The 140,262-nt window shown below is 40.9% G+C and overlaps 11 protein-coding genes and 1 long non-coding RNA gene across 21 annotated transcripts in view; 5 read left to right on the top strand and 7 right to left on the bottom strand.

The window, feature by feature from the left end:
- LOC113018708 (eukaryotic translation initiation factor 5A-1) overlaps positions 1-6,491 on the top strand; it is an 8,526-nt gene extending 2,035 nt beyond the window's left edge. For both annotated transcript variants that reach the window (XM_026162030.2, XM_026162029.2), the window contains exons 3-6: positions 336-440; positions 2,744-2,875; positions 2,985-3,057; positions 5,728-6,491. In XM_026162030.2, coding sequence (XP_026017815.1) covers positions 336-440; positions 2,744-2,875; positions 2,985-3,047 — 300 coding nt within the window. In that variant the 3' untranslated portion in view covers positions 3,048-3,057; positions 5,728-6,491. The remainder of the gene's footprint in view (positions 1-335; positions 441-2,743; positions 2,876-2,984; positions 3,058-5,727) is intronic.
- Position 6,492: 1 nt separating this feature from the next.
- On the bottom strand, positions 6,493-16,733 carry gps2 (G protein pathway suppressor 2). Of its 2 annotated transcripts, none has more exons than XM_026162027.2 (11): positions 16,564-16,733; positions 16,045-16,162; positions 10,077-10,186; positions 9,867-9,979; positions 9,692-9,792; positions 9,530-9,609; positions 9,256-9,427; positions 7,885-7,962; positions 7,714-7,790; positions 7,465-7,560; positions 6,493-7,273 (listed from the first exon to the last, which is right to left on the bottom strand). In XM_026162027.2, exons 2-11 carry the CDS (start codon positions 16,136-16,138, stop codon positions 7,181-7,183), a joined length of 1,014 nt encoding a protein of 337 aa, XP_026017812.2. In that variant the 5' UTR covers positions 16,139-16,162; positions 16,564-16,733; the 3' UTR covers positions 6,493-7,180. The 2 variants fall into 2 exon arrangements, with proteins under 2 accessions (XP_026017812.2, XP_026017813.2); XM_026162028.2 differs by having other exon boundaries at positions 9,692-9,771.
- Positions 16,734-17,721: 988 nt separating this feature from the next.
- On the bottom strand, positions 17,722-20,668 carry gabarapb (GABA(A) receptor-associated protein b). Its single transcript, XM_026162025.2, has 4 exons — positions 20,398-20,668; positions 19,000-19,078; positions 18,781-18,899; positions 17,722-18,631 (listed from the first exon to the last, which is right to left on the bottom strand). The coding sequence occupies exons 1-4, from the start codon at positions 20,485-20,487 to the stop codon at positions 18,551-18,553; spliced, it is 369 nt and encodes a 122-aa protein (XP_026017810.1). The 5' UTR covers positions 20,488-20,668; the 3' UTR covers positions 17,722-18,550.
- A 3,156-nt stretch (positions 20,669-23,824) lies between these two features.
- LOC113018705 (CTD nuclear envelope phosphatase 1A) lies at positions 23,825-35,213 on the bottom strand. Its single transcript, XM_026162024.2, has 8 exons — positions 34,483-35,213; positions 31,381-31,447; positions 28,204-28,322; positions 28,033-28,104; positions 27,674-27,790; positions 27,439-27,550; positions 26,600-26,684; positions 23,825-25,217 (listed from the first exon to the last, which is right to left on the bottom strand). Exons 1-8 carry the CDS (start codon positions 34,585-34,587, stop codon positions 25,157-25,159), a joined length of 738 nt encoding a protein of 245 aa, XP_026017809.1. The 5' UTR covers positions 34,588-35,213; the 3' UTR covers positions 23,825-25,156.
- A 1,159-nt stretch (positions 35,214-36,372) lies between these two features.
- On the bottom strand, positions 36,373-39,489 carry elp5 (elongator acetyltransferase complex subunit 5). Its single transcript, XM_026162023.2, has 8 exons — positions 39,141-39,489; positions 38,996-39,056; positions 38,821-38,898; positions 37,880-38,091; positions 37,313-37,488; positions 37,134-37,229; positions 36,941-37,041; positions 36,373-36,829 (listed from the first exon to the last, which is right to left on the bottom strand). Exons 1-8 carry the CDS (start codon positions 39,193-39,195, stop codon positions 36,721-36,723), a joined length of 888 nt encoding a protein of 295 aa, XP_026017808.2. The 5' UTR covers positions 39,196-39,489; the 3' UTR covers positions 36,373-36,720.
- Positions 39,490-39,557: 68 nt separating this feature from the next.
- On the top strand, positions 39,558-44,092 carry phf23b (PHD finger protein 23b). The gene is made up of 5 exons (XM_026162022.2): positions 39,558-40,123; positions 41,368-41,399; positions 41,507-41,599; positions 41,713-42,328; positions 42,440-44,092. Exons 1-5 carry the CDS (start codon positions 40,096-40,098, stop codon positions 42,631-42,633), a joined length of 963 nt encoding a protein of 320 aa, XP_026017807.1. The 5' UTR covers positions 39,558-40,095; the 3' UTR covers positions 42,634-44,092.
- LOC145420973 (uncharacterized) lies at positions 44,087-46,023 on the bottom strand. The gene is made up of 5 exons (XM_080290545.1): positions 45,884-46,023; positions 45,692-45,790; positions 45,354-45,565; positions 44,874-44,937; positions 44,087-44,355 (listed from the first exon to the last, which is right to left on the bottom strand). Exons 2-5 carry the CDS (start codon positions 45,788-45,790, stop codon positions 44,317-44,319), a joined length of 414 nt encoding a protein of 137 aa, XP_080146671.1. The 5' UTR covers positions 45,884-46,023; the 3' UTR covers positions 44,087-44,316.
- Positions 46,024-49,835: 3,812 nt separating this feature from the next.
- On the bottom strand, positions 49,836-50,583 carry LOC145420960 (uncharacterized). Its single transcript, XR_013902204.1, has 2 exons — positions 50,373-50,583; positions 49,836-50,258 (listed from the first exon to the last, which is right to left on the bottom strand). It is a non-coding gene; the product is annotated as an uncharacterized LOC145420960 (long non-coding RNA).
- On the top strand, positions 50,577-61,697 carry LOC113018701 (phospholipid scramblase 1-like). 4 transcript variants are annotated; one of them, XM_026162020.2, is made up of 8 exons: positions 50,577-50,777; positions 51,381-51,461; positions 56,038-56,312; positions 57,090-57,132; positions 57,322-57,542; positions 59,673-59,834; positions 60,726-60,887; positions 60,981-61,697. In XM_026162020.2, the coding sequence occupies exons 2-8, from the start codon at positions 51,449-51,451 to the stop codon at positions 61,038-61,040; spliced, it is 936 nt and encodes a 311-aa protein (XP_026017805.1). In that variant the 5' UTR covers positions 50,577-50,777; positions 51,381-51,448; the 3' UTR covers positions 61,041-61,697. The 4 variants fall into 4 exon arrangements, with proteins under 4 accessions (XP_026017805.1, XP_080146615.1, XP_080146610.1 ...); XM_080290484.1 differs by having other exon boundaries at positions 50,692-50,777; positions 51,317-51,461; XM_080290489.1 differs by lacking the exon at positions 51,381-51,461 and having other exon boundaries at positions 50,661-50,777.
- A 4,737-nt stretch (positions 61,698-66,434) lies between these two features.
- On the top strand, positions 66,435-81,325 carry LOC113012336 (phospholipid scramblase 2-like). Of its 3 annotated transcripts, none has more exons than XM_080290494.1 (7): positions 66,435-66,848; positions 68,473-68,564; positions 70,558-70,832; positions 78,578-78,611; positions 78,801-79,021; positions 80,269-80,430; positions 81,092-81,325. In XM_080290494.1, exons 2-7 carry the CDS (start codon positions 68,552-68,554, stop codon positions 81,278-81,280), a joined length of 894 nt encoding a protein of 297 aa, XP_080146620.1. In that variant the 5' UTR covers positions 66,435-66,848; positions 68,473-68,551; the 3' UTR covers positions 81,281-81,325. The 3 variants fall into 3 exon arrangements, with proteins under 3 accessions (XP_080146620.1, XP_026008251.2, XP_080146622.1); XM_026152466.2 differs by lacking the exon at positions 66,435-66,848 and adding an exon at positions 67,532-67,666; XM_080290496.1 differs by lacking the exons at positions 66,435-66,848; positions 68,473-68,564; positions 70,558-70,832 and adding an exon at positions 72,653-72,816.
- Positions 81,326-84,211: 2,886 nt separating this feature from the next.
- tnk1 (tyrosine kinase, non-receptor, 1) lies at positions 84,212-95,823 on the bottom strand. Its single transcript, XM_026162018.2, has 14 exons — positions 95,534-95,823; positions 92,402-92,580; positions 91,717-91,787; positions 91,432-91,605; positions 90,393-90,545; positions 90,022-90,299; positions 89,761-89,887; positions 89,442-89,588; positions 89,212-89,306; positions 87,890-88,132; positions 87,476-87,543; positions 86,312-86,754; positions 85,566-85,661; positions 84,212-84,687 (listed from the first exon to the last, which is right to left on the bottom strand). The coding sequence occupies exons 2-14, from the start codon at positions 92,562-92,564 to the stop codon at positions 84,550-84,552; spliced, it is 2,196 nt and encodes a 731-aa protein (XP_026017803.1). The 5' UTR covers positions 92,565-92,580; positions 95,534-95,823; the 3' UTR covers positions 84,212-84,549.
- Positions 95,824-101,460: 5,637 nt separating this feature from the next.
- trmt44 (tRNA methyltransferase 44 homolog) lies at positions 101,461-117,210 on the top strand. Of its 3 annotated transcripts, XM_026162015.2 has the most exons (12): positions 101,494-102,047; positions 102,124-102,241; positions 103,180-103,399; positions 103,498-103,566; positions 103,880-103,987; positions 105,216-105,287; positions 106,747-106,853; positions 107,205-107,388; positions 108,872-109,220; positions 113,053-113,226; positions 114,609-114,725; positions 116,144-117,210. In XM_026162015.2, exons 1-12 carry the CDS (start codon positions 101,717-101,719, stop codon positions 116,374-116,376), a joined length of 2,082 nt encoding a protein of 693 aa, XP_026017800.2. In that variant the 5' UTR covers positions 101,494-101,716; the 3' UTR covers positions 116,377-117,210. The 3 variants fall into 3 exon arrangements, with proteins under 3 accessions (XP_026017801.2, XP_026017800.2, XP_026017802.2); XM_026162016.2 differs by lacking the exon at positions 113,053-113,226 and having other exon boundaries at positions 101,461-102,047; XM_026162017.2 differs by lacking the exons at positions 114,609-114,725; positions 116,144-117,210 and adding an exon at positions 113,352-113,522.
- The last annotated feature ends 23,052 nt before the right edge of the window (positions 117,211-140,262 follow it).

Below are 140,262 nucleotides of genomic sequence, written 5' to 3'. Positions count from 1 at the left end.
TCTGGACACAGTATAAACGCAGTTCTGAAAGAAGTTTCATTGGAGCTTCAGCTGAGGGAGAATTAGCGACGAGAGTCGGTGAATTAGCACTGCGAGGTCACGGTCACTAATATTAATGCATATGAACTGACGCTTTCAGCCTGTTCAAAAACATTGTGCCTCATCAGGGTTGTAGCTTTCAACTCTTCAAGTACTTGGAAAATTACATGTACTAAACTTGGAAATATTATTTCTAGCAAATCATGCCTTTTAGAGGATAGCAGGTAGCTGAAGTGCTCTCTTTGCACGCCCATTAGAAAGGAGATTGTTCATCCTGTGTGTGTTTTTGTGCGCAGGTGCACTTGGTTGGCATCGACATATTCTCTGGTAAGAAGTATGAAGATATTTGTCCCTCCACTCACAACATGGACGTCCCCAACATCAAGAGAATGGATTACCAGGTGAGACACAGATGCTGCGGCTCCCATGCTGGTAGGAGTAATTCTGCAGCTCCCACAATGAAGTCGCTCAAAGCGACGTCTTTGATAAGACGTCTCTGTCACGCTGAGTTAACGTTCGTGTGACATTAGAAATCGAGCCTTTCCTTCTCCTCGCCTCTGTGAAAGCTTTGATTTGATCATTAGGAATGCGTTATTTGTCATCACCAGAAAATCAACGTCCCCGCCTTTGACAGCACAGCAATAACCACAAATATGCGTGTCGCTGTTTAATAAGCACAAGATTTTCTGATAGAATTTTTCCGGCTGCTCGAGGACAGTCGGCAGTTAGGTAGCAATTGCTTCCCGAGAAAAGGAGGAGGGAAGATTTGCAAGACGTGGACGCGGAGAAGGAAAGAGGAGATGCTGCCGTTAATGACGTCTTTTAATATCCTGTTAATCTTTCATGAGCGCACGGAAGGAAAACAGAACCCTGCGGCTTTGTTACGCAGCCGCGCATTTGAAAGCAAGAAGGCGCCGCATGGATGTATCGAAGAGAGAAGAGGCAGAATTTGCTGTAGTTGTTTCAGTTTCAGGGTTTCACTGATACAGTCGTGACCTCCCGGTGTCTAAAAATAGAACCAGGCCATCAATAATGTTAACAGTAACACTTTTGCTTTACCTGCTGTGACAAGCCAAAGTGTGGACTGGGGGAAAGACCCAGTTTAGAATAGGTGACTTTGAAATCCTCCAAAAATTAAAACCCGTTAAGCTCATTTCCACAAAAACATTTTAATTCTTGGATTCTGCTGTAGTAGCTTTGCATTCCTGAGAGTTTACATTAATCCCTTTTCATCTTATACCCTCCTACGGTGTCGTTTTAGTGCCTCTCTCATTTAAAAAATCTTCTTTTCTGATTGGCTGTGACTCGCAAACAGAAGGTTTGAAAAGCATGTGATCCAGTGGCTCACATGGATTACTTGTCCTTATATTGACCTCCTTACTTAAACTTTGGCCGTGTTTAATCTGGGTATCCACCTGCAACACAGGAAGTTTTCCCAGTACTCCCTGAAGTGCACCCTGTGATTCAATAGCTTGTAGAAACAGCTCGTCTGTACGATTTTATTAGTCTTTCACATCACTGCAGAGGAATTTTCTCTTCTATAAAACATTCCTTCAGTTCTTTCAGATTTGTGAGCCTCCAGTATTTCAGTCAAGTTTTGATGTGAACTTTGACCTAAGTTATTTTCTTTTTCACTCATTCTGTTGTAGATTTAAATGCTGAGGATCGTTGTTGTGCTGTATGACCCAGGTTAGCTGTAGCTGTCAGACGGATGTCCTCACGTTTGACTTTAGTGCTGACTATTGGCTAAATTTCCCAGGATGTGCACTCCTGAGACGGCTGTGGTTTTGTGTTACCACACACCTAAATGCTCTAAATCTGCAAATTGTGAAAACGTCTGCTTTTATAGAAGCTCTCAAACTTGCTGACGATCAGTTAATCAAGTGCATTTCATTATCAGCATCTGATGCTTGTTACCCTCTTAATTCCTTATGGAAGTAGTAAGAGTGCAGTGACGATTGCGCCGCTGGGCTACATAGTCCTGTGAAAACTTTCTTGCACAATGCACTGACTAATGTCTTGTATGCACTATGGCGCTATTTAGCATCTTTCAGGATGTTGTTGTGGTTCTGCAGCAGCAGCTTTACAGTTTCGGCTCAGTCTCTCCCAGTGCTCAGGATGGGCAGTCAATCAGCTTTTACTCGCACCCTGACTAGCTGTGGTTTGTTTAGTTCATTTATTTGTTCTGTGTTATTTTATCGGTGGTCAAAAAGACATTTGAGTTGTAATTTTAGATATTCAGTATCCAGCAGCCATGCTCAGCACCAGGTGAAGATGAATACAGGAGAGCATATATCAGAGTCAGGTGTTTCTCTATAGAGTCAAGGAAGAGGAAAATTATAGATAATGTAAAAGAAAAATAAACATTTGTCATGTTCTAATGATTCCTCAAATGTAGACTTAAACCTTCTTTTTTTTTTTACCTCAAACCCATCGCGTACCGATGGAAACTAGGTTACATCATATTTGTGCAGAGAGCAGAGAGAGTATCGAGTGCTGCCGCTGTTGATCAGATATGCTGGATTAAACCATGTTGTGTGCAGCAGTACACTCAAGCTTACAAACTAACAACAAAACTACAGTTAATTAATTAAGGAACAGAAAGATGAAGCTGATAAAGTCTCGCTGTGATTAAAGATCCTAATTCATTTAGAGTCTTCTGTCTCTTTTTTTCACTGTTTTTTTTGTTGTTGTCCTCTATCAGCTGATCGGGATCCAGGATGGCTACCTGTCCCTGCTCCAGGACAGTGGAGAGGTGAGAGAGGACCTGAAGATCCCAGAGGGAGACCTGGGAAAGGAGATAGAGAGCAAGCATGAAGCCGGAGAGGAGATCCTGGTGAGCACTGTTGCCTTTTTCTCCCGCGCCTGATACCGGACAGCTTCCACAGCTGCCTCGTTGCGAATTTAAATGATCGCACTTTACATAAGAACTTCTGCTCTTTCAGATCACCGTTCTAAATGCAATGGATGAAGAAGCTGCGATTGGCATCAAAGCCTTGGGGAAATAAGCCCATGCAGGTAAATGCAGAGCTGCGGCTGTGGCAGCACGCAGCTGTTCTCTTAACTCCTCCCGCAACCGCCGCCCTGACCCCAGCCTGCCTGAAGACAAGTGTGTGTGTGTGTGTCTGCGCTTGTGAGTGTGTCTCATGTAAAATTATGTATGTGCGTGAGTTCGGTCATTACACCACGCACCACCAGCATGTGCCATGCTAGTGCAATGTGTGTGTGAAGTCACGCACAGATGTTGTACATGAGTGGAGCAAGGGGAAGGCAACTCTGGACATCAAGACCCGAGGCTGAGGTTTGCTGTACAGATTTGGCCTTTGCTATTATTGAAAATAAATAAATATGACCTTATTTACAATTATTTACAATTACGAATATGCACTATACTGGAAATATCCATGTTTTTAAATATGAATGCGTGTTTTTGTGTATATACTTGTTTGGACTGGATATATTAGTGATGTCAGATGACAAAATGTTACAAATTCTGCAAATTTTTTTCAAATTTAATACTGTATAAGGTGGTGGTTGCACAGCAGGGTGACCTGGTGGATTTGCCTAACCCTTTAAAGAAACAGTTCACCCCCAAATCAAATATGTGTTTCCATCGGTAGTGCTGTTTATGAATCTAGACTGTTTAAGCATGAGTTGGCCAGTTTTGGAAATATCGTACAGTGGAACTAAATGCCCCATCCATGACACTGTGTTACGTCCCCTAACACACACCATTGATGGAAAGAAAAAAAAAAAGAACAGAAAAATCGTATTACCTTGCTGTGAGCAGTTTCGTGTAGGAACTATTTTGTTTCTCTCGAACTACAACCGTGCTGTGCAGAAGGACATGTGGCTGTACCTGAGGCGAGAGGCTCGAACTAATGGCCCCTTGTAAACACAGATCCTCCTGGCTTAGCTGTCAGAAGTTGCCCACTGCTAGCTTGTCATAGCAAGCTGTTGAGCTACAGGATACTGTTGGTTGACATATATCCTGGTAATAAATACCTTATGTTACCTAGGCAACTACAGCTTGTAAAATCTATAAAGCAATGCATGACTGGCAGGTTTCTTCTTGTGTTGATGCAGTTATTAATAATTGGCTAATAAGCTATCTCCATTCTTTCTTTCCTTGTCAACATTTTGACACACTGAGGACAAATTGAACTCCTGATTTCTCACTCAGTGGTTGATTTATTTTCCTGCTGAGCTAACAGATAAAACAATGAGGCAATTACATCACAGGGTTTTTAATGCTAACACTGGGACAGCACAAAAGCGGTGCTCGCAACTACAGGCTGACTGATTTATTGATATTATGGTGATATGCTGGTATTTTATCAGCCATTATTAGTTATATTGCTATCAGTAAAAGTAAAACAGAGATGGGAGAAACACTCTACAACCATGTTGCGAATGTTGATGCTGCAAAGTTTGTCCAGCAGAGGGCACTGTGGAACTCGCAAACACTCAATGTTTGGGATGCAGCATAGTACAAGCAGCTGATTCGAGCAGAGTTGGGCAAAGCGTAAACAAGTCAATAAACTTTAAAAAAAACAAACTACATTGATAAACTAAAAGCTACAAACACCACAACATGTTTCGTGTGTGTGAAATAAAAAATAAAAAAAATTGGTCGATATATTGAAATATCGGATTTTTAAAACACCAAGTATCGGTATCAGTTTTAACAGTCCAGCCAAGCGAAGTTCACCAATAAACAAGACAGAATGTACTTGTAGAGAAATGTAACTGATATAAAAGTGTTGATATTAAAATAAAATGAATAATAATTATCTGTGTGCGTGGGTAGACTTTGTGTAGCGGTGTCTACACGGCCACCTTGTAGCAAAAAACAAAGCAGACACTAAGCTTCACCGCAGTAATATGATCTGCATTCTTGCTTTGAAATAAGGGAACTCCATTCTTCGTGGAAACATCAGCATGTTGTCGTCACACCGTGATCAGGTTTGACTGCAAACACAGCATGCTTCGTGGGTCGCAGGATTCAAATGGAAACCTCAGAAAGAAAATAGTCCCTACATTAAACTGCTCACGTCGAGGCTTGCGGACTTTTTTTTTACTCACAGCCAGGTCATAATTTCTGTTCAGATACTTTACTTCTTGGTTATATAAATACATTATTTTGGCACTATGATCATCACATTCAGGTTATCTCTACAGCCAGGACTGGGCAACTCATGCCAGAACCATCTAGATGGCTAGAAAACACCACAAACCCGAGGAAAACATATACAAGTTTGTCAAACTTGTGTTTCACAGTAACACTATTAAGAGCATGTGTATCATTCTTATGTATAAATATAAATGAAAAGCTGAAAGTTAATATTGTAATATTTGATCAGTGTTTATCTTTTTTCCTGTGGGTTACACTTTATTTTACAGCCTGTTACTTCCTGTGTTTCTTTAAGAAGCAGCTCGCAGCCCTGTTGTAATTGTAACCTGTTTATGCACTTTCTTTCCTGTAATTCGCCTCCACACTGTGGGCTGTAGAATAAAGTCACTGTTATCTGTGCAATGTTTCCTCTGCAGAGGCCAGTTAAACCATCTCATTAAAGTACATCTCTAAGGACAGATATATATATATTTATTTTTCTTAAGCATCTTCCTTCCTGACTTCTCCTTTCCTTTCTTCTCATTCCTCCCTCCCTTCTTCCAATTCTGTTTCAGGGGTAATCGAGATGCACTGGACCTGGGGAAAGGAGGGGATATTGCCTCGTCAGTTATTCTCCCTCTTTGTTTTTCATACTCTCTCCCTCTCAGTTGTCTGTCCCTGCTTCAGGTTCAATTAGTTAATAAATCATTGGAAATGTCAAACAGTTAAAAAAAACAAAACATACTCCATGTACATACACGTGTCCAGGCGTAGTGGTAGGTCTCACAAAAGATGGAGGTGGTGTATGATTGAGTAGCTACTTACAAGCTGTTAAAGTCACGACTATTATTATTTGTCCCCAATTTATAAAGGGCTTCAACTCCACACCTGCATTGTTCTGTTGAGGCTTGCTGAGCGTGTACCATACAGGAGTAAATACATGCCTCGATTTTGTATTTCTGTATGTCACCATTTCAGCACTGGGCCCCTACAAGCCCCGCCCCCTCCTGCCGTCATATCATCATTAGTTTGGGTTTTTACCGACACGGCACACCAAGGTTCAGCGTGTTTTTGTCTAAAAGTTTAAAGAGACGTGTCAAAGAGAGACAAGAAACCAATCCTCTTCAAGGAGAAATTCTTTTTTCTTTTTTAAAGTCCGCTGGCCAAAACGTTTCGCTTCACTGTTTGGAGTATTATTTGTCGTACTCTCAAACTGTGAGCAGTGATTCGGAGGCGGACGAGTCGTGGCGGTTTGGTGTCCTTACTTTGTGTTCATGCAGCCAGTCCAAACTGTGCAGAATGTCTTCTTGGCCAAAACAAATAAAGACGACACAAACTGCTGGCTGTTGCTTATTGTTTATTTAACAACATTTAAGCAAAAGCTTAAAAAATTTAAACCAGACCTAAACCTGATTGAAGCTGTGAGGGATGATGGGAAAAACTTAAGGCAGAAAATGGCTCTCTTACTTTCTGGTAACACATTGAAACAATCTTTCAGTTAATCTGTAGTAGTGTTCATCAATGTGTGTGTTTGTGTGTGTGAGAGAGAGACAAATCAGAAACATCAATTAAATCCAAATACTGTACACGTTCTCTTCCACTTCCTGCTACTCGATAGTGAGCAAAGGAACTCCAGACACACTGGACACGCCCCTGGTGTCACTGTGGATATGAAGGACCGGCTCTGGACCGCGTAGTCTGGCTTTTATCAGTGTTACTAACAGTTAAACGCACATAAGCACCTCGATGATGGCTTCACAGTGCAAGTAAAATAACAACATTAATTGAAGTAAAATATGAGTCTGAAGCTCAGAGCACATATGTTGAAGAGCTGCTTAGTAGCTTATTAACAACATTAAAACAAAGCTAAAAAAAAAAAAACAACTATACAAGGAATAAAACAGATCATAAGGCATAATCCAACCTACTTACAAAAAAAGAAAAAAAAAGAAAGCTATTTAAGCGCCAACAGGATCGGCAGAATCTTGAGTGGACTTCTGAAATCTGAGCACCGGTGAGTTTGATCATCTACTTGCCGTGGTGGTAAAACCTCTGCCCGCTTTGGCTGTGGGGCAGGAAGCTATGACGGGGAGTGCTCTGGGGAGAGCTCTGAAACGGAGCCTGGGGAAGGAAAGAGGAACCATGATCACAAGACAGACAAGAAGCAGAACATTAATGAACATAAACACACTGTAGCAGCTCAGACTTTACTTATACTGAATATATTTACAAGAATTACAAGCAATATACAAGTTACTTGACCACATAACACAGAATTAAAAACAAATGGTGTGTGTGTTTTGAGGGTTCACCTTTGCAGTAGGGATCTGGACCGCCATCGATGATGTGGGCAGCAGACCTGGGGTGGAAGGATGCATGGCTGGGGGGTGCATGGGCCTCAAACCACTCTGACATGACGGAAGGAAAACTGTGGTCAGCTAATGGATAACGTCTATTATTTAGATGATCACATATCACAGAGTTTATTTTTGTGTTTGTCTAATATTCCAGCAACATCTGCTGTTTCTGCTTCGCAGCATCTAAAGCTGAAACGGTCTTACTGCGTCAGTAAAGCCCGACTGTTGGTTAGCATGTTCCAGCTGCTTCTGCAGGGGTATTCCTGCTCCAGGGATGTATCCTGCAGAAGATGGTCAGGTTACTTTACAACTCCTCTGAATTTTATGTAGATCGTGGAATTAGACATAGGTATAATTTACAGCAGTGAAACCCACCTTGCTGGGAGGTGAAGTGAACAGGGTAACCAGCCTGCTGGTGAGGGAGGTACTGCATTGCTTGAAATGCAGATGCGCCTGTGGGGAAAAAGGCAAAGTCATTACAATCAATACATCTCACTGTGATCTGATTGTTTTAATGATCAATCAGCGGGTTTCTGACATTACTGACGCCACGGCAGCATCTAAATAGCATGCCGCCAACTCCACGGTGCATCCACACTTGAAAAATACAAGCTTAAAGAAAAATGACTTCGCACTCAGTGGGGGATTTTATTTTTCGGCTGAAATCAGGGCGCTTTGATCAAACGAAAGCTGTCGGCTGGACTGTCAGTTTTGCGCTTAGACTGTTTGAGAGGAGAGTTTCAAACTGTGCGAGAAATGATTTCATAGTTGATTTGTATAAACACGATGTACACGTCTATGTCAATGAAAATCAGCAAAGACTGGCGGCACCTGTGGGCTGAGATGGGCTCAGCCTACTAAAACATGCATCTTGCTCATCAAAAGCATTTCTCTTTACGCCAATGAACACATATTAAAATACCAGCACTGTTTCTAACTTCTGATTGGTTGGACAGTCGTCCCTTTCTTTTCAAATTCAAACATCCACAGGGCTCTGACGCAGGCCCAGAATGAAGCTTGATCACTCAGACCACACACAGACACACACATACATGATCCACTGCTTACCTGAGGTCACACACTCACACACATAATGTTCTCTGAACCATATATGGACTCAAACAATTACATATATTAGTTTAACTTGAGCTATATTTATGTGTATCACGCTTATTACTGTCAAGACTCTGATAAGGATATCGCCTTAAAACTACTAGAATGCCTTCCTTAGCCTTTGAATAGAGGCTATGCCCTCCGTCTCGACTGCCCAACTATATTTCAAGAAGCCCAGCCTGACACAGCAGCCTACAACCGGCTCAGATTGATTTCTATGTCAACTCCTGAAATCCAAGACGGAGGAATCGCACACATGATGCTGATAGTTCATTTCTTTGTGTGTTCACTGTGCCACTAGAGAACATTGTTTGAACATTAAAGGACAAAATGACCTCTTACACAATTACAACTAGTGTATAACGCATGTTTGTGTTTGTGTACTGTGATGCACATCACCATCCATCAATCCATCTGTGTTTATTATTATTTTTTTGTAATCATTTTTGACCTGGTGCCCTATGGCACTGCATGTTATTTAACTCCCTCGTTTCCTGTTTCTTCCTGTCTTATACAGTTTTTTTTTATCGTGTATATGATAAAATATGTAAGTCATGTCACTGTGACACATTACCCAAATGTTTACTGTACCACTGTACACACTGACAGCAAAGAAATCTTATCTCATCTTACCTCTGATCTGAGAGCTGCTTGCGAAACTGACTGGCACTGAGGGTCCAGGGGCGTAGCTGGAAGGATGCTGAGCCTGAGCCACTCCGTAGGGCTCATGGACCCCCTGACCTCCGCTGAACTGGCCGTGCTCTGCGGAGCCTGAGCTGAAGCCAGGCGTCTGATAATGACGTGCCTAAAAGAGGACGACGTGCACATGTAAACACTGTAAGAAGCATATTATATAGATTGTATTATATTTTATAAATTCTTTAACTGGAACACTCCTTTTACTCACAGGGAGGACAGCAGCTGGGAACAGCTGTTTGCTCCTTTCTCCGAGCAGTGGGCCAGGTCTGCTGTGGCTGACTGGATTGCCTGAAGGAGAGAAAAGGAGAATGTCACTATATGAAAAACAATGACGACTCTGGCAACGCGCAGAACCTGGAACTTTTCTCACCTTGAATGCCGAGGAGGTGCTGTCCTGGGTGCATGGGCAGACTCTGCTGGTAGCTCGCTGATGTCAAAGTTGTAATATCACTAAAGAGGGAGACCAAAAAGCTTAACCGACAATTAACAATCCTTTGACAAAACAACAAACTAAGTGAAGTATATATATATATATATATATATACCTCTGCTCTTTTCTTCGTCTTTTCTCCTCTTCGTGGAGAACTTTCTTGAGCTGTAAAAAGAGCTGATGTTTCTCTTCTTGTAGTCCCTGAAGTTTTTCCCCCATCTTCATCACCTGATGTTTATTTGAGGAAATCATGGTGTAAGAACACACAGACTTTGTTTTGTATAAAGCTGGGAGCACAGACTAGCTGAAATGTCACATTTCAAACCTGTTCTTTCGTTTCCTCCAAGGACATCCTCTCCTCTATCTCTTTTGTCCTCTTCCTCTCTTCCTCTTCCTTCATCTTCTGCTCCATCATTTTGTCCACCTCTTCCTCCTCTGAAAAAAGTTTATTTATTAAGGTGAGTATAGTGTAGCTACTTTTTTTTGATTGCCTTTTACATCTATGACCAAAGAATAGGTTGCAGGCAGACAGCTATAACATATACACTCAGCAGGCAATTTTTTGGGTACATTTTGCTATTATAGGGTTGAACCCCTTTATTCTTTTAAAACTGTCTTAATTCTTCACTGGACATATTCAACGATGTGCTGTAAACGTTCCTCAGAAATGGTCCATGTTAACATGGTACATCACACACCTGCTGCACATTCATGATGTGAATCTCTTGTTCCACCGCATCCCAAGGTGCTCTATTAAATTAAGATCTGGTGACTGTGGATGTAGTTTAACTACAGTGAACTCACTGTCATGTTCAAGAAATCAGTTTCAATTTGATTTGAGGTTTGAGACATGCAAACACACATGTTCATGAACAATACAAGAAAATCGCTTCAGTTTCCTCGCTCAAGATCAAAGTGAAACTAAAGGAGAACTGATAAGCCCTCAGGAAAAGAGAAGAACGGTTTGCTGAGAATATGAATGACCTTACACTTCTCCCACCGCAAAGGATTCTGGGAAGTAGCTAGCCGGTCGTCACGGCAAAGCTACGAGAGCGTCTCTCAGCATGGGCCCGAAAAAAGTTCTGTCAGCCGAGGAAGGAGACGATATTAAGAAGTCGCTGGAGTTTATGACAGAGGAGATTTCTACTGTCAAACTGCAGCAGAAAGCCATCCTGGACCTGGTCGAGGAAGTTAAGGCTCTCCGCATCCAGAACGCCGAGAAGGATCGGCGGCTGGCGTACCTGGAGAACAGAGTGGCGGATTTGGAGCAGTACACCCGGATGAACGATGTTATCATCACGGGGCTTCGCATCAAACCCCGGTCATACGCCCGGGCGGTCGCCACTGACAATGTAGGAGGGCCAGGAGAGGAAGATGTCAACTCCACGGAGCATCAAGTGGTTACCTTTCTACGGTCCAAAGGTGTGGAAGTGGATTATAACAACATTGAGGCTTGCCACCCTCTACCCCGAAAAAATGAAAGTGACAAACCAGCCATCATTGTGAGATTTGCAAACAGAAAACAGCACTGTTAAAACAAGGAAGGAAACTGAAAGGATCCGATGTCTTCATGAACGAACATCTGATAAAAAGAAATGCGGACATTGCCAGGAAAGCACGTTACTTGAAGAAACAGGGAAAAATTCAAAATACATGGACCACCAACTGCAAAGTATTCATTAAACTCAATGGAACACCGGAACAAGCCAAAGTGTTGGTCATCAGAAATATGGAAGAGCTGGACAAATACTGAGGTCAACTTACTCTGGAGGTATGAATACACATGTGACGTGACACACAACACAACACATGGCACAGTCCAAAAGAACTTCATCTGCATCCGGCAACAATATCAACATGACTCATTGGAATTCTCTTTATGATAATCTGGAACTGAGAACATTTCGATACACAGACCATAATGTTCTAGACTTAGAAAAGGATATAGACCCGGAAAATAATTTCTTCTACAACATCAGCTGTAACTGCTGCTACTTCACTGATGAACAGTTTAAGCACACCATCAACACGGAAAATAAATTATCAATAATCCATTTTAATAGCAGAAGTCTGTATGCCAACTTCAACAATATAAAGGAATATCTAAATGAGTTGACAAATCCATTTGGAATTATTGCCATTTCTGAAACATGGATCAATGCGGAGAAAGGAATGGACTTTGGACTGGAGGGATATGAAGTGAATTTTGTAAATAGAAGGAACAAGAGTGGAGGGGGAGTAGCTGTGTATGTGGATAAAAACCTAAACTACAAGGTGGTAGAAAGTATGACAACTGTAATTGATAATTTACTAGAATGTATAACAATTGAAATTTATAAGGAAAAAGAAAAAAATGTAATAATTAGCTGTGTATATATAGAACACCTGGCTCTAGTATTCAAGTATTTAATGACTTCATAGAGGAAATATTCTCTAAAACAAATCAAAAAGTTATGTTTATCTGTGGTGATTTTAATATTGACCTGTTGAATCCAAAAAAGCATAAAATGACCGACGAATTCCTAAACACTATGTACAGTTTGAGTTTACATCCTAAAATAACCAGGCCTAGCAGAATTACACCACATTGTGCCACCTTACTTGACAATATTTTCACTAACAATATAGAAAACAACATTGTGAGCGGAATATTAATTAATGACATCAGTGATCACCTACCAGTTTTTGCAGTTTATGACACTAATTATAAGAAAAATCAGCATGAAGAACAACTGAGATACAGACGTGTAAGGACAGAAGAAACTATGACTGCATTTAAGAACGATCTATTAAATCAGGACTGGGACAAGGTGTACAAAGAAGCTGATATTGATATTGCATATGGCATATTTTTAAGAATATTCATGGAGTTGTACGATAAAAACTGTCCAACAATAAAATACAACAGAAAGCACAAATATTCAGATAGACCATGGCTCACTAAGGGTTTACAAAATGCATGTAAAAAGAAAAATACACTCTATAGGGAATACCTAAAACAAAGAACAAAAGAAGCTGAAAATAAATATAAAAAATACAAAAATAAGTTGACCAATATTATACGTGTATGTAGAAAGGAGTATTATAGTAAAATATTGAACAACAATAAACATAATATGAAAGGAATATGGGATGTTTTAAACGGTATCATTAAAAATAATTCTGGACAACAAAGTTATCCACAATACTTTATCGATAATGGCAATATTATGGAAAACACTGCTGATAAGGTCAACAGCTTTAATCATTATTTTGTAAATATTGGACCAAAACTGGCAGAACAAATTCCTGAGTCACTGCCATCAGTAGAATGTAGTGAAAACCTGATTGATAGGAACCCTAACTCAATGTTCCTCACATCAGTGGAGGAAAAAGAAATAATTGACATTGTACACATGTGTAAATATAAAACATCTACTGATTGTAATGATATTGACATGAAAATCGTCAAGAAGGTCATTGAAGGAATTGTAGGACCTCTAACATATATTTGCAACTTATCATTTCAGACGGGAAAAGTGCCAAACAAAATGAAAATAGCTAAAGTTGTGCCGCTGTATAAAACCGGGGATAGACACCACTTCACAAATTACAGGCCTGTTTCTTTACTACCACAATTCTCCAAAATCCTAGAAAACCTGTTTAATAAACGATTAGACAAATTCTTAGATAAATATAAATTACTCTCTGACAGTCAATATGGATTCAGATCAAAAAGATCAACATCTCTGGCATTAATCGAATCAATTGAGGAGATTACGAATGCTATAGATCAGAAACAGTATGCAGCTGGAGTATTTCTGGATCTCAAGAAAGCATTCGACACAATCAATCATGACATATTAATTAATAAACTGGAACGGTATGGGATTAGGGGGGTTGTACTGCAATGGGTGAAAAATTATTTAAGTGACCGGAAACAATTTGTGAAGCTGGGTGTCCATTCCTCATCATGCTTGGACATTGCTTGTGGTGTTCCACAAGGCTCTGTACTGGGTCCAAAATTATTTATTATTTATATAAATGATATTTGTAAGGCATCTGATATATTAAAATTAGTATTATTTGCAGATGACACAAATATTTTTTGTTCTGGGGGGAATCTAAAGGAGCTGCTGGATACAATTACTTCAGAAATGTGCAAAATTAAAAAATGGTTTAACAGGAACAAACTATCGCTAAATCTAAGTAAAACTAAAATTATCTTATTTGGGAATTCCCTTAGAAATGCACAAGTGCAGATTCATGTAGATGGTGTGGAAATTGAAAGAGTACTTGAACATAAGTTTCTTGGTGTGATTATAGATGATAAATTAAACTGGAAGTCTCATATAAATCATATACATAACAAAATTTCAAGAAGTGTCTCAATCTTGAGTAAAGTAAAACACATTCTGGACCACAAATCACTCCACATTCTCTATTGTTCCCTGATTGCACCGTATTTGAATTACTGTGCAGAGGTTTGGGGCAATACTTACAAATGTTCGCTATCATCAATCTTTATATTACAAAAAAGGGCCATAAGGATAATCCATAAAACTGGTTACAGAGATCAAAGAAATCCACTATTCTTAAAATCAAAAATTCTAAAATTCACAGATCTGGTTCATTTTCTCACAGCACAAATTATATATAAAGCAATAAATAACCTGCTTCCTGACAATATTCTAAAAATGTTTTCTAAAAGGGAACGGGGATACAATTTGAGGGGGGAATTAAATTTAAAACATCCTCGTATCCGTACAACATTAAAAAGTTTTTGCATCTCTGTGTGTGGAGTGAAGCTGTGGAACAGACTAAGTAAAGATATGAAGCAATGTCCAAGCATGGCGCAGTTTAAAAAGCGGTTTAAGGATATGGTTTTTACAGGGTACAGGGAAAAGGTAGAGATTTGATAGGGTGTTCTTGTCTAATATTTTCATGTGTGTGCACATGCACGGGTTTGTTGGTATGGGTATATGTATATATATATGTATATGTATATATGTGTATATGTATATATGTATATATGTGTTTGTATGTATGTGTATATATATTAAATATATATAAAATTGTAGGTTGTGTATCCTTCAGGTGTTAATGGGGTTATTGAAAATGTGTATATGTGCGTATGTGTGTATATACGTAGGTATGGATAGATAGAAACATATATGTGTATATATTTAAAAAAATAAAATAAAATAAAAATTACACATAACATATAATGTAATTACAAGGAGGTATTTCTGTAGTCTATTGATACTAGATAGTGGAAAAGGGGTGGGATTAAATAAGCTTATGCTTCTTCCTGCTCCTTTTTGAACATGGACGTTATTTGGAGTTGTGGTTGCTCGTTTTCCTTTTGTTTGCTTTGTTCATTTGTCTCTTTTAATTCTATTTTTTTTTTATACTTTTTCAACATGTTCAAAATAAAGATTCAATCAATCAATCAATCAATACTCAGGCTGACGACTCTGATTTTGTACTAAGAGGTCCACCGTGTGCAAAGAGAAAAATCACCATATTATTGCACCATTGATACAAAGCAGGATGGAATCATACTCTTATGCCGTTTACACCTAAAGGTGAGCCTACCATCTGAATATTGCAGTAGAAACTGACACTCGTCAGATCAGCAAATGTCTGGGGGGGTTTTGTCAGTCTTCTGTTGCAAAATGTTGGTGAGCCTGTGCAAACTGTAGCTTCAGTTTCCTGTTCTTAGCTGATAGGAGCAGTGCCCTGTGCTGCTTTAACCCATCTGCTTCATGGTTTGACGTGTTGTCCATTCAGTGGCACCTTGGTTGTAAAATTGTTTTAGCAAAGTCATTTAAATCACATTTTTTCCTCATTCTGATGCTCAATTTGAACTTCAGTGGGTCGTCTTGACCATGTCGATATGGTAAATGCACTGGATGATTATAAATTTGTGCCTAACAAACCAGCAGGTGAGTGTATTATTACACAAAAAAATCACAATCATGGATGGATAGATTATTCGAAGAATATATGCATAAACATAGGACTTGAATCTAAATGAGGCAGGCAGATCTTAGTCAAATTTTACAGAATTACAAAGAATGAACATGAAAAGTTAATTTGTTTTATTGACTAAATGCTAAAAACAATTCATACTCTGGTTGGCTGATATTTAATTGTGACCAGGAGTATTACCTATCCAAACACAGCTCAGCGTCTTAACAGTGCTTGCTTATTTCTACAAGGATCCTTAAAGGTGTCAGATGTGACACACTAGGGATAAAATACTTTTTAAAGCGCATACACACATACACACACACAAAATGAGAAAGCACCTTGTCTCTTGCGCTCTCTTTCCCTCATTATGTGTTTGTGGAGAGCTCTGGCCATCGCGTTGGACAGCTTGGGTCTCTCAAGCAGGGCGGGCATTGTGACAGGCAGTGGAGGGGCCAGCTGGTGTGGGTCAAAATGTCAGTAATGAATCGACAAGGTCAGAGGAAATATTTAGAGTTCATTAAACTACATCAAAGTGTGCATCTACGCTCACTCAAACAAGTGTAACAACCACAGGCCTCGCTAGCTAGCCGATATCGGCCTAAGTTAGCATAGATAGCTGTACCTCCGAATACATGACGATATTTAGAGTAAAATGCACCAACAGAAAACATAGTAATTTAATATAACAAGTGATGTAGCTTACATGTGTAAACCCCTAACAAAAATAACATATTTAAACTTAACCGGGGGAAAACGCTAGCTAGCGAGGCTAGCTGCAGAGCACTTTACTGAGTTACGTATTTTATCCTACATGGTCTACTTTGAATTCAGTGCTGATAAAAGTGTAAAAAGCTTACTTTTATTTCGTTGTGAGTCTTTTAATAAGAATCTAACCGTCTGGCGGTTTTTTAGCTTGATAGCACTCGAGCGGTTAAAACAGATAAAAATCAAAACGTCTCCCACAAAACATAAACAGACGGAGCGATTTCCAGACCGGTGATGCTGTTGCATTTCCGGTTCAAAGAAGGCGGTCACGCTTCGAAGTGCACTTTGGGAGTTGTAGTTTGGAAGTGCAATGCGGCGACTCTCACGTCGACGTCAGCAAAATGAAACTTCCAAGCAGTTTTGTGTATGTCGTGTTTTTATTTCTTGATGCTTATACAGTTTTATAGTTCAAATATTTGATTTCCTATCAAGGGAAAGATTTAGGAAACACCAAAGCCTCCTTGTGCCGAATGTGGGCTAACCAATTTGATTTCATTGGCAAAACATGAGTAATTTCCTCATTACTTACAACAGTAAATTACATGTTCCGCTTTATTTTTCCCCAGTCTGAAATATGTTTTAATACTTTCATTACATACTACCTATTTTGTTATTTGCTACTTACACAGAACTATTTAACTATTAGATCAGTCAAAGTACTTTCTAACTGCAAGTCTCATTCATCCACTTTTCTTTTCATAAATGCACTGAGGTCAAGTTGGGATTTAGTATCTTGGCTAAACATACTTTGACTTGTAGGCTAGAGAAGCCAGGGATCAAACTACCAACTCTCTGATTAGTAGAAAACCTATCCTACCAACTAAGCCACATCAGAGCTTCCTTCCCAACGTTTATTTTTTGTATGCCAGTCTACTTTTGTAACACTTAAAGAAAGCAGGTGGAGGAAAAAAATAGATGTTGGAGTCAAATGTCTTTCTTGCATATATCAAAAATTATAAACATACACGTGGACATGCATGACTTTGCAAGTCAGATTATCAGTGCAGCAACAGAAGCTGATATGATAAAGCAACCCACGCAACCAGAAGAAAAATGAACTAAATCACAGGTTCATGTTTTTGTATGTTGTGCAAACTGTAACTCCCTTGAAGCGCACAGCATCAAATTAACCAGTGTAATGTTTCATTACATTGAAAGCCACAACTCACATGGCTAAAAAAATTAAAAAAATAAAAGTGTAATTACTTGTTACCCTGTAGCAAAGGGACAAAAAAGACAAACAGCAGGTAGTTTTTCCATCACATTTTATTATGTATGGTCATGAATAGAGAGAAAGAGCCAGTTACGCAGCTGTATACAGAGTTCAATTGTAATTTTTCTTCTTACAAAAAAAAAAAAAACAAACTTAAAAAATAGAAGAAAAAAATTGCACTCAGCTTTACACAATCCTTAGAAAGTAAGCCATCTAAAAATTAACAACAATAACAACAATAATCATTAGCAGTCAACATAATAGTCTTACCACTGAAAGCAGAGGATGATTATTTAGTCTGAATTCTATTATACTCCTTGCAAAGGTCCAATGCAGAGTAGCAAGCTAAATTCTCCTTGACATGCTTTTAAATAAATTTTGTCACTTTAGTTTGTTTTTTCCTAGTGAAAGAGTTCTTTCCCTTTCATTTCTCAGCCTAAGCTCAAGCTAACAAAACTGAACAAAAAAAAAACCCCCCAAAAAACATTTGCGTTCATTCTAAATAACACCCAATTTAAATCCTTTCTCCCTTAAACCCGGAGTAGCTATAGTAAAGGCCTATTTCTAGTATTATTTCATTAATCTCTCTCATTGTTTTTAAGTAAAGTACGATCGGTTTTGACACTAGAAATTGAACTGGCCATGAGACCACTTAGTTACTGTTGAAAAGAAAAGCGGGAGACAAATACAATTCAGACTGCAGAGTAATAAAGACAGAACTGGATGCGAGAGGGGTAATGCATGGGTGGTGAAAGTGCATTTGACATATTCACTCTGGGAACTGTAGGCTGCTGAGCTGGATTTAATATTTAAATGAATGAATGGATGTGGAGGTCTCAGAAAGGTGGGTAGTGGTTGAAGTGGGATCAGATTTCCCTTTGGCTGTCCCCATACACACTCTCATCACTGTAGGCAATGTAGAGGAAAAAGTCCTCTTCATGATGCTCCTGATGGGAGGGGAAAAAAGAAAAAAAACATGTTAGCGCAATATCAATAATGTAGGGAGAGGCTAAGGAGGAACAACCAAAGGCAACATGCTGGTTAAGCCATAATGTGAGAGCATGTGAGTGAGCAGGAAGCTTAACAGGACTCTTGCCTGGTACAACAATCCCATGGTAGCTGAGGTGGGTGGAATGACGTTGTTTACAAAGAAGAAGAGCGCATCCTCAGCTCGCAAGTGGATTCTTTTCCGGATGAGGAAGTAAAACTGACCCACTGATGAAAGAGAGAATATGTAATAGTAGAAATTTAACATGTGACATTACAACTCTAAAATAGAAGTCAACAACTTTTTATACTCCAAGGCAATGTTTACCCGTCAGGTCAGAGGGGACAAGGTACTTCTTCTTGTCCAGATCTCCTATTCTGGCTTTGGGTGCTTTCTCCACAATTACCTAAAGGTTAGAAAAAAAAAAGAAAGAAAAAAGAAAAAGAAAAAAAACAAAAAAAACAAAAAAAAACAGGTGTACAACATGTTTTTATTACAAAGGCTGCAATATGGTGTTCGCTTCATTGTCTCAGAAAAGGGATCTGAGAGTGTACCAAACTGTCAGTCAAGCGAGGCCAGGCACATCAAACCCAGACGAAGTGTTTAATATAACACAGATTATATTTCACAAAAGTATTTCAGTGTTAGAAAGAACCTGGTATATTTACACCCCGGCTATCAGACGTGCGGTTTAATTTTTGAACGCCTTCCCTACTAAACCTTTTTAAGTCTCTCTCCAGTCTAAAAATAGGACCGGTAAAATATCACTTGCCCACACGGTAAACACTGACTGCACAATTAATCAGCGTCCCCCCCCCCCCCCTTTTTTTTTTTTTTTTAAATGAATTAGCACCTGATGTGCATTTTTTGTCAGTACCATTTTATGATGGTGAATGATAGTTTTAATTCAAATGATCATACAAAACACGACATCTGTGAATGTTCTCTGGGTCTTTGGGAAGTTATAATGGACTGTTTTCACCATTTAGTGACCAAATAAGTATTCAATTAATAGAGAAAATAAGCAGTGGTTAATTGACTACGATAGTTAATTGTTTGTTGTAGCAACAGAACAAGTTTACGGTAAACTACGATTGAAGGACTGTAAAACGAAAGCTTAAAAGTGATCATGATTGAAAGGAAAGTGTATTTCGTCATACTTTACAGGAAAAACCCGAAATCCCCACATTAAATCAACTGATAGTTGTGACACAGACGGCCTCGATAGGCCAGACTAACTGGGGAAAGCCTTTATGATTTATCTGCAAGGAGCTGGGCGACGTAAACAACCCCGTTTTGTTGACAGCATCTATTTTAAGGCGCTCTACTGCGTTTCAACATCCAGCTACAGACCACTAAAAGAGTCTGTGCACACCTGCATGTCTTCACCGTAACCACCGTCACAGTCATAACCACCATTATTTGGCCACCAATGATGATTCACGGAAGAATAACACGGAGATCACCTGCTGGCCTGCTCACAGCGGCCGAAATTCCTACTTAACCTCTGCCGTTGTTAGCTACCATGTGTGGCGGTTACAACGTGGCAGTAAACAAACTAAGCAATATATTGTGTGGGTAAAATCTCTCTGCAATATCACATTTAGATTTTAAGATTAAATTAGTAATAAAAATAAAACAGTGAGCATAACGAAATTAGCCTGACAGCAGTATAACAGCAAGGCAACCTAGCTAGCTGTCAAGGTGCTAACGTTAGCTACTTACTGGCACCCTGTCCGGATACTTCTTTCTTATTTTCTCGCCTTCGGACCGCCTCTTCTCAAAGGGATGCTCTTCTTTGTACTGAAACTTCATCTTTAAAAGAGATGACAGACAACAAGTCGGTCACTCCGCGGTGGTACGGGTTGCTTAAGAACTGACTCGAATCGCGGACACACAAACACAAACGATGCTAGCTAGCCTTAGCCTCGCCACAGCTGTTTTCCTAGTGCGACTGCAGCGGAGGGATACAATAACAACATGACGTAGAGGAAATGGGTAGTTCGCAGGGGCGTACCTCACCTTGTTTTAAACCCCATTAACGTCGACTGTGTGATGATAATCGACGCGTATTCAAGAAGAAAATAATAATAATCTTGAAATAAACAGTATACGAAGAGCTTACGAATCAATGTTGCCTTTCTGTCTTTTTCTTTTCTTTTACGTGGAACTATTTTATTTTTTATCAGCCGCTGCGCATAAAGACGCGGGGCAGGGCACTGAGGAGGGATCTGTCCTTGTCATATGACCGAGGCCCAGCAGTTTGTGGTTAGGGAGGAGAAACCGAAAAACATGCGACATTTCATTGTGCTGGAGCTTTCGCTCCCGGTGATAAACCCTGAACCAAACACGTTTATTCACATTTCTGCAGCATGTTGGATTATTGTATGTAAGCACAAGTTACTGCGTATTTAATGGTGAACACAGTGCCTACTAAGTTTCCTCTAATTACTCGGGGTTTACGACTCATTACACCATAACAGACGAAAGAAGCAAATAACCAGGAGTTTTATCATTTACGCAAATTGTTGCTAAATGCTGGTTTTAGGATAACTTTGTGTAACTCTGGGAATTTACTGGGTTATTTTATTCACAATTTATATTTAAAAAAAGTTTAATATTTTGTCATGAACACATTTGGTAAACAAACTGTGCCTCCAAAGCTGCCACTCATACATCCTGAAACACTCACCTGCCTATTGCGCATATGACCCACAGGTCTGTGAGTCACATCCATGTGACATCACTGTGGTTGAAAACCTCATGATCTCCTCTTGTGCACAGTGATGACACAGATTGCATAGATCTAAAAAGTACTGCACATATTTTTGTTAGAGAAACAACCCTCTCCTGCTTCAGACCAGAAAGTTGCCTGATCATTATAGATAATATTGTCTCTTGTTTTCTTTGTTATACATTTTTTGGGGTTGTATTTTTACCCCTTAGTGTTCTAGATTTCAGTCTCATGGCTCTTTCACAGCAGGAACTTTAAAAATTAAAGTGTATACTCAGCTGATGTCAAATGCTGACTGATCTACATTATATATTATTATTATTTTACATGATATTCTCTTTTTTTTTTGCTGTACACACACTCACACCCTCCAGGTCCAGGTACTATCACCCCCAGAGGGGCAATCTGCCCCAAGACCCAGGAGATGTTGCCCTTTGCTCTGGGGTGGAGACAAGCACAACACCCCCGGTCTTGCAGCAGCAGGGAGGCCCTGCATCCCAGACCCCAACCAGACAGCCAACTCCTCCTCCCCTCCCCCCACCGAAACGGTGAACAGAGAACAGGGATGTGAGATTGATCAATGATAACATGATAGACTCTTCTTGGAGTGAGCTCGCAAAGAAATCCGCTCGATTTGCAAGGTGGATGAAAGCAAGGCAGGTTTAAAGGGGCATCTATTTCGGTTTTCCTAATTTTCTATCACTCGTCACTTTATTAGGTGTCTCAATTCTCTGTGGCACAGATTCAACAAGTTGTTGGAAAAAATTCCTCAAAGATTTTGGTCCACGTTGACGTGATCACACAGCATTACAGTTGCTGCAGATTTGCTCATCCATGATGTGAGTCTCCTACTTCACCACATCCCAAGCGTGCTTATTGGACTGCGACACGGTGACTGTGGAGGTCATTAAACTAAAGCAAACTTATCTTCGAGAAACCACTTTGATATCATTTGTGACATGGTGTGTTATCCTGCTGGAAGCAGCCATCAGAAGATACGTGCACTACTCAAAAGAGATGGACATGCTCAGCAACAATCATCAGGTAGGCTGTGGTGTTTAAATGATGCTCACATGATACTAAGGGGCCCAAAGTGAACCAAGATAATATTTTCCACAGCATCACACCACCACTAGCAGTCTCAACTGTGAATATAAGGAAGAATGGAACCATGTTTTCATGCGGATGGCAGGGTCAAATTCTGGGTCTACCACCTGAATGCTGCAGCAGAAATTTATCAGACCAGGCAACATTTATTTTTGTGAGCCTGTGCAAACTGTAGTCTGTTTCCTGACCTTAGCTGACAGGAATGGAATCCACTGCTGTAACCCATCTGTTTAAAGGGTCAAAATAACTTCTATTGCCTTTCTCCCACCTGCCTGTTTGCCCCCGTTTAGCAGGGGCAGCTAATCAGAAGACTTTTGGCTTAGAGGGAAGGTGGAAGGAAGCTTAAACTACTTGTTTGAGGGGATAAACTGAGGAGTCTAAGAGCGTAATAGGTTCCCTTTAATAAGGTGGCTGGAAGGAAGCTGTGGTCAAAAAGGCAAAATCATATTTACCTCTTTCTGCGTTTCAACCTTTAAATCATCAGTGAGAGGCAGGTGTTAGCAAACCAAAGCATATACTGTATCAGCCTTATACTGTGATTAGAAATCACATTCTGAAGTCTTCAGCTTGGGACAAAAAAAACATTCACACATCATCACACGCACAGCTATGGCTGGCTAGCAGATGTGCAACCAAATCAGGGCTTATAGTAGAGGACTATTGCACTGCATGCTTGATACACTAACAGTAAGAAAAACGTCGATACTTTTCACTGACAGTCATTCATTTGCAAAACAGTCACAAAACAGTACAAAACACTACCTGCTGATTAAGATTATGCAACATGATTGAGATGGTCAGCAGTTCTCCCAAACGGACTTCATGTGAGGATGTTTTATCATCAAGTAGAGATGCGTATAAAAATAGAAACGAGAAAACTAATTTGCATACTTTGTCTTAAAATTACACTTTTCTTCACAATTAAAACAAATAAACGTACACATAAAAACTTAGAAGCGATTATGGCCTGCAGCAGTGCTTAAACGCACAGCTTACATGAACAAGAACAGCTTCTGTTTTTTGTCTCAAGTTCAAGCTGTAGATAAAATAAACAACAAAGATGGGACAGAAAGCCATTGTCTAGAGCTTTGGGGACAAAGGTTATTCCAGTTTGAAAAAGCCTTTATCAAAACAAAGTTAGTCTGAGATCAGTGCAGTTCCCCGTTACACCACATGGTGGCAGCAGATGATTAACCAAAGTGTTCCTCTCACAGAAACGGAACTCCAGTGAAGTTAGAGCTGCAAAATGTTAGGGCTCAAACATGAAGGGTGTTACTCGCAGTAAAAGAAAACAAGCTGAATTGTAACTGGTCGATACTGACAAGTGTTTTATTAGTAACACAGACCTGGAGACAGAGCCAATAAGAAGCCGCTGTGAGCCTTGACAAGACTGACATTGTTCAGAAGGCATTTAAAGATGGAGCGTCTAATAGTTGAACCGATACAATAAAAAGGGGAATGGGTAAAAAAATAAAATAATAATAAAATAAAAAAAATGCAAAGGGGTGGGAAGGCTGCAAGTTTGAATCAACTAACAAACAAACTGCAAAAAAAAAAACAAAAAAAAACAAAAAAAAACAGGAGATTAAGTGCAATTCTTATTAAATGAAACCAGGATGGCATCAAATAGTTTTTTAAAAATGAGGCGAAGAAATTGTTGTGGTATTCAGAAGTCATATTAGCAGATATCATGGTAACAGAGAAACAATCAGATATGGAAAGGCGGAACGGCAGTCCGTGTATCATTACAAGCCATTCTTTTCTTTTTTTTCCTCACAACTTTAAAGTGTTTATCAGAGTCCCATGAAGAAGTTTGGGAGAAACAGTTGTTGGTTATGGCTGAGGGAAAAAGAAAAAGAGAAAAAAAAAAAAACAAAGAAAAGAAACTTCGACTTCTTGGCTATTTGTCCAGAAAAAAAATGCCTGTGGGTGGTATGTTGCAAGCAAGGGTCCATCAGTTACATCATTTAAATTGATCCAATCTTGCTGGGGGAGAAAAAAATAGAAAGTACCCTGGGAATTGATGACTCGCCGCTTGGGGTATGATGGTGATCTTAAAAAAAATAAATAAATAAAAAAAAAAAAAAAAAAAGGGGGGGGGGTAGTTTTCTATTTTCCCCTACTCAGTTGCTCCAAGAGGTTAAGACAGTAAACTGATGAGTTTGCTGAAGTGCAGTATGTTGTGATGACGAAGAAGAGAGAGAGAAAAAAAAAAAAAAAAGTCTTTGTTGCATCGCCGATCCTCCTCGATCTCCCAACTTTATCTTCAAATTTTTTTAAAAAGGACTAATGAAGTCAGCAAGCGTACTCCGACTCCATACACACACAGTCAGTATCAGGAGCGATAAGGCAGAGAGGCTCCTCTTTGTTTTGGAGAAGAAAAAAAAAAAGTACAAATAAAGAACCAAGAGAAAAAAAACAACAACGAAAAAAAAAAAGAAAAAAAAAAAAGCTGGCTCCCCCTCCCTCCCCAGTAGTTCGTGGGTTCTGTTGATCCCATACTGTTCATCCTGTGTGAGGCGGTCACCTCAGGAGGGGCTCGGAGAGGGCTGGTGGGTCGTCTACGTGGGAATGGAGGGCAGGGTGGAAGCCAGCAGAGAGAAGAGGCTGGTCAACAAGCCCGATCCCTCTCAATTCAGCCAATCACCAGAGCCGGTGCTGGTGGAGGTTTCGACTGAGGACGGAGCGGACATCAGCAGTGAACCTATGACAAACAGGAGGACATTTCAGTGTACTTGCTGCCATCGTAGCAGGGAAACCAATGCATGTTTAACACTTAGGACAAAAAAGCTCATTTATTTGTTTGAGTAAGATCAAAAGATCAGCCATGTTCACGCTGGCAAGTATTCAGAGTATTCCCATTGCTTCAATGCAACACATTAGCTCTCCTTTTCAAGAATTCAGTTATTTATTTACATTTCAGTTACCGTATTTACTGTGTAAATCTTAAATTCTGCTGTTCCTTTGATGTGACCAGAGAGAAGGATGCCACACAAATTCTCAATTTTTCTGTCTCCTTTTAACTTTTTGGCATGAAGCTGCCAAAAAGTTAAAAGTACATCCAGTCCTATACTTCTGTCAGCGTGTATGCCAAGTCAGGGAACGTGACGGCAAAGGTGATTGCTTTTATTCTGTGGAAGTATTCTTTGTGCAGCGGTAAAACAGGAGCAAAACCTCTGAAACTACAGCCAGTGACTTTTTGGTTCAGTCAATGATGCCAGCCAAAAGGAAACTGATGAGCCTGCTGCTGGTGTGTTTTGAGGAAAAGATGCTACCAATATCACACGCTGTGCAGAGGTAATGCCAGTGCACTAGAGAGGTAAACATGCAGAAGCTTACACACCCCATGGTCATATACCCAACATATACAAGCTAACTGCAAACCTGTGTTTCCTTTTCTCAGTAGATTACTTTTTCATATCAGTAATTATGTAATGTAACAAGTTACTTTTAACAGTAGCTTAATCCAACAATGGATAAATCAACCTGGTGTTAAAAATAACGTCTGACATACATATCCGAAAATCAATGATAAACACTCAGCATCTCCTTTGTTTACCTCATACATTACACACTGTGCAGGTTTGCCGTTAATTCAATTCTATTTTATTTATATAGCGCCAAATCACAACAACAGTCGCCTCAAGGCGCTTTATATGTTAGCCTTAGCTTTTTGTAGGAAACTTCATCCAGATGCTTGTCACTCTTCTGAATGAATTCACATGAGATTTCTTGTCTCACACTGAATAAAAACAGCCTTTTAAAGCAACTGAACTACTTCTAAGAGGAACTGCAGACAAAATCCATGAAACATTTTTTTTGTTGCTGAAACATGACGGGCGACTTATAAAGAGAAAGCAAGTAAAGCCACCAAAATAAAGAGATGATACTTTGAGTCCTTGTGGTCATATGAGGATTTAGTCTGGTGTTAACACACTGACAGCTTGTGAGCTTTTTGCTTTACATGTCTTAAACAACTCATTTAGAATGAGGAAGTATGCAAATAACCTTACAACAAAGTAAGCCATGCAAGCCAGTGTCTGCGTTATCCCTTTGCTTTCATGCAAGCTTTATTATGCATTTTACCTTAGTGCATCCAGCATAGGCAGCAAGTTAAGAAGTGCTGTGTCACTAGGGTCGCTGAACCAGGACTTGATGGGTATTGCATTGTCTGGAGGGCAGAAAACAGCCAGTCAGTTGTGTCAGAAAAATGGACATGGTAGTGATTTTGTGCTGCTTTTCTGAAGAAGCCACAGAGTGTTCAAGGAGCTTCGCACTTAATGTACTGCAACAGCATTTTACAACACAGGCCCTGAAGTGAAAACACCTTCGCTTATGTCCTTGTCACAAAGTTCAATTCTACCAAGACAAAGATTTGATTTAATTGATCTGTTAAACATGACCGAAAACAAGCAGCCCAATATATAACTCAACTCGTTAGCAGGTATCGTACCATTTCTCATTTATGTGTGTGTACTTACAGTGAGGGGAAAATTCAAATAATCCAGTGACCTTATGTATAATTAATACGTGTGAACCAAAAGCTTCAAACTACTCAAATGCTCCACTTCTGACAGTCAGTGAGAGGAACTATAACTAATATGGTCGTGTCATGCCCACAGCTCTAGCTGTGAGCACAACAGCCACAATCTTCTGCTGCTCACATGCAAAGGTGCTCTATGTGACCAAAATAACGTAGCTTCAAAGCATCCAAATAGAAAAACTTGCATCTATACTCTAAACCATTTCTTTCTTTGAGCTTGACAGGTCTAAGACGTACAAAACAAAGGCAGAAATTGTATTTATTGCACTGTAAATACATTAAACAACTTCTAATTAAACTTCATATAGACGTAACTAATGTGATGTCACTCGTGGTTTCTGAGATCTTGTTTTTGAAGCCCATTTACACTTTGAAATCTTACCTGGATGGCTTCGATAAGCACCAGGCGAGTTGTCCAGGATAACAATACTAGACAGGTCATCGTGTACTACAGACAAGTCTTTAATATAACTACCTAGATCCAATGTACAGTGCTGGGAAAAGAAAGAAAAAGAATTAAATATAATCATCTACACCAACAAAAGTCAGAGTGAAAGCAGAAACTCGATCAATATTAGGTTTAACACAGGCTGTCAGAAGACAGCGTAGAGCAGTACCTGTCTGTAGTATCTTCGTTTCAGAATGTTCCTGTTGTTATCCAGTTTGTCTGCCACTGCCGAGCCGTAGATCTCCATACTGGCTGTGAAAACCACTAGCTCATACCACTGGCTCACCTATATACACAAGAACATAACAGTCTATGTTCACAAATTACCATCAGTGTTCAGCAAGTCACAAAGGGTCAATACAAAAAATAAATACACTTTTATGAGTGTGAGTGTGCAGTACAATGGAGATTAATGACAAGGATGACAGGCAGGATTTAAAGGAGTGACGATGTTTGTGATTTACTGCTTGTTACCGTAGCCACACACACACATACACACTCACACACGGTTGTTTGAATAACACTCACCACTTCTAAAAAGAAGTCAACATGTGGCCTTTTATGTACGAAGAACCTGACTGGGTGCTTATCAATGACGACCTGTAAGGAAAGGGGAAACGGGTGGAACCAGCTCATTTAGGCAGAAATGGTATTTAAACTGGGAGTAACTCATGCTCATATATGGTTGGCCGCCCGTACTTTGAGGATGAAGTCCGGCGGTGTGCCAGGTCTCACTGTGGGCCTCAGGACGCCGTCATGATGAGAGTGGATCAGGGTCTCATCTAGGTCCAGAACCAGAATCTTCCTCTTTACTGCATCTGCATTCATTTAATAACATCAAGCTTCATTTAGCACATCTACACAAACAAAATTATTAAGAGAAATTAGGCTATGTGAAAAATCATGCACTTCAGTACAACATGTCGGTGTCAACAAGCAGGTTTCTCTTTTACTTCTAACATGTCAAATAGGGCTGCCACGATTAGTCGACTAGTCACGATTACGTCGACTACCAAAATCGTCGACGACTGATTTAATAGTTGACGCGTCGTTTGAAGTTTTGTAAGATCCCAAAAGACGCAGGAATAAGTAGCAGGATTTAAGAGTGTAATAACAAACTGAAACAGAAGATGGCAGCACTGCATGTACAAGGATGCCAGCTGCCGTTAAACCCCGAAGAAGAAGAAGCTGTGTCCCAGAATTCATAGCTCAGTTTCCAACAATGGCGGCAGCTAGTTAGTTTTAATATTACTCTTATTATTCTTTCTGGGTCACAAAATAAACGTTTAACATATTTGCAGGCGAGAATGTAGCTGTGTAAACCTCAAATATCGGCTCAGTTTATCAGGACACCACATATTTTCAAAAGCGCTCCGACGTTTTCGGAGACGTCTGTTACCCACTAGCTCGATAGCTAGCCAGGGGCTAGGCTCACTGGAGCCCGTGAGAACACCGGACTCCCAGCTAATTGTTTTCAAACCCACCGCCGTCTTTCGCTACTCAGGTTAAACATATATAAGTCACTTAGATAACTTAAAAATGTTATTGTTTGGTTTTTTTCAGTATTTTATTTGTTCCTGAGTAAATCGGTTTGGCTGAGATTAAAGTTATAGTTTTTACACAGCTGAATAAACGTCAAGCAGACAACTGATTATCAGAAGTGTGAGATGCTCGAGAATATACTCCGGTGTCCTGTTATATTTTAGATAGCAAGGAGTTTATTAAACTTCACCGAAACAATCTGCAAATTTCATTTAAATTTAATAAACTATCATCTTGTCTTTATTTTTAGTTAGCACAGACCTTAAACACTTAAAGCTGTAAGCTAATGATAGTTATATAAGAGCAGATGCTGCTGGTACAATAAGCTGTGTTTTACATCCAATGGATGATGATCTGATTAGTTGACTAATCGCAAAAATAATCGGTGACTAGTCGACTATCAAAATAATCATTTGTGGCAGCCCTATTGTAAACAAGGAACTGCTTATTTTAAGTCTTGACCCAAAAAAGGCAAGCCATTTTATTTTTTCCAGAGTATTTAGACTGCACAGCGAAAGGACAAACCTTTACAAAGTCATCATCAGTTTTGGTGTTGTTAACTTCCTCAGTCTTTTTTCAGTTTTAATTTTTAGAACAGAGTGTACCACCATGTGTAAAGATCTTTTTATTATTATTTACTGACTCTGATTGATGCACTTAAATGGTATGCAAATAAACAAAAGGAAACCCATTATGTGAGTTTCCTCTATGCCTGGTGAGGATATAATGTACTCCACTTTAATTCAAAGTCAACAAGAAATGATGGGCTGAGTAAGACTTGTTTATGAAAAGTATCTTATAACAATATTATAACACATCCTCTTTTATAATTAATAGTGGAAATTAAAGCCCTGACACCCAGGTGCCTTCATTTTTTTCCCCTCATCTCTTTGCAATCCCTGACTTGATGAGTTTCCTAATGTGTTTCCAGCCAATTCCAGTTACTTTTTCAGTAGACTCATTTATTCCCCCAAAGACACTCCAGCTGATTCCAGTTAAGCGCTTCGAGGACTGGGTAACCGTTTTAACCTTTGAAGCTGACCTTATTCGAATGCACAGATTTGGCAACCACACTGCCGCTTTACTTCTAGCAGAAATACCCACCATCTGCAGCTAAGTTAATGTACACTTATTCACTAGAGACTGGACCTGGATGTGCTGGTGACGTCAGCGGAATGAGTGAGAGGCAAGTAAAGTAGACTGAAATACAATCCTTCCTCTAAGTCAAGAGTGTGCTGTTGAATGAGCTCTCAGCTGACAGAAGGGAAGTTCATTCAGAGCACACAAACCAAACCAGTCAGTGCCTGAGCAAGTGGTGTGGCCCAGCCTGTAACATTTACATATCCTATCCTTTAATTCAAAGCAGAAAGTCTGTCTTTTTGTTTTGTTTTGTTTTAATCAAAGATAACATTGCATTATGTGGATGCTCACACGTTGATACTGTTATAATTGTTAAGTTTGTCGGTTGGTGTTGGTATATACAGCTAGTGTGCATCTACACATTAGGCATTCACAACTTTAGCACTGCTGTCACACATCTTGAGGATATCTATGGTCTATATACTAATCCTTCATCACTAAAGACTCTGCGTGCAATGCAGTTTATAATGTCAAAGACTATTTACATTATGCAGTGTTGACATTGCTGTTAACACCAGTTATCTCACTCATGACTGTATCAGTTCGCTTCACTGGAAAATATTCAGTCGACATTTACAGCTCTGCAAAAAAAAACATTTGTTTTATGTTTACAATTGTTCTTTTTTTTTCTTTAAAAACCAAATAAAGTCATCTAATTGAAATGCTGCAGTGCCAATATACAGCCAAATACCTTTTGTGCAAAACCACACTCTGTTGTTAAGCTGTTAGTTGGTTAAACAGCGCAAAACAACAGACCTATGCAGCAAAACAGGTTTATGAAAACAATTGACAAAAAGAATACAGCTGTGCATGAACCCATTTAATGCAACTTAATATTTGTATCTATAAAAGAAGGTCATGGGAAAAAAAAGTATCTAAAAGCTAGTGTGATTTTCCTTATGGGGAGAAGCCAGTCAGTTTGACATAGTGGCCATTTAGTCTTTACTTAAAGGTGAACATGAGGGGGATAGTTTCCAAACTGTGCATCTGTTCCAGAAAAAGTCCCAGTCAGCACAATCACTTCTTACTTGACAAACTTGTTTATCACCTTCTTCTGTCCACATTACAAAGATGCTTTTATGGTTCCTTCATTTTGTGGCCAACACACCGATGTGCCTTAGCGAAAGCATCTTTAAGACTTAGCAAGATAAGCTTTTATACAGAGAAATACCATGAAAACAACAGTGTACTCACTGAGCCTGTTTCTGGAGATGGGGGACAGGGGCAAAGTGTCGTATCGCACCGTCTGATACTGGATTATCTGCAAATGAACACAGGGAATCAAAAAGCGAATTCTCAATAGAAAGAGCACATACTGTAGCATGCACTAAACACTTAAACGATGACTTAAATATACCACGACCAGAGCTTAAACTGTGATATATTTGACAATACCATACATACCAAGTACACAGAAGCCTCAAACCCCTATTTACAATCGCTCTGACCTCAAAGAACTTTTCATGTGATTTTACAGAAGAGGAAATGTTTCATCTTTTAGGAATCTTTCAGGGTATAACAGTAAAAACGGAAAACTAATTGTGCTTTGGGGTGATAAGAGATTTTACCAGGATCTGAAATTTTTATTTTTCAGCTGCTTAAGATAAAGCATTCTTAGGAAACCAGATAAAGTAAGGGGACAGAAGAGGGCACCACACTGAAATAACGAAGTGGCTTGCGTCCAACCCATAGCGCTTCCTCTGCTGTGATCCAAATGACTACAGCGAGGATCCTTCCCAGTGCCGCTCTTGCCCAGGGGCTCTGCACTTTTCTTCACAGGGCTATTTTTATCCCCCCCAGCTGTCGGTGGGTGTCAGCGTTGCATGGGGCACACACAGAAAGGGAGACTCACAGGGTGACTTTGACTGAACTGCTTGGTACCTGCCTTAGACAGGACCTCCCTCTATGCCCCCCCCCCCCCGCGCTTACCTGGCAGGGCAAGCCTGGGAGAAGCCTACTGTTGGAAGCAGCTGCTGGGTACCACGGGGGAAATCTCACCCCCGACTCAGCTCTCTGTATCTTTAAAAACATCCATCTGAAAACCTGGCACGCACACATCCTGTGCCTCCAAACTAAGGCAACAATAAACAATAAAATGTGGACTATTTTTATTTGTTTTTCCTGCCCATCATCTTAAAAAAAAAAAAAGATTAAATTTTACATCAACATGTGCAGGGCTTTTTCCTGGTTTAAAACTGGTCTATGGGGGGGGTGTGACTGTACACCCAGACAAAAGTGCCCTGCATAGATATATCTTAAATGACAGATGCCTGCCTATTGTCTCATTATTTCTAACCATTAGACAAACAAAATTCTTTTAGTTACTAAATTAAACTCTTATTCAACAAAGATTACTTCACAGTCCTGATGTTTCCCCTTAGGGATGAATCAAAACCTTGTGGTGGGTGCCCAAATCTTTCAAACGCAGGAAAAACCCTCATGTAGCAGCGGGCCTCTGTTTCCTTTAACCAGAACACTCAGGACATAATTAATGACTAGAAATGGACGATGGCAGCAACTAACATTTTTTCCCCTTAATTAATTTGTAAAACAATTTAATTAATTGGTTCGTGTTCGTTTCAGAGCTGAAGACAACATATTCAGGCTGCTTGTTTTGGATTAATAAAGACATTAATTTAACCATTAGATCTGCAGAAAGAAGATACAGCGGATGATTTGGAGCAACGCTGCTTTAAAAAAAGTATATTATTCATTAATTAGTTATGAAAACCATTGCAGATTTATTCTTAATCAGCTAATCAGTGAAGTACAAATATCAGCTATGTAAGCTGGTAGTTATTTTTTGCTTAGCCAATTGTTGCATGCAGAATGATAAACACAACGATTATGTAACACTGATGTGGGTAAGATTAATAACCAACCACCTCGTCATTTGTTGACATGGGATAGCGTGCCTGGGATTATGACCGGTTCCTAAAATACATAATCCAATTAATCTTATCTTCATTTAGATCTACGTATTGTGGATAAACAAGAGGTTATTATTAAGTGTAGAAAACTGGTTATCCCAGTTGTGAGAACATATATACACACACACTTCCCTCTAAACAGCCCCAACCCTAACCCCGCCATATCAGCATAATAGATGCCCTGCACTTGGATCATCATGACAAATTTCCAGTGCATCACAGACCATGCACAAGAGAGCTAAACTGCGAGAGAGAACGAGAGAAACAGAGGCAGAGAGAGGGAGAACAGTGCACTCTCTGTGCTGACTTAATCCCTCTCACTTCAGCCACAACATGGACTGAACTATTCACACTCAGGGCCTGAGGTGTTACTGCCACACAATCAACTACAGACAAACCTCTAAACAGCAAGATGATTACAACACACGAGGCAGTCCTCCAAGCTTTGTTGGTTTGATATGGCGCTTGAGCCGAAGTCCACTCATGTTACACCACATATGCACATCTATTAACGACACCACGACACCTGCGCATATGTCTAAGTTACAAACCGGTGGCTTATGTCACCTTAAATGCCATGTTTATTGTGGAGGCATTTCTGAGCGATTGAAGGTGACCTGCACGCTTAATGCACTTTAAATTTAGGGTTTGTCTGTAGCAGTTTTCACTGAGCACTGCAGCCGGATAAAGCAGTCCTGCAATTAAAAAAAGACAAACAAAAAAACGACACAGTTTTGAGGTTTGACCAATCATTCATAAATGAATCTGCAACAGTTTTGATAACTTATCATGCAATACATGTGGGGGGGAGGGGGGGGGGGGGGGGGTAATTATCGAAAGGTTTTAGATTTAGAAACATTTTGACATTTCTTTTTAAAAATTTAACTAGCCTTTTAGGTTTTAGACCATTTAAAGACTTGTGACCATAACCTAAAGAGATTTGACAAGTACCAATTTAAAATGAGATAATTAGTGGAACTTCTAAATAATTAATTAAAGCAGTCATGAGGATATTTTGGCGCACTTGACTCACTGACTCTGAATCTGTCTGATGCTTTACAATAAAGGTTCAATTTACTGTTTTAACTAAAAGAAAACTTAATTGTGGAAAAAATAGTTGTTATAAATAATTAAGCAATACTTTTTGATAACTAACTGGGAGGCTGAGGCTTCTGACATGTAAAAAACTGTCATAATATTATGACATCTCAGGTGGAGAGCGCCAGTAATTTGGCTCTCTGAAAACCAACCAAGCTTTTCATCAGGTGGGTTTCATTTAAAACTAAAACATTCAGGCACACTGGGGTCATGGCAGAGTAAAGACTTGCACGGAAAAGTGTCACACATTATTCAAAGCCCCTCTCACCGTTCGTAGGTGCTTCCTGAGGATGTACATGATGAAGCCCCATATTCTGGACGTAACGCCGAGAAAAGTGCGGATGCCAAGTAAACACTGCCGGGTCTTCAGCATGTTAATAACTAGGCAACGCGGTTTTCACCCAAGTTGCTGGGAAGGGGTAATTACTGAAAGGACTTGCTTACCACAGAGTCAAAATTCTGGTGTTTAGCCACAGCCGCCAAACTAGCAACTCTTAATTATTGGAGAGGCCAAGCAAACGTGTGAGTACCTCGCTCTGCACAATTGCGGCACAATTAGCATCAAACAGGGTAACTTCGCATTGTAACGGTGACAAGCAAACGATGAGGTGGTCGAAGAAAAAGCCGGAGAACGACGACTGCTGCTGTGTGGACCTTAGCACGCAGCTCGTTGACGTTGACAAGCTAGCTCAGGAGCTAGCTGTATGTATACCAACTACCGTTAGCTCGTAGCCACCGAGCTACCGCTAGCTCGACAGGGTGACCACCTTGAACCTTGGAGAAAAATAGACCACAAAAAAGCTGTGGGGTCCTTTCTTGACAGGCACCACTTCAACGCGACTTGAGTCTGTGCGGCTTCCGAATGGAGACAGTGTTGCAAAAGTTCCCCAAAGACTAACCGGGCCGGTTAAAATCAGTTTGTAGTCCAGTGGAAATCCGGAATGAAACTGCGAGCCGCCATCGCCGCCTTGCCGTCACTTCCGCGACCAGCTTGGTTGCGCGCAGCACGTCCACGTGGAAAGAAAACAAACCTACGAGGACGAGCATGTCAGCTAAAACCTTCAAATTAACACCTTTTAGTTTGCTCTTTAGCTCTTCAGCTGTACTCTTACATAAATACTTATGGGGAGTTTTACGTAAACATAACTCTTGCTGAGAAAGCCGTGTGACTTGGTGGTAATGGACGGGCCTGTATATTTTTAAGAGGAAATGTAATGATTTATTGGAGCATTGTGTATCTTGTATAACGACAATATCAAACCAAACTGAAATGAATGTGTGACTGTATTTGACAGCTGTCAGTAAATCACGGACTTGGTAATTGTAATTCAATGCTAAAAAGTTGCTTGAATCAAATTTCTGTAAACTATCAGACTATTAAATCTGACACTGCAATTGGCATCGGTGTTCATGTCGAACTGTCGCTCAAAACTAATTATTTAGTGCCATCAGACCTACCTGCTGACATCATCTATAAATCAGTATACATTTTCAACTTCTTTGGACTGCTCCACCACAGTGGATCAACTCACCCCCTCCCTAGCTTCTCCTCTGTTGCAGCAGCCCTCTGCACATCCTCCTTTGTGACATCCATGAACTTCCTCTGTGGCCTTCCTCTTTCCCTCCTGCCAGGCAGCTCCAACTTCAAAATCCTTTATCCAATGTATCAACTATCCTTCCTCTGTACATGTCCAAACCATATCAGCCTTCGTTTCCAAACTGCTCAGCCTGAGCTGTTCCTCTGATGTACTAATTTCTAGTCCTGTCCATTGTGGCCACTCCTAATAAGAATCTTAATATCTTCAGCTCTGCCACCACCTGTCTTTTTGTCAGTGCCACTGTCTCCAAACCATACACTGTGGCAGGTCTGAGTACCACCTTGTAAACCTTCCCTTTCACAAATCATATTTTAAACATATATTGATTATAACTCAACCTCAAAAGCTCATAAATTTAAAAAAGTATTTAAGTGTTGTACCCAAAAGAGCAACTGGTTTGAGATCATTTTTGCCAATGAGACAATATATATCCGGGACATTTTCTGGTTGTGAGCAGCATTTGATTTAATTCCTACTATAGGATGTGGCAGATGAACAGATATCCAGGATTTTTAAGATGCACACAAGTAATAAATACTGTTTTGTGTAAGAGAAACCTGTTTGTTTGTTTTTTTGGTCTTTAAGCACTTGTGAACTGTCATTTATTTTTGTCCCAGTCACTGCAATAAATCATAGTGCAGAAAAAAAAAACAGTCATTTCAGTGCAAAAGTCACAAAATCAAAAATCAATTATTTTGTAAATAACCAACCAGAAAAAAATAAATAATTTATCCACAAACAACAACATTAAGTTTATATTTTTAGAAAAAGTGAAATGATAACGTCTCGTACATATCCAACAGATAACACACATGAAATAAGTTTAAAGCATTGAAAGCTTTTCAGTCCTTCAATGGCAAAAAAAGCAGATGAAACGTGGATCTTCAGCAGATTTTCCTGCCTTAAATCTAAACATCAAGATCATCATCAGGGTCCTCCTGGTCGTAGTCATCGTTGGCATCGGGTTCATACAGAATTCGACCGGAACCTGGGCCCGATTGCAGCAGAGCGGTTTTCCTGCAAGATTAAAAGAGAACTGTATCTTTAGGTTGTTTGTTAAAAAAAGTTTTAAAAAGAAAGAAAGAAAATCAACATATATTAGATGTGGTCACTGAAAAAAAGTCTGACTTCTCTTTGCTGAAGACAAAGGGAAGAGCAAGTTTCTCCTTGGCCTCGCGCTCTGTGTCAGACAGGCGAATGTTGAAGGTCAAGTTAGCTGTTGGGTCCATCTACAAGACACAAAAAGGACACTTACGTCATAACAGGTTTGCTTATTTATCCATATAATGTGTGAAGCTGTTGTACACATGTTACGCTATACCTGCTGTTCCTCTGGTTCAGTCTGTCTGCGTCCAGCATGGCTGGTTTTACTCACTACAGTAACTGAGAAATCCCCTTTGATGCTGAATATCTCCTCCTAATGACAAAAATCAGAACAATAAATATTTCATAAAAGTTGTAGGAATTTAAAATAGTAATTAAAGTTCAAGCTCTTCTTACATCTTGCGTAACTTTCCCCAACTTTGATCGCTTTGTTATTTTTGCCACCGCTTCATCTCCCTTCGTTCCAGGTGCCACTGTGATAACTGAAGTAGCTAAGTGGCAGACGCTTCCCACAGTACCCCTCTGGTGCATATCTGCGTGGAGCAGACCAATAACAGCTCTCACGGCTCCCCCTAATGAAAACAGAACGTAATCGTTAAACAGGGGAAGTGCTGCACAGCCTACTAAAAATAAGCCACCCGTGAAGGACCGTGAACACAGAGAGCCTTTTATCCATAATATGCTTTTGAAAGAAAGATAACCACTTAATAGATTTTTGGGGGTGAAGCCAAGACGAGCATCTTTTCTGCGTTACGTTTTGTTTTGTATCGCTGCAGATCGCACAACAGAAATGCTGATGCGATCCGATTTGTGGTCAATTAGGCTCAGGGAAAGATGGGTAAAAGGTCAAAGCATTAAAAGCATGCTCAGATGCTGGGAGTCAGACCTCCTCCCATTCTGTAAAATTACTGAATACATGGGCCTTAAATCACACACACAGAGACACAGAAGATACATTATCACCTTTCTTAAGCTGCTGAAGAGTCTTGCAGACAGCAGGTGGACTCATGTGTCTCAATATCCATGACAGCGAGTCGATTACTAAAGTCACTGGTTTGGGGTGTGATGTTTGTTTGAGCAGATGAGTGAGTTCCTCCACACAAAACTGGTGAACTGTAAAAGCCGACCGATTAGTCCACCCAAGGGGGTCCGTATAAGCACTGTGAAAGTGCAACCTGAAGTAAAAGAAGCACAAGATGAACGTTTGATTCCATGTTAAAGATCCAGAAATGGTGTCAGCGGAAGGAAGGCTGTCAAGAAGCTATTGTTAAGGAAACAGTGAGAAAGGGCTGAGGTATGCCAGATTACACAAGAACTTGGCTGAAAATCAGTGAAAACAGGTCTGATAGAGTTATGAATCCACATTTGGACTTCCACATTACTGAAGCAGTGTGGGACCATCTCAACAGCAAACACAACAAAATCTAAAGAAGACCTTTGAATGTCCTTCCTAAATACTTAAAGAAATTGCAAGAAAGCTGCATGAGAAAGTTCAGGCTGTGTTGAAAAATTAAAATTGACTGAAATTTTAAAACATCAACTTTAAAGAATTTTGAAAACTCAGTTTTTGCCCTGAGAAGGCAGGGACCGAGGCCTTCTGAGGAAGAAAATAGTCTGCTGTAATAGAATCTGCCATGTGCACCAAATACATCAAGTATTTCCTTGTGTATCATGTTTCCATTTAGCTGTCCAATGTGTGGGTCTTTGGTTAGTCTATATATGGTATATGGCCATTAGAAAAAACACATTACACACTCCTTTAATGGAGTAACAATGGTTCACACTGGAAAAAATTGAAAGCAGGTACTGTTATGCATTTCGCTTGGTAGATGAAGTAAACTTTTAAGCAAAATCACATCATTTGTTGTTGATCAAATAACTGTTTCAGCATTAAAGTTCAATACCTCTGAGTAGATGCTGTTAATCCATCTTTCAGTTCTTCCTCACTGACATCAAAACCAAGCACGTGGACAGGTTCTTCTCTAAAATCATAGCACAGGCCAGTTACTGTTTAAGCCAATACACAACTTAGACATATTTTAGGCAACAATAGGTATACAAGGAAACACGGTTACATACTTGTTCAATGCGGCACTGATGAAGCTCTTAAGTAGGTGCTGCCCAGAATAACTACAAGAATCTATGAAAGTATAAATTACATCAATTAATGTCATCATTATTGATAACAATGTATACTTATGGTCGACAACGTTCACATATTTACCTTGTATTATAAGAACCGCCCCAGTATCAGTGCCTTGCAATAGTTCAGACAACATGGTAGCATCAGCTAGTTAGCTTGCCTCTGCTTCACCGCCATTTAAAACATGAATACTTAAGAAAACATGAGTAATTTGCCTTCACGAGAACGACATAGCTTAAAGCTAACAATTATAAGTACCTAAAGTCGCTACAAGTAATGTTTCGCAGGAAAATAAAGCTTTCCCTGTCCAGTGAAAGTACAGCAGATTTCGCTAGCTACTATGTTTGGGGTGGTTAGAGTAAATAAAAAAAACTTCGTATCCCATAGTTCCCTGTGACTTCAATCGTCTTCATGAAGGAAAATGTAGTTTATTAAACGTTTACGCCCGTAAACGCGTTTGGTGAAAGGCTGAAAACTAAACTACGTTACCCAGCATACACTGCAGCACACCCTTCGCTGGCAGCCTCAAGAGGCTTCTGCCGCGCACGAAGAGGACCGTGCGGAATAAAAAGCCCCAACTTCGGTCGTTTTGTATGTCTACGACGAAGAAACGAAAAACTTCATCGAGGGAAGTTTCCGTCATGGATCTGCAGTGATTCGCAGCGTTAATTAAATGAAAGTTTACACTTCTGTTGTGGTTAGATTAGTGCACTGACGAAGAGTGGGAGATTTGTGAACAAGCGACGGTGGTATTAGTATTTTGTCGGGCTAATAGTGTGGCGACAGGTCGGTGGTGGTTTGCCCCCCGTTTGGGATTCCCCCTAGAGGGAATACAAGAACGACTTCGACAAAGTGTGGAGTTTCTTTGAACGACAGCATCTTCGATCCTCCACACACTTGGCTTTCTGCTGCCAAAGTTTCCCGGTGCTAAGGTGCAGCCACGCCGGGAGAAGGCGCAGAGCGACGGCCGCCACTCTCCGGCTAGCTCGCCTGCTGTTTCTGCTTCTCGGATCGAGGCCGTGTCGGCGAGGCGACAATGCTTGACATAATGTCTGAACACCAAGGTATGCTTATGGACTATCAACAAAACCCAACGAAAAATAGTCCTCACTTGATGTTAATCTGTTCATCGCGTAAAGCTGTCGTTTTGAGGACAGTAAGCTAAAGTGAGTTACGGCTAACGTCGTTGTTGCGTGTGTTGTAATAATGTCACAGCTCGATATTGACCGACAGTCGGACGTGTTGTCGTTAAACTACCATGAAAGTTCTTTAAAAGTGAAGACTGTGTGATTCCAACTTTTTGTACAGTGATTGTAGTTCATAGATTTGATGTTAACATTTATTACACAGTTCCCGTTAGCTTGCTAGTTAATTAACGCGCCGAACCACATAGCTTAATAGCTGCATAGCCACGGTTGCAAACCAACTCACCGAAGCCTCTCTAACGTGTCAGTTGAGATAACATGGCTTAAAAATATAATTCAGAAAAATGCCCCCCTTTTTTGGACATTAGCTCAAACTTCAAAGGTAGCCAGCACGACACGCCCGATTAACATTAGCCGATAGCACAAAGCTATCTCTGCTATGGAGCCTCCCACTACTGTATCAAGAAAGCTACCTTGGTTTGCTAGCTGATCAAGAGGCTGTTAGCCACAAGACAACCCTTAAAAATATCAAATTAAGCCTTCGACCACGCAAAACTATCGTTGTAAAAGCTCAGTAAAATGAAGTTACTCTCTCTTACCCGTTTACCGTTAACGCTACAAACTGCATAACATCCAGTTAGCTTCCCCTCTAAACGTCACCTAGCATTAGCATACACACAAAATGTACCAAAAGCATGGTGTCCAGCAAACAGACGCGTTTTTAGCAATCCAGTCAACTTTTCCTTATAAACTTGGCGTGAAAACAACGAACTCTTCTTCTAGAGTGATTTTTACACACCCACTAATTTTGTGAAGTTCAAGCAGTCACAAAGTGACACCGGTTGCGTTGTTTAAGGACGCAGAAGTTGTCTTGAAGATGTTAGTTGGTCTTTTTTTTTCTTTTTTCTTTTTTTTCGCTCAATTGACCTTCAGTCAAATATGGACGTTAATTTAACGTAGCTTTTACAAACACACTGTTTTCAAATAAGACCAGCATGCGCTTCATCGTTTATAATCCCGATTAAGGTATTGAGCCGTGTTAGCAAGCTAATGCTAGCATTAGTCCACTCTCTCGGCAACGGAATGCTTTGTAATGTAGTGGCTGTTAAGCAGTTGAAAAGTGGTCACTTGTGACTTACAGACTTTTTTTTTTTCTTCAACAGATTCACTGTTAACGTGTAAAACGGAACCTCTGGTGAGTATATTTATCATTTGAGCACTTTATTTGACTCAGCTGCCCTTTGTTGTGGAGGGCTGTGTAGGTTAGCTTCACTCTCTTAAACAAAGACATGTTTCCTGTAGCCCCCAGAGAAGAAGAAGAGGACTGTTGAAGACTTCAACAAGTTCTGCAGCTTTGTCCTGGCTTATGCCGGTTACATCCCCAGTCCAAAAGAGGTGAGCTGTTGCTTTTTTTTCTCTCCCCCCCCCATTTTCTTTTTAACATATCATATTAGATGTAGTGACTACTTTGCAGTTTTGACAGAAGATGTTTTTGTCTGCTTTTATAGGAAAGCTCGTGGTCCCCAACATCATCCAGCTCTGCACACAGTTCGGGGTTGTCAGCAGATGGTGGAGGTGGAGGGAGCAGCTCCAATGGCAATGCCTGGGCAGATGGGGGCTCCGACATCCACACCATCCATACATTTGTCCGCAAAGCTCGAGCAAATAAGGGCAAAAGTATTCGGCGCATGCACTCTGACAGCACCCTGCTGGATAAGATGCAGCTTAAAGACTCTCTTTATGAGACCCAGGCCAGCACTAAGGGAGAGCGCAAGAAGGACAAAAAACTGAAAAAGCTATCACTGGATTCTGCCATGGGAGCAGCAGATAGTGGCAGCAGCGAGGGTGAGAAAAGAGCCCGCATCAAACGCAGCAAGAACTCAAAACAGCCCAAAGCTAAGAAGCTCAAGAGTTCAGCTCCTCAAAGCGAGACTGACTCCGAGGCACGGAATACGCACTCCGAGGTACGAGCTGGCAGGGAGGAGCTGCCGGGGCACGGGGGCTCCTCTTCGAGCATGCAGAGCATGGGGAAGGTGCAGCCAGACGAATCCATCAGGGAAGCAGAAATGAGCTCCAGTGAGGGTGAGACATGGATCGCTGATGAAGACATTATGGTGGAATCGGGTAAGACACTGTAATTTTGACCTTTTGTCTGTTATTTACTTGGTGGTTGCTTACTTTGAACCAACTCACAACCATAATCCCCCTGTAACTCTGGTCTGTTTATCCACACAGGGGATGATTCATGGGACTTGATCACCTGTTACTGCGGGAAGCCATTCGCGGGACGGCCGATGATCGAGTGCAACCAATGCGGCATATGGGTGCACTTGTCATGCGCAAAGATCAAGAAGTCAAACGTTCCCGACATCTTTTACTGCCACAAGTGCAGGGACTTGAGGCGGTCGGGACACAAAAAAGACACTTAAAGCTGAGCAGGACTGGAGAGGAAAAGGAGCGTTTGATCTGTTTTTGCTGTCGTCTGACACTTAACTTTCTTTGATGCCTACAGCCAAAACAGCCTAAACTATCACCTGGAGGGCAACTGTAAAGTCGGTTTGTTGGATTTCTTTCGACAATCACAACCATTCTTATTTATCCCTCACGTCTAGTTTTCGTTCCCCCTTTTGCTACTGTGAAGAACTGGGAAAAAAAAGGCAATATTGACAGTTCTTAATTGACGTCAGCATTGATTGGCTTTAGTATTACAGTTCTGGTGATGTGCATATACTTTTTTTTTTTTTTTCTCTCTCAATAGTTCTCATATTGACTGAAGGTCCACTTTTGACTTGTAAATTATTTCTTGCGCATATTGACAAATTAGTGAAAACCTTCTCCTTTGGTCTCCGGAGTACCACCCTGAGCTTGGTCCAATCATTCCCAACCTTAAATCAATACAACACATGCAGAGTTGGGGAGAGGGAAGCCCAGCTTACATTGTCAGTTAAGAGGTGGATAATGTCACTCCTGTTATTACTTTATACGCACGTCATAATGCTAGACGGGCAGTTCGTTTTGGTTTTGATCGTACTCTGGTAGTTTGTGTTCAGCTTTTTCTTGGGTTGTCTTTAAGCCTCCTGAAATAAGAAGTTTCAATTCATTGACTCGGATAAGATTTATCACTTTGCATCTTCATTTGCATCTAGTTGTACTCAAACTATCCTTTCAGCAGTGCACTTTTAAAACCTAAATACACCCCCGCTTTTTTTTTTTTTTTTTTTTTTTTGGAAAACCGGACTTGGTCATGTGCATTCATGACAGCGTGCTTAGTATTTCTCACAGTCCGGCTTATTAATCAGTTAGCCATTAACCGTGAGTCAGTTTTTACTTATGTGTTTGTTTGTTTTTTGTATTTAAATCATCTGATATCGGGGCGGGGGGAACGTTGCTGTAAGACGACTGGTTTGTTGCCGTGCTTTACGATGTCAAAGTAGCTCTGAGGCGCGTTTATGAATGGTTGTTTAAAAAAAAATATATATATATATATATATATGTATTTTTTATTTCTAGGCTTTCTGAGGAAGGGGGTGATTAGAGATGCACCCCGCATCAGAAAAAGGACATATGATTGTCTCACATCGAGAACAAAGTTGTAGTGTACAGAAAACAAGTTGAGGCTGTCTAGGTTGTCATTTTGTTTATGTTGTTTGGTTTTACCATGTGCGTTTTTTCTTTTGTTCGTGGGAGAGTCATCGTAAGTCTCCAGTAGCAGTTGCATTCTCCGTACAACTTAAAATTCTGTGTACATATCCTGTTCTTTGACAACTGTACATATGTGAAAGTGAAGAGAGAATACTCAAGCAAATTCTATATTTTCTGCAGTCTGATATTGTTTTGGTTTTTTTTCCTTTAATTGTAGCTTGAAAAATAAAAGTCTTTGGGAACATGCTGGTTGAGTTTTTTTTTTAATTTTCTTTAATAAAATGACACACAAAAAACAAACAGTTACATATCACATTTTGTTAGGTGTTGGCACACAACAGTGTTTGTCAGGTTTTGTCTTCTACCAGCAGAGGGCGACAGCTGGCAGGAATCTCACTTGTTAGTATGGCACAGATACTGAATAAATGCCAAGTTATACAAAAATTCATGCGTGATATTTAGTAGGCTTTCTAGTTCTGATAATCTTCCCTGGGGAGGTCTGGTTCATCCTGCAAAACAAATATATAAATGCTCAGTTCTTCATATTAGACAAGTGCAAGGTTTTTAAATTATTAATGCTGAAGCATTGTTGTAGGGGCTAGAAATGGCTACCAGTGTCACAGAAAACTTACACAAGCCATGAAAGATGATAACTGCATATGCAAATAGGCCATTCAAGCAATAATGACTTCAATGACTCAAGCACATGCACACATACATATATGTATTTATGTATATTTTAAACTATCAGATATTTGTTCATAGAATACAAGTTTAGGAATAGATTGCTTTCTTTGCACTGAATGGGACAGCATATAGTTCTGTTTGCATATTTTTTTACTTTGCAGTCTGCTAAAAATAATCTGAATAATAACTTCTGTTTAAAGCTAAAGCCATCGATGTTTCAGGCCCACATGTATACTTTATGTATCAACAGTGCGAGTGTGTTGAGCTTGTGGCATTTAAATGTCGCTGCGATGCAGGTTATTTGGTGGGAAAATGGGGATAAGTGTCATTTGCCGCTCACCATTCGGGTTCTGAAGCTGGATATTTGAAAGCCGCCGATGGGGTCCAGAGGAGCGACCTTCCTCCTGTAGAGAGGAAGGCAGTCAGAATTCAACACAACATCAGGGAATCAAATACGTGCAAGCATCAAATCAAAAGACATCATTTGGTTCTGGACTGATCATTTGATCTTCTCATTTTTACATCAGAATTACATGTATTTTGGCCAAGAGCTAAAAATCTTCAAAAGCGTTAAGATATTCATCTTCATCTACTTGACTCCAAATTTACAAGTGTCCTTTGTTGTAAATTACATCATAGGATTAATACATCTAATATAAGTAACAATCATCCCCATAAATCATAACTTGTCAGTTTATATAAGCTGCATAAGCACATAGTTGCTGTATTTACAGCTAATTTGCACTATTTACACCTTTTCTCTATCACGTGTGGCTGTATAACCAACTGTTCGACAATATCTAGAGCCATTTGTCCTAACCTCTTCTCATTGGCTTTCCGGTTATGCTGGTGCTGGTTCGGGTGCTGCCGCTGGGCGGGAAGGTGTTCTGTCGGGGCGATGAAAGTCTCTGACTGAAAGGAGCCATTGTCTACATCTCCCACCATCCCCCCTGCGTCACCCACAGAGAGGTCGCTCATGTCCAAGTGATCGAACAGGTGGGAAAAGACTTCTTGGTCCATTAAGGTGTCCTCCTGAGGACGTAATCAGATCATTCAATAAGATGGAAAAGGATTAAATGCCAGTAGCTGTTTAAATTGCTTGTCCGAAAGTGGTAATAAATTTAATGTCTGTTAATAAAAAAAACAAAAAGGGCTTACCCTCTTGTTTCTGGATCTGCTTGGTATGACAGCAGCAGATATCTCCTCCAGCAGCAGGTAAAGAGCCAGGAAGGGCAGCATCCATCTAGAGCCAAGCATCTGCACAGCGCAAAAGAGAGATTGTGAGTCTTGATTCCCTGTAAGGGTGCAGTCACACAACAAAATGAATCTGAAAACAAACCCTTTGCTCACCTTAAAATCTCTGGTTTTCTCTTTGGATTTCGACTCTAAGCTGTCTCGGGTCCCTCTCTGCTGACCAGTGTGGAGAGGAGGGTATTTGTAGCCATGCTTCCAGGGTGGGTTTATATTTTGGGACTATTATGGGGCTGTTTAGGCTAAGTGTGTGTATGTGTGTGTGTGTGAGAGAGACTATGTGACTTCAGACATGCCAATTAAACCTGCCGCCTCGCTTCCTTAACATCATTATTGTCAATCATTATTGTCAAAACCTTAAGAGATTTTAGGTTCAGACAACATGCCCTGACACACTTACATACAGCTACACACACACATGGCTTCGGCCCCACCACGCCCTCCTCCGCTTTCATTATTGCTGCTGCGGACAGATGAGAGTGTGATAAGACCACTTAGTTTACAAGCTCGCCCGGAGTAATGCATACCCTCAGGCTTTACATCCTCCCATGTCATTTATGCAGGCATGAAGCTGAGAAGCATGAGTGAAAACAACATCTTTATACTCTTTACACTGTATCACATCGAATGCTCGTCAGCCCGGTTTTTACAAAAGCAGAGATTTAGGTGGAGTTATGAACCGTGAAGTGATCTGCAAATGCAAGCATGTCGATTTCTTTAGGATAAGATAGCTTAACATAAGATAACACATACTTTATTTACTACTATGTCACGGCTGTCACAGAAGAAAATAGCTCAAAAAACAAAATTACACTAAACAAGGAGCTCAGTTAAGACAAAAAAGCGAAAAGCTCAGAATCTCAGTGTGATACAATGATGAGCTTAAATGTAAAATCAATGCAGGTATCGTGGTATGAGGTAGTAATCTGTCCTTGTGGCAGTGGAGCTCAAACAGGTGTTAGACAAAGTCTTCAGCTGCATGTGCGTTAAGTGGAGCAGAGGCTGGTCATGATCCAAAACCACTGACCACAGCTGGAGTCATTTGAATGTCCTCCATGTCATCTCTCACTGAATTAAGCAAGGGCTTCCTTGAAAAGGAAAAAGTCATTTGGGTGGCATCATATGTTCCTCCTAAACCTGCACATATTGTTCAGCATTAGTGGTGCCTTCACAGATGTGCCATGTGCACTGATGTACCGCCATACCATTGCAGATGCTGTATTTTGAGCATACAGCATCTGTGAATGTTTGAAAAACAACAACACAATTTTTTACTCACCATTTTAAAAGACAACTTTTCCACCTCGCCTTAAAGGAACTCAGGCCCAGAGAAGACACTGCTGTTTGTGGAGACTGTTTTAACATTTGTGTGTAAAGCAACTATATTCTTTGAACATGGTATTCAGAGGTGCTCCTAAGCTCGTGCAGTGAATTCAGCTACAGACATCGAAAACTCAGCTTATGTTATTTCAGCTGCATTATTCTGTCAGGTTTCTATAGACTTCATTTTCTTCAAACAAGTTCCTTTATGCAGCCTATAGTAATCAGACTTCAGCATACAGGGAACTTATTTTGAAAGAGTTGAAAGATTAAAAGACTTTTGCTGCACCGTGCAAACATCAGATGACAAATAGCATCTCAAATGAAGGTTCATTCTCTCTCTGATAAGAACAAAATATGCTGTGCTCCTTTTGCTCTCTGCTGGAAACCGCTATCTGTTTAGCATCCACCCAGTGAACACATAACTTGCTCAGTTATTACAGAAACCCATTTAAATGCATTTTGCAGTAAATAAGTGTATCTAGATTACCTAATCGATCATTAATAATTACTGACAAATGAAAACTGTAGTAAGTTTACTAATTAATTAAAGTATTTGTGTAAGTCAGCTTGTTTTTGTGTCGTAAATCCCAAAAGAAAAGGACCCATCCACAGCAATCAGAGATAGCATCAGTGTGTGTGGTTATCTAAAGCACTCTGCTTCGCCCGACTTCAAATCACCACCCCACTGAGACCACACAGACAGCCCTCTCCACCCGTCTTCCTCCCGCCGGCCTGCTGCAGAAAACAAAACACAGGAGAGACAGTGTAGCTGGGATGGATAGAGATTGGCAGAGGATCGGGTGGGGCCGGTGGGGGTCTACTCGAAGGGTATGCGCTTTGAGACACGTTTTCACTTTTCCTCTTTTTCCGCCCTGTCCTAATTATTTCTATTTTGGGACACTGAGGCTCACCAAACATAGAGCCAGTGTTGATAGATCAGTCATGTATAAATAAGCCACGACAAGGCTGGCAGCATGTCAGCACGGGCAGAGGCCAGATAGGCTGCACTGATTACCCCCATTATCGGGGACAGGCCTCATTAGGAGCCTCGAGCTGGGTGTGCGACTGTACGTGTCCTTTTGTTACAACACAGGACCAAATGTCCTCCCGAAGATGTAAGCATGAGGATCATCTTTCAGATGTTAGGACATTTTGTTGGCTCTCGTGTTTAAGAGGTTACAGGTTTCAGTAGAGAGGATTGGTTAGAGGCTAAAGGCTAGGATTAAGCCAAACAAATGCTCCTGCGTCTTCAGTTTTTAAAGATGTGCTACGATACGACTACTTGCACTTGATCTGAGCCTGTTTTTTCATTTTGAGACTGAGAGGAGAGTAGTGATGCCTAGGCAAATTTAATCATGTTTAATAGCATAATGTTTATTGAGTGTTACTGATTTTCTATTCTCAAAAAATAAAAAAAATCAATCAATCAATAAAGCAAATAAACCAGATCACATAAACCACAATGCACACAGTAAAATTTGCACACACAAAATTGTCATTGTGTGTTTTTCTATCCAGTGCATTGGCAGTGTGTTTGGGATCATTATCATGCTGAATAATGAACTTGTCGCCAATCAAACTCCTTGGAAATGGTACTGCATGGTCAACCAAAATCTGATGGCACTCTTCTACCTCCATAATTCTATTAATTTATACAAGATCTCCAACACCACTGGCTGAAACGCAGCCCTAAAGCATGACAGGTACAAGAACTGGGTTGGAAATGAGTGAAAAAGCAACCAATGAGCAAAGAAAAATCTCCAGAAAGCCTGGAAACTATTGCTCATGACCACTTTTAAAAAGAAAAATTAGTGGTCTTCTATGTCTGGCTCATTGGTAGCAAAATACTAGAAATAAGTGGAGGCTTCACAATTTTGCACAGTACAGTGATTGGTAGTATGTGTCCTGTGTATGGCCCTCTCTCTCTCTCTAACTGTGTGTATGAGCTGACACACTCCGCCCCGTCTTTTTGCCCTATAAGTATCAGGCATTGCAGCAGGTCCCAAATATAGACTCGCAGAGACGATTCTCACTCACAAAAAATATTAATGAGAAAAAAAAAAAAAAAGAAAAAAAAAAAAATATATATATATATATATATATATATATATATATTTTTTTTTTTTTTCTCCGATTGAATCTGCATTGAAATGCAATGTAAGTTCAGCTATTTGTGTTTGTGAGAGATGAGCAGAAATATCAAAATGAGCAACGTATGTCAAAGACATATGAGTTTACCGTGAGCTAGCACAAAGTGAGGCAGCCAAAACAAACCACACTGAGCTGCTGATGGGAGCCATTTCTCTTTCTACTTTTATACAAACTACTCATATGTTTATTTTTGGCCTGTTCATTTTTTTTAGGACACTTTAGTTGCCCCATAAAGTCCAACGTTTTGCATCAGCTTATATATAGCAGCAGCAGTACAAGATCTTACCAATGTAAAATTGGTGTTTACCCATTACTGAATCTTAGAATTAATCTTAATTTAATAATTTAACTGAAAGTTTCCATTCTGCTTATATAAGTATGACTATTTTGATTTTTGGTTCAAGTAGCCTACATTTTACTACTAATCCTTCCTTGCTTCTATGAATACTCGAATTTCCCCTTACGTAATGTTTTAAATTAAGTTATTGCTATTTTTAAACTTCTTGCTATGTTTGAAAAGCAAAAATATAGCATTGGAAAATGCTCAATAAGAAGAACAAGTTAGTTTTAAACATTATATTTTGAGTTTAAGTTTATTTTTACATTGTTCTTAAAGCTGGATTAATTGTACAGGGTGGGCCATTTATATGGATACACCGTAATAAAATAGGAATGGTTGGTGATATTTAAGTCCTGTTTGTGGCACATTAGTATACGTGAGGAGGTAAACTCTTGAAGATGGGTGGTGACCATGGTGGCCATTCAGAAGTCGGCCATCTTGGATACAACTTTTGTTTTTTCAATAGGAAGAGGGCCATGTGACACATCAAACTTATTGGTAATGTCACAGCATGGGAGATGGGTGGTCTCGTAGGGTGTCTTGCATTGAAATCTGCTGCAATGACCTGGTTATCTGCAATGACCCGGTTACTGCGTTTACCAGATATCAACACAATTTCGATCCGCTCCTCACGTGTTAACCTCTTCGACATGTCAATGGCTGTGAACAAAGAGAAACTTGTAAATAACTCATGAAAGAATAAAGTTACGTTGAAACCAAGCACACCATTGTTTTTCTTGTGACATTATGTACATATATGTACTGTGTATTTACTGTAGTGTCTGGGTTTCCTGAGGAGGAGGAGCCGGAGAAGGTGGCTGTGATTTCTGGCATTTTGGCGCCCCCTGGTGGTCGGAGCTGCCCCAGTGTTTCACAGATCGCTCCGCTCCTTCTCGTCTTCCTCCCGCATCTGCAGCGAGCGATAACAAGTTTAGACGTCCCTGGTGACGCCGGTCTCCTCTTCCCGCCCAGTGCACAAAAGCCCTCATCTCAGTGACCCACCAAAGCCTTAGCCCATGTAAAATCCCGGAAAGGGGGAGGAGACTAGGAAGAAGTGGAGGGAGGCGTACAGCACAGCTGCAGCTAACAGGTTAAAGGAAGAGCACAGCAAGCTTCTGCTTTCCCACCACTTTCTTTCCATTTCTTGTCGCTGGATCTTCAGGGAAAACAGCCACTGAGGTGAGATATTTTTGTGTGAGTGTGTGCTGTTCCTCACCATATTTTAGCTCGAGTGTTTTTTTCTTCTTCTTTCTTTTACTACGACATAAAGACTGCTCACGAGGAAGGAGATGCTCGCGACCTTTACTTTAAGAAGCTGTAGGTGTTTTTCTCTTTAATAAGCTCTCATGGGAACATGAGAGGGAACTTTAATGACGTCTAAAGGGGCAAAAAAAAAAAAAAGCTTAATGCTGACATTTAGTGGCAGTTAGCTGCCAGTCTTGGGCTGACACGGGGCACACCCACTCCTTTTATTTTTATGATTTAGGTCTGAAATACTGTGCATCAGGGACAAAAGGGCCACGACTTTGAACCCAACATTGTCAGGATTGTTTTGGACCTCTGGTCTGTGTCTGGATATTATCCGTGAAGCTTTGTGTCGGGATGCCACATAGGGCACATTTACACACAACCTCGAGTCGCTCGCCTTGAACGCATGACCGATTGAAGTTAAAAATTCACGTTTGTGTTATTGTCGCTCTCTGCGCACCCTCCTCCAGTCCTGCTGGTTTCTATTACACCCACCCCTCCCCTTTTTTTCTCTTCTTCCCTTTATCCTTTCAGTTTCCCATAGAAACCGTGCGGGAAGTGTGACCTTATTTTTCTTCCTCCGCCCAGAAAAGCTCTGCACCATGTCTGCTCCTGGTAAGTGCCTAGATTTCACATTTATGCTGACTTTTGTTTTCAGTTTTTTCTTTGGACGAAAATATGAAGACGTAAGAGTGTTTTAAAAACGTGAGCAGTGTGGCGTACTTTAATAGTTTTAACACTTTGCTTCCATTACGTCACGCTTTGTAAAATGCTAGAAGTTTTCTCACACTTGCCCCGTTAGCTTTCCACTAAACCCAACAGCCTGAATAATGAGCACACTGTCCAGCCCACACAGTAGACTTCTGAAGGTGGGGGATGTTTTTTAATTTTTCTTCCCCAAGAAATTCCAGGAATACTTTCTTGAAAACACGTCAGTCTTTGGCCCAGCAGACTTCTCTCACTGAGTGGAAAAGGTGAAAGGTGCTATTGTTTGTGTATGCCAGCGCAGTGGATGCACCCACACTTTTTTTTCTTTTTTTTTTCTTTTCTATTAAATGTGAAGTAAAGAGAGGGATGTTGAGCAAAGGCAGACCACTAGCTTCACACTGTCTAACTTCCTTTTTAAACTTTCATTACACACAAATGGCACAAGAGGTTGTTTTTTAATTGTAGTCCACAAGGCTTTATTACATTCATCAGCCTTTGCCAGCAGACTCGTGACTAAATGGGCTTTTCCAGTCACCCGGTCTTGTTCGTTGTGGTTGTAACGACTCAAAAGAAAGTAGTGCTCCACTCATGAAAGTAAATCTTTTTGGAATTTTTTGGCATTCAGACAACAATTCTAATGCCGAGACAGGAGGGGGGGAAAAAAACAACACAAAACGTTGTCAGCTTTGTATTTATCCTTACTGCTGAGTGGGAATATCAAGTGCAAACTGATTGAAAACATCATTTTATAGTTTACATGTATTCCTCACTGGTGACTGAGCCTGACCTGCACATAGGTGGTAAAGCAGTGAGGGGAGCATAAATAGAGCAGGGACAGAATCTGCATCGGTGATGGCGTCACTTCACTAGAAGGATCCTCCCGGATCCAACCAGAGATCTTTTGCTTATTAGGTGAATATGTAAACCAATACTAGTCATAATATTAAGTAAACATGGGGGGGAGAATCCTTCCTCTTTCCCAGGCAAAGTACTAGCTGTCATGTCCACCTCGTTTTTGAGTGTCTTTCTCTGGACAGGGTTTAATTAATAATTTGATGGAGGAATAATTTCAGGAATGCTTTTCTGAGTAGTTTCTCGCTTCTGGTTGTCCATCCCTGCCCCTGCCCAGTGCTTGTAGTGCTGTGGAGACACTCCGAGGGAGGATCTGCTTAGCTGAGCTCATGGTGCATTTTCACCCTTCCATAGGAGTCCATGCTCACTCACAAGAGGAAGTAAAATTTTTCTAGATGAGACTGTGGAAAGATCATCAGGCACTCCTGCAGCTGCCTTCCTCTCACAATCTTTTTCTTGGTCGCGCGTGTGTGTGTGTGTGGGGGGGGGGAACCACAGGCCAGTGACCTTTAGAAAAGTTAGACTCATGTGCTTCAGGTAATTGCACGATGTGAATAAAAACCAGTTTGGCCAGTCTTGAGACCAAAATCCCTTATTGACATCCCATTCCATTTAAATGTGTATAGACCTTTTTGTTTAGTTTTTTTTTCCATTACCAGTATACTCGCTGCGATTCACATCAAAAAGCACATCTGTAAAGAACATACAGTGGAGAAAAGCAGCTCAGATATAACATTCAGAGAGAAACCCAACGGGCATGTGGACGCTCTCGTCAGCAAAAACAAGCTGATCTAAATTTGATCTTTCTAAATTCTTTCTTAATTATGTCCTGACTGCTGTTAGAAAACGGCACAGCACACATACTTTCACATGACGGTCTGTCAGCAGGTGTGACTCAGGAGGCTCGTCACGTCATTTGTGTTAAGGCAGTGACTTTATGGTTGATGCTTCCTGGTAGTAAAGTGAGCCATTAAGTAACCAATAATTTCTCTACGAGCAAAAATGTCTTCAGCTTCCTTTGTCTTTTCTTCCTTGGGCAGTTCACAACTTTCCCCAAATGAATATCTGGTAAAGGTAAATTTTGTTTTGTTAACCAAAGTCAGTTTGTCATTTATATTTCTATATAGATTTATATATTTAAAATAAGCAGAAAACCCTCATATTGGAAAAGACTACAAACACGGGAAAGCGAGATTACAAAGCTGTGTTGACCTTAAAATGAGTTTTCTGTGTGTCTCATTAATGCATGAGGAGCCCCACTTTGATCCCAGGTGGAGACACACATCTCCTGGTGTAGTAAAAAAAATAAATCTGTCACACTGAAATATGTGGAGCTACCCTTTGTCAATAAGGGTAGCTCAATAATCTTTGCTGTGCACGTAACCTGGTCAGAAGCAGGTTATATATTCAGTTTTGGTTTAAAATGGGCTGGAAGTGGCACGTTTTTACTGATTCTTTTATTTACAGCACGTTGTAAGCGCGATACAGATTCTCTGCTGGCTACTATGTTTTGCAAGAGCAGCTTGTAAAGCCGTATCTTGGAAAGATCGGGAATGAAGCGCAACAGTAAAGTTACAGCAGCTCACACTGAGCTTTGCAGTGTCAGAAAATCTATAAAAATGATTTGAGATCAGATTCTAATGTGTTGCTAAGTCTGTTTTACATGCCTCCACATGTCTTTTTATTAATATATGGGATGTTAATGTTTATTATTAGTTAAACGTGTAGCTGTCGTGTTAGGGGGGAAAAAACTAGAGCACCATGCAGTGTTTCAATAATTTTCTCAAATTAAAATGTTAATTTTTACTACTCTGTTTACTAAATCGCAAAATCAACAAGTTTCTGCAGCTTTAATCTCTTTTGTTTGTAACAGTGGGGAGTTTCACCATTAGGTTTTTATTATCATCGCCATTTATCATCATCATTTGATAATGTCTCTGATTGGTGTAGGAGACACTCGCAGGGAGGCAGAAAGCCCGGCTTAATAGAGGAAGTTGATAACCATCATCGTGATATTGGGGTTTCAGGTCAGGCCGGCTTACACACAGTTCTCAGGGCTAAAGGAAACCGTCCTCAGTACAAGTACAAACGACCACCACGATGCATTAGACTTGCACTATTAAAATTTTCTACATTTTCTGCCTCTCCACCACACCAGATTTCTTTTTTTTTTTTTTTTTTTTTTATCTTGTCTGTTAAAATCATAGCAGCAGTCCTATGATAGTGAAACTATTAACATTTTTTTTAACCTTTATTCTTGGAAGCAGGATAAGGGAAGGTGGTTAATAAAATTCGGCATTGATTTTCCATTATCTCAGACATTTTACATTTTACAGTGGGGCTTAAATGCTGTGTTCTAAATGAGGTCTGTACTATGGAACGAGATATGCGTGCGTGTGTGCACGACTGTAGTAGTGAGGGGAAATGTGTCTTTTTACACACCAAAGACTGATCGGTCAATGCTGTATAATTTTGACCAACGTTGTTGTCGTTATGAAGTGAGAATGATCACATTTTTGCATTTTAAACAAGGACATTACAAAACCATTCGACTCAGTTTAGACGTTATTGGCATAACATATGATCATAAGGACAGCTGTGTTCCAGTGGACCTTGCAGTTTATCTGATAACAGCGTTTTACACATTCATAAAAGTAAGCAATCCCCAGTTAGTCATTGTTATGAATCTTGTGAAAGTGAGTCCCATAGCACACAACAGAGGTGCAACTGGCCCTGTGTAGGGTCTTATGGCCCCTCGTGGCATTCTCCAGGGCAGCCACAGAGTAGGCTGGCTGCTAGCCTCTTGAGACTAGTGTGCACTTATGGTTCTGTTGATTTAACGCAACAGCTGCTTTAAATAAGATGCAAACACTGTGAGAGACAAAGTTACATATCCCTGTGCTGACGGCGTCCGCTCTTCCTATCTGAAATCCTCACTTAATGTAAGAATCTTCAGTTCCTGTCCAAAAGATCCCCAAATCTTAGTTTTCACATCACATATTCAGTTTTTCCACCATGGAAACACTGACAATTGGTTTCCAACATATCATGGATCCAGTTTTTCCAGTATAGGTAGGTCATTACTGTTGTGTTGCAATCACCGGCCAATTAGCTCTGCCCTGTCTACTAAAAAAAAAAAAAAAAAAGGGGGGGGGGGGGAAAGGGCGGATGATTCACAGCGTGCGCACACACGCACTCACACTCAGCAGAGTAGCTGCTTCTAGCGAGACACTCGGCGATCACTGCTCTCAGCTTCTCTCTCTGCTCTGACTGGAAGGTAAGAACCTGGAGACGACCAGCCGTGGTCAACGCAGCTGGTCTATAATCCTAAACAGCAGCTTCAGGCTTTTGACTCTTATATCATTTTTATGTGTGTATATTTATATTATCATTCATACTCAGGGTTGATGGTGTCTTTTAGTTTTTTGTGCCCTATCTTACATATGACAGCTTTATTTATTTTCCTTGTATTCTCTGGTTGTTTTATGGTAAAATTGAGCTCTACTTTCTAAAGTTTGACTGTCATAGTTTGTACAGCAACAACTGAGCTCATGAATTCAAATTCAGTCAAATCAGACTGTCGGTATATCTGAACAGGTTTTGATTGTGTCTATTTTTTTCCCCCTTCCAGTTTACCCAGGCGCTCCAAACCAGCCACCCTATCCCATGTCTCAACCCGGCGGAGCACCGTATCCAGTTCCTCCTGGATATGGAGATCCCAGTCAAGCCCCTGCACCGGGCTTCAACATGGGCTATTCAGGACAACCTGCGGTCATGTACCAGCCAGCACCCATAGGGCCAGCTCCAGGCCCTGAATACGGTGGCCCACCAGGGGGGATTTCACCAGCTCCTGGAGGTCCAGCAGTCCCCGTTGGTGTCCCACCTGGACTTGAGTACCTCACACAGGTAGGGCAGAGAAAGGTTAAACCAGTGCAGTTTTTTGTTGTTTTGTTTTATATGCTGTCCTGTTCAGCAGCTTTTGGAGTCACAATTATGATCTGAATGCACTCTTGTGCCAAACATATTTTGCTTTTCCAAGATGAGCTCTGAAAATTCACTGTAGGCTCCACTTGTTCACGTCTTTCTTTTATCTATCTAGTCATTCGTTCCTATTAGTGTTATATCAGGCATTACATTGTATGTTTAGTATTACAATATCCAAGCTGACAGGCAGATTAAAAAAAAAGAAAAGTCAGTGCAGTCAGGTGATTTTGAGAGCTACGATTGGTTCCACTGTCTTCTTAAATGTCACAAAAATTTTTTTTGTCACGAACTCTTAAGTAAACTTTCTAACAATGACCGATGACTCAGTTAATCCTTCCATTTTACTTGGAATTTGTATGAACTTGAAAAATTGCTGGCCATGTGCGTAACCCGACACAGTTCCTGGATCTGTTGCATGCCAAGCAGTAAGAGAAAAGGTCACATGTTTAAGACTGTAGTGGGTAAAAGTAGTGTTTTATAGTTCTGTTGGCTCACCATTGAAATACTTGCAGTTTGCTGCACTTTTTGGTGATCATTAATCTCAACTAGGATTTGTGACACTAAAGTCAGTTTCCTTTTTAAAACAATATGTGAGGTCATACGTGCTTTTAATTGTTTTTAGAAGGAAGAGACTTTCAGATTGCAGGATGTGCCACAGAGTTGCCTTTTTTCAGTTTGCTTTCTCTCCTTCGGTTTTAGATTGACCAGATCCTGATCCATCAGAAAGTCGAACTCCTGGAAGGTGAGGCGTGCATCTTGTTGAACACAGAATATTTAATCCTTCAGCAGCTCATAAGCAGCAGTGTGTGAGGCTTAAAGCCTCTCAAGATGAAAACGAATGGAAGAAAAATTATATCTGCCCTTGAAATTCCTTACTTATCTTTACTTCATTGCTCACCGTTTTCCCTTCTCTTCTCCCAACCACGCCCAGCATTCATCGGTTTTGAGACAAACAACCAGTATGAAATCAAAAACAGTCTGGGTCAAAAGATCTACAAGGCCAAAGAGAAGAATGACTGCTGCACCAGGAACTGTTGTGGCTCTCTGCGCAGCTTCGACATGAAAATAAAGGACAACATGGACAGGGAGGTTATCCGTCTCATCAGGCCTTTCCGCTGCGTCTCCTGCTGGTGTCCCTGCTGCTTGCAAGAGGTCAGTCCACTCTAATGTTTCTGTGTTTGAGTAGAAGTGACTTGGCTAGTGTTGAAAGAGGTTAATGGAGTCATATTGCATTCATTTACCACACCTAGACCAATATTGTTCCCGGTCAAAAGCATTTTTGGTGTGAAATCTGAGTACTCATCCATCATATCTGGATTATTGTATTTGATCTAGATGTGCTGGTTAATCTTTAGCTATATTAAATATCTGAAGAGACTCAAATAGGGAAGAATAAACTCTTTACTTTCTGTAGCACTCTGTTCACTTTCTGTAGCACTCTGTTCGTAGTTTATGTTAAGACATACCTAATCACTTTTTTTGATTAAATAAAGATAGATACAAAAGTTAGATCAGATAAAGGCAAATAAATCAAGACATTACAGTTTTATAAGGGGCAATGAATTGTTTTTAATGTAATGTAGAAATTAAAGGAAAAATCTGAAGATTTTAAGAGAAACGCGAGCTCTGTAGTTTATTTTGTGACACTTACACTTACAACAGCTCATCTCCTGTTCAGGATTTACTTCTATTCTTCAGGAATGTTTTTAGTGGAGCTGCTATACAAGTCTGATTTATTCGCCTGCCTCTGTTAACCCTGCTGGATTTAAAGTAGTTTTTAGGGTGGGAAGTGGGCTAATTTACTGCTGATTGGTCCAGGTGACCAAAGAAACTGCTCTGAGTTATCAGTGTGCTCTGTCCTGGAACCAACTGCATGCAGATTAATGTTCTCTGCATTGACAGTCGATTGGAGCTGCAGACCCTGCCTGTATCATTAGTGATAATTGATGTGAAATTGGAGTCAGTTTGACAAGGACACTGGTATTTGCTTTTTATGCACGTTTGAGTTTTATGGTGAAATGTACAGAGTGCACAGTGTAAGCAGTTAAAAGGAGGCTTCCAGTGAGCAGTCAATGCACTGTGGAACAGATGCAGACAGTTTAATTTCTTGAATTTCCCTCAGAACATCTGGTATCAGATGGTTATTTATCGGTTATTTAACACAACCTCTACAGATGTTATGAATGGGGATGCAATACATAAAGGCTGATACTGTTTGGTACCATGCTGTAAATATGCTTATTAAAGGTCTTGAATTCAACACAGGGAGACTGTGTGGACAGACTCGCTATGGCTTCTCTTGGAGATGATGTTAAAATAACTTTGTTTTTAAGCACGAGCTCCCTGCTCTTGTGGCTCAGATCCAAATAACATGTAAAAAAGCTACTTATCAACACGTCTCTAACACATTTACAGCTTAAATTTAAATCACAAGGTTCTGGCATGGCCGGGCCAGAGTCAGTATCAGCAGGAAAAGCCACGTCCATTATGTCGTCCTTCATATTTCAAAAGCTGTCCAGAGGGTCAGATCTGAGTCTTTGCCAGGACAATTCTGGCCCCCAAGACATTTGAATTCACCATAGTCTAGTGCATGTTATAGTGCATGTAACAGACATTTGATACTGCTACTTACAGCCAGACTGGAAGAAAACCTTAGTCCTGTGTTTAAAGTAATAAATAATTGTTAGTCTTTTCTCATGTAAAATACAGAGGCCTATCAGTTCTTCGTTCTTCATAACAACCTGCAGCCTCACAGTGCCAGTGGTTCATACCTTTGCCTTTCCTCTCTTTGTCTTGAGTTACTGTTGCCGAGTGGTTGCTGCTGACCGGTGTTTCAGTGCCTTTGTGTGCCACTCTGCTCAGGCAGGGTTTTGTTAAGACCATGAATGGCCCTTTTGTCTGTCCAAACTATTTCCTAGACTCCCTGATCCTTTGCCATACGTCCACTGAGACCTTTTTCTCTTTGCCCTTGTGTAATCACATCGTTAGTGGTCTGTCTACAGAAAGTTCCCAATGGTACAAATCTAAGAAGATATCCAATCATACTGCAGCTCTCGGTTTAGTGCCCAGACAGGAACCATGTGAGATGCATTCCCTTTGTTTACATGGTTTAACAATCAAGCAGTCAGCCTCACTTATCATTCCTGCTGTCCAGCATGACACCGCGTGACGTTTTATTTATAGCTGTCAGTGTCCAGGAAAGAGAGCAAACGAAGCTCTGTGAAATAGCTTTCTAATTTTGTGCAGAGCTACTATGTGTCTAACTAACTATGTGACCAACAGATGGAGGTCCAGGCTCCACCTGGGACCACCATAGGGTACGTCAAACAGGACTGGCACCCTTTCCTGCCAAAGTTTTCCATCCAGGGAGCAAACAAGGAGACACTCATGAGACTGGAGGGGCCCTGCTTTGCCTGCAACTGCTGTGGAGATGTCAACTTTGAGGTGAGCTCAGAGGGTCGTTGTTTGTGGGGGGAAACCGAACTCTGAGTAAATTTCATCCATCAGCCAACAGTGATTTGTTACAGATCCACTCAGATAATCTAAACAGGACTGGTAACAGTCACAGAAATGTTGATGATGATTTTAATTAAGTCAAAGGAATAGTTGATAGTTTTGGAAAACACTTTCTATTCACTTTATTGTAGAGTATAGTGAAAAGGTTGATACGACTCTTATCTGTCCATAAAATATGAGGGTACACCTCGAAGTCAGGCTACTATCCAGCCTGTGCAATGAAAAAATTAAATCTTCCTATTAGTCTCACTTCCTGGTTTCCCACATGACATCCTGCACACATTACTTGAGAATTGACATGATACAACTACTGGCTGCAAGTAGTTGTGATTAGACGCAGGGGAAATGCAATTGTAGGGAGGCTAAAGCAGCTTAAATAGCAGATCAGGTCAGCTGATCTGCCAGGATTGCAGCAGAGCCTGCTTTTTGTCATCTGTTTGCACAAAGGTTGTGCTTGAGATTTTCTTTATTACGTAATCTTCTTGTGTCTTGGTGAGCTTGCTTGTCAGTATTTTCTCCCACTCGTCCAGTTACTTTTCCAACACTAAAGAGCATTCATGGAAACACATTTTTCCCATTACTTTGACACCAAGTGAATGATCCTTAGTGCTGCTGGTGGTCAGATTGTGTTACCTTTCATAAGGACCAAAAAAGCTGTTTTATCTCCTGATAAGTGCATGTTAAGCTTTTATTTCTCAGCAAGAAGGCAAGAAAATTTTAAACAGCAGCAAGGCTGATGTTGTTTCCATTGTTTAAAGAAAGTGTGTGCGACAGGATTAACAACTTGTGATGAACGCTGGTATTATTTTTTTTTTGCAGCTGAAGGGGAAAGATGGTGGCACACCCATTGGTCGCATCAGCAAGCAGTGGAGCGGCCTTTTGAAGGAAGTCTTCACTGACACAGATAATTTTGGCATCCAGTTCCCGCTGGACTTGGACGTGAAGATGAAAGCTGTGCTAATGGGCGCCTGCTTCCTCATCGTAAGTCCCCAATCTAGAAGAACATAGTTGATTTTGAAATATGTGGTGTGTTGTTGAATAAAATAATTCATTACTTTTAACGTTGCTTTGCAGGATTTCATGTTCTTTGAGAAAGTCGGAGAGGCCAACCAGCGCAGCAGTGTGTTTTCATAACAGAGGAAAGAGGAACCGTGGGGGGGCGGCCTATGATGAAGGTGTTTTCCTGTTATGTAACATTTGTAATTGTTTTGTTCATTTGTTACCAGTCCCATAATCCATTTATATACACATACAACTCATTGTGAGTGAATAAACTCTTGATTAGATTGAAAACTTCGAATCTCTCCAAAGTCAAAGACTGAAATTTTCAGTGTTTCTGTACATTCTGTAGATGTTTCACCTCTTTTTAAGCACATCACTGTATTCATAGCAAGCAATTTACGCTACCAAATTTAAACTTGGAAACAGGTGTGGACACGCATCCTTTTGAATGTGTTTTGCTGCACTTGTGTTCACATTTCATTTCTTTCTTCTTTTTTGTCACCATCAGTTTGTCTTTTATTGTTAGTAATTTTATGTGCTTGCTCGAGCTTTATAAAGATATAACAGTATATCTAGTAGAAGTACAATACTGTTTTGTAGAAGATGTATTCATTGCTTTGCCTTCATTTATCCAGTTAAATGGTGGCAGAGTCGATCTGTCAGTCCATTGCTTTGGTATGGTGATCATCATAATCTGTGTACAGATATTTTTTTTAATTTAAAAGTTGGCTTTTGTTTATTACTTTGGTGTATGCTCTACCAAACCTATTACATTCCTTTGAGCCTCCACTGTAGGCTGTATTTAGTGTTAATCAGCAAGTGTTGGCATGCAAAACACACTAAGATATGATGCTTGACATGGTAAGCCTTAAACCTGCCTTGGCTTCATTATATCAATGTCACTGTGAATATCTTAGCACAGGGGTGTCAAACTCAAATACACAGTGGGCCAAAATTCAAAACTGGAACAAAGTCGCAGGCTAACATTAATATTTATTGAAAAAAAAAAAAAAAAAAAAACTTCCTCCAGATATAAGAATGAATCTTTTCTTAATTTGGCCCGTGGGCCAGAGTTTGACACCTATGTCTTAGCATAAGCATTTGGCGCTAACCACTTGTGGACCACAGTTCCACTACACAGAGCCACTAGCACAGCTTTTAATCTTTTTGTCACTTATCAGAAGCCATATAGAAAACCTCGACGTTAGCCACGGGAATCCCGCTCTGGTTGTTTAGCTCAGGGTGGCATCATGTGCAAATGTTAGCGTGTAAATACACTGAAGTATAATTGCAGATATGCTCATCATTAAACCTGCCTGACATTATTTTATCATCCATGTAAATAGTTTATCTTTAAGCTCAGTTTGGGCTAAATGCTAACTACAGCCAGGAGGTGCATCACCCTAAGTCTTTTTGTCATTAACTAAAGCTTATGGGAAACATTTAGCCACAGTAAACTGGCTGTTTAGCATTTAGCCCACATAAGGAAGTGACATCGTACTAGCATGTCTACATGCTAACTTAGATGGTTGAAATGGCAAGCATCTTAACTACTAAACAACCTGTTGTTAACATGTGCCACTGTTGAGGTTTTAGCATTTAGCCCAAAGCTCTACTGTGCCTACGTACAGACAGTACCTGCCTTGTCCTAATTGTGCAGTTAGTTGACTGCCTTACAAAAAAGTCTGAACTAGTTAGCCGCTGTCACTTGTTTAGGGATGTGTTGCCTTTATTGGTGTGAAGTTGTGAATCACACATTTTTACCAAAGTGCACTCTTTTTATTCAGCAACATGTCTTCAGCCATGGTGCATGATGCAAAGCTGTTGCACAGGCTTTACTCTAAATGATCCTGTGCTCCCTTTATGGAGTTTGGTGGTTGCCGGTGACACCTCACCATCCAGTTTCCTTCACATACCACTGAGTTTGAACATGTGCCTGCGTAATGACATAGGGGAGAGAGAAAATGCAGGCTGAGGGAAAAATTTAAAAGCAGATGTTGAGGTTAGTGAGCATTGATCTGGCCTCAGAATGGTTGGAAAACCCCACAGGCAAAGCTTGCATGAAACACTGTAGTTCCTAAGTCCCTGGAAAGAGTTGGTGCAGTTATGACTGCTGGTACAGAGAACTAGACAGGAGACCAGAATCTTAACTGAATCAATTGACTTGTTTTTTCGTTTTGTTTTTTTTTTTTTTTTAATTTGGTTGCTTTGCTCTACAGTGTTTGATAGATGAGAGGTTAATGTTGCACTTCTGTGTTTAATAATCACTCTTGTTCTGGGCACGCCTCCAGCGTGAGACCTGGTTGCCACAAGTGCTTTCAAATCCAGCTAGCTGTTTGCCATCACCAACCAAATGTATTGTATGTGCATGCATAGATATATGTATATGCTGAGTGGCCAGTACTAACCAAAGCATGTACAGTTGATTTAAGTTGCGCACTCACAGTTTACTGTTCCTCTGGAAGCTTTTTTTTCTTTCTATCATATATGTACAGCTGGGAGGGGCTGGAACATGTTTCCTGTGTTTTTTATCAAAAATGTTTTGTAACACTTTTCTTGTGATTGGACATTTTTACATATACAAGCAACGATGTATTTCTCAAATAAACAAATGCAACGATAAGCCTTTATTAAAAGCACAATCGTCTCTTGTTTTTCTGCCCACGTGATGCTGCAGGAAAATCTGGGGAAGGTGCTCTGTCGGCCTAAATGTGGACCATCTGGTTGCACTTGGAGAAAATGAGCTTTGGTTTAGTAGGGGAAATCTAGTCCCTCCTGCTCCGCCTCAAAACAAGCTCCATTCAAATCGTGCTTTTAGCCAATTTTATTTTTTTTAACTGTTGAATGGCATCCTCACTTCAGTCTGAACTTTCTGTACTATTTGCCTATTAACAGAAAGTTATTTATATCCATGCCGTTGTTCAGAAGCATGAGTGAAAGACAACAGCAGTGCTACTGGGTTAGATACAAAATCTTAGTGCTCCATCTCCTGGGAGCATGTGAGATGTTCATGTATAGTATTTCAGAACATGTCTGCACATGTCCACCCATCCCTCAAGAACACTGAGGCATGGCTTTGGAGTTTGTTTTCATACATGATCACCTAATATTTTACCTGCTATTGCTGTGCAAATATTTAAACCAGTTGTAGCGTGTCGGTGTACACAGGGTCAATCTTAGCAGGCAGTAGGACAAAGGTAAGAGCCTCTCTTAGAGAACTAAAGAGCCACAGAGCTGAGATCCTGTGTTCAGGCCACCAGAGATCAGTTTCTACTACAATATTTACAAATGTATTAAAACAGAAAACCTATGTGCAAAAGACGTGCTATTTAAAACCACATCATGTCATCTTTCTTCTAAGCTGTTTCAAGAATATTAGTCAGTTTTGTCTTTGCCCACCTTCAGTATATGTAAACATTATTACTTTTCTTTTTTTAATGCCTTTTTATATAGAGCATATATTGTTTTGATTTTCCTTGATGGCCATTTATATTTTACATGTATAAAATAGATTCCGATGGCTTATATTTTATCATTAGCTTCAAAAAAACAGATAGGCAAGTGGGATTTTTTTTTTTCTTTATTTGATGGTCTGACCTTTAGTTGCTGTTCAGCTCGCACTGGGTTCCAGTCATTTCATTGAAGTGCTTTATGAACCTCGTCCGTGGTCACGCCATGTACCGCCTCCATAACCTGAACAGAGCAATGAGAACAGCAGACAGTGAGCAGGAATACTGGAATTACTACCAACCAGACAAGCTGTCGTTTACATCAGTGTAAATATGGCCGCAATTTGTTCTTCTGTCTTTTATAGTGTTCAGTACATGTACAGGACAGAAGATGGATTTAGGCAGGGTGACATCATCTGTTGGTTTATGCTGTCACCATCTTGGTTGCTAAAAAGCTGATGTTGCGAGAAAGGCAGGTTGCAAAACCATTGCCATTGAGCAATGGTTTTGCAAACCTGTGATTGAAAAAATTAGCCAATGAACGTGTGGCTTTATACCACAGATAATTCTCCGTTTTGAAATAGAATTTGACCAAGGCACCATTTTTATTCAATATGACTCTCAAATGATTTACTATGACTTACTGAGCCCATAAACTCAGGAGCAAAGTGTTTGCTCACAGGAAGCTGTGTCCCCATACCCTTCTATATGACTGGAACTCGTTTTGCAACCACAGCTACCATCTGTTGGCCTTCAGATAGAATGTAGATTTGAGACACTTCCACATTGCCTTCATTTTTTTTCCAAAGCGGAAGCTATGCCCATGTTTTATACTGTGTATGGTTCAGTAATAGCCAGAAAAGGGTTTCTGCACAACACATGATGTTACAGTGATGTTGACCTTTAATTTTTTTGGTCATAAAATGTTTTCTTTTTATAACGTAAGACATTTTTCAAGTGAGCACTTGTTTCCCTACAGGTGTTTCACAAAAACTGCATGAACAGGAGGTCTGACCTTCACTTTGGATCTAAATAATTTCAGTTTTATCACCATAAACACCTCCACACCCCCCCAATTTTTGCACATGTCGAGGAGCGTGTCAGACTACATTTCACTGTGTGTTATACTTGTATAACTATGCATGTGACAAATAAAGAACCTTGAACCTTGATAAAGGCATAAAATCATGTTGATCAGTAGGAATCTCATCACTTGCCTGTGCAATGAGACCCTCTCTTGTGTTCCCGTTCTCTTATTCGCTCCTGATCTCTCTCCTGCTGTCAGAGTACTCATCCAGCTGGATGGCACCTGCTCCACTCCACAGTATTGAGGCACCACGCTCTATCCCCGACAACCTGCTGGGGTTGTGTCTGGTTTAGATTAGAGATGGACCGATCCTAAATTACTGGATCGGATATCGGAGAAAAATAAAAAAATGTAATCCGATCCATTAAATATCAAAAAAGCACCTCACAAAACTTGCGACACGGCGTAACTCTGCTCATAACCGTAGCACGTAGGAGCAGTGTGCTCACGTGATAGAGCGGCTGTGTGTATTTGTAGCCTCGCTACCAAACCTGCATTTCATCTCTGAGGAAGTTATCCCAGAGAGAAGTAAAGCAAGTGTGTAAGTTGATCTCTGAATGTTTGTAAAGCATTCCCATGTTAAGCTTAACAACCGATATATGGAGCGACTGCCTCTTCTCTCTCCCTCCCTCTCCTGCTGCTACTTCAGTCATGAAAGTAATTAATGATCAGTTTCATTTCTGTCTGTCTCTCTTCTTTGTTTTTGGCCCACTTTGCACCAGAAAGAGGAAACCAGCGGCTGAACAACAGCAGCACGTTTAAGCTTGATAAGCTGTTGTTAGAATTTATTTAATATTACTTTCTACTCCAGGATCTTTTTCTACGCAGCTGACGGCTGTAACTGTGCAGGGGCGGATCTAGCAAAATGTCTGCCATCTATAATCCAGTTTTGAGTTCCCTTCCCAGACGCCTTAACGCCCACTCACATCCTGGGCCATCTGATCTCAGGAATTCGCATGATAAGGTGGGGCCAGGTTTCACAATGAACACACCCGAAACTCTGGCTGACTGGGATCCACACCCAGTTTCACACCTTGGCTCAGGCGATTAGAGGATCATCAGGGGGTCCTTTTGTCCCTCTGTGGGGGGTTTCTCCCACTAGGTTTATATCTGGGACTCTCCACCATTTGACCTTAGAACTGAAGAAGCTTCTCAGATGAGAGGTGAAACGTCTTCAAGCAACTTAAAGAAGTCCAGACGCTTTTCTTTGCAAGCTCCTTTGACTACGATGACCTGGATGACTGAGAACCTTCATAGACATATCTGAAGAGTACATAAATATCTGGTTTCAACTGTATATTTGATGATGTTGGTGTTTGGCTTGATTGTCAGCACAAAGAGGGAGAGAGAGGAACAGAGAGGGAGAGAGAGAATGAGGACAGAACAGAGATGGAACAAGAGCAGGTGAGACACACATGTTAGTCAAATGGTTGTTTGCCAAAACTCATCAGAACATGTACCTAGTGTTTCTTTTTAGATACCATTTGTTACTTTTCAAATATTTATTAAGTTTTGCAGGCTTGTTTGCACAACGAGGCTAAATAATTATATAAACTTTTCTCAATCTAAATATTGTACTTTGGTAGAATTAAAAAAATAAGTGTAGTGCAGGTCTATGATGATTTTTAGTGCTACTATCATCTAGTTCTGATTCTTGTTCTGTCTTGGTTAAGTCCTCAGTAGTCCTGATTTTGAACTGTTGTAGTCCTGTTTTAATTCTGGATCAGTTCTGGGTCTGGTTGAATTGGGGTTTAGTCCCTGTGTCTTGATACAGGCCCGACTTTGTTCTGCCTTGCTGCTTAATTAAAAAAGTAGTTTAAGGTGTCCTGCATATGTATATAGAATAGCATCTGGCTGCAGTTTAAAGACTTTTTTTGTCTCGGTCTCGTCTCAACTTGGTCTTGTCTTGGTCTCGATACCCTCTGGTCTTGGTCTTGTCTTGGTCTCGGATTAGGCGGTCTTGACTACAAGTCTACTCTGGTGACGCCAGTCTCCTCTTCCCGCCCAGTGCACTAAAACACTCGTGTTCACAGCTCAATGATCCACCAAAACCTTAGCTTTAAAATCCTGGAAAGGGGGAGGAGACTAGAGAGAAGTGAGAGGATGAGAGGCTTACAGCACAGGTTAGAGAAAGTGGGCAGGAACCCTCTGCTTTCCCCCCACTTAAGTTTCGTTTCTTGTCGTTGGCACTTCAAGGCACTTCAAGGGAAACAGCCAGAGAGGTGAGATATTTTTGTGTGAGTGTGTGTGCTGTTCATGACCTTATTTTTCTTATTCTAAGGAGCTTGGAAAGAAAGCATCTGGACTTCTTTAAGTTTCTTGAAGACATTTCTTCTATCACCTGAGAAGCTTCTTGGGTTCTAAGAGCAAATGGTGGAGAGTCCCAGATTTGCTCTTAGAACTGAAGAAGCTTCTCAGATGGTTGGAGAAACGTCTTCAAGAAACTTAAAGATGTCCAGACGCGTTTCTGTCCAAGCTCCTTAGAGTACGATGACCTGGATGACTGAGAACCTTCACAGACATATTTTTTTCTTATTCTTTCTTTTACTACGACATAAAGAGTGTTCACGAGGCAGGAGATGCTCGTGGGCTTTAAGAAGCTGTAGGTGTTTTTCTTTTTAATGAGCTCTAATGGGAACCTGAGTGTACTTTAATGACATATAAATGGGGAAAAAAGGGCTCCATTAGCTGCAAGTCCTGCGCTGACACGGGGCACGCCCAATCCTTTGATTTTCATAATGTAGGTCTCCATCAGGGACAAAAGGGCCACAAGTTGGAACCCAACTTTGTCAGGATTGTTTTGCACCTCTGGGTTGTCTCTGAATATTATCCGTGAAGCTTTGTGTCAGGATCCCAGACAGGGCACATTTACACACAACTTCGAGTCGCTCGCCTTGAGGGCATAACCGATTAAGGTTAAGCATTCATGTTTGTGCAACTGTCGCTCTCTGTGCACCCTCCTCCTGCTGGTTTCTATCTCACCCACCCCTCCCCCTTTTTTCTCTTCTTCTTCCCTTTATCCTTTCAGTTTTCCATAGAATTTCCATAGGATTGCGTCGGGAAGTGTGACCTTATTTTTCTTCCTCCACCCACAAAAGCTCTGCACCATGTCTGCTCCTGGTAAGTGACTGTATTTCACATTTGTGCTGACTGTTTTCCTTTCTTCATTGTGAGAAAATATGAAGATGTAAGAGTGTTTTAAAAATGTGAGAAAAAAATCCGGTCCACCCCCCAAAAGAAAAACTACTCACTTGTTATCACTGTCACGGTCAGCAATGGCAGACCGTGGAGTTGAGGAAAGTGGGACCCAAACGCTGGACTCTTATAGTGAAGGACAGTGGATTTATTTATAGTGAGTGGAAGAACAACAACTATGTACAGATCCAGCCTCCAGTGGCGATTCCTCTGTGAATCCCACACAGTGCACGTGTCCATAAACAGTGAAAAAGGTGACAACTACAAAACCCGATTCTGCTCCGTGATTTCCCCTCGAGACGACGCTCTTCACTCCCGACTCCTGGTGACACAAAACCACACACAGCTCAGCAGGAAACCCACAGTAGCGATGTCGTTCACACAAACACCCATCAACAGAGGTACTTTACAGGGTTAACATAGTATAATCCCGCACTGACTGGAGCCCCGCCACCTTCCTAAGCAGGACATCAGCTGCAGCTGGTGAAGGCTAACGAGCAGAAGGTGCAACAGCCTCCAGTGCGGGAACACCTCCGGGTCACAGTCCCCTCAGCGACCCAAAAAATCCGGGAGCGCGTATGATCACACACACAGGAAGGAGGAAAAAAGGAAAGAAAACCACCAAAACACAACATACGGAATAATAAACATATCCAAAAAATACATGAGCCCTGGGTCCTTAGACTGCTGTTCACCCCAAGTCCAGCACCCTGAGGCTGTACGCTAAGCGGAAGAAAGGAGGCCAGGGACTAGTGAGTGTCAGCACCACAGTCCAGGATGAGGCAGTGAACATCCGTGAATACATCAGGAAGATGGCCCCAACCGACCACGTGCTCAGTGAATACCTCAGGCAGCAGAAATCCGAGGAAGAGGAGGCACCATCCTGGAGGGACAGGACCCTGCACAGTATGTACCGCCGGCAGATAGAAGAGGTGGCTGATATCCAGAAATCCTACCAGTGGCTGGACAAAGCTGGACTGAAAGACAGCACAGAGGCACTAATCATGGCAGCACAAGAACAAACTCTGAGTACAAGATCCATAGAGGCTGGGGTCTATCACACCAGGCAAGACCCCAGGTGCAGGCTGTGTAAAGATGCCCCTGAGACAATCCAGCACATAACAGCAGGGTGCACGATGCTAGCTGGCAGGGCATACATGGTATGCCATAACCAAGTGGCCGGCATAGTATACAGAAACATCTGTGCTGACTATGGCCTGGAAGTCGCAAGGTCAAAATGGGAAATGCCAACTATGGTGGTGGAGAAGGACCGAGCTAATCTGTGGGACTTCCAGATACAGACGGACAAAATGGTGGTGGCTAACCAACCGGACATAGTGGTGGTAGATAAACAGAAGAAGACGGCCATAGTGATCGATGTAGCAGGTCCGAATGACAGCAATATCAGGAAGAAGGAACACAAGAAACTTGAGAAATACCAAGGGCTCAGAGAAGAGCTGGAGAAGATGTGGAGGATGAAGGTAACAGTGATCCCAGTGGTAACTAGCTAAGAAAGTGGCTCCAGCAAATCCAGGAAAAACATCAGAGATCTCTGTCCAGAAGAGTGCTAGGAACAGCTAAGATACTTCGCAGGACCCTCAGGTTCCCAGGCCTCTGATAGAGGACCCGAGCTTGAAGGATAGAGAGGGGAATTTATATACCGGTATATATATGTAGCGTAGTTTTTATGTGTGTATATTTATATTGTCATTCATACTCAGAGTTGATGGATTGTTTTCGTTTTTTGTGATCTCTTACATTTCCCCCTTGTATTTCTTATTTGTGCTAAATATTGGTAAATATTGAGCTCTACTTTCTCAAGTTTGACTGTCATAGTTTGTATGGTGACAACCGAGCTCATATATTCAAATTCAGTCAAATCAGACTGTCAGTATATCTGAACAGATTTCCCCTCCAGTTTACCCAGGTGCTCCAAACCAGTCATCCTACCCCATGTCTCAGCCCGGTGGAGGTACATGTCCAGTTTCTCCTGGATATGGACACCCCAGTCATGGCCATCCACCGGGCTTCAACATGGGCTATAAAAAACAGCCTACGGTCATGTACCAGCCAGTACCCATAGGACCAGCTCCAGGCCCTGAATACGGTGGCCCATCAGGGGGGATTTCACCAGCTCCTGGAGGTCCAGCAGTCCCCGTTGGTGTCCCACCTGGACTTGAGTACCTCACACAGGTAGGGCAGAGAAAGGTTAAACCAGTGCAGTTTTTTGTTGTTTTGTTTTATATGCTGTCCTGTTCAGCAGCTTTTGGAGTCACAATTATGATCTGAATGCACTCTTGTGCCAAACATATTTTGCTTTTCCAAGATGAGCTCTGAAAATTCACTGTAGGCTCCACTTGTTCACGTCTTTCTTTCATCTATCTAGTTATTTCTTTCTATTAGTGTTATATCAGTCATTGGATAGTAGAGACCTTCCCAAACTGTGGGGCCCATCCCCGGGGGGGGGGGGGCGCAGAGCCATGGCAGGGGGGGCATGGGATGAAAAGGGGGGGGAAAAAAAAAAAGGCTTGGACACTGCTAGCACGGGCGCCTACAGAAACGCAAAGCAGGAGATGAAGCATAGCTGAATATGTTTCCAAACCAACTTCATTCTAAGCCTAGGACTAGAAAATATGGTGAAGCATGTCTGCCCTTTGGTTTCACCTGCACAAGTGCCGAGGTAGGTCTCCCCTGCAGAATTGGTCTTCCCTTTGTTGGGAGCAGCGCTGGGCTGTTTAAATCACGGACAAACAGTATCCCACATTTGTGATTTTTAGTTCACAAACACTTGCTGTAATAACTAACTACTCCTGACATTTTGGAGATGTTAGCTCTGTATACAGTAAAGTTACAGCGGGATACAAATAACATCAGGCTGATCCTGCCACGATTTGTTCCACCTGTTCAAATCATGGACAAACAGTATCCCACAGCTGTTTATGTTTTTGAACCCATTTTGCACAGAGAGGCATTTTTTGAAAAATGTATTGATAGCAATGTTGAATATTATTACACAGGGAAAAAAAACAACTACACGTAAAATAATCACATCTGCCTTTGTAAATGGAGGGACTGTAACTGCGTGCGTGTATGTAAGCGTGTAAAACCTGCAGATAGTCAGATTAACAGTATTTTGTCTCTATCTGCCATTCTGCAATTCTCATGTAAACAATAACGTGGCGCACAGCGTGACGTGAAAAAAGGCACATACCTTTGACATTGCGTGACGAACTCTGTATTCCTCGTCCACACATAAACACAAAAAAGGAGTTTTGAAAAATCTCAGTTTTCGGTGATTCGAAACGCTGTTTACGTGTGGACGAAACAGCTGCGTTTTCAAAAATACCCGTATAGGTGTGGACGTAGCGTAAAAGAGTTAGTAGTTTATTTTCTTACTACCTGTAATTTATTGCAGGTTACTTGTATTTGCTTAATTGTTTACTAAATGTTTGAGGTGTGAAATAAACCGCAATGGAGCAAAATATGGGTGTGTGTGGTTGGAGGATGTGTGGGTGCGTGTGCGTGTTCGCGGGGGCGCGAACAACACGAAAAATGTTCGGGGAGGCGCGAAAATCTTTCTTGTAAAACAAAGGGGGGCCTGGCAAAAAAAGTTTGGGAACCACTGGCAGAATAAAAAATCATTGCAATCAGGTGATTGTGAGTGCTGTGGCATTGGTTCAGTGTCTTGTTAAATGTCATGAATTTTGATCAGAATCGCATTTATATATATATATATATATATATATATATATATATATATATATATATATATATATATATATATATATATATATATATATATATATTAGGGGTGCAACGATATTCATATCGATATTGAACCGTTCGATACAGTGCTTTCGGTTCGGTACGCATATGTATCGAACAATACAACATTTGTAATTTATTTTATCAATTTTCCTTCTGACGATGCTGTCTGTGTTGAGCGCTCAGTGAATCTGCATTCAACTACTCCGCCTAGGCTCGACAGTGCAGCCTAGGCGGAGTAGTCGAATGCAGATTCACTGAGCGCTCAACACAGACAGCATAGTCAGAAGGAAGAGCGCAGGGCAAGCTAGCGAGACAGAAGTTAAGCTCTCCTTGTAACAGGCAAATTGAACCTCATTCAGATCTGGCGTTTGGAATTATTTTGGTTTTCATGTGACGTATGACCCTGAAGGTAAGCGAGTCATGGACTAAAGTAAAACAGTATGTTGGATGTGCCATGCAATGCTCAATTACATGGGTGTGAACTAGTGTGTTAGCGCAGTTAGCTCGTTAACGTGGTGGCCGTCTAGCCCCATGCACGGAGCGATCGGCGGTAGCTCGTTAACGGAGATTTGCCGTGTTGTGGCGTTAAGGTCATTTCAACGAGATTAACCTGAAAGCACTAGTGGGAACACAACGAATATGACTGCACATTTACGCCGACATCATCCTAGTGCAAAGACAAATACAACAAGCATGCTACTAACTTTAGCCGAGTCATTTAGACAGCTGTTAGCACATGATTCTCCTTATGCTGCTGAGAATATAGCCCAGAAGAAGCGGATAGTATAGCTTTTATTTTGGAAAGAGACATTTCTCTGTAATAAACTCTCTTTTCCAAAGATGAGTGATTCCTCAATCAGATACAGGGCTCGCAATATCGCTAGCCCGACGTCCTGGGGCTAGCGATTTTTTCAGTCGGGCTACAAAAATCTCTGCCCTGCCCGTCGGGCTATTGTAGGAAAAATATATGTCAATGCTTTTGCATTCTTTCAGAAATGTAGCTGGGTAATTATGTCATTGGCATCGGTGAGCCACTGTCAATATGTGACATATTGAAATCGCGTTTGAATTTGCGCTTGTTTTTTTGCTTTCACTTTGCAATCGTGCGAACTGTGTATAGAGAGCGACAGCACTGATCTGTGAGTGATGATAATTTGTGCACCAATTCCTCTGACATCGTCTTATTAATTGTTAGCTTACTATGCAAACATGACAAGTGAAATCTCCCGCAGCAAGCTTAAACATGTGAGAGGTTGATCGCGCAGAGAATCGCTGAGCTTATGTGAGTGAGCGTGTAAAAGCATTTTAGTTCTGCTGAGCCAAATAAGACAGGTCAGGGTGAAGAAGTGACAGCCAAAGAAAAGCTTACCACAAAACGGAGAAGTTATGACAAATCAGACTATAAGGCAAAAAGAAAGTGCAGCTTTATGGTTTCATGGACAAAAGAATTTCTGTGGCTGCAATATGATGAGCTAAATAACCAGGGCTGCACATAAGTGGTCCGCAGGTGCGCATTCGCTGTCAAAATAAAAAACATGCACAAGGGTTAGGGTTAAATTTAAAAACTTTACTTTTGAGTTAAAATATATATTTATAATTTTAATAAATGACAAATAAAAAATGCATGAACATTTTTTTGTATCGAAAAAATATCGAACCGTGACACCAAAGTATCGAACCGAACCGTGAATTTTGTGTATCGTTGCACCCCTAATATATAATATATATATATATATATATATATATATATATATATATATATCCGCTAAGACTGGTGGACCTAAATCTTCACCACCACCACGTCTGGTATACATACAAGCGAAAAAGGGGAGTGGGTGGGTCAGCGCTCAGGGCACAGAAACTAAGCTGGCTTCAAACACCATTTATTTCCATAATAAAAAAACACAGCCAGAGTCACAAATGCAAGATAAAATTCCCCGTATACAATAAAAGTAGTGTTGCAACCCGCTAAAAACCCTGCCGGCAGAAATAACTATACAATATTAAAACAAGGCTAAAACATGTGTTCTATATACTAAAATTACTCTCCCATAGTCCCATAATCCCACAGTCCAGCCACACATGGGCGAATGGTCCTTATATGAAAGAGACAGGAGAGGAACTTCTCTTCCAGTATGGTAAAACTCGTCAGCAACAGACCAGGGAGGGGGCTCCTATCGCAGACCTGTCTCCTCCTGACAGCGCGTCGCCGCACAGTCCCGCCCCACTCCACACCTGAACACGGCCTCCCTCGTCTCACCGTCAGATGCAGGCAGAAGGACATCCCTGCCCTGTTGTGCATTGCAGCCATCGCCACTGACTGTTGCCGTTCCTGCGTTGGGAGTGGATCGCCGAACGACTCGCGGCACCCCACAGTCAGGCAGCAGTTCCTTCCACACACGTGCGGGCTTGCACGCGCTCCTTTTTCTCCTGCCCACCTTTCGTGCGTCACTCTCTTTGTCTCTGCGCTCGCTATCCCCTTTAACAGGTCAACCTGGCGGCTGATAGGCCACCTTGGGGAACGCCCCCACCTCACAGGTGCCTACAATTGACTGTTTAGTCCACAGTGGGTTAAAGGAACATGGTACAACATTAACACAAATATAAATATGAGGATAAAACCATGCAGTATAAATATCAATAAACAAACATGCAATATAAATATCACTATAAAATCATGCAAATAAAATCAACACTATGTACCAATACACAGATTGATAAAACATAAAAACACAAATTTCCGCTGTGTGACATATATATATATATATATATAAAACAGGGCGTTGTTGGAATGCTACTACGCAAGTAACCCCGGCGGAAGGGGCTACATGAATAGGATGAGGGACCTATGGATTCTTCGATACCCAACATCCACAATGACGGCAAAACAACTAGTAGCTCAGTGTTCCAACATTCGAAAGAAGGGACTGCTCTCACAGCTAGAGATTGACGAGGTACAACATAAATGCTACGGCAAGGGGGAGCCAGGACGCCAGGTCAGGGGAGAGATATCATCACCCCCACCCAAGATTGGGTATAGGGCTGGGTATCGTCACTGATTTCTAGAATCGATTCAATTCCGATTCACAAGGTCCCGAATCGATTCGATCCACGATTCGATTTAATTCGATTCGATTTAAATCTGGGAAATTTTGACAGTCAGAAATATAATTCAGATCAGAACATTTACATATTTTTGTATCTATAAAAAGGAAGCTGACACTCGCAAGACTTTATCCAAGGTGTGAGCATCACAGCAGGTGCCTTTGTGTCAAAGTAGCTGAAGATAAAACACAGAAAAACATGTAGGTGATTTTCCTGGCCTGGGATTTTATAAAAATATTCTGCAGTACATCGAAAACGAAAGAAAACCATTAATTAATGAACATTACCTCTGACGTTACAGCAGTTTTATTAGAGACACGGTTAAGCGTTTTGCATTTTGAATAATTTTAAAAAGTTTCAATTTGTTCAGTATTGAACGGCAGAAATGAGGTTTTCTTTTCGGAAGAATGTAAAAGGGAAAAAAACAGCGGCCGACAGCGCTGTAAGCAACAGTAGACTTGTGTAACAAGCAAGCGAATAATGAAGAAAGCGAAACTGTTCGAGAGAGAGAGAGAGGGGGAGGGAGAGAGGGAGAGAGCTGCGCATCGCAATGGAAGCAAAACAGTAAAAGAGTGAATTCATGACGATGTTTATGTGAAGCGTTTGGATCTTCTTTTGCTGCTGGTTTGGTCAATATTGTTTGGAGAGAGATCAAACTAACAGCTTTAGAATCAGCGCATAAAGGGCGTGAACACAAAGCGCGGACCCGGATCAGCGAGCTGTCGGCTTTCAGCCCCGACTGTGAGAAAGGCTACATCTAACTGATTCTGATCCGCTGTGTGTTTAAGTCTATGTGCAGAATCCCTGTACCTGCTCTCATTTACTGTTTGGTGGTTCTTGAAATTTTGTGAGATGTCACTAGAGATTCTGGCATTTCGGACAAAATAAATTTATATTAAAAAATCGATTTAGGATTTTAATGAATCGATTTTACGTTATCCAAGCCAGAATCGATTTTAATCGATGAATCGATTATAAAAACCCACCCCTAATTGGGTACCAAGCCCCAAGTGCGATAGGAGAAGGATTGTTGAGTGCGAGAGGAACTGACCTGAAAGAAAGGATTATGGCCAAGCTTGAAACCTGGACCCCCGTAGCCGGTTACCAATATTACGTGAAGTACCCTCAGAAGGTCTGCTAGATGATGTTAATGCAGCACTACGGGCAATACCTACAACCACGATTACCGACACTAACAAGCTGATCTACAATTCGGCAGCAGTGATCAGTGAGATGCTTGGCTACAAGTTGAACAGCCACAAGGGGCAGTACCCTCCATGGAGAAGGAGGCTAGAGGCTAAGATCAAGGTAGCACGGAGGGAGGTTAGCCAACTATCGGAGTTGCAGAAAGCCGCGATGAGGAAGGTGCCTAAGAAGTACAGGAAGCTGTCCATACCTGAGGTCTTGGAAACTGCCAAGCAAAGACTCACAGCCTTGGCCAGCCGCTTGAGGAGGTACACCAGAGAGATAGAAGGCAGGAGAATAAACCAGCTGTTCTCCACGGAACCAGCAAAGGTGTACTCTCAGTGGCAGGGGAACAATATGAGAACAGCACCACCAAGGCTGGAGGCAGAACAATACTGGAAGAGCATATGGGAGAAGGACGCAACCCATAACGGCAATGCTCAGTGGCCAGAAGGGACCGGTCCCCTCCAACTACCGACCAATAACCTGCCTCAGCACCACGTGGAAGCTCCTGTCAGGCATCATAGCGGCTAAGATGAACAGGCACATGGGTCAATACATGAGCGGGGCACAGAAAGGGATGGGCAAGAATACCAGAGGGACAAAACACCAGCTACTGGCAGACCAAGCAGTCAGCCGAGACTGCAAGACCAGACTGACCAACCTGTGCAGTGGATTGATTACAAGAAGGCCTATGACTCAATGCCCCACACCTGGATCCTGGAATGCCTAGAATTGTACAAGATCAACAGGACCCTGAGAGCCTTCATCGGGAACTCAATGGGGATGTAGCCGACAACACTGGAGGCCAACTTCAAGCCCATAGCACAAGTCACCATCAAGTGCGGGATCTACCAAGGAGGTGCTCTGTCCCCACTGCTGTTCTGCATAGGCCTGAACCCCCTCAGTGAGATCATTAACAAGACTGGCTACGGATACCGACTACGGAACGGAGCAGTTGTCAGCCACCTCCTGTACATGGATGACATCAAGCTGTATGCCAAGAGTGAACGAGACATCGATTCACTGATCCACACCAACAGGATATGCAGCAATGACATCGGAATGTTGTTCGGGCTGGAGAAGTGTAGTCGGATGGTAACAAAGAGAGGGAAGCCACTGACATCAAGACAAGAAAGCTCCTTACCATGCATGGAGGGTTTCACCCCACGTCCAGCACCCTGAGGCTATACGCTAACCGGAAGGAAGGGGGCCGGATGACTCATTTAATCCTCCCATTTTATTTGGATTTGGTATGAACCTGAAAAGCTGCTGGCCATGGGGGTGAACAGATACAGTTCCTGGATCTCTCATAGACCTCTTAGTAAGAGAAAAGGTCACATGTTTAAGACTGTTGTGGGTAAAAGTAGCATTTTGTAGTTCTGTTATTGGCTCACCATTGAAATACTTGTACAGTAGTTTGCTGCACTATTTGGTGATCATTAATCTCATCTCGGATTTGGAAATGTGTGACACCAAAGTCAGTTTCCTTTTTAAAATAATACGCGAGGTCAGTCCCGTTGGCCATTTGAACCCAGTTAAAGATCACATTCAAAAAATTTTCTTTTAAAAATCCCTCTATAGGATTTATTTGTGCAAATATTAAAGGAAACACCTCCCAAGCTTGCATTATATACACATTAGTGCTTGATTAGCTTTGCAGACAAAGAGAAAGAAGGTATGTTTGTTTAACCAGCAGAGTCTGATGGAGCTGAAATACTCTATGGCTTAAAGAATGAATTTTTATATGGGAAGGTCATTTGCATTGAAAATGCCTGATATGTGCTTTTAATTGTTTTTAGAAGGAAGAGACTTTCAGATTGCAGGATGTGCCACAGAGTTGCTTTATTTTCAGTTTGCTTTCTCTCCTTCGGTTTTAGATTGACCAGATCCTGATCCATCAGAAAGTCGAAGGTGAGGCGTGCATCTTGTTGAACACAGAATATTTAATCCTTCAGCAGCTCATAAGCAGCAGTGTGTGAGGCTTAAAGCCTTTCAAGATGAAAACGAATGGAAGAAAAATTATATCTGCCCTTGAAATTCCTTACTTATTGTTACTTCATTGCTCACCGTTTTCCCTTCTCTTTTCCCAACCACGCCCAGCATTCATCGGTTTTGAGAAAAACAGACAGTATGAAATCAAAAACAGTCTGGGTCAAAAGATCTACGAGGCCAAAGAGAAGAGTGACTGCTGCGAAAGGAACTGTTACGGCTCTCTGCGCAGCTTCGACATGAAAATAAAGGACAACATGGACAGGGAGGTTATCCGTCTCATCAGGCCTTTCCGCTGCTCCTCCTGCTGTTGCCCCTGCTACCTGCAAGAGGTCAGTCCACTCTAATGTTTCTGTGTTTGAGTAGAAGTGACTTGGCTAGTGTTGAAAGAGGTTAATGGAGTCATATTGCATTCATTTACCACACCTAGACCAATATTGTTCCCGGTCAAAAGCATTTTTGGTGTGAAATCTGAGTACTCATCCATCATATCTGGATTATTGTATTTGATCTAGATGTGCTGGTTAATCTTTAGCTATAGCAAATATCTGAAGAGACTCAAATAGGGAAGAATAAACTCTTTACTTTCTGTTAAGACATACCTAATCACTTTTTTTGATTAAATAAAGATAGATACAAAAGTTAGATCAGATAAAGGCAAATAAATCAAGACATTACAGTTTTATAAGGGGCAATGATTTTTTTTTTAATGTAATGTAGAAATTAAAGGAAAAATCTGAAGATTTTAAGAGAAACGCGAGCTCTGTAGTTTATTTTGTGACACTTACACTTACAACAGCTCATCTCCTGTTCAGGATTTACTTCTATTCTTCAGGAATGTTTTTAGTGGAGCTGCTATACAAGTCTGATTTATTCGCCTGCCTCTGTTAACCCTGCTGGATTTAAAGTAGTTTTTAGGGTGGGAAGTGGGCTAATTTACTGCTGATTGGTCCAGGTGACCAAAGAAACTGCTCTGAGTTATCAGTGTGCTCTGTCCTGGAACCAACTGCATGCAGATTAATGTTCTCTGCATTGACAGTCGATTGGAGCTGCAGACCCTGCCTGTATCATTAGTGATCATTGATGTGAAATTGGAGTCAGTTTGACAAGGACACTGGTATTTGCTTTTTATGCACGTTTGAGTTTTATGGTGAAATGTACAGAGTGCACAGTGTAAGCAGTTAAAAGGAGGCTTCCAGTGAGCAGTCAAAAAATTAACAGCTACTAACCGTAGTCCATCCAGGCATGCTCAAGAAGATGGTCTTGAGGCCAAATTTAGGGAAAGCATTTGATTCAAGATCTTTGTGATCACCCATTAAACACTGTTCTACAGCCTGTTTAGAACATCAAATTCAAATGTTATTATCAGCAGACTTTGATTATTAAATTGTCAGTGTGTTTACCACTTTGATCTGCTTTTCCCCCTCAACAGTAAATGCACTGTGGAACAGATGCAGACAGCGTGACATTTTATTTATAGCTGTCAGTGTCCAGGAAAGAGAGCAAACGAAGCTCTGTGAAATAGCTTTCTAATTTTGTGCAGAGCTACTATGTGTCTAACTAACTATGTGACCAACAGATGGAGGTCCAGGCTCCACCTGGGACCACCATAGGGTACGTCAAACAGGACTGGCACCCTTTCCTGCCAAAGTTTTCCATCCAGGGAGCAAACAAGGAGACACTCATGAGACTGGAGGGGCCCTGTTTTGCCTGCAACTGCTGTGGAGATGTCAACTTTGAGGTGAGCTCAGAGGGTCGTTGTTTGTGGGGGGAAACCGAACTCTGAGTAAATTTCATCCATCAGCCAACAGTGATTTGTTACAGATCCACTCAGATAATCTAAACAGGACTGGTAACAGTCACAGAAATGTTGATGATGATTTTAATTAAGTCAACTAATAATTGGGCAGTTAATAATTATAAAAAGAGGAGCTTTGGTGGAGGTTTGTTGCAAAGCAGCTTGCAGGTGAATTGCAATTGTAGGCAGGCTAAAGCAGCTTAAACAGCAGATCAGGTCAGCTAATCTCCCAGGATTGCAGCAGAGCCTGATTTTTGTTTATTATGTAATCTTCTTGTGTCTTGGTGAGCTTGCTTGTCAGTATTTTCTCCCACTCGTCCAGTTACTTTTCCAACACTAAAGAGCATTCATGGAAACACATTTTTCCCATTAGTTTGACACCAAGTGAATGATCCTTAGTGCTGCTGGTGGTCAGATTGTGTTACCTTTCATACAGAACCAAAAAAGCTGTTTTATCTCCTGGTAAGCTAACTGCACATTAAGCTCATATTTCTCAGTAAGAAGGCAAAACAAATTTAAACAAATCAGCAACAATGTGAACAGTTTTGAGTGTTTAAGAAAGCAATTGTGGCTGACGAACGCTGGTATTCTTATTGTTGTTCAGCTCAAGGGGAAAGATGGCGACACCCCCATTGGTCGCATCAGCAGGCAGTGGGGCGGCCTTCTGAAGGAAACCTTCACTGACACCAGTAACTTTGGCATCCAGTTCCCGCTGGACTTGGACGTGAAGATGAAAGCTGTGCTGATGGGCGCCTGCTTCCTCGTTCCTCACGATGTAGATGGACATTGTTGATTTTGAAATATGTGGTGTGTTGCTGAATAAAACAATCGAATACTTTTGGCGTTGCTCTGCAGGATTTCATGTTCTTTGAGAAAATCGGAGAGGCCAACAATTGCAGCAGTGTGTTTTCATAACAGAAGAAAACGAAAACATGGGGGGATGCCCTGCGATGAAGGTGTTTTCCTGTTATGTACTGGGCTCCAGACTAACTTTTGCCATGATTGCACTGGTGCGCCTAACTTTTTTTCTTAGGTGCACCAGCACAAAAGTTAGGTGCACCCAAATTTTTCACCCGAATCGCTGAACCCCACTGTTTTACATATTCACTTTTTTTTAAATTGCTGTGCATACAAACAATATTGATTTGTAAATGATTAACTAACAATCTTGTGAACACAAAGTTCTTTATTTGGAGCACCATTCTGCAAAAAAGATAAGTTACTGAAAAAGTGCTTGTGCTTAAAGTTTTTTGGCACCCCTTGGCAATATTGTAGGCAATGTTAAACTTAATCATCAGCCTGGCCTGGCTTTTAATAGCAGATAGCCTTAAAAATATTCTGCAGTAGAACAAAAACTGAAGAAAACGTGAATGGACATAATGAACATAATGAACATGAATCAACATATTCAGCAAAAGGACTAGATGTTACAATCCCTGATAATGCATTGCTATAAATGGAGAAAATCTTGAGGGATGGCTCTTATGAGGAAAGGCAACCAGTGGCACTTCCATTCCCATGTTATTACGGCCGATAGGGCATGAACAGGGAAAAGGGGGCAAAAAGACATACTTTTGAAATGTAACCCTTTCAGTACCAGTTAGATCACATAATTGTAATGATTTAGAAAGAGATAATTATTTTTTTAAAATTAAAATTAGAGATGGCACGATACCACTTTTTTATGTCCGATACCGATATCATAAATTTGGATATCTGCCGATACCGATATGAATCCGATATAGTGTGTTTTTTAATCAATAAAACTGTTTTTTTTAAATATATTGCTGCATTTTGTATAAGTTAATACTCAAGTTTAAATAAACAACAACACTAAAGCTATTCTGTTATACCTGTATGTAAAAAATACACTGCACCCAAAATATTTCATAGTTCAGCAACACTGATCAACTAATAAACTTAAACCTGCACCATCCTCCCTATTCTGGTAATTTAAAGAGTACTTAGCAGAAATATTAAGCAACCTAACTAATAGGGTTGCAAACTCCCAGCAAAGAAAATGGGGAACCACCCCCCACCCTCCACCTCATGATGCTTAATCGATGTAATCAACTTTAATTTGATGCAGTGTGGAAAAAAATGCACAGAAATAAATTATTTTTCAAGAATAATTAAATAGATTCAACATCTTTCTTTTACAGAACTGCAGACTGCACAGATGGTATCTTCCCAAAGGAAAAAGTACTACAGCTTACTAGGGTATATATATTAGACTTAACAGTTACTATATACAGTAAAGGACTTCTATACATTTTACATCAGATTAAAACTTTGGGTGTAAGATTCAGATAATTATTTATTAAAAGCTAGACATTTTAAATGAGAATAAAGAAAAGTATGTCTTTGTGCCCCCTTTTCCCTGTTCATGCCCTATCGGCCCCCCTGGCTAAACTTTGCTAGATCCGCCCCTGCACAGTTACCAGCCGTCAGCTGTGTAGAAAAAGATCCTGGAGTAGAAAGTAATATTAAATAAATTCTAACAACAGCTTATCAAGCTTAAACGTGCTGCTGTTGTTCAGCCGCTGGTTTCCTCTTTCTGGTGCAAAGTGGGCCAAAAACAAAGAAGAGAGACAGACAGAAATGAAACTGATCATTAATCAGTTTCATGACTGAAGTAGCAGCAGGAGAGGGAGGGAGAGAGAAGAGGCAGTCGCTCCATATATCGGTTGTTAAGCTTAACATGGGAATGCTTTACAAACATTCAGAGATCAACTTACACACTTGCTTTACTTCTCTCTGGGATAACTTTCACAGAGATGAAATGCAGGTTTGGTAGCGAGGCTACAAATACACACAGCCGCTCTATCACGTGAGCACACTGCTCCAAAGTGCTACGGTTATGAGCAGAGTTACGCCGTGTCGCAAGTTTTGTGAGGTGCTTTTTTGATATTTAATGGATCGGATTACATTTTTATATTTCTCTCCGATATCCGATCCAATAATTTAGGTCAGTATCGGACCGATACAGATACGCAATATCGAATCGGTCCATCTCTAGTTTGAACATGTGCCTGCGTAATGACAGAGAGAAAATGCAGGTTGAGGGAAAAATTTAAAAGCAGATGTTGAGGTTAGTGAGCATTGATCTGGCCTCAGAATGGTTGGAAAACCCCACAGGCAAAGCTTGCACGAAACACTGTAGTTCCTAAGTCCCTGGAAAGAGTTGGTGCAGTTATGACTGCTGGTACAGAGAACTAGAGAGGAGACCAGAATCTTAACTGAATCAATTGACTTGTTTTTTTGTTCTTTTTAAATTTGGTTGCATGCATAATTATATATGTACATATTCATCCACACTTTGATGGCATCCACACTTCAGTCTGAAGTTCTATACTATATACCTATTAACAGGAAGTTATCTTTTTAGATCCATTCCCTGGTTCAGAAGCATGAGTGGAAGACGACCAAAGTGCCCCCAGATTAGATATCAAATCTTAGTGCTCCATCTCCTGGGATCATGTGAGATGTTCATATATATTATTTCAGAAAATGTCTGCACATGTCCATCCATCCCTCAGGAACACTGAGGCATGGCTTTGTAGTTTTTTTGTTTTTTGTTTTTTTTTTTAAATGCATGATCACCTAACATTGTTTAAACCAGTTGTAACGTGTCAGTGTACACAGGGTCAATCTTAGCAGGCAGTAGGACAAAGGTAAGAGCCTCTCTTAGAGAACTAAAGAGCCACAGAGCTGAGATCCTGTGTTCAGGCCACCAGAGATCAGTTTTATTTAACAAAGTTTCTACTACAATATGTACAAATGTATTAAAACAGAAAACCTATGTGCAAAAGAAGTGCTATATAACACCACATCATGTCATTTTATCACATGTCATGTTTCTTCTAAGCTTCTCAAAAATATTAGTCAGTTTTGTCTTTGTCTGCCTTCATTTTTCTATTTTCATGTGCTCCTGTAGTTGAGGGGCTCCAAGTGTTGGAGTGTGTCACTGTTACACCACGATGGTGTGGGAAAAGTCAGCCACAGTGGCTGCCTCAAATCTCTTCAGACTCTTCTGTCTGAGCTGGTAAGAGGCCAACCCCTCTAGGGCGGGCCGGGCCTGTCGCTGGTCGTCACTCGGATTAGATAGCGGCTGGCAAACTGCAGGTTCCACTGGTGTTTGGCGAGGATCTTGACGCAGTCCTCTCTGGAGCAGAGGCTCAGCGAGTACAGCTGCTCCATCTGCAGAGAGAAACAAGAGGAGCAAGTTCAGAAGGACAAAAAAACCCACTGTGGGTATGGAAGCAGCACAAACACAAGCAGCAGTTTATCGTAAGCTGCATATAACATGTACACAGACTGCAGATTTCCTCTCTTTAAATACTTGATGGTAAGTTTATAGTTAATAAGTATTTCTTTAACATGCATGAACAAGCCTGTAAAGCACAGCTGGATTTCCTGGTAGGGCTACTCTGGACACAGATTTACTGTTGGTTACATATTAAACTCACCACTGTGCTGCCCTGTGATGTCCTAGCATTAAGTGCACAAACCGGACGATAAATAGCTGCCATAATACAAAATCTATGGGACGAGTGACCTACTTCTGTGACCCGCGCATTGTACCAATCTGTTTCTGAATTCCTCTTTTGTAGTCTTGAGATAAGCATTTACGCTGTCACCATGTTGGTTCCAAAAAAGCTGATGTGATGAGGAAGGGTGGTTGCAAAACCTTTTTTTTTTTTATTGCCATAACTAAAACAATAATGGTCCCGAGCTTTCAACTCGAGGACCTTCTGCAAAATTCATATCATGAGTTAGAAATATACCACCTGCCTTTATCTCCAACTAACAAAGTGCACAAAACAAGACTTGTGCTGTATTAATGTGCATATTTTGACTATTGTTACTGTTTATGTGTATGCTGGATAAGCAGTATATGTTAACATTATTACTTTGTCTCTTATATCGTACATATACTGTTTTGACTTCCCTTGATGGCCATTTATATTTTACATGTATAAACTGGATTCCTTTGGCTCATATTTTATCATTAGCTTCACAGAACAGGTACAGGCAAGTGCGATTAAAATTTTTTTATTTTAATTTGATGGTCTGACCTTTAGTTGCTGTTCAGCTCGTACTGGGTTCCAGTCATTTCGTTGAAGTGCGTTATGAACCTCGTCCGTGGTCACGCCATGTACCGCCTCCATAATCTGAACAGAGCAATGAAAACAGCAGACAGTGAGCAGGAAAACTGGAATTACTACCAACCAGACAAGCTGTAGTTTACATCAGTGTAAATATGGCCGCAATTTGTCCTTCTGTCCTTTTATGTGGCATGCGGGCCGCTTTGAGGGTTCACACAGGAGCGCGTTTGCTGTCACATTTTATTTGTAGTGTGAACGAGCAGACAAAAAATAAAAAATAAAAAAATCATTTGATCAAAAAAAAATGGGAATTGAGCATTAAGACCTGCAGTGTGAACGTAGCCTTGGTTGCTAAAAAGCTGATGTGGACTTGAACTCGTTTTGCAACCACAGCTACCGCCATCTGTTGGCCTTCAGATATAATGCAGGTTTGAGACACTTGCACATTTTTTTAAAAGCAGAAGCTATGCCCATGTTTTATACTGTCTATGATTCAGCAATAGCCAGAAAATGAGTTTTGCACAATATATGATGTCACAGTGAAGTTGACCTTTGCTTTGTTTGAATATAAAATGTTTTCTTTTTTATACCATGCGACATTTTTCAGGTAAGCATTTGTTTCCACGAACAGGTTTGATCACTTTTTATCTAAATTCAGTTTTATCACTATAAAAGGCATAAAAATCATGTTGATCTGTAGGAATTGCATCACTTGCCTGTGCAATGAGACCCTCTTTTGTGTTCTGAGGCCCTTTCTCCCGTTCTCTTATTCGCTCCCGATCTCTCTCCCTGCTGTCTGAGTACTCATCCAGCTGTGGGGTAGAGCGTGCCAGCTGGGCCATTTTGGCGAGGTTGGAACCCCCAACAACCTGCTGAGGCTGGGGTTGTGTAGGGGGAACCATTTGCTGGGGCAACGCGCTGCCCTGGCCTTGGTTAATCCTTTGGATTTTTCGAAGCGCTTTCAGGTTGGGAGGTGGCGGTCGAGGAGGGGCAGCGATACTAGCCTCGCTCAGCCGACGAGGATCCTGTTGCATCACCGCACTGTGAGTCGGCATCACAGGAGGAAGGAGTCTTCCGTGCTGATCCACTCTGAACACCCCTACTGTATGAGCTCGGGGCCGATGTCCACCCAAGACTGACTCCAGGCTCCTAGTCATAGCTGAAGACAAAGAAAAATATTTTTAATGTGTAAAAACTATCAAGTAGATTAAATTTATACACTAGTCAGACAGTTAAGACAAAAAGCAGAGCAAGTGCTGCTTATTGCTCTTCAGAAAACCAACATATTAGTTCACACATTAATCATTTTCCCTTCATACATGCATTTCCTTTACTGCTAATTGAATTCAGGGTTGTGGTGGTGCTCAATCATCTACCAGCTATCACAGATCACCAGTCTGTAGAATCCCCAGTTAATCTAACATGCATGCATTCAACACAGTCCTCTTTGGACTGTGGGAGAAAGCAGTGGGAGTATCCAGAGTGAGCCCACAGAGGCACAATGGCAGTATCCAAACTCCACACAGCACCGTTATTCCGCATTCCAGCTCCTACCAAGCTTCCTGATTGAGCCACCAGGGGGCAGAGTTGCTAAACAAAAGTGAGCAATTTCTGGCTGACATGAATTTGAAGCTTTATAAAAGTCTAAACTTTTAAGAGTTAAGATTGCATTTGCAAATAAATGAAAGCATAATTGTACAAATATAATAACATATATATGAAATGATCAAGTCTTGCCTTCAGCCTTGGAAAAAAAACCCTGCAATATTAATATAATGACAGTCTATTCTATTTTTTTATGCTGACTTTGTATTTCTCAGAGCTGTACCTGGTGGTTTTGATCACTACATTTTAAACCCACATGTATTCTTAGTTCCTACCTGCCATTTTCTGCAGATTGGATCCCTCCTTCTCCCTGCTGGGTCCTGACCTCCAGCCGCCACCAGCTCTGCACAGGTCACCACAGTAAACGCATTAGACTGACATCTTTAGTTTACAAAGTATATTAACTAAAAACAGGAAACAGCTGAGTGCTGTGCTTATCATTGTACAATAAAACTCAGTGACTCAGGGACCTGAGATGAAAATGTACATTTTTTTCTTTCCAGGACACAAAACTTGTCAGTTAGAATAACTCTGAGAGTTATCACTGAAACCTCTTCCACCTGATGTGTTGACCTGATTTTGTATCTGGTCAACACATTATGAAGAAGCAACCACCCCAAAATTATTAAAGACTCAAAGATATTTTAAAAAACAACGTTAGGGAGGAGTGAATGAGGGTTATCACTGACTCGTCCGGGTTCTCAGGCGTTCCCCAGGAGCGCTCAGGGTTGACGTCTCCGTGCCCGGTGTGTTGCAAACTGCCCTTTACTGGGGTTGAGATATAGCCACCAGGGTTAGGCCCGGAGCTGCCGGAGGACACTGCGGCAGCTGCAGCAGCAGCTGAGGGGAGTGATGGGACAGTGAGGCTTGCAGGAAACCAGCCGATGGCCAACGTCCTCTGGTTCTGCCCCCTCCACTCACTCAGCTCCAGACTGCAAGGAGAAAGGGAAAACAACTGGTTAATAAGGAAACGAATTTCCTACATGCCAAACAGAAGTCAGTAAAATAAATGACTTCCACTGAGAGTTGGGGTCCCAGTAGAAAAAAAAAAAAAAATCCCAGCATTTTGTTTCTATCAGCTGGCACCGCACATAAAACCAAAACAAGCCCACGAGGTAATTAACACATAATGCTGGCAAGACCTTGGCCACCTATGTAGGTTACATCGCAGGCTCCCTGCAGAAATCTAACTGAGGCCTTCCACTGACATAAAGCTTCCCTCTAAAGTAGCTGAGAGTTATGTGTAATCAGCTTACTTGGTGGTCATTTACAGTGAAAAAACAGTATAATGATTAGCACAATGATTATGCTTCCATTAAACAAAATATAATAAATTCTGATAATGATGTAATATGAAACGCTCCATGGGATTACATTAACTACTCGCTTTGCTAAACAAAGTGAGGTTAAGTGAAACTGGACCATTACTCATTCTGTTTGCAGACGTCACAATAAACCCGTGGTAAACAAATAAATAAATAAAACTTAACTATACTACAAAAGCACTATTGTTGCCTGGATACCATGTCACGGCAGTCTGTATCACGTAAGGAGTTACATTACATCAGTGGGCTTAACTTCCAGCATTGTCAGTCACTTCTGAAGAGAATACTTGCTGTGTGATAATCTTATTTAACTTTGGCCTTTCCCTGCATGACTACAATACCTTTATTTGTAGATTTTTGTGTCGGAAACAACAAACTTCATGAAGTTTTTCAGATTTATATTCAACCAGATTGGTGGAAGAAAAGACTAATCATGACGCAGGTAATACCAATAGACCCATCAGACGTGTTACGTAAAATAAAAACAACACAGGGAGGCGAGTTTCAAAGCTGCTCGACCTGTTCAGCAAAGTGAAATGCATTCGAGGACTCGCCAAGAGTGGAATGTCTCTTTAAGAGCGGGCTGGTTCAAATCCCCGTCTCATCTCAACAAAGGTCCATTGTGCGAGCTAAAGTTTTTCCTTTACTCCTCTTTCGTCCCACCCACCCACCTTTCGCTCACCCACCTGTGGTCGATGACAGTCACAAGGTCGTTGGGCAAAAGTGTGAGCTTTCTGGGTTCTGCAAATTCTCTTATTGCTTGCACCTCTCTGGGTTTAGCCTGTGGAGGAAGACAGGAAAGAATTGATGTGACGTGCAGAAAAGTGCGCAGACTTTCAGGCATATTCATGAGGCAAGAACAGCAATCTCTTCTTTGATTTTTTTTTAAATGAAAAGGACAAGAAAAGCTTCAGACCTCCGCCACCATCGCGCTGAGCTGGGCAAAGCTGGGTCTGTCTGCAGCATTGCATGCCCAGCACTTTCGCATTACAGTGTATAGCTCCAGAGGGCAATCAGGTGGCTTCTCCAGGCGTTCGCCCTCCCGCTCTACCCGCCATAATATCTAGTTGAAGAGTGAATGTCAGTGATGCTAACACACTGAGTCATAGAGCATGCCAGAAAAACAAACAACATAAGGGCGGTGATACACATTCCAAACATGAATGACAAATACCTTGCCGGCATGCACACAAATACAGAAAAAGCATGGCGTCAGTGTTCTGACAAGTGCTTACCTGCCGGCCCGACAGACCAAACCAAGGCTCTTCACAATAGGTGAACATTTCCCAGAGAGTGACACCAAACATCCACACGTCTGAGGAAAGGGAGAAAGAGCCGATGCGAAGACTCTCTGGAGCACACCTGGAGAGAAGGGAGGCAGACAAACCAGAAGCAAAAGAAAGAGTTATTGGTGTTATTAGTGAGAATCTGTTGTGACTCTAACAAGATTTCTAATTATTTCCCACTCAAGCTTCAAATTTCACCCAACTGCCCACCATGCAAACGGTATCCGTCTGTGTGCCGACATGATGTAGTGATCTTTCTCCTGGTTCAGGCCTCGCATCAGACCAAAGTCCCCGATCTTCACCATATCCTTGGATGCCAGCAGTACATTTCTTGCAGCCAGGTCCCTGTGGATGAATCTCCTGCTCTCCAGGTACTCCATGCCTGACACAATCTGCATAGCAAAGAGCCAAAGGCGGACCAGAGAGAACTCATACTGACGTGCACGCAGGGTGTCGTAAAGTGAGCCCAAGGCGGCCAGCTCTGTTACCTAGATAAAAAGAATAAAAAGGATTTTTAAAAGAAATCTGGCTCCTACAAAACACAGTAGTTTGAATAGATCAACAAACTGTTTCTAGTTTACCATCTTGAGGGGCTGTGTGAGCACCACACCATAGAGTCGTATGATGTTGGGGTGGTCTAAAGATTGCATGACGGTTACTTCTTGAAGAAAGTCTTTCAGTGTGTCCGCCTGCCTCGACATACTGCTCCTCAGCGATTTAACTGCCACAGCCAACTGAGGAGAGGAAGGGGATAAAGACAGATGCTCAGTTTTAATCAGGCATACAGACCGACACCTCACTTTAACAAGCCAAAGGGAGGCAGCAAGGGTGTGTACACGCCTACTGTTCCAGGGTATAATCATAAAAAAAAAAGAACATGAAAGGTAAACGGTGCTACCCTGAAGTCACCTGCTGGTATTTTCTTTCTTTCTTTCTTTTCTTGTTTTTTTAAGCAATGGCTAACAATATCTAGGGTGTAAGGATGGAAGGATAAGTTATCAACTAACCTTAGCAAGTTTGGTTTGCAAGGTGCAATCAAGTGGCAAAAAAGTTAAGCTTATACACAAGGGCCATAAACTGCAGTTCTTCTAAGGATCCCCCCCCCCCCCCACATGTTTACTCTGGCAGCTATAGCTATCCGCTATGAGCAAACTTTGACCTTCACTGAGTCATTTTTGGAGCGCTTTTAATTTAGCTTCCTGACTAACACGGAATGCTATGTGATTAATTATACTAACAGTCTGCTAAAGAAGTATGTGCTCCAGTTTTTTGTGAGTGTACTATGCGAGTTATACTTTAGCCAGTGGATGTACCTTGCTAACCAAGCTTGCTAGCTTGATTAGCAAGGTAGCAAGACCTTGCACAACACAATTACATTCCAATGGATGAATTGGAGTGATGTTATGGTGATTATGTCCACCTTTTTGTAAACAGTCCTGTCCAAAACCATTTGCCAATAACAGTTTTTAAAACTTGTGGAATCTTTGTAAAAGCCAAAACAATTATTAACTGTTAAAGACAAACTTTGTGCCACTGCCAAAAGTTTTGGTCACGACTTCAGTTTCCGGTCTGACAACATCTATAGAGAAAGTCCAGCAGATCTGTAAAACGGCTTCTCACCACTCTTCCAGTGGGTGTATGCCACTCTCCCCTCTTCACCACCCCAAATGACCCAGAGCCCAGCCTCTCCGCCAGAATCAGCTCACTGTCTTGGATAAGACAAGGAAGAGCCCGGACACCGACTTCCTGGCCCTGTGCTTGACCACCTCCGGTTAACGGCTCCCCACTGAACACCTGTGTGCATCATTAAATCAATAAAAATGACAAATTGAATATCAGGCTTAAGAAAGACAGTTAACACATAACACTCCGTAACAAAGCTAATGCAAATGAAGTGTTTCGGACCTTCGGCACCCGTGACCGCACGCGCACGCTTGACTTGTAGCGTTTTAGAGCGTCCCATAGTCTTCTTTGTCCTGCAAGAAAGAAAATACAGACATGTTTGCATTTTCTGTGACTGTATATGAAATATATTTAAATCAGCAGTTTCTCAGTAAGTAATTGTCGCTTTCCTTATTCTACACCCTTCTGAAATGGTACACGCTAAATAAATAACTGTAAAATTTTCAAATAATAATTGATAATAAACCTATGCAATAGTTGCTGCTCTGTGTGACAGTATGTTGAAAACTAAGTAGCGCTTGTATGTTAATAATCTTAGCTGTTATTAACCATATTAACTTAAGCATGCAAACAAAGTGAATTCATTTGCATTAGATAACATTTCTTATTATTTTAAATTAGGGGGAAGTCTGAGAGGCCAGAAGATGTGGCTAAGAGAAAGATTTCTTTTGTGTTAGACTCTTTATGCAAACAGGTTTTAAATTCATCGATAAATAAGGCCTGCACTGATTACTGCAGGTAAACAGGGGACAATGCTTTTGTTTGAGGGCCACTTAAAGCCCGTCTTTCTTTTGTGACTAACCATACCTCCATTACTGAGCCTAAGGGGAAATGTTTTCAGTCAGGGGGAGCGGTTCCTATTTATTTACACCCAGGATGAATGATCAGAGAAGATGATCAGGCTCACCAGGTTTGCTGATTCCTATCTGCTCCAGATCGGCCTCTTTGACGTAGCCGAAGTGCTCAATGCGAGTGATATTGAGGCCATCTCTGAGGCGCAGGTAAAACTTCTCCAGCTGGACTTCAGCTAGGAGTTGGTATAGCCATTGAGTGTCCTGGTCCATCACCATGACCTGGCTGACCTTCCTGTTGGGGTTATAGGTCAGAGGTTATAAGACAGTGGAGAGAATTTCTGGCCTGTTTTTCCTTTCTCCTGGAAAATCTAATTTTGTTTTAGTAGATGATATCACACCAATTAAAAAAAAGAAAAATTATTTTTTTTAAATATTATACATATATATATATATATATATATATATATATATATATATATATATATATATATATATATATATATATATATATATATATACATACATACATACATACATACATACATACATACATACATACATACATACATACATACATACATACATACATACATACATACATACATACATACATACATACATACATACATACATATATATATATATATATATATATATATATTATTTTTGCATATGGCTCACACTTCGTCAGATACACAAATCATGTCACAATGAGACATAGTAGGGTAAAACATAATGGAAGACGCAGATAAGTGAAAATGAAACAAAGGTACCGCAAACACATACCAGCATGACGTTGCATAAAAAAAGAAAAAGAAATAAATACTTGCGACCAAGGTCTGTATCTAAATAATGGACATGGCTTTTGAGTCTGAAGAGTGAAGCTGACGTGGAATGGTCTTCAACATTTGCATGTAGTAAGCTGTTATGTTGTAAGTTGTTTAGATGTGCTCGGGAAAAGAAAGACTACATTACTGCATAAAACACTGCTGGTCACATCTTCCTGATTGGACCACTCAGTACACCTGACACAACGACGAAAAAGTATCTGTATCGGACTCTAGCTCGACAGTCTGCTGAACCACCAGTGCACCTGCCTCAAACAGGCTCTCCTCCACACTCGTCATTTACAAAGTGGTTTACAAACCCAAACATTACAGCTAACAGGTGGATTTCCTGTTTGAGTGCAGCTAGCAAACACTGAAGAACCATTTACCGCTTTAGAGACAGAGAGTGAATGTGAACAGCCTATCCTTGCTTTTTTAACAAAAAAACTCTTTGCTTCAGCCAGGAGCAGCACAGAAATGACCCTTTTAACTGCTTTTTATTAGTTACTGTTCACTAGTTAGCTCATGTAAAATATTAGCAGCAACCAACCAACCCAGTGATGTCACGTTCTCTACTTAAACTAGATGGCGTTACACATGCTCTAAAAACTTCCATTTTCAACATTTATTTCTTAAATCCAGCTTCACAGACAGAGTCGGATCTGTAACATTCTCGAAAGCAGGGCTCCATGGTGTAAATGAGCCTTTATACATGTAGTCTTTCATGTCTACTTTAATCTGGGGCTGACTTTTGATGCACATGTTGCCACCTTGCCGCTTTGTCCCTCAGTTTCTTAGTCACATCCAGTCTAGCCTTCAAAATTGGACCTCATAAAAAGACGAGTCGATGCTTGTGCGTGACTAATTTTGAACCTCATAGGCAACGATCCTGGTGCTCTGTGAAAAACACAGTTGGAAACTTTAGCTTGTCTGAGGTTTAGGGGCACCAGTCTAACCGGATCCTGTTCGCACAGCATTTATGTAACTGCAGAAGTTATAATGTGCGTTGTAATACCTCTGAAACAGTTGCATGACTGCGACTGATTTAAGGACTCTGGTCATATTTAGTTCAAATTTACCGTCGTTAGTGCTGATAGTTTTGAAGATCTTTGTGAGTGAAACAGAAGGAGTGTGTGAATTTGAATAACTTCCTCACTACAAGAAACGAAATGTTAAATGTCAGCAAATTCTTCTTTTATGAGCCGTGCTGTTTAGTTCACTGGAAGACTGTACCGCCATAAAACACTTGCTTATCACCAAACTAAGCCGAGCAGGAATGAGACAGGGAAGGCCTTCAACATTCCCCGTCAGCTCTTCTGAGGAAAAAACAAAACAAAAAACACCTAGACTTAGCAACTACTTAGTTTTCCTCATTCTAACAGCCATGCAAAGGGTGCAAGAGGGTACTAGCCTGGGCTTGCACTAAATTTTCTAGGGACAACTCCCAATTAAATGAGCACTTACTGCAAGTTCAAATCAACTCAATTCCCTGCAGATTAGTTAATTAATGAAAGCACACACACACAAAAATGCACACCGGTAAACATTGTCTTTGTGTACACAGTGATGAATATTTAACCTGTCGCCCAGCTGCTGAAATCTCCTCTCAGTCTAATGGCACGTGAACCCAAGGAGTTCAACTATGTTAGCCTAATGTGGCTCAACAGTCACGTGTAGCACTCCCCCACCTTTAATCACACAGGCAGCTTTTTTTTTCCCTTCCCAACTTCAAATATCCAGTACAGGTGCATATGTTTACACTGCAGCAACTTAAGAATGAAGCAAGATGAAACTGACAAGGAAGTGCAGAGGAGGATTACTTTCCAAAGAAAGTGCATATTTTTAGTCGTGACTGAAATATTATAGTCCACAGACACTGATCTGTGATTGAAAGGGTGCAGGGTGTGCCTCTGAAAAAAGGACAGTATGTCCATTAAGAGATTTAATTACTTACCTGGGCAAAAAAGCAGTAATTAGTTAGCATACTAATATGTACAGTGTGTAAGTAGACAAATAACTGAGTACTCCGAGAAAAAAAGATAATGTAGTTTATGTGGCATTATATTAGTTGCCTTTCTGGATCTGCCATATAAATAGCTTGGCGGTTTAATTATTAGTAAGCTGCGTGCATCTATTTTAATACAATGATTATATATTTTGTAGCTGTATTGAAAACACAGCTGCCAATTAAATGTAAAAAATTACTAAAAAGTGGCGTATTTTATGTAGTGAAACACGCTAGCATAAAAGCAACATGTAAGTAAACTACACAGTACTCTAACAAAGACATTAACTCTCAGAATTTGTTCTTAATTATTCTACAAAGGAAATGACAGTCGATTACAAAAGGTGCATTTAACACAGTTTCACATTTCTTAATAATAATGATGATAATTAAAAAAAATTCTGCAAACTTACTTATATTATTGAGTTCTTGTTAAAACGATTTAGTCGCCGGTTGGTGGCTCTCTCTTAGCCACAGACGCTTCGAGACAAGTGCTCCATGTTTGCGGTGAAACCTGTAACGACGTCGACGACGGTGCTTCGCTTCAAATCAAAGCTTCTGTCTGAGCCCGAAACCCGCTCTTCTTAAATCACCATGTGACAGATCCGGGGTGTTTTTACTCACAGGTTTGCCCGATATTATTGTGTTTCCCGGAGACAAGTGGATAAGTCATCTACCTGTAAGTCTTCGGGTTCCTCCCCCACCTCTTTCCTTTACCTCACTAGACCACACCCCTCCGTCACTCCTCTCACCTGAGCTTTGAACACAAGAGTAAACCTGAAAGGGTTAGCATAACCAAGTCAGGCTTCACCCCATGTGGTCTGAGTGATGTAAATGTATTAATGTGTCAATCGTTGGGAAGTTCTTTATTTTAGTTAATTTTATTGTAAAAAAAATAAATAGAGAAATAAATCAATAGCACATTTAAACGTGCTATATGAATACTTACTAAACAATATGATTTCATGTTTAAGTATAAATATTAAATCACTTGTAAGTATTTTTTAGACAGAAAATGTAATTATATAGCTACTATATTAAAATGACTTAAGTTGTAATATTTTGTCTGCTACAGTGGTTTGAGCTCAACTAAAACTGTTTTCATTAAGTTTATTTGTATAAAACGATCTCTAAATAAAAACTAATATATAAGGGTCGACAGTTTAGTGAAGCTGATAAAGCAAAATAAAGTCTGTCTTATTTTAGTTAAAATATTAGCTCATTTTATTTTAACGTTAGCTTTGAAGCTAATAGCTTTTCTTATGTGCACTTAGCTTATGTGCACTTAAGAGTAGGTCAATTTATTGGCAGATAAACATTAGGCAGCTAAAACTGCTTAAAGTTTCAGAAAAGTGTAAGTTGCTGATGTTGATTGTAATAATTATAATAATAATCATCATTCCACATTGAACATATGTTGTATGTAACTTAATTCTCTCAAAACTTGCATATGTGACAGAATTTGGTTCATTCGATGTGTGTTGTCTTACTAATACATGTACTGCTTGTAATGTGATTACTTTTGATCAGACATTGACTATAGCTTGAAAAGAAGATAAATATACTTTTTTGTTAAAGAGTTTGTAAACAACCAAGTTTTTGTCACTGTATACTGAGGATATTAAGAATCACAAGATGAATTATCCATACATGATAAAGCGCCATAGGCCTGGCAAAAACTGCTAGGCTAGATGTTTGCTATGAATAATAATAATTATTATAATGATAATGGAAACAATATAAAAATATAAAAAAGACAACTTTCAAAAAGATTAGAAGGTTTAATTAATATGTCGTTAAATTACTTTTAGTTTGAATCTCTGACTGTGTTACTGAATGTATTACTTGCCTTGATCAGGAAATGACCATACTGAATCATAACACTACTCCACGTGAATAGTGTTGTGATTAATTTAAGTTAATGAATACTAGAGTACAAACTGTTACCACAGTGTAATTAGCACCATTGTGTTACTCTCAAGACTGAGCATGGATTAAACCTGCTATTAGGTTTGAGTCATATGAAGTGTCACAGATGGTTTTCCGTTTCAGTCTTCCTTTCCTCCATGCCTGTTGTTGCTGAACCAGTTGGACGAGATTTTTAGCCTCTCAAGTTGCATTTGAATGCAAAGCAGGCAGCACAGATAGAACTTTGCACTTCCTGGTACAGTCTCTCCTACTTTACTCCTCTCTGCCAGCCTGCCTCGGTTATACAACCCTGACAGTGGACCAGCCTATAGGACCGTGCACACATGATCGCCCTAAAAGTAATCTGTTACCACTTCTTTCAAGCGCTTCCAGCTCGGCTACGGCTTAACAGTCACAACAGGCTTGTGATGACTTAGACCTCTTTCAGGAATATGTTTGGTTTTTTTTTTTTCTGTCATTAGCTTCAGACAAACAATAGAAACATTACGACATAATGAGATGACAAATTATGGTGTCATCAAATTTCTTAAGTCATGCAGGACAATAATAACCCATTACACATGTATTTAGACAGAAATGTGTTGTTTCCAGCAAGTGATGAGAGGCTAGAGGCTGACAGGAAGTGTGTGTAGATATATCCCTTATATATTTATAAATGCACCGGTGGGGAACAGCATTTCGGTACACTGTATACTGTGTATACTACTGTATTGACAATAAAGCTCTTGAATCTTGAATCTTGAGAGATGTTTCCTGTTCTCCTAAATCTGATGGTTTTCTGTTACACTGGGCATAACTCTCATTTATACGACACAAGCTTAGCTGGAAGCTCATATCACAGCAAGACAGGCAGTATCCATCCAAAACACTGAACAACAAACAAAAGGGGATGAAAAAGAGACAGATAATAAAAATAAAGGGGAAACATGACTTATTGAAGATAAATATGTTGAACAGTGTGAGAGCTCGTATATGTGAACTTGTATTTTTGAAATGAGTTACAGAAAAAATATTTTGTAATATGTAGACTGCTATTTACACACAGAAATATTTGACTCATATATTTATGTTTTTTAGTTAATTTTTACAAGTTCTCACATTCACAAGCTCTTGTGTTTTGCAACTCTACACGGACAAATCATTGCCGTGAAAATGAAAAATGACACGTCTGAACTGAAAAGACCAGAAGCAGAAAGAAATATAATAGTCTTCACTGTCACTGTAACTCACACACAGTCAGACTCATATTTATAGAGTAAATAAAAGAAATAAGAGACTTGGAGCCAGTGCTTCCTCTGGGCTGGGCTGGGTTCACCCTGTCAGAAAATGTTAATTATCTTAAAGAGCCTCATAAAGAGAAATAAGATATATGGAAGACGGCTAAAGAATGGAGACTTTGACAAGTTCATTCAACATCTTGTTATTTCAAACCGTTTGTGTCAGTGGTGTGTACACACTGTACCACTTGCCAAATCTCACTTTAACCCCTGACTGTTCTTATTTTCTGTTTCGGTGTAGAGGTAAAGGCGACCATGTAGACAACAGAAAATTTATTTTTTAAAATCTCTTTTAGTGCTTATAGCTGTAACATAGATTTAAACCATAGCCCAGGAGTGATCACGCTTATGAATGAATCAAAACTTTTATATATTTGATTAGCGATTCCTGAAGTCTGGGCCATTATTTCTTTCTTTCTTTTTAAGATTCTTCTTCTTTTCTTTAATCAACCTTTCTTCACACAGTGAGCTGTTTATCCTGTGCATTATGGCCAAGGAACAGAGAACTCAAGGTCATGTTTTAATCCATCTTTAATGGGACCACAGAGGAAATATTTGCTGGAGGACACATGGTGTCGCCCAAATTTCTTCCTTTTTAAAAAAAGTTTAAAGGGTCAAACCTTCGAAAATGTCCACAACTTGTATTTTTAACAGAGACATAATATGTCTCCCATGGGACAAAGATGGTGCACCGTTTTTGGTGTTGTAGGTTAGATTTCAGTTCAGTTCATTGTTACAGTCAAAATGGGCACTGGGTTTTGGACCCAAAGGCAGACGGTGAGAGAGGAACCAGGTTTGATTACACAAGAGAACAGGTTTGAGCCAAAGGCAGGCAGGTGAACAAAGTTTTTCCCAGACAGTTAGTTTTCTTTTAGACGGGCACAGCAGAGGGGATCTAAGAGCGATGGAGAAAAACAGCCAATGAAGATGATTTCCTAGAGCTGCACTAGTTACTGAGTGCAGCACTGAGCTGGACATGAGTGGATGAAGAGCTGATTCGTACACGTGCAGGTAACTAATGATGGACAGTTTGTGTGCCAGTTTGAGTCAGCAGCGCCAGGTGAGGAGAAGCTCCTACAGCTCATCCCAGCAAGAAGGTGTCCTGACACACTCATTCAGGAAAAAGGGAGATCGAGAGGACACTGTGGAATTGGGATAATAACGTCCAGCAGGAAAAACCCTTTGAAATGCTAGCAAAATCACAAAGTCACATTTGACCTATTCTTATTAGATTTGACTTTTGATTCTATATGTGCAGTTTTCTATATGTGATGACCACTGAAAATAAATATGTTAATGAGTCGGTGAATAATAATATGAATGTCACAATAATTGCAGAGATTGTAACTTTATTTATAATTCTTCCAATAAAATAAAATAAAATAGAAAAAAAACCTCCTATTCAAAAGTGTCATGTAGTGTTGACCTCAGCAGCAGCCTTGGGAGATTTTTAGGATATAAAATTCACCTTTCTTTGGTCTGAACTTATAAGTAGGCAGAGTAAAGTTCCATTTTCAGCCCAAGCGTCTGTTTGTTTGCAGCTTTGATGTTCACAGCCATCAATCATTCAGTATGAACTAAGAAGAATTCGAAAACATTCAGATTCTTAGAAGAATTGTAGCATTGAGATACTAAAAAAAAAAAAACATGAAAAAAGGCTCACCCCATCGCTCCTGAAAGGAGTGGATTTGTAGCACTCAGAAAAGCATTTGATAAATGTAGTGAGGGAAAAACTCCACCTGGAGAACAGGATTAAAGAAAGGCATGTGGAAAAAACTCAGGTGGACAAGAAGTATCGTGACGTGTAGTCAGAGCTCCAAGACATGGAGAACAAAAATAAAGGCCTGCAAAAAATGTGTGATGAAAGAGAAAGAGGAGCAGCAGGAAATACACCAACAGCAATGTAAGCTTCAAGATATGGAAGCTGAACTGAAAACAAGAGAAGCACGAAGCACTGAGATGGAGATCAAGATCCAAGACATGATTGATGAAGCACATCAAAGAAATAAACAAATGTTGTATGAGAATGAACAGCAGGAGGAAATACAATAACATTTGCAGTGCAAATTCATAATATGGAAGCTATACACCAAGTGATGAAGTGCAAGCTTCAAGTGGAAGAGAAGAAAAATGAAGGGCTGCAAGTAATGTTGGAAGAATCAGTGAGATGAAATACTCAACTGTTGAAAGACAAAGAACAGCAGGAGGCAGCACACCAACTTATGAAGTGCAAAATTCAAGAATTGTAAGCTTAAATAAAGAGATACAAAGCAAGCTTCAAGACATGGAAAGAAAAAAAATCAAGGCTTGTACACAATGTTTGATAAAGCCTGCCAAAGAAATGCACAAATGCTGAAAGAGAAGAAAGGGAAGAGTCCAAGCTTGAAGACAGCGAGAAGAAACATGAAGAGCTGAGATTATTTTGATGATTTGCCTTAATTTTATGAAGAAATCTATATATTAGTGTCGACTAATCCTAAAATCAGTTGAAATGGTTCAGGAAGGGCAAGAACTCACAACTCAGAATAGGTTCTATAGAGAGTGCCAGCAGATTTTCTTAATGCACAAGCTGTGATCAGTTGATCTGTGCTACTGCATCCATCCTCTACACTGACACTACAATGTTCATACTAACTTATAATAGATATTATAAAGTTGGTACGAAGGAGGAATTCGGTGAATGAATCTAAGCATCATCTGCTAAAAATCACATTAATCTGCTATACTGTGCAACACTCCAACACTGTGTTCGTTACTTTTACTTTATACCACAGACATCCAAGCTGGTAGAAGTTAAATCGTTGCTTAAAAAGCCATCAGTTGACCTAGCTTTCTTAGGCCAATCTCCAACCTTGTAAAACAGCATACTGATCATCTGCCGATGTTTATTATTCGGTTTATTTGAAGAGTTTCAGTCAGGTTTCAGAGCTCATCACAGTACAAAAACAGCTTTAGTGAAGGCTACAAATAATCTTCTTATAGTTTTAGTGATTTCTTTTTGACTTGTTCGCTATTTAGTAAAACAAAAAACAAAACAAAAGCATCCCCCTAAACCCCTGAATGACTACAGAGTCATTACAGACAAAGATAAACAGCACCCTCTATTGGGCATGCCGCGTAGATGATAGAGTTTTGTCGCTGGTGTAAACGTCATCACTCAGCGACATAGTAGTGCGTTTTTCTAGCTGCCTCTCGCTTTTCTTTTAAATAAAGCTCTTAAAAGGTTTTTGGACCAAAGTAGGATTTATCGTAAATGATCCGTTTTTCATTTCATTGTTCTTGGAAACATATATCGGTGCAACCCCCCCCCCCAAAAAACAAAAAACAAAACCCCTCCTGTCCGGAAGTTGATTCAGTGATTGTAGACACACATGCTTCGCTTGCTCAGATATGCCAAAGCTCTTCGATATAAAGTTCCCGGGAGGATGTAAGAGTCTCCCCGATGGCTTCTGGTCAGCCGTAGACGTGTGGATAAAGAAACCTCATGTTGTAAACAAGCGTCTTTGTGGAGTTAAAGAGACAGACAGCAAAGATGTGGACCAAGACGACCTACGGCTCCTGCTGCATGATCCTGAACTCTTCACAGATGCGCTGCTCTTCATGATCACTGGGGCCTCAGCTGCCCACGAAGCCGACAAACCATGGTCCTCCAGCTTCAGGACATTTATTCCCAAAGTAAACTGTTATGGGACAAACCTGCATAAAGAAATTATCCTGAAAGGTAAGAGCTTCTCACTTCTGCAAACTGTTGTATCAGTTATATTTCTTTCTAATGCCTTCTCTCTTGTTCTCTGCAGACTTTGGTAGACAGCGAGTGACCTTTATTCCATTTGAAGAGGATGCAGAGGGAAAAGCGTCTCTGAGGAAAGGCAACATTTATCAGATTCAGCTCTGCAATCAGGACTGTGAGGAATGGTGAGTCTGCAGTCATCATCTTTACAGCACATTAGAACATACAGGACGAAATGCCTTGTTTTGGACGATAGTTTACTGGTTGATTATACAATCCTGATGTTCAAACTGAGCATCAGAATGAGGAAGAAAGGTGATTTAAGTGACTTTGAGCATGGCATTATTGTTGGTGCCATACGTATAGGTTGGAATATTTCAGAAACTGCTGATCTGCTGGCATTTCTAGAGTTTACTGGGAATGGAGTGGAAAAAGAAAAAATATCCAATGAGCTGCAGCTCTGCTTCTTTTTGTCAGAGGTCAGAGTATGTCCAGACCTCTTCGAGCTGATAGGAAGCCAAAAGTAACTCAAATAGACACTTGTTATAACAAAAAATATGCCGAAGAGCATCTCTGAGTGCACAACATATTAAACATTTAAGTGGATCGTCTACTACAGCAGAAGACCAATCCAGGTGCCACTCCTGTTAAAACTGAGGCTGCATTTCACTGGACAAGAAAAGACTGGAAAATCTCGTCTGGTCTGAGTCTTGATTTCTTCTAACAGTGGGTGTATGAATGAAAGACAAGTTATTAGGGTTTTTTTGAGGGTCTTCACCATCTAGTATTATTATTTTTGTAGTCCACCACTGATGTTTAAAAATGGGTCTGACATTCAGCGTCAACAGCAATAAGAAAATTTAAACCACAGAATATAATTTAGAGTTGTTATTCTTATTGTTCAAACTTTGTTACATTGTCTCTGTTTTTTTAAATTTGTTTTGGGTTTATCTCCTTTTTCTTATTAATATTTAAAATTATTTTTTCATATTTAAAAATCCTCCTGATATTGATATAAGTGAACTCGGAGCAGCGACGTCACAAACTCTCAGTTAATATACATGTTAGTATAGTTAGCATAAAATGAGCACAACACTGTAGATGACTTGTGCTTTATCTGCAGGTCCCTGGAGTTGTGTGCGCTGTCGGTCGATTCCTGGTTCTCTGATGGCGTCGCCTACCCCAAGCTGCCCTGGCTGTCCTCTGACCTGCTGCCTAAACTGGTGCGCTGGGCCACCGAGTGCAGGAGTAGCGAGTTCAGGAGCACGTTGTCTCTGCTGCCAGTGGAGAAGTACAGCCTCATGTACCAACAGCTGAAGGACAAGTACAAGGCCATGGTGAAGGTGAGGAGACTGGATGATGTGAGGCTTGTTTATTCTTTTGTTTACGTCCTATTCTCTTGTGTTGATATATTCATATATATTTTTCACACTGTTTCCAGGTTTGGCCTGAGGTTACAGATCCTGAAAAGTTTGTGTATGAGGATGTTGCTATTGCTACGTATCTCCTGGTTAGTTCAAACCTTCCAATAATCTTCTTTTCACCAAATGAGTGGATCCTATCACGATTATACTTGAATTAGCCTTTGAAATAATTAACAAATACGTCCATACAGGTACTGTGTGTGCAGGTAAAAACAGCTAATAACTCACATGACCTTATGTCAGGTGTCAGAGGGTCATGCAACTTAAGCTAAATCAATCAACCTGAATGTGAAAAATGACCTTTGACCTTAGGAATCCATTTGTAGGTTACGAGTATCAGCAGCATCAGCAGCATTTGTCAGTCCCTAACCATGAGTCTGTGTCACCGTGCTGCTGCAGGTGCTGTGGGCCGAGGAGAGAGCAGAGAAAGGTCTGACTGCCAGGCAGTCCTTTGTGGACCTCGGCTGTGGAAATGGCCTCTTGGTTCACATTCTGACCAATGAAGGGGTGAGTTCAGTGCTTGATGAATTCATGTAAAAGCAGCAGTTTATTAGGCCAGATCGTCACGCTGGACCGAGTGTTTGATCTTTGTTATGAGTGACTGAATCCTCAGCTTTTGTTCTGCACACTGGTGACTGAACACTGTTTGAATTTAGAAGAAAATCAAACAGCAGCTACTTCCTGGTTACATTCTCACCCAAAGCCCACAAAGTCCTCAAAATCATCCACAGTATGAGAACACTCTTCATATTTGATAACCCTGTATATGGTGGTCACATATAAAACATTTCACACTAACTTTAGGAAAGCCAGAAGCGCTGTCTTAAAGGTACAGTCAGTAATTTCCTTTTAGTTTATTTGATTTAAAAAAAAGAGTGTTGTACTCATAAATATACATAGATTAGTGTCTCTTTCAACAAACTGATATGTTCATATAAACTTAGAATGGATCCATTAAAAATGTATAGGAGTTAGTTAGTGCAGAGCTTCCCAAAGTGTGGGGCCCGCCCCCTAGGGGGGGCGCAGAGCCATTGCAGGGGAGGTGCGGTATGAAAAAAAAAAAAAGAAAGCTTGGACACTGCTAGCATAATGGATAATGGACAGGTTCTTGACGGGGCTCCCACACAAACGCAAAGCAGGAGATGAAGCATCGCTGAATATTTTTCCAAACCAACATCTCATACCTTGTTTCCTGAACTGAAGACAAAACTTTTCATAACTATGCTGATTTATTCCAGATATTGTCCCAATTACATATTTTCTACAGATTAGAAATGCGACCCTCGTATCTCCAGGCAACTGACAATGAGCTGGCAACAACAGCAGTTAGTATAACGTAGAGTTTAAAGGTCACACTTTCCCTCTGATAAACAGTTTGATTGCATCTCACATTGGATGCGAGTTTATTCAGTAAGTGTTTGATTCCAACTTTGTTGGCTAACAGGAGCTAACAGCGGTAAAAACAGCAGCTCAACCCGTATCGATCTCCTTTGACAAAGTAAAGCGTAAATAAAGATGGACATCTCTCACTCAGCAGCTGAGGTAAACAGTGGACTTTTATAGACGGGGGAAAACGCCGGGGCAGGTCCAGATCTGGTAGTAGAAACATATCGGCCGGCCATTGTCGTTAAGGGGTACATTCTAAATTTTAATGTTTTTGATCTGACTTGGCTGAGTGTGTGAATGTGTTTGAGGTTGATTAGCCTCTCTGACTATCAGGCATCTTGTGTTACAGCACCCTGGAAGGGGCATCGATGTTCGCAGGAGGAAGATCTGGGACATGTACGGCCCCCAGACTCTGCTGGAGGTGAGCGAGCCGAGCATGAAACGTTCGACTCCGTGTCCTCACTTTGTGCTTCAATTTATTGTAATTAAAAAGTACAATGAAGCATTCATAAAGATGTAAAAGTAATGATCAGGGAGAATTTTACACCTGCAGTGCTGTGAAAAAGTCTTTTTCCTCTTTCTTATGTGTTTAGAAATTAGAAAAAGACAACCTGAATAAATAAAAAGTGCAGTTTTTAAATGAGGATTTAATTTATTCAGGGCAACGAAAATCTATCCAAGCATACACGGCCCTGTGTGGAAAAGTAATTGCCCTCCTAAACCTATGAATGCGGTTTTGCCACCCTTGGCAGCAAAAACTGCAATCAAGTGATTGTGATAACTGGCAGTGAGTCTCACATCAGCGTGGAGGAATTTTAGCCCCACTCATCTTTGCAGAATAGTTTTAATTTAGCCACATTTAAGGTGTTTCCAGCATGAACTGCTTGTTTAAAGTCACGCCAAAGCATCTCAATTGGATTCAGGTCCACACTTTGACTAGGTCACACAGAGAGAGCATGCAGACTCCACACAGAAAGGCCTGACAACATGGTGGGTTACAAACCTGGACGTGTGCGACGGTGAGGCAACAGTGCCGTTATCTGAGCTACTTAGAGGCGGACCTGCTGGTGTGTTTCAGATCTTGAGATTTAGGGCATAACTTGACGGTCGTCCCATGTGTGACGTTCTTTTTATGAATTGCTTTGTTCGATTTATGCCAGATGTAACGGGACTCAAACGTTCCAAAAAGTTCAAATTTTGTCTCATCAGTCCACAGAATATTTTCCAATATTCTGTGGACTAATAGTTTTTCACAGCACTGTACATTTCTTGTAGTTTACTTAAGAGATTCTTGCTTTTATGATTGTAATAAGCTGCACAAAGAAAATACTACCACAGAAGCTTGCATACACATGTGGACACACACATTTCCAGAGAAACCTGCCCTGAAAACGCCGCTTTCTCCCGTCTGCCTCCTGTCCTCAGTCGCTCATTTAACAACAAGCTGCTGACTGCTTCCATTTCAGGTCATCTATTATTGACCGATTTTAGCGGAGCGGATGTGGTAGAACAATCTCTCTGCGCCCCCGGGGCAGCTGTACTCAGTCCTCAACCTTTATTCGGAAGCTCTCTGGACTTCACAGGCTCTTAACTCTCATCATTTGTGATGTTGGTGTCAGGGCCATCTGTTAAATATGAAAGGATTTATATAAACTCTCTAAAAAAAGTTGTTGGGATCTTGTAGTTGTTTTCTAATTGCAATTATAAAAAATATTTGAGCCCACTAAGAAAAAAACCCAAACCAAAACTTTAAATGCATCTCAAATAAAAGTCTAAGCAGATAAAAATACTTATTTCTATTAAATGATATTAAATTAGACCGGTGTGCATCCCTCCTGCTCTAAGGACCTCTTGTACTCTTTGGGTCTGTGCTATTTCAGGAAAAGGCAATTACTCCCAGCGAGAGCTTCTTATTCCCGGGTACAGACTGGCTGATTGGGAACCATTCGGACGAGCTCACACCGTGGATCCCCGTTATAGCAGCCAGGCGAGTCATCAGGAGACACAATCACACTCAGCAGCTCAAGTGCCAGCTGATCTCTCCAGTTTTGGAATAACATTATGGGCAGGGGGTGATGTGTGAAGAGTGTGTGTGTGTGTGTGTGTTTACTGAAACGGCCACCTGATGGCGATGTTGAGCCTCAGCGTGAGGAGTCAGATTTCTCCTTGTTTGAGACTGCAGATGATGATTTCTTGTGTGTGTCGCTTCCTGTCTGAACAGTTTGAGTAAAGGTGGAAAAATGCTTAAGTAAAACAAGTCCTCTGTAGTCTGACTGCATTAAAGAGTAATGATCGGCACTGTGTAGATTTATTTTGTCCCTTCTTTTTCAAATTATAGGTCGTCTTATTCCTGCCGCTACTTTGTCCTCCCCTGCTGTTTCTTCGACTTCTGTGGAAAATACCAGAGACGCCAGTGTAAGAAGTCTCAGTACAAGGAATACATCGACTTCATCGCTGAGGTCAGCCAAGTCTGTGGCTTCAACACTGACGAAGACTGTTTGAGAATACCTTCTACTAAACGGGTAGGCTGACAGAAACAGAGTGGAGGCGGCTTCACAGCAAATCCATCTGACTTGTTGTAAACATTTGTTTGACCCCGGCCTCTGTTTTTTTTTTCCTTCTTCTTTCAGTCTGTGCTCCAGAACAAATCACATTGTATTAGTTCAGCAATTCGTGAATTCTTCTTCTCTCTCCACCCGTCTACCGCGCAGCTGTGCTGTCAGCTATCAAATAATTAATACAAGACAGCGAGGGAAAGAAATAAAGAGAGAAATCCGTTTGGTGGGGTTCTGTAATAGGTGCAGGTTTGAAATGGTTGTAAAAAAGTTTGTGAAAATTAAAACACACCTTAGTTATGACGTTTCCCATAATGCACCTCAACTGCATCTCTCCCCTGCACAGATCTGAAAGTTATAACTCTTCTTTCAGAATAGCACAAAAGGGCTACGTTGCCAAGACAGCATCACAGTTGCTGCACATCCGTGATGAGAATCTGCCGTTTCACCGCATCACAAAGCTGCTCTGTTGGGTTGAGATCTGGTGACTGTGGAGGACTTTAGAGTACAGGGAACTCGCTGTCACGTTGAGCTTTGCGACATGGAGTGTTACACTGTGGTCATGAATGTATGGACATGGTCAACAACAAAACACATGCAGATTGGGGTGTTTAACATTTGGTTAGTACTGAGTGTGCCAAGACTTCCTGTTGATCCGAGGCAGGATCCATGCTTTCATGTTTACACCATATACTGACTCCGTCTGAATGTCACAACAGAAACTGAGACGGGATCAGGCGATGGTTTTCCAGTCTGCTGTGTGTTTGGAAAGTCTGTGTGAACTGTAGCCTCAGCTTCCTGTCAGCTAGTAGGGTCTTCTGCTGCTGTAGCCCAACTGCTTCAAGGCTGGATCTGTTGTGCACTGAGATGCCTTTCTGCACCTCGGTTGAAATGAGTGGCTATTTAAGTTACTGTTACCTTCCTGTCAGCTCGAAACAGCTTGGACCTTCATCAGGTTGTCTTGACCAGCTGCTGTCATGCGATTAGCTTGAAGTCAGTAACTTCATTACATGTTTTTGCAATCCTGGGATTATGTGGAAACACTTCTCAGCGCTATGATCAGTGGATGGCTGAAGTAAATCATACAGCTGTGCGTCCCAGCCTTTTCTCCACCTGGGCTTCGTTTAGTGTAGACGTACAATAAATCAAGGATGTCTTTATAATCCCAGAGGGAACAATAAATCTGTTAGCGGGTAGCCATTAATAGCTACAATATACTCGTGGCCATAAAAAGAACAAGCTATTATTTTCTGGGCTTTGCTGTTTGCTCATCAGTAACACTCAGTTTGCTCATATCAGCAAAAGCTCTCCCACAAAATTATTTCATGGGAACATTTTCAAATGGAAAGAAAAAGTATGATTTCTTTGAACTTAATAACAAGAAAAGACAACCAAACAGGGAGTCGCCCTCACACTCTGCTCTCTTTTTTTTTTCTTTTTTTTCCCACAGGTGTGTCTTTTAGGAAAGTCAAGAAACTATCAGTTATCTGATGAACCTGAGGTAGAGCAACAAAGGGCTCATTACATCCACAGCCGCTGCACTGCTCCCGGGGTCACAGTTCAGAGGTCAGACGTCAGTAATGACGAGGACTGTTGCAATGGGGACGGAAGCTGTAACGGCACCCCCGGGAGCTCCTGGGGAGCCGGGTTCCAGCCGCGAGATCGCGTCGAAGCGGTGCGAAATTGTGCTGCTCTCCCGCGGGACTTTGTTGACGGTGTTGTTCTGCGGGTTGCTAATGCTCTTCTGGGAATGACCGCGGGCGATGGAGAAGGATCCTGCCGTGACTGGAACCAAGGAGGTAAAACGATTGACATGAGTCGCTGCTGAACTGAGTCACAGGTTGAGATCAAATCCAGAATAGGATCAGTATCTGTGAGGTGTTCCTATTTGCCTGTAGGACAGAAAGACTCTCTGTGTGATGCATCTGAGTGCCCGGTCTGAGCATCAAGACCTGGCGCTCAGATGCATCTTAGGCCCCTGAAGGTTCTTGTCTAGATGAGATATTAGGATGTCATCATGTTGCCTAACTACCACCTAGCAGTCGGCTAAATTGACCAATTATTCGCACCAAAAACAGCTTTTAAAGACATTGTCACGTTTTTATATTATAACACAGTTATTATTAATTATTGTCTTTACCAAAAAAAAGCATCTCAAGGCAACCGCTGTTGTGATTTGGCGCTATGTAAATGACCCAGTCTTAGCATATCAAAAACATCTATCACCCTATTTTTTTATTAACTTCTCTCACTGTGATTAAGTGTATCAACCTGTAATTAAAGGCAAAATGACTTTATAATGTGTTTTCTGCTGGAGAGGTGAGAAGAACATTAGATGAGCTTGAAAGTGTATATGATGTAAGAAAGCTGTATAAGGGCTGGTAGGTGGATGTTAATGTCTGTGGATAAGCAGCTGTTGTGAACCACACTATTTAAGCCTTGTCCACATATACAGGATACAGATTCACTACTCTCCCTTTGCTTCGAAGCTAATGGTTGGCTATTAGTGGACATCTCGTTGCCTCTAATGTATTCACCACATTGGTGTACAGCACTCTGCTAAAGTCTTCAGCCACACCTCGTTTCTTTATATTTTGCTGGGAAAATGAGAAACGGGTCCAGTGATTTATTGAAGCGTGCAAGCATTTGAATGTGGGAGACAGACACGCTCTCAACTTTCCTTTTTTGATAACGATTATAGTTAAGGCTAGATCAGGTAACCCTGAGTGCTCCCTTAGTTACGCTGCTGGGTTGCCAGGGGCTTGTTGAGTATTTCTTGTTCGTTCACCCTTTGTTTTTATGCACCACTCTGGATTTCCACAGTGTGCCTTTTCCCCCGTCTCCCTCCCCTCACCCCCAACAGATGGCCGCCCCTCCCTGAGCCTGGTTCTGCTGGGGGTTTCTTCCTGTTAAAAGGGAGTTTTTCCTTCCCACTGTCACCAAGTGCTTGCTCACAGGGGGTCATCTGATTAAGGTTTTGTCTTTATTATTGTAGAGTCTTTACCTTATAATATAAAGCACATTGAGGCAACTGTTGTTGTGCTTTGGTGCCTCTGCTGTCCATTACAAAGAATGCAGGTTTGAGGCATTTCCCTACTGTGGTCACTTTTCAACCCCCGAGGCTACTTCCATCTTTTGTACACAGTCTATGCCTTTGATCAGTTACATAGTGAGTGCTTTTTACCTCGTATGGTGCGGTGCAGATGTAACCCGATGCCTCTGAAACGACACCGTCACAATCAATCGTTACATATGGCGTCAGCACTTTTTAAAACTCACCAGCTACACCATTACATCCGCAGCACCTACTGCCTGAACTTTGAATTTCATTCTTCGTCCATCATCCCGTCTGACCCCCCCACCTCGCTGATTACAATCCTGCCCCTCAGCATCAGCCGGTGAGACCTGATGACACAGAGCGACGCCTCTTTGAACTCTGCCACACCCTCCGCCAGCTGCGTACCACGCAGCCCGTATCAAACACCCACAGACACGCACACACATCTACTTTCACAGCACCCACGCAATCACCTTTGTCAACACCTCTGCAGCCCCGCTGACACACACACTCACACACAGTCACACGTTATGAACGAGATAAGGGCACGAAGCCTGCTATTATTAAAACAGAACGTTTCTTGTCGGGGTGTCGGTGGAATTAAAGGTAGAAAATTTTAGGGAGAGTGAATAAAGGGAGAGTGTAACTCTGTATGGAGATGACTGCATGAATAATGCACCACCATCTATGATTTATGCATGAGCACGCATTTGTATTGAGGGATTCCTACCAGTTATCTGCTGTGTACGAACAAAGGCCAAATTCAGAGGGAGCCAGCGCATGTTAAATAAATCCAGATGGGTCTCGGAGTCATTTAAAGTGCTTTGGAGTTTAGTTTCTGTCTGCTCTTTAATGCATCTTCAAAAAGTCTAATCATTTTCAGTATGGTGATGTTTCCCTTTTTGGCACTTAAGCGGATATTTTATGATCATTTTGTTTCTGTGGCTTTATGGCTCTGGTGCGACGTCAGACGATGTTCTTTTATCTTTTCTTTTTATCTCTTTTACTGTAAATACAAACAAATAATACTCATTAAGCTCTGAAACTGTCAGAAATAAGCAGGTTTTCACTATGCATAAGAGTCAGTATTTTTCCTGTTTGGCCAGCTATTGTTGGGTTTGTATCATAAGACTGATACTCAGTGATTTATAGTAATTCTTTGAAATGAAAATTCCTATTTAACATCAATCAGACTCTTTCCTTTTTTATTTGGGACAAGTTCTTCTATTTAAAAGGTTTGCACTGAGCAAGTTAAAACATCTTAGTGTCTCTGCTGCTTATATCAGTTGCATATATTGTGCTTCCTGTGCATTAAACTTAAAAATATCTCACAGCTCTTCTGAGACACTGTAAATATGAAGCAAGTTACTAATTCATGCGGGCTGTAGTGCTGAGTCACAGAGTTATGTAATCACGCCGAGAATGAAAATCTGTGTGTAGCTGTACATCGAGCGACACTAAATGTCAACTCAGTAAAATGTCAGAGGGACAGTAAACACGCTATTGTACTGAGTAGAAGCAGCCTGCGTGGAAGGGCACGGTGTGTTTTTGATGAGTGAACGCTTCACTTCACTCTTTCACATGCTGGAACATTTTCTGCTTTCCTTCAGTTTAAACCAAATATTTTTCAGATTGTTGGTTTGAAAAAATCCAAACGGAGTTTTTTGGGTTGTTTTTGTTTTTTGTATACTTTTGCTTTTGTCTCCAAAATGTCATTCATATAAAGGCCGGTTTTAAAGTTGCTTTCAGATGCTCCCTTATTCGCAAAGGGTCACCACAGCAGGTAGCTCCGCACGTTTGATCTGGATGTGCTGGATGCACTTCCTGACACAACCCCAAAGGGATTTGTGTCTCCTCCCAGACTGAACCGGGGGATCTTTCGCTTGGCAGGGAAATGTGTAAGCCACATGCTCGAGCCATAGATATATGAGGATGAGTGTAAATATTATTTATTGGGTGCTATAAGAGGATTCAGCAAGCATGCATATTTACGTTTATTAGCAATAATAATGTAATTATTGGTTCTAGTACATGTCAGTGTCCTGCATTACTATATAAATGCCAGTAGTCCCTTTTTTTTTTTTTTTAGGTTGCCAGGCAACACGGTGGCATCATATTATAGCAAGTTCATGTTTCAGTTCACCTGATTGTTACTAGCTTTGCACCTTTGCCAGATCATTTGCCAACTTTTCATCACCTTGTAAATAGATTTTTTTTTTTTAAAGGTTTAGCAAAAAGCTCGCGTACTTATTCCTTTGCATTGCAGGGACATCTTGCTCTCCTGGCACAGCAGTAGCCTGTCTCCTTTCCTCTCTCTCTGCTGTGTTTATTGCTCTGTGAGCTAGCGGTGAGGTTGCAAAGAGAGACGTGGGGCAGCCGTGTACAGAGAGACCGATTAAGAGATCTCAAATGTGATGGAAAAAAGCGAGATTTCTGTTGTTGTTTGTCTGAGTGACCATTTTATGCTCAAGTTAAATGGTTTGCAGAATCATAGCATTTCCATTGTCTCCAAACCCTATGATTCCTCCAGAAGTATATAGATTTCTTCTTCTTCTTTTGGCTTCTCCATTTAGGGGTCACCACAACAAATCACCAGCCTCCAACCTCTTCTGTCACCCCAACCCTCTGCATGTCCTCCTTCTCTACATTCATGAATCTTCTCTGTGGCCTCCCTCTATTCCTCCTGCCTGGGCAGCTCCATGTCCACTACCCCTCCTCTGCTCATCAAGACAAATATTACCCTAAAAGTATGTAATCCCTCAGAAATATGTCCTGTCATCTTTACACGCCTTGTGAGAGTTGCAGTTTTTGCAAAGATGGAAATCACAGCTGAGCTCTTTTCTCTTTTTTTTTTTTTTCTTTTTTTCTTCAGCACAACAAAAGCAATCCTAAACAACAGGCATCGTTTCAAACAAGCAAGTCCAACTGTACTTTAAGCCAAGTCATTAATTCTCATCTGCACCTGGTCTTAGTCCAAGCTGAATCTACTCTGTCAATACTGTCCCTATCCCATTAATCCCCATTAACATTGTAGGCAGTAAAGGGCAGCTCTAAACGGTGTATTGATATTATATCAAGGCCTGGAGCTCCCTGGCGTCAGAGCTGTGGGATGAGAGTCTGCCCAGTTTCACACTCTGTAGCATACGACTGGGTTTGGCTGCGCTAGTGTCTGTGAATGTGGGAGTGTGTCGCATATTTTAGGGATTAACGCAGCAATTTGGCCAACTAAAATTAGGATGTATTTGGGTGGACAATATGTTTTTCGATGAATTTCAACGGCAGAAAGACAAGGTTCAGAGACCTGACAAGCAGAAGAGTTTGAAACTGAACAGTTTTCGGAAAACTGAGTTTTGGATCAGAGGGTCAGACGGTGCTTTTCATTCATATTCAGTATTCATATCATCTCTAAGCCAGCAGGGATTGCAGCGAGTGACCACAGAAGTACGATGAAGATATCACTGAAGATGCAGATTTAAGTCAAATATAGTTATGAAATCATGCGGTGTGTCTCTCCCTCCAATACGTCAGAGAAAGGAGGAAGTTTGTCATTTGTATAAACCAAAGGTCAGCTCAGATTGAATTCCCTTGTGGTGTAAAAAGGGCAAGGCCAGAAATGCCAAAAGATCTTTATAACCATAGTGCGAAAGTATGTGTGACTACAAAGGGGTTTGTCATCTATACTATGCTAATCCTAGAGGTTAAAACTGTACATATTCTCCTTTTCCTTTCTAAAATCTCTGCCCCAGTGGAGAGTTGACAAAAATGATTCAGGCTCTCAAATGGCTACTCTGGCAAAACGCGTTCCAGCTGCCCCGACAGCTTGTTGGAACGGCTTTAACTGAGCATACTTTACAGCTCTGACAAACACTCTGACAAGCTACTCTCTACTGTAAACCAATCTTTATATACTATGTGTATATATAGCTTTGCTCGCATTTTCTTGTCATAGAACAGCCGGTAACATCAACTCAAGCCGAGTGGTTCTTTGTCTGAAATGCTGGATAAAAACGATCTCTGTGCATGCTGAAGCACTGTGTTAATGCATTGATGATTATAAAATCAATAGACCTCTTCCTGCACATGTATAACTCCCATCTTTCATTGTTTGTCCCTCTTCCCTGCCCTTCAGGCAGCCTTTCTGTGAGCGAGGTTGCGGGGCTGTTGGGGCAGGAAACCCTGCGGCTCCTGAAGAAAGAGTGCGGAGGTCTTCAGACGCTTCTGAGGAACAATCATCAAGTGTTTAGAGGTAGCTTTTCTGCACGCTTCTCTACGTTCTCGTAGATGGTTCATTTGAAAGTTGTATTGTTGAGAACTAGACTGTTCATTAAGTACAATATAGTGCTTAAATGAAACCAGTGACAGTGAGAAAGATACTGGAGGTTATATGAGTAACAGAAAGGGTGTTAAATAAAAAACCGTTAGCTTCTTTTTAAAAAAAGATTTTGTTTGAATTTTTATTTTCCAACAATTTAAATCATAGACTGTATATAAAAGATGGAGGCCTTAACCCTACTTTCTGGGGATATTTCAAAGTTACCCTACTTCTCGTTTGATTTATGACTTGAGTAAACTGGTAATTTTGGTTTCAAGTCTTCTTTAATAGATCCTTAAAAGAACGTCTTAATTAGAATACAGTTCATGCTTTATTGCTTGCACCTTGCTCGTTCGGTGTTCGTCAGTACAAAAAGCCCTCAGAGGAGTCAGCTGTCCAGTTTTTCCATTACGAACATTTTGTTTGTTTTCATACTAGCTTGCTAGCTAGCATTAGTCCCACCTCCTGGTATGGGCACTTCTTTAAAACCATAAGGTGGCGATGGCCTCGTTCCAGGTTGCAAAATTTTACCCATATGTTGACATCTTTTAACTACAGTGTATGCTTTTAAGACTTTTAAAAGCTACTATTTCTAAAGATAAACATGGCAGCAACATCTTTTTTTTTCCAAATTTTATTCACTCACGAAAACGTCTCACGCTCAGAACCACAATTTGGAAACAACAATCCAGGCCACAATTCTTTCAACATAACTGGACAAACACTTTTTAAAATGCAGTCCTGGAAGTCGTACTGTCGTTGACCGTAAAGCAGTGTGTTTTGCTGCTGTTCCTGGTTAAAAGTGTCAGACAGCAGGGTGAGAAGTATGCCTTCCTTTTCTTCCCCCCCCGTAACCACAACACTGACATCAAAGCATATTTAAGCGTACTTGTGCTTGCCAAAACTCTTGAATCGTCCAATGCAAAGAGTTAATTTGCTTGGCGTCATGGCATCACACTGGGCTTTTGTTGATTGAAAAAGAGGGGAAATGAGCGCTTTTACCATCGTCATTTGGAATTTGGTTGGTCTCGAGGGATCAGTTTGAGAAAATTGGATCCCCTCCCCTACAGAAATTGCTTAGAGTGCAAGCAAAGTCAGACTTGAGATAGAAACAAAGTTGACATTTCTTTCTGATAATAGATAAAAATGTGCACGACTCTCGAAAGGTGAGAAGCTTATAACCTGTGGGGGTCAGCGCAGACATGACTTTTTCTACCCGGTGCCCTGACAGCCAGGCATCTATGTTGTGTTCTTCTCCTAATTTCTGTCTTTTAAGAAAATATTTATTTGTATCTTTTGGGAGGAGCGTTTGAGTCTGATAGATTTTGTGTCTCCCTCTTGTCACTCTTTAGTTGAAGGAGGGCGTGTCTACATAAGAGACTGGCGGGAGAAGATGCCCTTCAGGGCGGATGTTAAAAGGAAGCCCGTCACCCCGGGTGCCCTGAAAACTCGCCTCTGCTGGTTTCACGCTCACCACCCTCAGGGCTGCCCCCTGCAGGCTGAAAGCTGCGCCTTCGCCCACGGAGCACATGACCTCCGACCCTCGACGAGACCGCTGAAGAAGATAAAGAATGAAGCCTTTTGATCGACTCGTTCTTCACGACTTTTCATTGACTTTGTTTGGATTTTTAATTTGTGCAGAGCTCTGCACATCGTTGTTTGAACTCTAGTTTCCAGCCCTGTAGCCTCAAAGATAAGATTCAGGTCCAAGCAGCGAGTTTTATTGAGGCAACGTTACATCATTTCTGGGAATTGAAGCCTTGAAATTTCACAGTCCTCTTTCGTCTTTGTAAGGCTGCCAACATGCATTTCTTCCTGGTGGGGCTTCACTGCTGGAGCTCTCTAAACCTCTGGGTTATGTTGTCTTGTGAAATTTAATTTCAAAGCATCCTGTCTCCTTTTTATTTAACTGTTGGACTTTTGTCGAGTTCAGGTATACTTACTCACTATAAAGCTGATTTCAAGCTACGTCTTTGTATTTCTATTTAAAGATTATCAGCTCTGTGGTGGATCTTCTCCTCGCCCACAGCATAAAAACTCTAAAAGCTCCTGTAAACTTTCAGTCTTTAACTGCGTGCTTCACTTAGACATTTCATTCAGCTCAGACGTGTGCTTTGGGGTTCACAGACAGGGCGGGGGAGAAAGGCCGGACAGCGTTTGAACAAAGTAAATGTTAGCGGTATGAATTATTTGTTGGCAGGAGTCGAAGGCTGAGCTGCGTGTTGTCCCGTCTGGATGGGCGCTCACTGCTGCGTCTTTCTAACACAGCTTCCATCACCCTGTGGCTCAAATGTCAAAGACGGTAAGGCCCTCCGAGGGACTGCAGCCGAGCAGTGAGAAGTGCCTCCCTGGGGTTTGTTTTGTGTATGTGACAGACAACAACCAGACCGCTGATACAATAAAAACATTGTTTATACAATCAGTGTGTGGCAATGCGTTACTGTAATCTGATTACTTTTTTCAAGTAACGAGTAAAGTAAGGGATTACTATTACAAAAACGGTAATTATATTACCGTTACTTTCCCGTAGGAACGCTGCGTTACTGCGTTACTAAAACCGTGATTTTTTTTGCGAGAATGTCTCAGGACAGTGATGTAAGCGAGTGTGCTGTTAGTGACAACAGCTGTGGGCAGATCAACAATGGATCACATATCGATTGTGGGAGAGAGTCTTCTACAGCACCGTGTTGTAATTCAGCCACGTTGGAGGGTTTTCCAGCATGAACTGAATTTTTAAGGTCAAGTCACAGATCGTGTATTTGTTTGATGATCTGAAACATTTGTGAAACTTCTAGCAGAACCAGGCTCAGGGTGGGGCAGCCATCTACGGTGACCGGTTGGGGGTGAGGGGAGGAAGCCAGGACAAAAGACACACTGTGGCTCCTTAAAAAGGCGAGTGCCTCTCATAAAGTCCATACTGTGGTTGAAATGGACATCTTGAGGTTACGTACAGCTGACCGGGTGCTCGCACGTCTCCCTGCTCAGCGGCTTCGTCACTGAATATTGATGTGGATCCACAATCGTTTGCTCAGCCTGTTCAAAGGTTCAGTACAGCGAGGAAGAAAGTTCTCTGGAGTTTTTGAGTAACTGCGATCAGTAAATAGAAACTTCCTCAGAGATGAAAGAGCATTTAAACACAACCGATGCTTCAGCTGTGAGATGGACATAAACTGCTCAGTCGTAACGTGTATAGCAATGTGTGGATTTTAATGACCTGTTTAAATCACTTGTCCCCCTCCCACCATTCACCCCACTCTGTTATGTTTCTTGGAAGAAATGAAATGATGAAAATGCTCCTGCTGCTCTGCATCTGCAGAGATCATCTGATCGACCCGCTGCCCTATATTTAACTGCTGCGACATGGCCGGGGAGTGGAGGAGGTTACGTACCCATCCCAGCTCGACACTGTTGCTGATGCTGTTGTTGTGGTCTTTTGGCCCCAGCCCTGACTGACACAATGACTGTTTATGTCTGTTTCACACCGCTACCCTGGAGATCAGTAAAGCAGACCCACCCTGTCCCTATAAAACGTAACAGGAAGTCTGCTGGCTACTCATTTGCAGTATGCCAAAAGGCAAAAACGGATATAAACAAAATAAAATATGCATATGCACGTGCATAGATTTAACCCTTTAAAGCCCCAAACCATGATAATTGAGTGCTTATTGAATGCTCTGACAATCTAAAAAATTATATTATTAATTATTATTATATTATTACTGCTTAAAAATGTACTGTGCAGCATCGCACTGATGATATGCGAGTCTCAAAAACTCATAGGATACACCAGACGTTTAGGGGTTAAATAAAGATGCAGTGCATACGTGGGTCGAGTCGCTGTCTGGGACTAAATGTTAAAACCAGACTTCATCTAGTTCAGCAAAGAAAAACAATTAGCAAGGTTACATAAAGCCATTTTAGGAACCTGAGCGATATTAAAACATGTGGTTATTAAAATGCTCTTTCCATTATTGCTGAAGGATTGTCAAGTTTCACAGCCGGCTTTTTAGCCAATTATTTAAACCTCTTCTGACTTTAAAAAAATCAGTTTCCTGGGAGCTCCTCAGTGGGTGCAGCATTAGTATTAATTATAGTAAAAATGTTCACATTTATTGAAATATGAAAACTCATTTGGACTCGTGATTAGAGGCACAGAGGAACAGTAACAGTGATGTAATTAAACAGCCCTCCGTCCTCTTATTCAGCCATAAACTGGAATTGTGAAATTCAGGACAAATTGTTTATCATTAGCATCTGTAGCTCTGGCCTCATAACTGCTGGGTTAGTTGTATTTAAGTAGCTTGGCTATCACAGTACAGATTGCAGATTTAGAGCTAGAATACGTTGAGCAACTTTCTGGTCTTGACTCACTAAGCAGTCAAGACCAGGTCATGAAGACGGAAAAGACGAAGAGCCCAGTCAAACACTGCAAACCACACAGAAAGTAGAGGAGGAGCAAACACGCAGGAGCGCAGAGACCAATACAGGAGATGGATCTCTTACTGTAGTGTTGGGTGCTAAGTAGAACCCTGACCGGTGTCATTGAACCGCCACGGCCTCACGCTCATCACCAGCATCTAAAGAGGTTGTGGATGCCTCAGAGTCTGGTAAGGGGATGCAGATGATTTCAAATAAATCATCCCATTAAAAGAAAATCATCCAAAAGTGGATTTGAATTGACTGCCTGCTTTTCCTGGATTGTTACCTCAGGGCAGCCCACAGATATTTTTTTAATTTCTTAATCTGTAGATAGTTTTTTTTTTGTGTGTGTGTTAAATATATTTCCAATGAGAGACAAGTATGCCATGAAAAAACTGAACACTTACGCAAAGAGCAGGCATCTTTTTGGAATTAAATTGCATGCACAGAGACAAAGGCAGCAGTCATTCAACATAGATCAAAGCTTTCATGGATGACCTGATACCAGCTGTATAGCACAGTAAGAACTATGGGTCAGTGTTTCTTTGCTGCCTGCAATGGAAAACTTTAAGATTCTGCTACATATCTTTGTCAAGTTGACTTCACTTAGTGAAAAAGCTCCATATGATCTTATTCTGTCTCCATGTGATCAACACTGCTGACGACGAGCACGGCGAGGCTGGAGGAGAGGCCCAGGAGAGACGTGCAGCGCACACACCTGATAGTTTATAACTTACGCTTTTCACACAAGCTATTTCCTACTGTGAAGACAAATTGTAAGTTTCCAGGTCCTTCAAAGGTCAGTGGCGGCTATGTTTCCTCTGTCAGGGCGTCAGGACAAGTGGTGAGAAAAAATCTTGTTTTATTACTAATCTGTAATCATGAATCAGTGGAAAATCTAACCTCAAACCTCATTTTTACTGCCTACCTGTTGCCACACAGGGACATCAAGCTGTGATCTGATGTGTTTTTTATTGTAATACCTGTACTGAGTTTAATCAATCTTGTCTAAATGGGTGACCTCCATACAGTAATAATAAAAAAACTAAACTAAATTTAAATATCAAATACTCCTGATTTATATTGATAAAAATAAAAGACCTTTAGATAATTACGATTTTACTGAAATAGAAACATCTCAGTAGAAACAGTGCTAACATAAATGTGCAGCTAGCAGCCACACAGTTAACATGTTTGATGCGTCAAATCCACTCCTCGTGTGTCGCTCTCAAAGCGTGACAGTGGCAGACGGGAGGATTCGGGTCCTTTCAAACACGTTTGGTCAAATACAGTGCAGATCTCCTTGGCTTAGTAAACATCAGCGTCCAAGGCTGCACTGTTTAAATCCTGGTATTTTGCTGCCTGTTGCTGGGGAACTGCAAAACGACTCAACCTGATCTTTCAGTACCTTTGATATTCTGCTTGGGAAGACCCCCCGAAATGGGGTGAGGTGTAGACAGACCACCTCTCCCTGACCACTGTGGAAATGACAGCCTGACACATCACAGAACTTTGTCTTCTGTGCTATCCCAAATTGACAGGCAGGTGAAGGATGCTCTTCCCACTCCAGGAAAGGAGTTGTTTTGTCTGACAATTAACAAAAACAGAGGGGAAGAAGTAAAGCGCTATCTTACAGCAAACACCAGGTTTGGAAGGAAAAGCCTCTCCTCAGCTTTGTTGCTTCAGTTGTGAGAGAGGAAAGCTTTGCTCCGAGCTCCAGCCATCCGTCCAGTTCTGGGACAACAGAACAGCAGACACGAAGGAGGATCTCAACCCAACCACCGCCACGAGCTAGATATGTGTTCATTGTGTTTGTCATATTCTCTGTTGTGTAGTGCTGTGTGTAAATCTGATGCTGCCAAGGTATATTGATCACTCCCTGTCAGATGAGTGGGTTAAGTGTGCGCCTCAGCCAGGACGTGATGAAGAATCACAAGTTTTAGTATAATAATGGACGTTTTGTCTCATTACTGCTTGTTACGCAGCAAGGAGTGGCATTAGCGTGCTTTCCCTATGACACACTGGGATGAGTGTTTTGGGGAGTGATGTTTATGTCGTAAATCTGATTATCAAAATGAGAAACGCGGTGGGAATTTTTTAGGATTGTGCTACTTCACTGTGTCATTTTTGAGCTACACCACATGTTGATGCACAAATGATCTTTTGCACACAGTGATACGAATCTATTCTGTGACTATAGCCAACAGATAATTCGATCTGTGTTTACAGTCCCTGTTCGTCAGAAAAGCATTCAGACTGCTGTCATAGTCTCCGTACTGTTGTTTGACCCCTTTGCAAAGAAAAATAAAACTCACGCAGACAACCTGGTTGTGCGCGCTTCAATTTATGTCCGATTTTTACAACACTGCCTCAGAAAGTGTAAAGCTTACTGTCACTGATCCAACAATAAATTCTCCATCATACCAGCACGTTTCAACAGGATAAAGACTGTGGAGCACACTGGCAAATCCTCAGAGAAACAAAACAGCCAACAAAAAAAAGAGCAGCTGAACCCATGAATGAGGATGTAATGCGCTAAAAAAAAAAAACCAACTCTTTGAATGAACATAAAAAAAAAAACAATTCCATGTAATTAAATTGCTTTATTTTCACATTATGCAATTCTGTTATTCCAACTTAGTGTGCTTGAGTTGGACTAACTTGATTAATTAATGATGAATCAACTGTTTTACTACAGTTGAGTCCAACTTAATTTAATTGAGTTGATCCAAACCATGCAAATTACGTTAGTGCGACAAAAAAGCTTAATCGTAATAGAAAGCCACGTGGAAATCCTTTCCATGATTATTTAAAGAGTTATTTTTTTTGGAGTGTTCAACAAAGTCTAGAGTCTGGTTAACATAAAATGTTCATGGATTTGTAATAACTTCCACAATATTCATCCTCTTATCTTTACCAGGGTTGCAGGGGCCTATCCCAAATGTGATAGGGTGAGAGCCACTGGACAGGTGGCCAGTCTATCACAGAGAGACAGACAACGGCACTCATAGATATTCTGGAAACACCAATTAACCTAACCCTAATTACTGCATGACTTTTAGAGTACCCAGAGAGAACCCACTGCAAACTTGGCCAGATTGGAGATTTGAACCCAAGACCTTCTTGCTGCGAGGCAACAGTGCTAACCACTGTGCCACCGAGCTGTCAATCTAGACTTCAAAAAAATGCAACTAACTACTCTTACTAGATTGTATCACGTCATCTCGAATAAATGAAGTTGCTGACTTTCATGCAGATCCTACATGATTAAATTACGTTCACCACAGAAACATGAAATTATTTTCTTCACACTACAAGTTTGAATTTTTTTTTTATCTTTACCCATCCATAAATAGTCTGTATATAAGTAATGATTAAAACAGAAGGCATTAAAACTTATTATTGAGCTGTACATGAAAAATCATGTTTAGTACTGTAGGAGAGCAGTTTAACGGTGAACAAGTTCCCTGAAGATAAATTGTATAATGACACAGAAATTTTCTAAACACAACAAAAATGCATTTCTTTATTTCCTTACATGTTCAAACTGCTCACTTTATACAAGGGTCCGAATAGCTTAATCCTGTTGTTGCTCCACTGGTGAACTATGTGAATTATGTGAAATGTGTAAACAAACGGCCTTTCTTTGTTACGCTGAAGCCTAAAACTGATACTCTACTACTTCACATATTTATATGTTTCTTATAGCTAAAGTAGTTTGCACGACGTCCATCAGCTCTGATTAATGAACTTAGAGATGGTGAAAGCAAACGACAGGACAGAGGGGAACACATTATAAGATAAAATGACTCGCAGTGCCCGAAATCTAGGGCAGAGAGAAGTGGCTGCATATCTTTGGCTAAGCCAACAACTTTCCCCGTGTTTCTCTCATGCTTTATTCATCGTGGCATCGTGGGACTCGATGTAATGCAACATCTCTGAGAGTGAACAGAAGCAAAAGCGAACCATATTAGACTGTGATGCTGACAGCTGTCACGGCGATGACTTCTTTTGTGTGTCTGTTTCCATTTTAGAAAGAAAACAAACCTTTCTACATGTTATTCTTCAAGTTTTCTTTTAAATAGGTGTTTTTATACTATTATTTTGTCAGTATATGTGAGCTTGTTTACGGCTCAGTCACACTAGAGTAAAAATAGGAAAAAAATAAATAAATCAGTGGTTGCCTGGCGATGGCATTTTTGGCTTTGGTGATTTCAAGTAGCTGGATAAGTAACTGGTTTCCCAGCGATTGAGCATCCAGCCCTCTCAGTCTCTGTTTGGCTGTTTCCATGTCCACACAGTCATGCTCTGATTTGGACTGACTGCAGTCGCTGTCCGACAGATTGTGACAATAAAAGCATATTTCATTTTACCAGAAGCGGATCTAAACAGATAAACTGTCATTATACATGCACAAAACCACATATATATATTAGTAAAACTTTGAAACTCACCATAATTTTCACTTACTAATGAATTGCACTGAATACAACAATGCTATTCTTTGATTTGAGGCTTTACCTGACTTTGTTTCGTGTCTCAGACACATCTGGCTTCACCTGGACTTTTTCAACAGGCACTTGTTTCATATTTTCCAAACAGCAGCTCTTACTTTTAGTCTTGTTAAAGAAACAGCTTTTTAATACCCACAACCTTGAAATAATTCTTAGTCAATAATAACTGCTGTAGGTTGTACAAATGAGTCGTGTGACACACTAATGTGTGCATCCTACATTAGAGAAGACTCTATTTGTGTTACAGCTCTTTATGTATTACACCTTACAGAAGCTTTACTAGTAGCTTACAACCCCACCTGTTTTTCTTTAATGGATGGATTTAATGAATTAAACAAACATCAAATCTAAAGCTATTATTTGTTGAGTGGCTCCATTAATATTCTTTCAAACTGAATTTCTTGGATGACTAAGTCGCCTCGCTCATCCCAGAAAAATGCAGACTTGTGAGTTTAAATTAACAAGATATCAGTGAGTCACTGGGTGATTCGTTGTGGTGATGTCATGTCATGTGTAATAATGTGTTGAAACCGAGGAATGCCACAAGATATTTTTTCACACTCTGCTTTCATGGTTCGGTTGTGTTTTCCTCCACGTTCTTTCATTCTCAGTTCTTCCGGTTGTGTTTGTGATCTTGTCAGGGTGCTCGGTCTCTGACGCAGCATTTTGAGTTTATTTTTGAAGTCATGGTTTTTTCCTTTACTTTTGAAGTTGATTTAACTTCAAGTCTTGATTTCGGTTCTCTTTATGTCTTTGAGTTTATTTGTATTTCTGGTTCATGGCTTCTTGTCTTTGTCTTATCCCTGTGTCTCTCCTGTGAGAGTCTGCCGTGTCCTCTGTGTTTATTTGCTCTGTTTATTCCCTCTCTGTCTCACATTTCTTTCCTGTTTGTGTCTCCCTTACCTGTTTCCTTGTTCCTCCTCAACCTGTCGTGTTTGCTTATTCCCATTTTATTTTGTCATCCTTGTCTCATGTGCATTGTGTCCAGCTTTGCTTCCCCTGTCATGTTATGCCTGATTTGTCCCTCCGGTGTTCTCATGCATCTCCACTTTCCATGCATGTCTCCTCATGTGTATATGTTGTGTCTGTTCCCCTTTGTCCCTTGCCAGATCTTCTGTTTGTCTCCATCCTCCATGCTCTCTCTGTGCTAGTTTGAGATTTTCAGATTAGCTTCTTATAAGTGAACATCCAGTCTCCTCTTGCTTTTGCTTTGCATTTCCATGCAGCCCTAATAAACAGCTAGCTTTTTGTTAAAAAAATAATAATTTTGGATCCTCTCTGCAAACAGACGATCTGTGCCTGCAGATCTTGACAAGTCCAGAAAGAACATCAGAGCAAAACAAAATTACTAATGACCATCCAGCCAATGATTCTCTGAATTCAGCATCTTTTAGACGAGTGATTCTAGATACTGATTCTAAGCAAACTGGCAAATTCACTGAGGGGTGAGTTAAAATAAACAGCATAGTCAAACAACAGGTCTGATTCCCCTTGAAATTGTTTGTCAAACCTTGCTGCTGATAAGCTACAGCAGTAAAAGACCACACTGGGTGGCACTTGTGTCAGCCAGAACAGGAAACTGAGGCTTACAATTCACACAGGCTCTGCAAAACTGGACATCAGTAGATGGAAAAATGCTGCCTGGTCTGGATGAGTCTCGATGTTGTCTTTGGTGTAGACACCAGGAAAACATGGATCAATCATGCTTAGAATCAGTGGCTCAGGCTGGTGTAATTGTGTGGGGGATATTTGCTTGTACCCATCTTCTAATGGCTGCTTCCAACAGGATAACACAATCAAACAAAACAATTCAAACAGGCCCTCAAACAACCCTTAGTTATAAACAGACCCAATTATATACTTTGGAGCATCGGAGGAAAAAAAAGGGGGTCTAACTCCCATAAACTGGCCTCTGTCACTATATTCTGTAAATGTTATCTTTGTCCAAACAGAGTAGAAAGTACAAATAAAAAGTACATTCCAAAATCTGAAGCATTTCCTGTTTAAGTTTAGTATAGAAAAAAGTTCCTAGGAGGATTTTCCAACAGGAAATCTCTCAAAATCTCTGCCACTTGAGCTTTCATGAATTGATCCAGGCACTCGATCAATATCTCAAAGCTACTGAGTGAATGGCCACGGTAGATGACTCATATGTCGCTGTACACCTGAAGGAAACACTCCCACCTGCCTCAATTATCCTCATCACACTCAGAGGCTTACCAATTCATACCTGGTGCTTCCTCAGTTTGGCATCGTGTAAACTTTCCTGCACCCCCACAGATAGAAAGAGATATGGAGGGAGGGTTTGTTTGGTAATATTTCCACATTCAACACGTTCTTTATTTGAAATTCAAAAAGTTTAGCTTCGTGCCATCACCAGTGGAGAGCTGCCAAGCGCGGATGGCGCTTCTTCTCAACGCGGAGCTGGAAATACACAATAGACACATGGGCTGTGCAGTGGCATCTACCCAATTCACTCAGATTAACATGCAGTTAAAATTAGTACACTGTTTCCCTGCAGATACAAGGCTGCTGGATCCCATCCATATCAGTCCATCAGTTCATCACATTTATCACATCCAAACTGCTGAACAGAAGAAGAATATAAATATATATTGCATTACTTTAGATGAAGTGTTAAGCTTATACTGGTTTCATCACAAAATGTGAAGCCTCACAGAGTGTGAATTCCCACTCTCTTGGTCCTTTCCTTCTCCCTTCGCTACTCATCAGATAAAAATATACATTTTCTTGCTTCCACATTGCATTTAAGTCACCTAATTTTGTGCAACTGAAACATCTTTTAGCGATTAAAAGAAACAGGCCAAGGCATCATGACAGTCAGATGGTTTCTTTGCTGGTTTAGCTTCAGTGTCACGACAACAACACCAGGATTAAATAATCGGAGACTTGCTGCTGCTTTCACTCAGAATGCATCATGTTGTCACACGCCCACAGGTTCTGCGTCTCCAGGTTTTTGGTTAAAATTTGTTTATTTTTTAATAAAGTCACCGCTTTAAAGTCAGTGGTGACAGCAGATGGGTACAGATACATGTAAAAAAAATCCAGAATTTAATTTAAAATCCTTTTCCTCACATACAAGGCTTTGAATCTACAGGCCTTATCTTTTCTTAAAGGCCTCATAGTACCATAATATCACTTCAAGGAATAGGAGGCAGAGCCTTCAGCTTTCAGGTCTCTCTAGGATGGAACCAACTTTTAGTTTAGATCCCTACCTGATTTAAGAAATATCTCTTCCTTCTCTCTCTTTAAGTCCCAACTCAAAACTCACTTGTTCAAAATAGCTTATCCCACATAAACTCTCCACTCGGCTATTTTAAATTTGTTTTATGTCTTTTATGATTGTGTAAACTGCTTGCTTTTATGTTGCTACTGTGTACAGTGTCCTTGAGTGTTCTGAAAGGCTCTTTCAAATAAAATGTATTATTATCATTATTACATAAAACATACACCGTACCCTCTACTTTTATGATCAGGCTCAGAAATATACTTTCTCATAAAGCCTTATAGTTAGGGATGGTTTCTTCCTGTTAAAAGGGAGTTTTTCCTTCTCACTGTCGCGAAGTGTTTGGGGGTTGTCTGATTGTTGGAGTTCTCTCTTTATTATTGTACGTCTTTACCTTACAATTAGTGCTGTCAGCGTTAATCTCGTTAACGTGTTAGCGCGGTTAGCTCGTTAATGCGTTAGCGCCGTCCAGCCCCATGCGCGGGGCGATCCGCGTTAACTCGTTAACGGAGATTTGCCGTGTTAATGCGGTTATGGCGTTAACGTCATGTTAACGAGATTAACGCTGACAGCACAACTTACGATATAAAGCTCACAGAGGTCACTGTTGTTGTGATTTGGTGCTATATGAATCATGAATTTAGTTTTTTGCTTATATTGAAATCCTCTTGTTTCATCATAAATTAACAATATTCTCTTTTGCCAAATACAAAGTGACAATTGGAAAACTTGATTTATAGCATGCATTGTTGCACATGACACAACGCCCCCCCCATCTAAATATGGATAAAAGCCCATAAATAATTATTTAGTTTTAGCATTTAGTTTTATGCTGTTCAAGCTTCAGCATATTTGTGTTAATTTATCAATTTCCCTTGAGTCTTTTAATCAGAATAAAATGTATTGGATCATCCACCCTCTGCTGTGGCAGTGCAACAATTCCCACAGGATGAACACACATCCAGTTTTCCTTTTCATTTACAGCAAACATGATGCAATGCATCATCAGAACCCCCCCCCCCCCCCAATTCTTTTGCTTTTAGTTTGACATCACACCTTTAGCTGATGATCACATGAAGGATGTTAAAGTGCTGTGAAAATCCACTATCCATTAGGTAAGTCTTCACAAACCTGCTAAAATGAAAAAAAAAGAAAGAAAAGAAAATGCATCTGACCAACATAAGAGCAGTGCAACGGCTCTGATGTGAAGTGAAAATGGGGTTACCACGGAGGCAGACCAGGGAGGGGGTGTTGTTACCATGGGCGACGGGCCTATGTGACCCAGATGGCACAAAAGCAGCTGAGACTATTGGACCACTGTGACAGCTACACCTAGTCTGTCTGCAGTGATTTAGAAAAGCCACCGATGCTACATTATCCACAACTTCAAATAAGGTCACACGTCTGAGTGAAGAGAAAGGCAGCATCCTTGTTTACTCATTTCCTGCTCCTGGATAATGGACTGTCAATAGTTTAATCAACAGCCATGAGTAAATGAAGATTTTAGACAAAAATAATTAAATAGATAAATGAAACCCATCAGTAGCGTGCTTTCATCAGTCACAGCTTTTCAAATACAGCTCATGTGTTTGCTTGAAGGTAGGTGGCCCTGGCAGCCAATGAGGAAAAGCCGACAGGTGATCAAATCCCACGGGTCTCTCAGGGTAGGCAAACATTGTCAAAATACAGACTTCTGCTGTCCTGTTCAATTTATGAAAGCTGACCAACGTAGCATGTGCTTTTACAGGTTTAAGCTAATTTGCAAGAGGTAGCAGTTGGGATAAGCTGGAGATATGTAGCTTGTCTTTGTCTGGAACTATAAAGATTATGCACCAAAACAAGTCAATTCTCTAAAGCTTTGACTCGCCATTTGTTTAAATGCTACTATTGCATGTCACTAAATTGTGTCTCATCTCCTACAGTGAGTATTTTCTTCCCGTCTGCCTTTGTTCTCCTTTTCCTCGTTCCCCTCACCCCCAACCCTTTGGTGCAGATTCCCCCTGTCACCAAGTACTTGTTTATAGAAGGTTATTTATATAAAAAAGCTGGAACAACTGATTGGATTAATCTTTTTTGTACTCATGCATTTCTTTTTAAAATGTAAAACTGACAGTTATTGTGGCTAACAACAGAGCGCCCTGCAGTTGCTCACCACAGTTTGCTGTTGATTTCCTGAAACTGTTAATTCACTGAGTAAACATACTTGAGCTTGGAGTGGTATAACAGCCATTTAACATATTCTATCATATGAATGTTTGGCAACATAGCTTTACCACATACTTTACCTCCTAAGTCTGTCTGAATTTTAGCACATTTCCTACAAATACACATACAAGTAGCTTAACAAAATTGATTAGTGACTGAAAGCTAACAAACAAGAAGCAAACATATTTGCCATATTTTCTGCACTCCTGTTGCTGCCCAGGCTGCTTGTTCAAGATCAGTTTTGGATTCAGGAAGTTATCATTTGTAGGTTTAGTAGCTCTGCTGTCTGTTTTTGAGCCTCCACACTGGTGAGAAGAGAAAGTGGAGCTCATTTTCACTGGGTGCTACACCTCAGCAAGGTTTCCAGAAGTTGACCTATCAGAGGAAAGTGGACTTTGTAGGGAAGTGGGAAACTTAAAAGGACAGAAGGTAATATGGCCTCTTTCAAGCACATGCTCAACCGAGGTGCTGCAAAATAGGTGATATTAAATAAAGGGTTTAATAAGGATTTATTAACTGTGAATAATGCACAGCTGTCTTAATGGAGTGCCTAATTGGAAATGTAGAGCATATTAGATCCACTTTATGTTTGGGTAGAGCCATGTTCATCTTCCTTACCTCTGCTGCCTGTATGCTAAACCAAATTACCTGCCTCCCGAGTCTTGCTCCTCACTTATTGAACTGATTTGAGATCGATCTTCTCATTTAACTCTTGGTTAGAAAGCCCATTTCCCAAAACCCCCAGCCAATCCTTTAGTGGTCACTCCATGCTGGTGCTTGATATTGGGCTTATAATACCACTAGCATTATTCCATAAGCCTATAGCTGATGCAAACTCAGTATTTTCTAAATGGTAGCAAATTTGGTGATAAAAATGGCCAGGAGATGACTTCCAGCTACTTGAAGTAAGACCAGCTCCAGCTGAAATGGGCATGGTGTGATGTACAGTCCTAAAATATTCATTGGTTATTCATTATTGTCTTCATCATGTCACAGTGAGAAATGCTGATATGCAATGACATTTCACTTGTTCTGGGTTCTTAGTGCACAATGTTAGCTTGATGGCAGGGCCAACATCAAGTGCCAAAGCACATGAATTATGAATCAAGAACGCTTCCTGTTTCGATATGCCACATCTCTAATCATATTCCCTGATTCTCTAGAATGATATCAAGCACAAGAAGTCACATGCTGCCGACACCATGATTATTTTACAGCATGTATGTCACAATCCAAACAGACATATGCTTTGAAGTGGCCTTCCTCAATCCAATCACTCTTTGACAGGACTGTTGGGTAGCCTCTTCTTCGCTTTTAAAGGCTTCCCCTACCTCCCCAGAGAGGGGAGGAGTGGGCGACGCTGGCTAAAAATAGATCTCGTTGAGAAAGGATGAATCAACACTGCACCTTATACTTAATTAAAGATTAAAGAGAAAGTACTTGCTGGCGTGGAGGTTTCTCAAAGCTTCACTTTACTTCTCTGATTAAGGTTATGTAACACTTGTTAATAGTGCATGTGCCATACTAAAAAAAGCGATGACATATGCCAGTGAGGCAAAATCAATCCTGTGATGACAGGTCACAAAAGGTTTTGTATTAATTTGCTGCTCACAGCTGCTAAATCACTTAAATCATCCTGATTTGTGCAAAATGTATCTGAATTAATAATGAACCCGACATGAGAATGCCCGAGGATCTGGCCTAAATTTGTCATGTGTCTGAAGCACTGAGAAATGGACTAACTTGCTCTACAGAATGACCCCAACACCTCACCAGTTAACATGAAGACGTGGTATGTTTTCAACACAATACCTGTTGATGTGATGTTGGCTTCCTGTCGAGCTGTTTCCTGTTTTATTTTGTTGTTGCTGGCCTTTGTGTATTCTTGTAACTTCCTGTCTGTTTCAGTGTAAGTCCTGCCTTGATTCAATTTGCCCATCACAGTGTAAATACTTGTAGTTATTCACTTATCTACATGTCTTGTATTTGGGGATTCTTCAAATCTCCTCACAAGTTTCGGTCATTTAGTACCAGAGCCAAAGTAGAACAATTTTAATCCTCTCATGGAAAACAGTAGTTGCTAAAAAAGTTAAAGGTTAACCTTTATATTTTGCTAGAAAAATTGAAAAGTGAGTGAATCAATTTATTAAAATCTGCAAACATACATGGACTCCGGGGAATACATGACTTCTGCCCCATTGTGTTTCTCTATCCAGGTATGCTTTTACTGCTTTGGCAGTTTGGGCATCAGAGCAAACAACGAAGGATGCCAGTCAGATGTTTTCCAGGTGGCACTGATTGGTGGATCTAAATCTGGTGGTATTTTTCTGCAATCATAATTGTATAAATTTTGACAACCTCTCCAACACCACTGGCTGAAAACATGGCAGACCCCTCAACATGTTTTAGAGATGTCTGTATACAACCCCTGTTGTACTTTTCAGCTTTCCTTCTGTGCACATACTGATGACCATTTGAACCAAAAATGTCAAAATAAGATTTATTACTTCATAAGACCTGTTGCTACTGATTTACAATCCAGTCTGTTTCCTTCTTTAAGAAAGTTTTCTTGACAGCTACGCTCCAGTGAGGCCATTTCTGATGAGGCTTCAGTGAACAGTAGATGGATCAGCTGAAGGGCCAGATGCATCTCTGAGGTCCTTTGTCTTTGCTGGATTTTGTTTAAGGCCATGGCTTTCTGATGCTGTTCATCTGCTGTAGATAGTTTCTTGGGCCTGACACCGACCACTTTCAAAAATCACTCTATAGAATCAAAATGTAAAGAAAATAGTGGAACTTTTTTGGGACAGTACATACCAGAGAACGTTATTTACAGTTCAATGACAGGTGGTAGCATTTTGTTTTTGGTCATTTTCTTCTGGTAAGTAAATTTTAATTTAGCAGCTGGCCATTAGCTGATAACTCTTCAGGTCATTGATTTAAGTTTATCCAATTAAAACAACAACAACAACAACAGCAAAACAAAAAACAAACAAACAAAAAAAAACACAAAAACCAATGGTGATTGTTAGATGGTTACAGAGATTAAGATTAAGAGTAGTAGACCTTGAACTTTTGGTTGACTTAACGGTGGCTAGGCTAGTCTTTTATAGTCAGAGCTAGCTATGTCTGTGAAGGTTCTCAGTCATCGAGGTCATCGTAGTCTAAGAAGCTTGAAAAGAAAAGCATCTGGACTTCTTTAGGTTTGAAGACGTTTCACCTCTCATCCTAGAATCTTCTTTAGTTCTAAGAGCAACTGGTGGAGAGTCTCAGATTTTTAAGCGGAGCTAAAAAGAAAAAAAGCTGAGCTAGCTAGTTAGACCCCAACCTTTAAGGGTTAGGGTTTCAGACAATCTGAGTTTGGTCAGCTGTAATATATCCAATTTATGCAGCAGATGACAAACAAGGGGGAGATGATCCAGAGGTAGCTGAAGCCAAAATCAAAATCACAGCTCCTCCATCTTGCTAAACTTAAGGCAAATACAGCATCCATTAGTTGGTGTTTATCTGGCCCCAGCTATGCAACTTCCCCCCAAATCTCATTTTTATACAAGAATCCTGAATGGCGATTAGGTGTAATGGGGTGCTGGCTGCCACACTCCCCTTTGTATCCTTAACTTTTTTCCGCTTTACTTTGCCTTTGACAAAAACTGTGCAGAAATGAGGCAAAAATAAATAAATAAAACAACCGAGAAAACCATTTTCTATGAAAAATGTGACAGAATGATTGTTTGTCTGGATTTGATCTGACGTGTCTCACCCACCACTTCTGCCTCGACTCCCTCCTGACCCGGAGCGTCCCCCTCGCTCCCTCTCCTTGTTTGTCTGTCTGTGTCGTGTCCTGATTATACGAGTGGGATCAGGTGCACAGGAGATGAGCAGCCGGCTGCCAATCATCTCCAATCATCTCTGCCATAAACCACACTGCCACATCATAGACTGGGATTCACAGTTAGCCTTGTTCTAGCCATTCTTTGAACATCGTTGCTTGTTAGCGCTTTTTGCCTACTCTGCTTTGCATCTGCGAGCTCTTCCTCCCCCTGCCCGACTCCTGCCAGTGCCAGAACAGTAGGGAAGTGGCACAGCCTCTGACCTGCTCTGCCATTTCCTCAAGCACGACTCGGCTCAGCTCCTACAGCCTCTGGCCCTGCTGCTTCCTTCTTAAAACTCAATTTGTTACTACATATATCCTTGCTCACCTGTGATTGTCTGTCAGGATTTTGGCTTCACGAAACAAGCACCATGACATAAAGCTGAAAGGATCTTTTATGGATCTATGTCGCCCGATTAGATTGCAGATAATGACTATTTTACAGCATAAATAATGCAGGCCGAGCTTGGAGCTTGGACTATGGTTTTTAATAGATTTTGCAAAATGCACTTTTTCTACAGTTTTGCATTAAAATATAGATGACTTCATTTCAGCGAGGAGCAGCTGGAGCTTATCATATCCTCCTTTAGGCAGAGCCCAAGCAATTACTCAACCGTAAACTTCACCCGTGTCTGCTGCTCTCCTCGGGTCATCAGGTGGATAAATGGAATAAAAGTTGCTTCATGAGAAAGCCGAGGAGATTAGCATGGCTATTAACTATAATAAGTTGTAGAGAGTACAGGATTCTCAATGCTTTTCTCTGTTTGCTTTCTTCTCATCTCCAACAGTCTCTCTGTCATAAATGCGAGGTCTTCAAAGTCCTCCAGCTTTTACTCTAGGCTGTCTTTGTACATGTGTTGTGGTTATCAGTCCTTCCAGATGTATATTGTTTTGGTGTGTGTGTGTGTTACAGGCAAGACTTTGCTTTTTTTTTTAACCCAAAAGAGGTGCCTGAATTAAGGCAATAACACTTTTTTAAGCATCCCTTCTCCCCAACTTTCTCCATGGCATCTAAAAAAAAAAAAGAGGATACCCCCCCCTCCCCCCCCCCCCCTGCACAGTAGGCTTTAATGAAAAATTATATAATCTTCCTTCACCTAGATTGGCATCTTCATCTTCAGCTTTATTAAAAAACAGTCTTATTCATGAACCCAGCCAGTGGGAGTAGTTGTTGAGCAAGGAAAAATTGCACACATACACCCACTTGGGAGCCACCTGGTACAAATACAATCTTGTACTTGTGGCAAGCGAGCCGTGAAGCCTGCTCACCGGTGCAGTCACAGTCGTTTTTGGAAAAGGGAAGCACATTTCCTTTTAGCGGTGCTAGACAGAGTCTCCTATAACTTTGAAGTTATTGCTGTCCACTCCTGTAAACCTGTTTAGCCTCCACTCCAAATATCACATCTCAGTGTACCTCTGCTGTGACAGGAAGTGTAAGGTGGATGTCCTGACCTTAAGCTTGGTGTGTAGTGACTCATGCAACTTATTTAGATGAGTCATGTGTACTGGAGTCCACACCTTTTCAGATCACTCAAGCCTAGAAAATACCTTGGAGCAGCCTGTTCTGGGGGCGTCTTGTCCTTACGGCCAATGGGCTGCAGTAAAGGTTAGGTGAGGATGAGTAAGAACCGAGGACTCGGCTTTGGATCTTGGTGTGTGCAGGGAGAGAGAAGAAAATGGGCACAGAAACGAGTGAGTCAGTGCTTGGACTGTGTGTATAACAAAAGGCTGGACCACAAGGAGACAGCTGGTGAAATTATAGATCTCATAATATATTCACTTGCTGTGCAGAAAATGTAAAATCTCCAGAAGCCTCTTGCTGCGGTAGCTGTTGGTTTCCACGAGCTATGAAAGCAAAGCTCAATGTGCAAAGATGATTTTTGCTTTACTCTTGGATGATCAGGAAGCTCCTGAACAGCATTATGTTGTGATATTTGATAGTGAAGGCCGCAGCGAGTCCCTCCTTAGCCCAGTTGTGCATTCACCAAGCCCTGGCCCTCTCAGTATAGTTTAGCTTTCTTTTTAATAATAATATCTAAATATTTTTAGTGATGAGCCAGTAATTGAAATCAATTTTTACCATGTAAAGTGGATATGAAACCTTTTTAATACCTGTAAAAGTGCAAAAATCCAGGTTTCAAGTTTTTATTTGTCATATACAGATAACAATGGCTCATTACTACCTGCAATGAAATTCTTAGGCTCAGTGTCTCCTCAATCTTGAACAATGAAAGGTAAAATTGCACTTAGATGAAAAAAAAAAACCTGTATAAATAAAGAAGATATATATTTATAAAAAAGAACAGAATAAAAAAATATAGAGTATTAAATGGACTGTAGCTGTCACGATCCTGGGTGTTTTGAGTCCTTCAGGTTTTCTAAGTTCATTTCTATTATGCCTATAGTTCTTTGTTATTAGATTCCCCTTGTGTCCTCAACCCCTGTGTTAAGTCTCCCTCGCCCTTCATGTGTTTCATGTCTGCCTCTCACTATGTTTCCTGTTTTATTTTGAAGAGTTCTTGCGTTCCTACGTTCAGTGTGTTTGGTTTTACTCTCCCCCCTGTGACGTCGTTCATTCAGATCATCTGTTTCCCCCTGATCACCTCATGTGTGCATTTACTCTGTGTGTTTCCAGTCATTCGTCGTCAGGTCGTCTGCTAAGTTCACGTCATGTTTCCAGGTATTTACGTATTCTTGTCAGGTTTCCATGTTTAGGGTTTTTTTCATGTTATTTTCTAGTTTCCTCGCAGTTTAGAGTTTTGTTTAGCATTGCCGTTGATTTCGCCTTTTGTTTTGTACTTATTCATCATCCACAATAAAAATACCGCTTTGTGTTAAAAGTCCAATTTTCGTTTTGCTTGTCTGCATTTGGGTCCTCTTCTTCACTCCATACAGTCTGCCTCAGCCAGACTGTGAATGTAGCAGCTGTAGTGCAGAGGCAGTGCTGTGTTGACTGTGATGTAACTATAACCTGCACATTTCAATGTGTACATACCTTCCTATTGAGGCTTTGCAGACGCAAAACTGCTGACTCTGTGACATTAGGCTGTCGGCCATTTTGGATGTGTGACCGTCATGGTGACAGTGCAGGGTCGAGTGAATAAGGCCTCAGTTACACAAGCCTAGAGACCATCTGGCAACCACTGGTTTTGAGGCAAAAACATAAATTGATTGATGGATTGATGGAAGTTTGCTAAAGTCCCAGTCGCACAAGGATACAGAGGGTCAGTGACTCCTGGCCACCACCTGTCGCTAGGGGAAAAAATATGCATTCCCTAGCCTGTTGGGAAAAACCTCCTTGTGATTCTTTTAGCCGCTAGCATATTGCTGTCCATATTGATGGACTTGAGTGCAAACACAGTCCAGCTGCTCTCTGAGTTGTTGTGAAACTGTGAAGTCCAACACAAACTGGAAAGGCAACGGTTCAATCACAAAGTAAAAGATGTGCTTAATGAATCATGCTGGCTGCAGTGCTGCCAACATGCTACTTTAAAGGTGAATTGTCTTCATTTCCAGATTGTGTTGCACTTTTCACAGTTTCATGACAGCTCGGAGAGTAGCTGGACAGTGTTTGCACTCAAGTCCATCACTTTACACGTTTCCCTAGCAACCAGTGGTTGTATTACATTCGATATGGCAGGGAAATTGTGAGCAAAGTGTGTATTATGTGGCGAACCTCCATACTAAGTTGCATCTTACAGCAAAGAGTTTACAAAGCATCAAAAGGTCTCAGTCAGGAGAAGGGTACAAAAGGGCATTAAATGTCCTGTGGAACACAGTGTAGCCAGTAAATATGGCACAAGAGTGGCATCACCAAGAACTGGATGTCCCTCTAAAATTGCTGAAAAAACACAAAGAAACCTCATCATGGAGGCTGCAACAGTCCCACTGTATCATTAAGGAGCTCCAGGAATTCACACAGTTACTGTTTACTACATGGCTATGGGGGAGTTAAAAAAGGGCTAAATTAGCACCAACATACAACAACATACTGCACATCAACCCTCCTGAAAGCAAGTGGGTAAATTTGTTCTGTCCTGTGAGACTGAGTTTCAGCTTCTTAGTCATAACACCTACAGAGATGTTTGTCACAAAAACAGAACTGCATACAGTACTCATGGTGAAGCATGGTGGTGGCAGCATCCTGGCATGAGTTTCTTCACCTGGTGCTGGATTTTTGTTTAAGGTGGAAGAAATGATCAGCAGTTCCAAAGACTTATCAATTTAGACACAAACCTTCAGGGATCTACTAGAAAGTTGAAGATGAAGAGGAATTCCACATTTAAGCACGACAATGGCGGATTAACACAAACCAAGTTCTAAAATGATTTATCTGGGACTAATTTCTTTAAAACACATTTTAGTGAGGCATGTGCAGACTTTTTATATCCACTATTCTTACTCAAGACTGTAAAAAATGGAAAAGGCATCTTGATGTCGCCCATCATGGAAAATCTGAACTCCACCTTTGGAAGCCTGAACTTTAGCTTTATGGCTGCTGCCATTGTGGAACCACAGGTGACAATATTTGAACAAAAGGGTGAAGATGTCATCAGGAGTAAGCACCACCCAATTTTATGTGTACTGAGATGGATAACTGGTAATTAGTGCTAAGTGCCTGGCTAATAAAATAACAGCTCACAATTCCATTTAAAAGCTCACACACTGCAGAGAGCTCCAGTGCAGTCGGCACATCTGCAGCCATGCACCCAATTTTCAGTCTTGCCAAAAGGTTCAGTTGTTATGATGGAGGAAAATATCTGAAGAGATTAAGACTATTTTCTTATATGCACTTATAAACACAAGAGTGTTATGGCTGAACTTGGCCATTTTATTCAGCCTCAAGTGGTCACTAGAGGAACTGCAGTTTCAGACCTGTTCCTGTCCTTATTTAAACCAAATTGACATTTTCCACCTGCATTGCTTTATATTCATTTTAAAGTTTCTTCTAAAAAGTAAAACTCCAGAATTTATTCCAATTTTAACCTGATCCAGGAATGCATTAGGACGCATGAAAGTATGATCATGTTTGACAAGAAAATGAGAGATGTGCTTGAAGGTTGTGCCAAATTATCAATTTAGTGCTTTTTTATTAAAGTACATGTCAAGACTGAGAAGGCTTTTGAGATTTTTGTGTATTTTCTTAAGCGAAAATCCAATTATTTGTTTTGTTCAGAAATAACTCACAGCCTCCTTAAAGAGCTCAGTTTTCATGAAATGACAGAGGGCGCTTTGATTGTGTTTAATAGGTAATGTTACGACAGCAAAAAGTGATGACAAATCCTCTGAAATAGGTTTTAAAAATTAAAAACAAATGCCCCAATTTCAAAGATTAGCAGGAACAAACCAATATCACAGATTACTTTTGAGAGAAGCTTTTTCTTAGCACCTTTCTCTCTTTTCAAATTATTTTCACACAGCTATCAAATCAGCTTAAATGCGTGTCCACTGTATGTCACTGTTAAAGTGAAAGCTTTCACATGCAGTGGCACATGAATCTTAGAGAGCAGTTCTGGTGCCTGCACATCATTATTTCTAAAGGCTGTTCATTAAAGCCTGCCTGTACAAAGCAGTGTTTTCTTCATCAGTGGGCTGGCATGTTTTAAGAGGCTCTTTTCATAGTTGGCTGCAGAAGCTGTAATGCACCAACACGTGCCTGCTGGCCTGGTCTGCCTGCCCACTGGCTTCAAAGCGCTGCTGTCGCCTAATGGTAATGAATGCAGTGTGTCTGCTCGCTGTGCTTGCGAGCTCACTGTTAATCCATTCCAGTCAGACTCAGGTTACAGTTTGCCGTTGCTCTGCTCCCCATGCAAGAGAAGCTGCCAAGAAAGTCAGTTTTCCTGGTTCAGCAGCCTGTTGGCTGCGCTGAATCTCTGGTCACGAACCCTCTGCCATAACAATGTGTTTGTTACCCTGGTCCGTACCAAAGGAATGCCTTTTTAAATCCAAGACAAACACTCCGGCCAGCAGTTAGAAACAGAGCTGAACTCGCTGCGTTATTCTTCCACAGATCCTTGCGACACCATCCAGGATGCCTGTGGATCATATGGAATATATACAGTTCCACAAAGAAAATCTTTAACCACGTAAAAAAGGATTGATAAAGACATCAATACACGAGTAGGCCATTTCCTGCTGGGTCATTAATAAACCACTAAAGGAGTCCTTTCAAAAGTGGCTTTGTGTGGTCTGTCCTCATTGGGTCAAAGCAATCTATTTATGCTTCGTCCTCACCCCTGCTATCTCCTTTAGGTCTCCAGATAAAAGAGGGCTCATTGTGAACAAAGCAACTGCTTTGACAGAGCTTTGGGCACCTGCAGCGGATCAAACCGTTCTGTGCGCTCAGGTTCGATAAAACGGGGACTGCGTGATGGTGGGGGAGGCCACTGTGCCTACACGTTAGGAAGTCTATCAGCTGTACATGCGTCCTTTGATATGCAATTAAAAAACAAACAAAAAAAAGCAGCAGCAGACAATGGAGACCTCATGGAGACCTCGTAATCTCCATTAATGACAACAGCAGCCTCCACGTAAAAGATATTTACATCCACAACGAGAGCATGTGCTGCCAGAGATGGTGCGATAACTTCTTCGAATGAGGCGTTGCTATGGGAATATGACTCACCACAAGTCTTCCTGCCTTACCTGTGGCAGCTGCACAGCACTCATGAAAGCTATTTCATGCTCCTTTTGTTTGCCAACCAGCAATAACGTATCATTATCAGATGTCTGCGAAAACACAGTGAGACTCGGGTGTCTAAAAAAAGGCTACTCTCGCAAGTTTGTTTTTTCCCCTTCTGAACATGCTTTACTGACTTTAGAGCGAGGCTGCGATTGTTTTATAATCAGGCAATCAAACGATGATGACGACATCCCTGATTGTGTAACGAGGGGCTGAAGAAACCGACATTTTCCTGCGTTCGCTTTGGTGCTGCGTTTTGTAGAGACGTGATCATTTCTTCTGAATCAGTCAAAGTCTACCCTAGCAACGATCTCAAACTCTGTGAGGAGTCTAGTACAGCATCTGACTTTTATTTAGCTACTAAGGAGCTGAAAATAGAAATGTTAAACATAAATACAAATCTGGCTTAGAGGACATGATGACTGATTGACTAGATGGCTTCCAGTTGGACTCGGAGTTAATTACTTGTTCTTAATTGTTTTTATGATTGTTTTGTTAATTTTGAATCAGTAATGAGGTTCAGGAATTACGGT

Source organism: Astatotilapia calliptera, chromosome 3 (assembly GCF_964374335.1).
Source record: "Astatotilapia calliptera chromosome 3, fAstCal68.1, whole genome shotgun sequence".
Classification (NCBI taxonomy): domain Eukaryota; kingdom Metazoa; phylum Chordata; class Actinopteri; order Cichliformes; family Cichlidae; genus Astatotilapia; species Astatotilapia calliptera.
The sequence above is the reverse complement of the archived record's forward strand: the minus strand, read 5'-3'. Positions and strand labels throughout refer to the sequence as shown.

Excerpts from the sequence above, each read along its gene's own strand:
- gps2 (XM_026162027.2), bottom strand. The coding sequence starts at position 16,138 with ATGCCCGCCCTGCTTGAGAGACCCAAGCTGTCCAACGCGATGGCCAGA. Across the intron at positions 10,187-16,044 it reads AAGAGAGCGCAAGAGACAAG|AGGAGGAAGAGGTGGACAAA; the intron begins GTGCTTTCTCAT and ends AACTTTTTTCAG. Across the intron at positions 7,791-7,884 it reads TCACTTCACCTCCCAGCAAG|GATACATCCCTGGAGCAGGA; the intron begins GTGGGTTTCACT and ends CATCTTCTGCAG.
- gabarapb (XM_026162025.2), bottom strand. The coding sequence starts at position 20,487 with ATGAAGTTTCAGTACAAAGAAGAGCATCCCTTTGAGAAGAGGCGGTCC. Across the intron at positions 19,079-20,397 it reads AGTATCCGGACAGGGTGCCA|GTAATTGTGGAGAAAGCACC; the intron begins GTAAGTAGCTAA and ends TCTAACCTTTAG. Across the intron at positions 18,632-18,780 it reads CCATGGGATTGTTGTACCAG|GAGCATCATGAAGAGGACTT; the intron begins GCAAGAGTCCTG and ends CCCTCCCATCAG.
- LOC113018705 (XM_026162024.2), bottom strand. The coding sequence starts at position 34,587 with ATGCTGAAGACCCGGCAGTGTTTACTTGGCATCCGCACTTTTCTCGGC. Across the intron at positions 31,448-34,482 it reads TCAGGAAGCACCTACGAACG|ATAATCCAGTATCAGACGGT; the intron begins GTGAGAGGGGCT and ends GTTCATTTGCAG. Across the intron at positions 27,791-28,032 it reads TTGACTTCTTTTTAGAAGTG|GTGAGCCAGTGGTATGAGCT; the intron begins GTGAGTGTTATT and ends TTGTGTATATAG.
- elp5 (XM_026162023.2), bottom strand. The coding sequence starts at position 39,195 with ATGTTGTCTGAACTATTGCAAGGCACTGATACTGGGGCGGTTCTTATA. Across the intron at positions 39,057-39,140 it reads GGCGGTTCTTATAATACAAG|ATTCTTGTAGTTATTCTGGG; the intron begins GTAAATATGTGA and ends ATACTTTCATAG. Across the intron at positions 37,042-37,133 it reads CTGAACCAGAGGAACAGCAG|ATGGACCCAACAGCTAACTT; the intron begins GTATAGCGTAAC and ends TGTGTCTTGTAG.
- phf23b (XM_026162022.2), top strand. The coding sequence starts at position 40,096 with ATGCTTGACATAATGTCTGAACACCAAG. Across the intron at positions 41,600-41,712 it reads ACATCCCCAGTCCAAAAGAG|GAAAGCTCGTGGTCCCCAAC; the intron begins GTGAGCTGTTGC and ends CTGCTTTTATAG. Across the intron at positions 42,329-42,439 it reads AGACATTATGGTGGAATCGG|GGGATGATTCATGGGACTTG; the intron begins GTAAGACACTGT and ends TTATCCACACAG.
- LOC145420973 (XM_080290545.1), bottom strand. The coding sequence starts at position 45,790 with ATGCTTGGCTCTAGATGGATGCTGCCCTTCCTGGCTCTTTACCTGCTG. Across the intron at positions 45,566-45,691 it reads GCAGATCCAGAAACAAGAGG|GAGGACACCTTAATGGACCA; the intron begins GTAAGCCCTTTT and ends TTACGTCCTCAG. Across the intron at positions 44,938-45,353 it reads CGGAAAGCCAATGAGAAGAG|GAGGAAGGTCGCTCCTCTGG; the intron begins GTTAGGACAAAT and ends TCCTCTCTACAG.
- LOC113018701 (XM_026162020.2), top strand. Across the intron at positions 57,133-57,321 it reads GAAAGTCGAACTCCTGGAAG|CATTCATCGGTTTTGAGACA; the intron begins GTGAGGCGTGCA and ends AACCACGCCCAG. Across the intron at positions 59,835-60,725 it reads GTGGAGATGTCAACTTTGAG|CTGAAGGGGAAAGATGGTGG; the intron begins GTGAGCTCAGAG and ends TTTTTTTTGCAG.
- LOC113012336 (XM_080290494.1), top strand. Across the intron at positions 70,833-78,577 it reads GACTTGAGTACCTCACACAG|ATTGACCAGATCCTGATCCA; the intron begins GTAGGGCAGAGA and ends CTTCGGTTTTAG. Across the intron at positions 79,022-80,268 it reads GCCCCTGCTACCTGCAAGAG|ATGGAGGTCCAGGCTCCACC; the intron begins GTCAGTCCACTC and ends TGTGACCAACAG.
- tnk1 (XM_026162018.2), bottom strand. The coding sequence starts at position 92,564 with ATGGTGATGGACCAGGACACTCAATGGCTATACCAACTCCTAGCTGAA. Across the intron at positions 91,788-92,401 it reads GATAGGAATCAGCAAACCTG|GACAAAGAAGACTATGGGAC; the intron begins GTGAGCCTGATC and ends TCTTTCTTGCAG. Across the intron at positions 86,755-87,475 it reads CAATCTGCAGAAAATGGCAG|CTATGACTAGGAGCCTGGAG; the intron begins GTAGGAACTAAG and ends CTTTGTCTTCAG.
- trmt44 (XM_026162015.2), top strand. The coding sequence starts at position 101,717 with ATGCCAAAGCTCTTCGATATAAAGTTCCCGGGAGGATGTAAGAGTCTC. Across the intron at positions 102,048-102,123 it reads TAAAGAAATTATCCTGAAAG|ACTTTGGTAGACAGCGAGTG; the intron begins GTAAGAGCTTCT and ends TGTTCTCTGCAG. Across the intron at positions 106,854-107,204 it reads ATCCCCGTTATAGCAGCCAG|GTCGTCTTATTCCTGCCGCT; the intron begins GCGAGTCATCAG and ends TTCAAATTATAG.